We start from the raw sequence: 141979 nt of genomic DNA, 5'->3' as shown, positions 1-141979 counted from the left end.
GAGTACTTTCACTTCTATTCTGAACTGTAGCTTGCTTAATTTCTGGAATGTTTCCCAGTAGAAAATTAGGCGGGGGACCTCTGATTCCTTGCTTTCTAAGCCTTAGCTCGGGCCTCCACCAGAAAGAGTAGTAGAGATAAACGATCAAGCTCCATGTCAGAAGCAAAACAAGACAAGTGAAATTGTAGGAGATGGGGAACCCTTCCATTGCTAGCTTTTACAGATCGTATAAACAAAAGGAGCTTGGATGCAAGTTTAACGAAGAGCAAGGCTAATATATATACTTGGCAGCAAGTTTATAAACACACGGAATGCTATTTTAAACACGAGATAAAGAATGCAAGAGTATATAAAAGCATCAAACCAATCAGAAAAAAGAAAGAAAAAGAAATAAATTGAAGGGAGATAAAAGAAAAAATAAAGGAATTTAGGGTTTTATTCTTCCCAGAGTAACAGCTCAATCCCCGATCTTCTTGATTTTGATAATAAACCCCTTTCCTCTTTCTTACTTCACAATTTTTGCTTGAATGAATTAGTTGATCATGAAGGTAATTATTTTCTTATTATTATATAATACGTATATATTATTATGCTTGTCTGGTATTTTCGGGTTGATTGGTTGACACGTGTATATCATGAAATAACTAAATTGATACATTTGATTTTGTAATGATTGAATTGTTATTGGGTTATTGAAGTGTTTTTATTTAGATTGTCATTTTGTTTTCTAGTATTATTATATATAGAAAGAATTATTTTACATACTTGCTCTAGTGTGCAAATAAAAATATCAACAAAAAATATCAAATAATTATCATTATATTAATTTCATTTAATAACTAAAGAATTTTTATATTAAATATTACAATTTTACCATAAAAAAAAAGCCACCTCGATCCCTCGCCCCTGTCCTTTTATTCTAGCAGGTTGCAATTAATCAATGAAACCAAGTTTTTATGCAGAAAAGACCAATAAAGCAACTCTGTTTACACTATGCGTATAATGATCGCTAGTCCTGCGGTAGATATTGCATATTCCATCATACGACTTCTCCTCTCACTATCGACGTACGTGCTTGCTACGACTCGATCCATATACAAATGCGAAGCCAGAATTTTTCCTGCCTGAACTATTATATAAAAATATAAATATTTTTTAAGATCAATTATTAATTTATATATATGAATTTTTAAAGTTAACAGTAAAGTTTTAATTCAAATATACTACCTAAAATATTAAAAAAAAATTAAAAATACATAAAATTGAAGTGAAAGTAAAAATAAACTCACTATTAAAGTTACATCTTTCGATGTTTTGTGAAATATAATTCATCTGTAATCGAATATGAATCGATATTGTAACAACCTTTTAATCGGATAAAATAACAATCTCATGTCAATTGAAAAACAAAATAATTATTTTTTTTTCCCTCTCTCAATTCCTCCTTCCTTCACTTGATTCTTTCTTAGATTAATGTTTTATAAGTTGGACTTTGTAAGTTTACAAAGTTATTCTTTCACTTTTCTTATTTTTTTTCTTAGATTTTTTTTATGTTTTTCCCATACTTTTTTCTATTTCTCTCTAATCTTTTCTTTTCTTTTCTTTTCTTTTCTATTCTGCTTCTGCCTAGTCGGCAACATATAAAAGAAAGGAAGAGCTGATTTATTTTATTTTTTAAAAGCAAATAACCATTTTACTCTTAATGAGTCATTTTGCTTTTATTTGATGATTTTTTTTTGTTAGCACTACCAAACTCCGTTCATCCTAAAATTTTAACAAGATTTTATTCAATATATTTTAAGATCCCTCATAAAATTTCAGCTCAATCTGATGGTCGGATTGAAAATTACGCCAAATAACGTACGTAAAACTGGTTAAATTGTGATTTTTCATCAAATTTATGAATTTCTTAAAAAATTCTGAAATTTTAAATCAAGCTAAAATATCATATTTGAAGGCTTCACGTAAATTTTCAGAATTTTTTGATAAGTCAATCGAGAATTACGAATTATTTTTTACATAAAACTAATAAAAAAATATTGATAAAATCTTGACTTGGGCTACAGCCCACCCCAGCCCTTAACATACCTCCGCCCTTGCCCATATACACACACACACACACACACACTGATCAATTCTTAATCTAAAAATTTAAGTTTTTAGGTGAAGTTATAGAATATAATTTATATTATTTTTTAATAAGTGAAAGTTCTTTAAACATGAAACTTGCATAGACCTACATTACCTTGTGCTTAATTTTTATCAAATAAATGGAGATGGTGAGATTCGAACTCGAGACCACTCGATCATCAAGGTTCTAATACCATATCAAAGAACCAATTCAATCAAAAAACTTAAACCTTTAAATAAAATTCCAAAATATAATTTATATTATTCTCTAATATAAATAACTCAGCCACCCAAAACTCTTACTTTTCCGGCCATCAGCACCGAAAAAACAATACCCAAAACACTGACTGAAACTAAGGAAAAAAAAACTTGATTACCTGTTAGACAAAAATCTATTACAAAGAGATAATTCCAACCACTCTAATCCTCTCTCCATCAAAACCTGCCTTAACATGCAGTAACCCTCTTTCCCTCTCTACCACTTAGGTTTTTACTTTGATTTGGTTAGGTTTCAAAAAAATCTTTAAAGAGAGAGAAAATGATGTCCGAAGAGAGAGGAATTATGCCTTAAAAAGAGAGAATTTTCAATACATTATTTGTTTGTGTTTCTGATGTATTATATATAAAAGTAATTTATTTTTTCAATTCAATTTAAAAATTTGTGCTATCTCAATATCTAAAGTACTGTAATTTTCAAAAGAATAGAGAGAAAAAAAAAAGAAATGATATAATTACAGGGTGGTTATGGTAATTTTCCTTAAACATATTTCAATAAAAGATTTTTTCTTCTCGATCTATTGTCAATTTTTAATTTCCTATTTTAGAATAAAATTCAGTTTGTTTAGAATTAATTGTCAAATCTGATGATTTTAGTCCGTTATCTACCAATATAAGGACATGGCATTGATAGATGATAGAAAATATTATGTTGAATACTTAAAAAATCTACTACAAAGAATAATTGAAGTTAATTTGATAAGATTTGGAGAGTAGATTATAGATTTCACATGCATGCATCTGTTTATAATTATTCACACACACACGTAATTAAATTTGTTTTCTGATTGCAAAGAAAAAAAATGCATATTAAGTTTATTAATTTTGTAATTGGTTTCAAAATTACAACACACTGCACATATCAAATCTATATTCTGATATATAATATATTACGTACATTTATTTTATTGTTGATTTCAAAATTAAAATACTAATCCATACCCTGAAACAGATGATGTATTCGTGAATGTCTATATATATTCTGACGTTAATAAAAAAAAAAACAGTATTAATTCCTCTGGAAATCGCCCTAGAATTTACAAAACTGCACATTATTTTCACAAGTCAGAACTGCACTTGTTATTCTCTTCTGGGTAGCTGATTGGTTCACACTGTATGTGGAACCCTAAACAAATTTAGACTTTGCCCAGCACAATTTATACGAGTCAATCGTACAAAAACTATGCTATATATAAGAGATAACGTAGCTCCCTGCAGATTTATTAAGCTGACCCACAATGTCATCCAGCCAACCGACCATGTCAACTTAGCTGCCCCGTTATTTTTCGTCGCTTTTCAGATATATCCTAGGGTTTCTTGGGCATCAATATTGTGCCTGTTGTTATTTATGCAAATAGTTGCATTCATGCGCGCACTTGATATGATGGAAGATCAATCATTTGAATAATATTAGGGACATTTGCATCTAAAATCATTCATTGCTTGTCATCTTTTTTTATTTTTCTTGTGTTGAAAACCTTGGTCATGATCTCCTTTTCATTTTACTCTTATCGGATAGGATCGGCACTTCCAATTTTAGCTAGGCCAATAATGTCTTTGGATGCTAATGAAGATGCTATATAGGAGGGGCCTTGAAGCAGAACTTGGTTTGTATCTTCTTTCTAAACTCTAATTTTCGACGGTATATATTGTTGGGCGGTGGTTGTGTTACCTTTCCTTAATTTTCCCTTATGAAATCAACCTTGTTTTCTTTAACAGTGAAAAGAAAAGGGAAAAATGAACTGAATGTTTTTAACTAAATTTCTTTTATAAATGTTGCATATTGATAAATCCAAATAAAATGGACTAAAAAATTCCTTTAATAAAGATCCAAAAAACCCTCTAAAAAAGAAATTTTTTTTGAAAAAACACTCAAGAAACATGAGCTCGGGTGAGGATCTCGAGCCCACGTACCAGGAACATGGGCTCAAGCAAGTATCAATATTGTGCCTGTTGTTATTTATGCAAATAGTTGCATTCATGCGCGCACTTGATGTGATGGAAGATCAATCATTTGAATAATATTAGGGCCATTTGCATCTAAAATCATTCATTGCTTGTCATCTTTCTTGATTTTTCTTGTGTTGAAAACCTTTTTCATGATCTCATTTTCATTTTACTCTTATCAGATAGGATCTGCACTTCCAATTTTAGCTAGCCCAATAATATTGTCTTTGGACTCTAATGAAGATGCTATATAGGAGGGGCCTTGAAGCAGAGCTTGGTTTGTATCTTCTTTCTAAACTCTAATTTTCGACGGTATATATTATTGGGCGGTGGTTGTGTTACCTTTCCTTGATTTTCCCTTATGAAAGCAACCTTGTTTCCTTTAACAGTGAAAAGAAAAAGGAAAAATGAAGTGAATGTGTTTCTGTAGAATTTATATTTTTATGTTTTTAACTAAATTTCTTTTATAAATGTTGTCTATTGATAAATCCAAATAAAATGGACCCAAAAATTCCTTTAATATAGATCCAAAAAACCCTCTAAAAAAAAATCGAAAAAACACCCAAGAAACATGAGCTCGGGTGAGGATCTCGAGCCCACGTACCAGGAACATGGGCTCAAGCAAGTATCCCGAGCCCATGCTCCCATGGGCACTGTGCAGTGCACTAGGCGTCCACCCAATGCATATACGCCAAACTAGTGATGTGCATGCACATCGAAACGCTCGTGAGCTCAAATTGTCACACCTAAGCCTAGCATGTTTGGTTCTATACAGCACGCATGAACCCACTTTTCATCTCTAATGGGCTCAGGCACCTTGTCCGAACCCAACACTCGCTGTAAAAGTTTTTTAGACCCCATGCGAGTCCCTTGGTATATATTTTGCACTGGTACAATATGTATTATTTTGAGTAGAATACAATTTAAAATATCATAAAAATAAAATTACATTTCAGCCTCTCCTCTCTATAAAAGAACAAGATTCATGGGATAAATATATCATGAATCCTTTAAGTCAAAGGTTCTTAATTTCTTCTTTCTCAATATTTTTAGCATACATATTTTCAGAGTTAATCTCTCTAAAATATCATTGCATCTTCTCTCTCTATAAAATTATTGACTTTACTATCGGAGAGTTATCATGTCTCCATCTTTTACAAGTATCAGCTACCAGTCACCTGACTTACCCACTTGTTATTACTACAGTTACTAATTATCTGTTTTACTAGATATCACCTACTTCCACTTACTAACTCTCTGGACTTTTCATATCAAGTCACTAAATACTTTAACTATGGATAATGGATCAAATTGCTTGAACTAAAAAATCAGTTAATTATCCAACACATCAGTTTTATTCCTAGATATCTTGGATTTAAGGACTCATCACACATGCTAAATTATATTCATTATTACAAAAGACATGTTGCATAAATATGAAATTAACATAGATATTAAAACCATTTTTTTCATGAAAATATCAATATTTTGCATAATAGTAATAGTAATAGTAATAGTGAGAAGAAAAAGAAGAAGAAATTACACAATCATATTTATTTTATTGAAAATATATACATGACATCAAAATATTAATAAAAAAAATTAAAGGTTGTCGCACCCGACATCGCTGCGGCCCTAAAAATAATCTTGATTATGGAAAAAGAACAGATTTCTGGCATCTTGTTCTTTTAAGAAAAAGATCTTGTTTAAGAAGTCGCCACCTAGTATTATGGTCACTAGGAACCCTAACTGGTCAACAGAGATTCTATGGTTCGGGACTGGTTATGTAAAAGGGAAGATATTATCACCCCTTAAACATCCTGCCTGAAGCAGGCTGCATTGCTGTTTTTGTCTTAAATTGCTAAATGTTTATTAGTTTATTCTATGATAGTTTGCTTATAATATTCCTGACTCTGGCACCAGTGAATATTCAACTACGGATAATTCCAACTCTGGCATTGGTAAATATTACGTAGCTATAAAATAAATTTAGATCAATTTTTTTATTCCCGACTCTAACGCTAGTGAATAAACAAATAAAATAAATTTATTTTATTTCGCATTCACATATTTTTTTTATTTTTTATGTAGCTAAATAAAAACAAAAAAAACCAATTAAATCAGTATTTTTATTCCTGGCATCAATGAATAAACCAACAAAATAAATTTTATTTTTCATGCATGCACATATTTTTTATTTTTTTTATTTTTTTCTACTTTTCTATTTTTTTTTAGGCCGGGCCCAGCTCAGCTCATGTGGGTTGGGCCGGACCCAACCAGCCCGGCCCGGCCCAAGCCAATGACCGGTAGGTAATTATTTTACCTTTGCACAACAAATGAAGCTTAATTTACAAAGCGGGGAGAAGGAAGAACTTACCCGGTTTTGCAGAGACTTTGCTAGAATGGATGGGCGAAACTCCTCTCTTCAAGCTTCCTTCTTGCTCGTTGCTCTTTCTTTTTCTGTTGTTTTGTTCTCTCTGCTCTCTTGACTCTCTCACTGTCTCTCTTCGTCCATTCTTTTCTCTCTCTACTGGTCCTCTATTTTTTTCTTCGTCTGTGTTTGTTCACCTTTCGTTTTCTTCGTGTTCGTCTGTTCGGAGGGAGAAGGGGGTGGCGCACCCGGGGACGAGGTTGGCGCTCATGCGTTAGCTGGCCAATGCCTCTCACTGTTTTCGTGTCTCCCTTGCTCGTCCCCTCTGTTTTCTTCTTTTTTACCCGCCAGTTCCTCTGTGTTTTCGTTCTTCTCTCTGTCTTCCCTCCCCTCGGTTCTGCTCCTCCTTTTCCTTCTCCTAGTTCTGTGATTCCTCTGTCTCTCCCCGGCATTTTTTTCTTCTATGGTTTTTTTCGTCCCTCTCTCTCTGTTTTCCCAGTTTTTTTTTAGTTTTTTCTCCTTGGTTCTGTGATTCCTTTTCACCTTTCAGTCCCCTCGGTGCTGCCCTTTTTTCCTTTTTTCACGAGGTCACCTTTGCCTAGCTTTTATAAAGCCAGCGGCAGCCTTGGTGGTGGTAACGGCCGGCCTCCTAAATGCTTTGTAACCGACGCCTTCAATGAGGAAACGTACGCGTTGGCTGCCAAGGGACGAAATGTCTCTGCCTTTAATGGCAGAGCCATTGCAGAGGAAGAAGACGGTGAACAGTCGCTGCAAAACGACTCCGTTTTCTAGTTCTAAAGGCTGCTTTCAATTTGGTCCTTATAATTCTTATAATTTTTCAATCAAGCCCCTGGTTAAAATGTAATTGGATCCTTGCATTTCCGCGTCATTTTCAAGCTGGTCCTTGGATTTTAATTTTTGCAATTTTGATCCCAATTAAACCCCAAACTTTGATATTTCTTCAATTAAGTCCCTGATTTCATTAATTAAATTAATTCCAAGTTTAATTAAGTCTCAAAACTTATCAATTCTCCAATTAAACCCTTGATTGGATTAATTAAATTAATTCTAAGCTTAATTAAGTCTCAAAACTTATCAATTCTCTAATTAAACCCTTGATTTGATTAATTAAACTAGTCAAAAGTTTAATGAAATCTTTAAACTTCTAATCATGTCGCCCTTAACCCAAATTTTAATTCATTCTTCATTTTATTTTTCACTTGTTTTTCATCATCATTTTTTCAGTAAATAAAATAATTAAAATAAAAGGGTCAAAAATTGGGTTATGACAAAGGGTTAATGACATTTTGCTCCTAAACTAGGGTTGTGGCACAACAAGGAATATACTATCAATTTAAGCAATTTTATCATTAAACTATTATATTTTAAGCAAATATTGTCCCTATGCTTGATTTAATAATTTGTAGAAATAAAACAAAAAACCCTATTAATTTATGTAAATTCATTTTAACTCAAAAACTCATTATATTGATCCCAAAAAAAAAGACTGAATAAGAAAAATTAAGCTTCAATCTATTTTTTCTACTAAGATGAAAACTCCAAATTAACTACTTCCATGAAGCTTCACTCTCGAAAGACGAACCCAATTGATCTTTTTTTACCAAATTAATATTGCCGACCAACCCCTTTCTCTCTTTTTTTATTCTTTCAATGACTTTCTCTCCTCTTAAACAACATTGTGGGGGCTAAAACATGATAAAAATGAAATGTAGGATCAAAATATAAAATTAAGAAACAATATGGATAAAAAAATGCTTAAACTAAAACTTTATGAATCAAACTAAATTTTTCCACATAATTTAACAGTGGGCTATGTGTTTTTTTTAGGTTTATTTTTTGGTCCTTGTTTTTTTTAACAATCATTTTAAATTTTGTCTTGCAAAATTATTCTTTAATTTGAATTCATAATTTTTAAATATACCATGTGTGTACATCAAAGTATATAAAAGAAAGTATCATTTTAAATTATTTATCATAAAATTATTATTTAATTTGATTTCATAATTTTTAAAGACATTGTGTGTACGTCAAAGTGTGTAAAAAGAAGTATTTAAATTCTTTCTTATAAAATTATTTTTTAATATGAGTTCATAATTTTTTAAGACATTGAGTGTACATCAAAGTATATAAAAAGAAGTAGATGTCAACACATAAAATGGTCATGTAAGATGATGAAATTGGAAAAAAAATAATGGTAAAAAAACTTTGTTTCTTGAACAGTACTTCTGTTTATATATAATAAACCATGATTATTATTGCTACAGTAGGCTACATGGAAAAAAAAGAGAGAGTAAAAAGACATTGTGTTTTAGGTTTTAATTTACTTGTAATATGAGCTACTCAATGACCTGAAACAACAGGAGGTTTAATAACTAGTTATAGTATAAGATTGCATGCAGTGTGTCCATAATATGTAGTTTTATACATTGATTGTAATGAAGTTAGTTTTGCTTTCCTCTATGTTTTTTCCGAGTGTACAAAGTGTTAAATATTAAAAAAGCATAAAGAACACACGTTTGGAAGCCATGTGTTTAATCACAATTTAAGATTACTACTTTAATAGATGTTGAAACACGAAAACGTTTGTTTTTTTAATAAATAAAACACATGCAATAGCTAGATTAATTGATTAAACACATGGCTTCTATCTAGCTATTATTTATTAAAAAAACAAACGTTTTCGTGTTTCAACATCTATAAAAGTAATATTAAATTGTTAGTCGATAACAAAGATTGACATGCATACGTGTGAGTATATTAATTAGTTTTGGAGTCCGTGCTTCACAACCAATATTAAATATTATTGTATATTAATTAATACAAATATGGTGTTTTATTAGTGTATTATATATGTTCTTTAAGTGTATTATATATGAAAGTATGTTTGATGTTATTTGCAAGTGTAGATTGTAAATAATATTTATAATTAAGCTGATGCAAAAGAAAATGAATTGAAAGAAAAAAATATATACAAAAATATTTATAAACTTATACAAAAATATTAGATGTTAGCATATGAACGTGATAGGATCTGCCAAGCAAAAAGAGATGTTGCAGCTAAAAAAACAAAAGTTATGATCAAGGTTATTAAAAATATATTTTTAATATGGCATGAAAAATACAAAATAAATTCGGATCGTGAAATCGTAAAAAGTTATTTTTGTATTTTAAAAATGTTTTTAAAAAAACTATAGATTGTTTTATTTTTTTTTAAATTATTTTTTTATGATTTTAGATCATTTTAATATGTTTATATCAAAACTAATTTTTTAAAAAAAATTTATTATTTATATGTACAATTGAGTCCGTAAACATCATTTAAATTGATTAATGAAAGAACTTGATTAATTAATTGTTATAGTATAAGAATAATATGAATCATTCTGTGTAAAATAATAATGAATGATACTTTTTAAAATATTTTTTTATATTAATATATTAAAATTATATAAAAATATTTTTTGATGTTAAAAATATTTTTTAAAAAATCTAGAAACACAAACAAAAACTATGTCAATTACCAAATACCCATTAATATGAGTGACGTCATGCTATTATGCTATAAGTATAGTTTTTAGACTCTTTACAACTTTAAGTATAGTCTTTACAACTTTTCTTGGTCAAGCCATGCTATAAGTATAGTCTTTAAGGTACAACCAAGGTCATGCTGATGTGAGCTGTAAGGCTGTAGCCTGAAGTATATAATTCTTGATGAAATTGTAAAAGCAGTTCTAAAATTGTGATTTTAGGTGATTTTAACCTGATTTTATCGATTTCACCTAATTTTAACCTGATTTCAATCATTTTTAAGTTTTTAAAATGATTTCACACGTTAAGCATATATTAACTCGTAAAATTGTACGATTTTACGAGTTAACTCGCGATTTTAACAGCCTTGTTTCTCACTATGAAAATGTTGAACCACAACACGTAAATCCTAAGCTTCTCTGTGGTAGTTACCATGCTGAAATAAGCCTTCACTTTTCCTGGGATGTAGAGAACATAAACATCCATAGCAATATTTGATTAACAGTAACCTGACTTGTATTGTTTAAAAATTGAAGTTCATAATGAGCTTGTCCAATTATATACAGACAAAAGATGGAATGTTTTCTCATTCTCTTCAGTCGCAAAGAAAGTTTACCCATTTCCATCAGCGAGGTTCAGCATGGGTATATATCTGTTCCCGGACACGCACAAAGAGAGTGCAAAAAGATTAACAGTTGGCCTATTTATGCAAAATGGACCCAGGACACTCCAAAAGAGTAAAATGTCCAGAAAATCAAAGAAATCACTTACCAGTTGTTGTGAAGGAATATCAAAAGTTCTTTAACATCTGCACACATTGTGTTCCTTAAACAACAATAAAATGAATTCAATCTCATTCTCCTGTATTGTAAGAAAAGAAAAATTGAATGCAACATATGGAAAAAACAAAATTCAAAGGAAGGTAACTTCGTAGATTAATCATGCAGGGAAAAGAAACACCTTCGAGACAACAGCTAACAACACCCAACACTGCAACCCCACCTAACCTATGCATTCAACTAAAATCAGCCGAATCAGGTGATTAAATATTATAATTTTACCATAAAAAAAAAAAAGCCACCTCGATCCCTCGCCCCTTTCCTTTTATTCTAGCAGGTTGCAATTAATCAATGAAACCAAGTTTTTATGCAGAAAAGACCAATAAAGTAACTCTGTTTACACTATGCGTATAATGATCGCTAGTCCTGCGGTAGATATTGCATATTCCATCAGACGACTTCTCTTCTCACTATCGACGTGCTTGCTACAACCCCATATATATACACTGAACAATAAGAGAAATTAAGGTCCTACCAAATATTGCACGAATCCTATTTATTTCAAGCCTTCTAGTTTCTTTTGTTCCCCTGGCCTCGGATCAACTTGTATAATTAGTAACAAATCAATCACTGCTCTAACGCCTAAGCACCATTGTGCTAAGAACTCAGCCACCCGAAACTCCTACTTTTCCAGCCATCAACACCGAAAAAACAATACCGAAAACACTGGACTGAAACTAAGAAAAAAAAAACTTGATTACCTGTTAGAAAAAAATCTATCACGAAGAGATAATTCCAACCACTCTAATCCTCTCTCCATCTACCAATATAAGGACATGACAATGATAGATGATAGAAAATATTATGATGAATACTTAAAAAATCTACTGCAAAGAATAATTGAAGTTTGATAAGATTTGGAGAGTGGATTATAGATTTCACATGCATGCATCTGTTTATAATTATTCACACACACGTAATTAAATTTGTTTTCTGATTGCAAAGAAAAAAAATGCATATTAAGTTTATTAATTTTGTAATTGGTTTCAAAATTACAACACACACATATCGAATCTATATTCTGATATATAATATATTACGTACATTTATTTTATTGTTGATTTCAAAATTAAAATACTAATCCATACCCTGAAATAGATGATGTATTCGTGAATGTCTATATATATTCTGACGTTAATAAAAAAAACAGTATTAATTCCTCTGGAAATCGCCCTAGAATTTACAAAACTGCACATTATTTTCACAAGTCAGAACTGCACTTGTTATTCTCTTCTGGGTAGCTGATTGGTTCACACTGCATGTGGAACCCTAAACAAATTTATACTTTGCCCAGCACAATGTATACGAGTCAATCGTACAAAAACTATGCTATATATAAGAGATAACGTAGCTCCCTGCAGATTTATTAAGCTGACCCATAATGTCATCCAGCCAACCGACCATGTCAACTTAGCTGCCCCGTTATTTTTCGTCGCTTTTCAGATATATCCTAGGGTTTCTTGGGCATCAATATTGTGCATGTTGTTATTTATGCAAATAGTTGCATTCATGCGCGCACTTGATGTGATGGAAAATCAATCATTTAAATAATATTAGGGCATTTACATTTAAAATCATTCATTGCTTGTCATCTTTCTTGATTTTTCTTATGTTAAAAACCTTTTTCATGATCTCATTTTCATTTTACTCTTATCAAATAGTATCTGCACTTCTAATTTTAGCTAGCCCAATAATATTGTCTTTGGACTCTAATGAAGATGCTATATAAGAGGGGCCTTGAAACAGAGCTTGGTTTGTATTTTCTTTCTAAACTCTAATTTTTTACGGTATATATTATTGGACGGTGGTTGTGTTATCTTTCCTTGATTTTCTCTTATGAAAGCAACCTTGTTTCCTTTAACAGTGAAAAGAAAAAGGAAAAATGAAGTGAATGTGTTTCTGTAGAATTTATATTTTTATGTTTTTAACTAAATTTCTTTTATAAATGTTACTTTCACAAATAATCTTCAAATATTTTGAAGTTGGAAAATAATTTTTATTTTCTAGAAAATACAGATTTAAATCGAAATTATCTCAAAACAAAATTCTGAAATCCCTAAGAAGGTCAGTATAGTTATCAAAATCTTTGTATTATTTAATTAACATTAATTTTTTAAGCTTGGTTAGGTGTTATGCATTTCAACCATGTAAATATTTTAAGAATCATATATACTAAGGTCAGGTAGATAAATTATTTAATTTTTAGGGCCCCAAAAAAGCTTGGGACAGTTCCAAGTTAATTATTTTTTATTTTTGTTAATATTCAATGTTTAAGAAAAATTTAAAAAAACCTTCTTGACCTCCAAAATTTTGATTTTAAATTAGATTTATTTTTTATCAGCACATATAAAAACTCTCATCTCAAAATACCAAAATTAAATATTTTTAAAGGGATTTTAGTCAATGATCGAGTTATGAATTTTTCTTCTTCTTTTTTTCTTATTGAACTTGCTTTTTAAATCATGATAAGTTTCTTTTTAAAGAGCAATAATTATCATAAAAAACATAGTTTTTTCAAAACAAAATAATAATAAATGAACAAGGAAATGAAGTTGTTATTGAAGATATGCGTTTTTCTCTCCTTAATTCAAATGATTGAAATTTTTATTAATTTTTATAATAGCCTTTATTATTTTTATTCAAAACAAAATGTTACAAATAAAAAAGATATGTTTTTATAAAAATGAGTAAAAATTAAATTAATAAAAAAGATTAATTCTCCAAATAAAATATATTTATTTTTAAGAATTTTAATTGTTTGTTTTTTTTACAAATATATATTTTAACTGCAATATATAGCACTAAATAAAAACTGATTTTGAAATTATCATGCGACATCGCATGAGAGAAAATTAATAAAATATAAAACCTCATATTCATGAGATATTGAGTTTAATATTTCTAATGTCCCTTTGTAGTCAAAATTTAGATTGTGGAGGGTAGTGCCACTAAAAATAGAGTTTAAGGTACGAGTTAATTTCATAGTTAACAAAATAAAATCAAAATGGTTTTGCGTTGCATTTTATTATACACAATACATATGGTTGACTTTTATATATATATATATATATATATATATATATATATATATATATATATATATAAGTTGCATATAGATAAATCCAAATAAGACGGTTCTAAAAATTCCTTTAATATAGATTCAAAAAACCCTCTAAAAAAATTAAAAAAAAATCTAAAAAATATAAGTTCGGATAAGGATCTCGAGCCCGCGCACTAGAAACATGGGCTGAAGCAAGTATCCCAAGCTCATGCTTCCATGGGCACTGTGCAGTGTACTGGCGTCCATCCAGTGCATATACGCTCAATTAGTGATGGGCATGTACACCGACATGCTCGTGAGCTCAAATTATCGCACCCGAGCCCAGCATGTTATCATATTTATAAACCTGTAAAAAAATAGATGTTAGCATATGAACGTGATAGGATCTGCCAAGCAAAAAGAGATGTTGCAGCTAAAAAAACAAAAGTTGTGACAAAAGCTTTAATAGTGTCCTCGAGTTGAATTTTGTCGGTGAAGCAGAGATTCAAAGCAATATTAATTGTTAATGTAGTTGTACGTCTAAATCAAAGGTTGAATTTTGTCAGTGAAGCAGAGAGATTCAAAGCAATATTTTTAATGTAGTTGTATGTCTAAACCAAAGGTCACGTGGAGTAAAAAAGAGTGAGTCATCTAGTTAAGAGTGAATAATAACGAAAAAACGATGTGAAGTTATTAGTAATGCCTCTGAATAATAGAGGGGCAACTAAACATATGCATATGATTAATTATTTGATTAGTGAAGGAATTAAACATATGCATATGATTATTTGATTAATGACAGTGGTTAGAACATTTATGATCATCATTGTATATATTTAATCTCCTTTTCATCAATTTAGTGTCATGTGGGCACTGTAATGGTGTTAATTATAACACTACAAGATTTCATAGTTTTACCGACGTACATATTCCGTCAGTGTGTGATTAGAAGTTCGTCGGTAAATAAATCACCGACGTCTTCACCGACGGATTACGTCCTTCGGCTTTTTTTTTGTCGGTGATTTCCCATTCCGTCGCTATATCGGTCGGAAAAACAAAAAAAATCATTTGCCGATGGTTTTACAGACGGAATTTGCGCGCCAAAAAAAAGATTCTCACTTGAAATCTACCGACGGATTTTTATTCCGTTGGTGATATCGTGATTTACCGACGGCTACAAACCGTCGTTAAATCTGTCGGTGAGTGTATAAAATACCGATCGAATATATCTGTCTGTAAATTCGTCGGTAAGTGTGGCAGCTACTGTCAAATGCCGACGGATTAAGTCCGTCGGTAAAGTTGTCTATGAGTGGTTGAAATACCGACCGAATATATCTGTTTGTAAAGGCGTCGGTGAATGCTACTGTCAAATACCGACGGATTCATTCCGTCGGTAAAACCCTTTGTAATAGTTTTTTCTAAATTTGTTTTTAAAAAATTATTTAGAATATATAATATAAAATTATTTAAATTAATGGTAATAAAAACCAATTATGCAAATAAAATTTATATTAAACATCAAAAACAAAAAATCAAAGTTAAATAATATTCATTACAAATTGAATGTGTTTCAAAAAAAATATTAAATGAAATTTTAAAGGTAAATAATGTTTATTACAAATTAATATAAAGGTGGAGTTGGAGGAGGAGGAGGAGGCTGGTGGTTATACGGCCAAAAAGGATTAGGCGCACATGTTCCACTATGTGTTGCCATGTTCATGACCATTTCGCGAAGCTGTTCATAAGCCGCTTTTTGTTGTGCAGACTTCGCTCTTTGTTCTGCATGAGACGCTTTGAGTTGCGCGTACTCCACTGATTGGTGGTCGTATTTTTCGGTGAGTTAAGTTGTGTGTTGCTGCAAGGCCACGAACTCCTTAAATTGGGAGCTCGATATTGATTGGGAGCTCCCAACAGTTGAAACACTACAGGCCGACCGCAAGTTGTCGATCGTAGTGTTAGAGAGCCCGTAAACCTGATTTTTATCGGGTCCATCTGACGATCCAACCTCCATCCACAAATCCGGATCGAATTCCGGATGGGTCAAAATATCGTCCCCGTATCTCTCCCTCAACCAATTATTATAGGTCTCCTGAAAAAAAAAAAAAGTAATCATCATATTCAATTCAATAAACATAATAACTTACAAAATAAAATGGTTGAACAAACATACTACGAAATGTTGAGCACGGTTATCAACGAACTGTTGCGCCCCCTTTTGACGGTCTTGACTCCGCACGTGCGTCTCCACAAACAGCTCCATCGGGCTCGGCTCACGTCCAAAAGACGCAGCCTATAATGAAAAAAGATATATTAACAACTTAATTTAACGATATATTTCATTTAAATTAATCTTACCATCCATTTCGCATGTGCAGCAAACAGAACGGAGCTGCCAATGTGCGTTGTCACCGAGCCATGAATTGGCCGATTCCGGTTGCCAGCACCAGACTGTGAGAGTTGTGTGAACCGCTCAGACGTCACGTGCTCAAGATAGTGCGGGCATATATCTTCCGGGATGTATATCGGTTTGAAATCCCTCCAAACCACAACATCGTTCCAGCCTTGGAAACCCCTATCCCTCGCGGTTTTTTTTGCTCTTTTTTGTGCTTCATACCAAAAATCACGCAACCTACTTCACGCAACCAAAAATTACATTTCGAAACATAAATTTTTGTCTAAAAAAAATCTTGTATTGTTTTTTATCTTAACTAGTTGCCGCGTGATTTTCCCACACCCTCCTCACAACAGTGTTGTGCTCACTGTCCCAGCAGAATTTGTGTTGTGTATAAATAAACAAGTTTAAATAAAAATAATAATTTATTTACAATTATATTAATAATTTATTAGAAATAAGCTGAAAATTATAAATTAACACCAACCTGAAATCTGTCAAACCATGCATTGATTTGAGGCATCCATTCAGGATGCTTGGATATCTGACTCCATTGAAACAATGAAATCTCCATCGACGATTTAAACGCCGATGATATTACTCGGGCGGCCTCAATGTTTGTGAACCTGAAAAGAAATGAAATAAATTAAATAGTGATTACTTCATAAATTATGTTGTAATTTTTTTAAAAAAAATTAAAACCTTAACAAACTTACATTGAAAGGTCGTCCTTCCACTGTGCCTCGTACTTGCGGGAAAATTGATTCCGCTGCGAAGGCACCCCGCCTCTGCGCTGTGAAGTAGCGCTGGAAGAGGCAGCATCGGTTGACGGCGCAGGTGGTGTAGGTGCCTCTTCTTGAGAGGCACCTAAGGAAATATCATCATCGCTGTTAGATGAACTATATAATTATATAATTTTATACAAATAATTATATAATTAAATTCAAATGTTAAAAAAAATTCGACAGCACCTCCTCTATACTGGATACTACCCAAATCCACAAACCTGCACATATTAACAAAAGCCACAACCAATTGACCCAATCTATACTAATTATTCCAACATATTCAATTACTAATCCTAAGGTAAATTCAACATTAAGAATTACAATTCAACAAATTATTCAATAATTATGCCAATACAACAAAACAATAAATTAAAAAAAAAAACTCTAGAATAACAATTAAAATAAATGGAAAAAATTAAACACAAATCATGCAATAATAGAGTAAAATTAATAATTATTCCAACATATTCAATTACTAATTCTATGGTAAATTGAACATTAACAATAAATATTCAAAAAATTAACTAATAATAATTATGCCAATACAACAATAAAATATATTCAATAAATAAATAAAAGTTTTAGACTAACAATTAAAATTAATGGAAAAAATTAAACATAAATCATGCAATAATAGAGTAAAATTAACAATTATTCCAAAATATTCAATTACTAATACTAAGGTAAATTCAACATTAACAATTACAATTCAAAAAATTATTCAATAATTATGCCAATACAACAAAACAATAAATTAAAAAATAACTCTAGAATAACAATCAAAATAAATGAAAAAAGTTAAACACAAATCATGCAATAATAAAGTAAAATTAATAATTATTCCAACATATTCAATTACTAATTCTATGGTAAATTCAACATTAACAATAAATATTCAACAAATTAACTAATAATAATTATGCCAATACAACAATAAAAAATATTCAATAAATTCAAAAAAAAACTATAGACTTTAGCAATGAATTATGCAAAAAAAAAAAACTATAGACTTTATCTACATTACAAAAAATACACCAAAACAAAAAACATAGCAAAAAAAAACCCTTAAAGTAAAATGAAATAGAAGAAATACATAACTTTTAAACTGATGGAGATTCACGAGAAAAGTTGCTAGAGATTACTGGTGAAACCTTTGAAGAACGGAGAGGAAAAGAATCGGTGAAAAACTAAAGAGAAGAAAAAATGAACTGAAGCGGCGGTCGGGGAAGTTATATGGCAGTTTTACCGACGAATTCACCGACGGATATAAAATTAATTATTATTTTAATTTATTCCGTCGGTGAAGTATCAAAAATCCATCGGTAAATTTTGAATTTCGCACCAAAATTTTTAATGACCCTCCATATTTTTAGTGGTCCGTCGGTAATTCCGTCGGCAAGATGATGCAGTCAGAGATGCATTTAATGCACAGCCCTTTGGAATTCGCGCGGTCCGTCGGTAATTTTGTCGGTAAACTTGACCCGCCGACAACTTACCGACGGATATAAATCCGTCGGTATTAGGGTCGGTGATTATGGCATTTCAAGTAATTATTTTCGAACTCTCTGTGAAATGCCGACGGACTTATATTCGTCGGTATGGACGTCGGTGATTATGGCATTTCAAGTAATTATTTTCGAACTCTCTGTGAAATGCCGACAGACTTAGTCCGTCGGTATGGACGTCGGTGAATGTGGCATTTCAAGTAATTATTTCGTGTTACAAAATATATCATCCATGATCTATAATTATTTCAAGTAATGATTTCGTAATTGTGGCATTTCAAGTAATTATTTCAAGTAATAAATATTTGGTGTTTCAAAATATATCATCCATAATCTAAATTACATGAAAAAAAGAGTTTTACACGGGCTTCATTTTGGTAGTTAGTTAGAATTTTCTTCTTCTTCGTCATCAATTGAATTGTCATCACCTTCATCCCAATCTTCAATATGGATATCATCTTCTTCATCGACATTTGCTTGTCCGCTAGAGCTCAAAATAAAATTCAACTCCTCTGCATCAACATCAACAAGACTATCATCGAAAACACGAAAATTTGAATTTTCTTCCAATTCAATCGAAGGAGCAACTCGATATGGTTCAACCAACTCACTAACTTGAAAGACTTCATCTCGCACACTTGTGTCTTCGTTCTCATCCTGAACAACCTCGACACGACCCCGGGGTTTCGTTTTTAAAACGGACAACCAATCCACTCTTGATCGATCCTTTCTAAATGAAGGGGTGTATGTGTAATAAACTTGTTGACATTGCTGATATGAGGGAGATTTTTTTTTGGGGGGAAGGGGGGCTAGTTGTTTGTAGATGGGGAGAGTTGGGATTAGGAAGAAAAAGGAGAAATAGGGGAGGAGAGGGTCGGCAGAGCTGTCATATATTAACTTTTTCGGATAGAAACTCCGTCGGTGATTACGTCGGTGATTCTGACGGAAACATCAACACGTCACCGTATGAATCTGCCATTTCAAATCCCTCGGTGAGTCTGTCGGTAATTTAAACGGTGAACCGGTCACGTCACTGTACGGGCTGTCGTTTTGAATCCGTCGGTGATTCTGTCGGAAAAAATAACCCGCCAAAACCTCCACGTAAGTGACCCGTCTTTTTTTTAATTTGGAAACTTTTCCGTCCGTAATTCAGTCGGTAACTACCGACGGAAAATTTCCGTTGGTAGTTACCGACTGAATTACTAATGGAAATGTATCCGTCGGTAATTTCGACTTCAAATTACCGACAGATATATTCCATCGGTAAATCCATTGCTATTTAGTGAATTTCTGGTAGTAAATTTGTCGGGGGTACAGAGAACACAGTGGGCAATGACAGTTTGTAGGACAGTACTATCGAAATCAACAGTGTAGATAGAATCGACAGTAGAGGTTGATGATGAGTCTAGACAATGGATAGTCAAGGCTTGGCGAAAACACTACTAGCACGCATGACAAGTACATGCATAGGCAATGACATCGTGTATCGAGAATGACAAATTCAGCAATAATGCATGTCTAACAATTTAGCAGGATATAAGTTGAAGTTAAACATAAATAAATTTTGATTTAAACGACAAACAGTCCAAGGCATGCAAGCACGCCTATTCTGGCAGCAAGTAAGTTGGCAGAATAGTTGGTTTGTTGAGTGATAGACCATGAAAGATGCGACAGTTGGGGCAGTTATTGGTAGTTTACTGTTTTGGACAAAACTAACCATATATGTTCCTAGTCTTTAGGGATAGTTTTTGTTGTAATCTTTCATGTATGTAGTTTTTACATAGGTTGTATACAAGTGTGTAGTATGCAAATTATATGAGTAGGCAGAATCATTGTGTCATAACACACACAAACGAATTTATGTATTTTTTTTGTTGAGATTAATAAAAGATTAGGATTTCTTCATGTAATTCAATCAGTGTGTTAAACTGTGCATATCTTTTCTACTTGTCTTGCAGCATGGGATAGTGTAAGGGAAATCTCTTAAGGGTAAACATTTAGTTGTTAGACAAGTACAAGTGAGTTAACAGAGAGAAGGTTGAGTTTGGCAGGGCTGGACGACCGCATAAAGGCTGAAATTTTGACAAGAAAATCGACCTTGTTTTCAATCTTGAATAGTGCATGTAAGCCAACAATAAAGGTACGAAGAAATTTCTTTATAACCATGAAGCTATTTTTGCATAAAAATACCTCATAGCGTAGGTCTGTTCAAAGAACAATACCAAACAAATGATAGGCTTGGAAGACAACCTGTGTGCTTACACACTTTTGTTTTAGGTTGATTATAATAGGTAATTAGAACTACTAGGGAATCACCTGGGAAAACCACTCCTTGATCCTCCACCAAGCAAGGAAGTGTCAACTAATTAACATTGCTTGTCTTTAGAATTTGGATTTTATTAAAGTAAACTACAAAGAGAAGGAAGAACCCAAAACCCACTTGTCAACGCCTATATATAGTGCCATCAAAAAGGAAAAAAAAGTTCCATCACTATTGATTTGTCCTTCGGTGTGCCCAGATATGAAATTAAGGTATGTAACTAGTAGTGGATAGTCTTTGTAAATCTTGAATTAACCAACAAGCCTCAAAAGTATTTATTCTTCCTTAATTTTCTAGAATCAAAAGGCAGAATTAAAGCATATAAGAAAATCCAGCTTGGCCTCTAAGTTGTTATAAAATATGTTCGTTCATAGAAAAAAATGCATAAGATCCAAGAAGAGAATAAGATGTTTTAAATTTTTTATCTTAGAAAAAAAATGTCAAATAACATAACACATCATATATGGTTTGATCCCATGTCTCCCTTTTAATTGATGTTATGATGCAATTTGCGTACATATATTAATTTAGAGAATTCTCATAATAAAAAAAGGTAAACATTGATGCTATTTGTATATATGCCAACAAGAGACTATATAAGAGAAAATAAAAATTCTAATATACAGAAACTTACATGTAAAATAACATCTATAGCTCGCTACAAATTAAGTGCTCTACTCAAAATTCACACATATTTCCAAAATGCTATCTAATTTCATTTATTTATTTTTTGTTCTTTCATTTTGTAGACACGGAGCAAGGAAGAAAAATGGACCTTTACTATGTCCAATAGCTGTATTTATCTCACGTTTCTCCCCATGAAAATGTTGAACCACAACACGTAAATCCTAAGCTTCTCTGTGGTAGTTACCATACTGAAATAAGCCTTCACTTTCCCTGGGATGTAGAGAACATAAACATCCTTTGATTAACAATAACCTGAATTTTATTGTTTAAAAATTGAAGTTCATAATGAGCTTGTCCAGTTATATACAGACAAAAGATGGAATGTTTTCTCATTCTCTTCAGTCGCAAAGAAATTTTACCCCATTTCCATCAGTGAGGTTCAGCATGGGTATCTGTTCCCGGACACGCACAAAGAGAGTGCAAAAAGATTAACAGTTGGCCTATTTATGCAAAATGGACCCAGGACACTCCAAAAGAGTAAAATGTCCAGAAAATCAAAGAAATCACTTACCAGTTGTTGTGAAGGAATATCAGAAGTTCTTTAACATCTGCACACATTGTGTTCCTTAAACAACAATAAAATGAATTCAATCTCATTCTCCTGTATTGTAAGAAAAGAAAAATTGAATGCAACACATGGAAAAAACAAAATTCAAAGGAAGGTAACTTCGTAGATTAATCATGCAGGGAAAAGAAACACCTTCGAGAAAACAGCTAACAGCACCCAACAGTACTGCAACCCCACCAAACCCATGCGTCCAACTAATATCAGCAACAACGACACTTCTCCCATCGACACATCACAGTCATGGCAGAGCTTTAAGATCAATGGTGAAACGAAAACCACCCATCAACCAGTGTTTTATTTGCCAACGTCGCATCACAATTTATACGTAATCGCTTGTCCCTTCCACACCCGAACAGAGCTGGCTTAGAAACCTTCATGGCCGCCATAAAAATTGAAAGAACATCTGCAAACAAACTTCCCATTAATATCCAATTACAACTCTATCTTCATAAGCAGGCATCCTGAAATGTGAGGGCTTCAGGCCATCCCTCAAATCCTAGCCCAACCCACCCTATACCATTGGAAGAGGCAGTTATTAGGCCACGTAAACAACAACAATACAGAGGGCCTCAGAAATTAACCTGAAAACCCCGTTCGCAACCCCACACCTAATCACCAACAAACTTCTGGTTGTTTGTTTGTACGATAGGTTATTATTTTTTAAAATAATTTTGATTTAAAAATATGGTAAAATAATATTTTTTATTTCTTAAAATTTATTTTTAATATCATCATATTAAAACGATTTTAAAATACTAAATAAAAATTAATTTAAAACAAAAAATTAAAAAAAATATTTTTTTAAATACTTTTTAAACATAAAAACAAATACTCATAGTCAAGCACGCTGCCAACCGGGAAAGAAGATTCATTGTTCGTATGAATTGCGTTACCCACCCAATTGGTTAGATTGAGAATTTTTTGTAAAATTAGCCCAATAAATATAAAATTTTAATAAAGTAACATCGATCAAAAAAGATTTAATAAAATAGTAATTATGTTACTATTTTTAAACACAATAAAATAATTATAATACTTTAAAATAAAAATATTTAATAAACACGTCACTTCTTGAACACAAAATAATCAAACTATGCGCTTTTTTTTCCCCCCCTCAATCAATCCACCGTTTGGATACATGCATGAGTTGAAATGAACCATTGCAGGTCACAGTAAACGGTTGCGTCACCTGATTGGGCCGGTTTTTTTTCCTGAGCGAGACATTAATTATTATAAATATTGACCTCGTATCCTAAACGGAATGTTATCAGGATTTTCACATATATTAAATATGATGTCAACTCATTTATTTTGACTATGTTAGCTATACAGTCTTTTTATTTTAAAAAATGTAAAAACAATTTAAAAAGGATAAAGTAGTAAATTTTGATTCTAAATTATTTGACCTCTTAATAAAAAAATAACAACTTTCTTTGAGAGACTGAGGGGGTAATAAATAAAAGTAAAACCTAAGGGCACATCCTGGTTGTCTATTTCACAGCTTTTTTTTTTCTTTTTTGCATGTGTTATACTTAAATTCCAAAACCCTCAAAAGGTAAGGAAAACCCACGTCACCAGCAACTTCTAACTCCCTCAGACACCTCATCTTCTTGATCTCTTCGCACCCTTAAATCTTTCCCCTTGTTGCTTACCAGTTACCAGCACCTGCTGCACATAGAACCAAACGACACAGTTTCAAAACCCACTCCTAAAAGCCTCTTTTTCACTCAGACATGTATAATAACAGTACTCTGATAAGGTTTTTCACTTTTGGGATTGAAAAGCTAACACCAAGAAACCAGAAACTCAGTAGTCAGAATCAGCAAGCATGCCAATTGGGTCACATAGCAACAAGAATCCATAACCACCGCGCGTTGAATTATTAGCCTTGCAAGTTCCAACTCTACATCCACTTCATAAAAAGAAGAAAAGAAAACGACCCGACAAGATTCGAAACGATCCGTGGTGGCCCGGTATTACTGAATATTGATGGTGGGGCAGAGCTCCTTTTTTTTCATCAGATTTCTTTTCGAACCGAGCTTTCAATCAGATGACTTTGATGTTTACTTGATGGTCACAAGTTGGGGGGAGGGGGGGGGGGGGGGGGCGGCCTCCTCTTTTCCATTAAAAAAATTAGGAGAGTTATAATCTATTATTTTTGGATTATGAGTGTATTTAAAAACGCGATAAAAATTATATTTTAAGAAATTTTAAAATAAAATTTGAATGTCAAAAATAATTTTAAAAAAATAAAAAGAAAACTTTATTTTAATGAATTTCTAAATGAAAAATACTTTGAACCGCCACTGTTACCACAATCTCAAATATGTCATTAGCCAATCACTAACTTAATTATAAAGAGCTTTTTTTATTATTTTTTTTCATTCTTTAATATATATTTATTGAGAGTCCTTTAAAATATAATTGTTTTTTCTTTTAAAAATATTTATTTAATCATTGGAGAATTCTCAAATTCATCAAATGAAACCTTTTTGTTGATATTAAGCATCAATTATGAGTTATCTTGACTAAGAAAAATTAATCAGATTAGTAGAATCAATAAATTAATCGATGAGATTACTAAAATCAAGAAATTAACCGATTATTCAAGAAATAGATCTTTTAAGACCTCATCATTTTTGTTCGCCTGTAATTTGCTTTCTTGCCTTCAACAGAAATGGGTAGTTTTGATCTTTCATATACAGGTAAAGAAAACGAAGGAGGCAAAAAAAAAAAAGGGGGAGAAAGCTGTGTCAATATCCCATGATATTATATGTTAGAGCCTTGATGATAGAGGAAGAAAAAGAAAAAAGAAAAGGGCACTATGAATCAAGGACACACCAATCATTTCGAAAATAGAAGAGGTTGATGGAATCTCTCAGTTATCAATACATTAAAATATTTAATTTTACTATACCTGGAATATCAAGGAACAACTTAGCACTTTGGAAGAAAAAAACAACTGGAAAATCAAACAGACAACACGCTGCATTCGTACTTAACCTACAAATAAGACTTAGTACTACTGCAAACGAAACCCTCGAAAGAAGCATGAAGGCTCGCAACCATACAAAATGCAAGTTCCTAAACAAAGTGATGATATCTCGATTTATCATGATAAATGAGAGAGGTCGCAGAGGAGATTTCTTTACCGACGTAGACATTAAACCATTAGAGATTCATCTCCTCAATGGAATAATAATTTGTACGAATATCGATTGATTAAAAAAAGAAACCTGTGTTTGTGTTGCATGGAAGGCCAAAAGTGGAAACCCACCTGATCATAGCTGTTGCGAGAAGTTTTTTTTTTTGTGTTTTAAAAATAATTTTAAAAATATATAAAAAAAAATTATATTTTTCTTTACTTCAAATTAATATTGTTTTATATTTTCAGATCATTTTAATATATTAATTTTTAAAATAATTTTAAAAAAATAAAAAAAAATATATTATTTTGATGATATTCCATGATTGAAGACTTATGTAACGCTACATTTATCAATAACTCAGTTAATGGCCTGCACTATGCTTTACAGGAAAGAGGAAACACAAGGTTTCAGAGTTCCATTCATATCCCTTCCAACTGATCATCATAAGCTAAAATGGAGGTCAAGAGCCTTGACAATGAAGCTGTCACGCATGAGGTTAAAGGCGAAGATGATGATTGTGGAAGTCCTTCGTAGTCATGAGGACTATTTCACGTAAGATTTAAGAGCCATATACAAAAGTACAATCACAAATATGACTCTTTTATGCATCGAATATTTGACAGTGAACAGATTGACTATGCCTGCCAAGAGCAAGAAGATTAGAATGCTTGTTCCAAATAATAATCCAAACCCAGTTGAGAAAATTCATAGCTATGCAGCACTCCCAAACATCAAATATATCAACGATGGCCTCAGGCTTTGGCAATTTTACCCGTGTTTCAATTAAGCAAAGAATATCAACTTTAAGCTTAAAACACAATCTACTTGCCACAGCATCCTTTTATACGGTGGGAGTTCTTTTTAAAAATATTTTTTATTTGAAAAATTATTAAAATATTTTTTTTTAGATTTTTATTATCTTTTTATATATAAAAAAAATTAATTTGATATTTTTCAAAAAAATATACTTTTAAAAAATACTTAAAAACAAAAATTACCTAAACGATACTCCCCTAATGTTCCAGGTGAGGAGAATGTTGAGGAGAAGAAACCTTACTCTCATCTGTCTTTGAGAGACTTACAGCCTGGCCTGATCATTCCTGCTATTCTTCTTACCCTTCCTTCCCTGCTTCCTTTATCGATTGTTGCAAGATGGCATTCACTCCACTAGGAGAGGCTTTTAACAATATTAATCATAACAGGAGGAATGTTGAACTTCAATCACAGCACAAGAGGCATCTTCAGTCTCAACTACTGTAGTTTTTTCCGGTTTTAACAGCATAGAAGATGATGTTCGTTCTACTTATCATGAGAGAAATCAGCTGCAACAGTTCTGCCATCGATCCCATTCTTGTTACTAACTTCAGCATTCCCACTATTTTCCAATTGATCAGGCAGTGAAAGAACCTCAAATTAATTAACCAGTTGAATTTCCCTACACTTAAATTTGGCTTCTCAAGAATCACTTTCGAATTTTTCCCAGGAACCCACTCCTGCTTATGCTCCTTATGAGGGCCTACTCTAATACAGTGTTGATCATTATTACCAGGGACCGAGATTAGAAATGTTTATAGAATCCCAAAAATAAAATAAAAAAAGGTGTGGGTTTCTGCCTTCCAAACAGACCAATCAAGAAGTGAAAATATAAGCTTCCAAAGTGACTTGTTGGAGGTTTTGGATTCATGCAGACCAGGGTTTGACTTGTTCTTCTTTTATAATTTGATGCACACAACAAGTAGCTAATTTGAACAACCTAGCACTTTTTAAAATTTCTATAATGTTCGCCCTTGCAACCTGATTGAGCAAGAAACAATCACACACAACCTCAATACAAAAGGGCAAGCAGAAAGTTCCATCAATTATATCAAACACATGAAGATCCAATACAATGTAAATTGTACATTTTCTGTTTTAATTGGCCGACATGGCTTTGACTTTTGACTTGACCAAGAATCCATGCTCATGTAATTCTCTTTCTTTCTCTAACACCTAATCTATTTACAGCCACACAGGAAACAAATCGATGAGAAAACAGCAAAACCTCATTAAGTACACAACTCACAAAATCTACTACTTGAAACAACAGTTCATGGTTTATGTTGAGCATAAATTGATGAACGAACAGCATGATGAGAAGAGAGAACTTTTCCATTCACAAGAACTTGCTCTGTGAAATCCACACGAACTGATTTGAAATTGTAATGCTGTTTAAATAGACACAGAAGCAAAAATCAGGAATCAGATCATCATTCATCATCATCAGTATTGTCATTAGAAGGAAAGAGCAAAATATTCCATGGGATGGAAACGTGTCTTGTCATAGTAGAGCAACGTGGTTTCAAAATGATGTTTTACTACCAAAGGGCGATGTATGGTGTTGCACCCACCCAACGTGTTCATGGTTTCAGTATTCCAACCTAATGCCTATTTTTGTTCTACTTGATCCTTCCTCTCTTCCCTGACAAACTTCCCTTGCCTTGTTGTCAAACACCCATCTAAATGCTAACACCGCTACCATGGTGTACCACATATTGGTCAAAGCATGAATATCATCTAAATTCTTTAGGCTCGCATCAATTTTTTTAGCGAACTCAAAAGACTAGCTAATGTAAGCCACAACCTGTTACTTGTAAAAGATATTGTGAGATGCCTTTTTACCTAGAGCACAGTTAGATTTTGAGTAAGAGAAATAAATCTAATTTGATGGAAACTACATCAGAGCTAATAACTAGAGACGCTGGGTCAAATATATAACAGGTTGGCAGTAATGACAGGGCTTGCCTAGTGGAAGTGGGATTTTGAGCAGCCAAAACAAGACTGAATCAGAACATCAGAGCAGCAAACAGAGAGGCTGAGTCTGATATCTAATAGGTCAGCAGACATGAATCAAGAGTAGCTATCAAACCTCAACCTCAAAGCTTGTGGTGACAGGGTTGATCCTGCGTCCTTGTTATTTCCACGTGGATCATCTCAACTCTCCACAGGACTAAAGACCCAAAATATACCCATTTTCGAGTCTAAATCAGAGTGTCAAAGCAGTAAACAGTGAGGCTGGGTCTAGATCAGCAGAAATCAATCAAGAGTAGCTATCAAACCTCAATTTCAAAGCTTGTGGCGACAGGGTTCATCCTGTGTCCTCGTTAATTCCACTTGGATCATCTCAACTCTCCTCAGAACTAAAGCCCCCAAATATACCCATTTTCAAGTCTTTCACCATTACCACCACCTCGAGCAAAAACCTTAACCTTAAACCTTTGAAAGAACATAACAATCATATACTTAACCATTTACACCTAGATTTGGTAAATTGTATTGCTGCAGTGTTTGTCTATTGGAGAACGAGACTGGGAGAGATTCATGCAATTGGTCATTGATGCCTGCATCATTTATATGCTAAACCTGGTAATTAACATGCAAATACACCATGGAGTTTAAAAATGGGTTGAGAGAAATTTTAAGAAACTGGGTTCAAGACAGAATACTAGAAAGAGGAGAGAGATTTGTGCCTGGGCCCTGATAATGATGGGATGACCAGCTAGGGGACTAAGGGAAAATCAACATAAGAAGGAAAGAAATTATGCACGTGACTCTAAATTGTAAAATTATGATCATGAAAGTCATGGGTGCCACATCTGCATCAAGTTAATAAAGTAAGGAAGATACAGAAGTGTTATTTTTTATGCTATAGCCATCTAACTTTTCTCTTTCCATATTCAGATGGTTATTAAAAAACAGGCAGTGGAACAATATGCTTTCAAGGCATGTGAGATTCTGGATTGATGTCTGTACCAAAATTAAGAAAAATGCTCTAAATATTTGAGAGAATATACCTTTCCCTTCCAAGAAAAATCAACATAATGGTAATAAGGCTCTAAAAGTGTTAGCTGATCTCCTTCTTTTATCTGTGAGCAGAAAGAATTATCATCAGCAGTAATATATTTTTGAACAGGTTATAAAGACAACAGCAAGAGTTTTTGTTTGCTGAATTTAGTGCAAGATTGAGCTCAATCGGCTTATTAAGTCTCATGATTTTGAGATTTACAGGAGTATGAATTGTTACTGATGTAATGGGGACCTCTAGAATACATTGGAGAATGCTTGCCAGCCCAAACACCCCTTCCTTTTCTTTACTCATTCAACACAAACATAGATGATCTGATGACAATAGCTACCTACTTTTCAGTTATGGCTTCCCTCAAAACTGAATACAACTTGCTAGAGCAAGTTGTCACAAAGAAATGACATTCTTCCAAGAAGAAGACGAGGAGATGAATTTGATCAAATTTTTGAAGTTTTTCCAGAACAAGCAACAGCTTGAAAGTATTGATTAAGTGGGGGAAAGCAGGTCAGAGGATACTCTCAACTGTTAGAAATGGGGGGAAATTATCATCTAGAGAAGGGTATCATAATGGAATCATCCCTTAAAAAACATGTTACCCCAGAAAAAAAAAATCAGCTGCATTTCTTCTATAATTGGCATTTTCCCATGTAATAAAGAACAGATGATTTAAAGAGTGTTGCTATCTGTCTCATCCTTCATGCTTTGCCCGAAGTTTTGAAGGCAAGTTTGGTAGTTCCTGTTTTTCCGTGACTGTCCAACCAAAGAATATTTCCTCATACTATACTGTATTCCACTATTCATATGAAACCTAAACTCTCTGAGGATTATAAAAACAGTAGAGAAGAAGACTAGAAAGAGAAGAAGGAAACACATCGAATGAAGCAGGTAACTCTTACTGCATCATTGCGCATCCCATACACTGATAGAACAAAGCATATTTGATTAGAATCACACACCAAATAGTATCTGCAGAGAGAAAGAGAGAGCAATATGAAACACTGAAAAGCAAAACTAATGATGTTTCACTGATAAAATAACACAAGTTGAATCCAAGAGTAGCATGGATTTACATAGGTGGTTTTGGAAGAGGCTTACAGGGGAGTGGCATTCTCTTGCTTGACAAAGAAAAGCACTTTTCCCACTATTGCTACTGCTCTGTTCAGGCCCTCTGACAACTGATCTACAGAGGCTCTTTTATACGAAGAATTCACTTACAGGTGAAAAGGCATGCAACAATGATTAGTACATTCCATTTGAGAAAGGAAAAAATGCATGATCACTCAGAACTGAAGTGTACCATCAAGAAAAAACACAAAAGAGTCAGGTAACTTACATTTAACAGCAGCTAGAGATGATGCCAAAGAAGCAAGTCGTTTAGTTCTAGCCTGGCCCTATAAATTCAAACCTCAAAAGAATCAGCTGAATCTCAGAAGAAAGGGAGCATTCACACACACACACACACTTTATGTGAGATCTGACATAAAGGAAAGGTTAACACAACTTGTAAAGTTAAACTATGCTTTTTGAGATTAAAGATTGTTACATAAAATCTTCTTAGCTTCTTAGTTTACGCAAAGCACTCGCAAATGTAACTAACATTCATGGATTCCCGAATCCTCTTTCTGTTTCTTTTCCCTTATCATTATTTTTACTAACACAAATACTTTAAAATGACAGGTGAAATCATGCTATTAAGAAAGAGCGTATTAAAATTGCAATGAAGCGGCAACTAAGAGTGCCATGTTTCCATAACAACTAACATAAAAAAAATGCAGTACCCTCAACAGATTCTCCAAATTATCAAGAAGATTAACCATCTTTTGAACCTCCTCGGTAGCATTGAGACTAGGATCCTTTAAGGCAGCAGCTTCAAACCCACTAAGGGCCCTTTCATAATTCTCTAGATAGCGGTTTACCTGCAAAGAGGAATTCCTTAGATGGTATTATGGTATAAGAAGCTGGGCAGCACTTGTCACCTGAATAAAAATTTGGAAGCTCTACCTAAGCAATGGAATTGTTAAGTCAAATTCACCATTAAGCAAGTGAATTTAATGCTCTCGTTAGGTCTTCATCAAGTGAATTTATTGTTCCCTTGAATTTTCAAGCAGAGCCTACAATACTTGTACATTACCAAATATTCTAGGAGCATCCTCTTCAATCTCTCAGTTTCTTGCAAACCAAATCAAGATGACCAGAGCAAAAGGAAAATGCTCATGGAGAGTTTTTGGTCACCAATGCAAAATAAGTTTCATTCCTACTCCTAAATTTATTGATTCATCTTTCTTATCCTTTTCACCTAACCATTAGAAGCCTAAAATTAAAAGAGCTTCCATTGCAGTTTATCACCAATGTTGATCAGCGATGCAGATGGAGATTGGTATATGCATTTCAAAGAAAGATTACACATTCATCCCATGAATTTCTAGAAACTTCAAGACAATTTCATCATTTGAGAAAGTTGTTTCTGATCAATCGATTAAATGAGGAATTTTTAACTTACAGTGGCACAGTTGAAATATAGGTCTGGATTGGACTTCATCCTCTCATCTTTCTCCTGAGATATATTATTAACTGACTTAGTAGAGGACAAAATTCACAGTAGCTGATCTGAAACAAATTAAGAATCTACTCAACAGAGACTTGTAGAAAATACAAAATGCTTGTAAGCAATGCAGAATGAATCATGATTCACAAGTAATCACTTTGTATAATCAACTCCTATTTAAAAAGGGGTTAATTGGTCCAAACATCACTTCAACAGGAACTTAGTCATTAACTTCTAAATTTGATTTTGGTCACAATAGTATTTATTTTTTTGGAATTAACAAACTAAAATCAACATGTGATAGACACGTGATTTGTCCTTTTAAAGGACAAGGTACAAGATCTTATGGAACCATGAGGAAGATTCTGTTTGTTAATGAATGGAAGCCTCATAGAGCATTCCAGAAAAAATAGTGCAAGGATCAAAATCAAGAATTTAAAGAGTTAGGGAACAAGTTCCTTCTGAAAAAAAGTTCAACGGAGGTTTGGATCAATCAACCTTCAATTAATCTTTAAGAGATCCATCACTGATCATCAAATGGTTTAAAAAAGGAGACTTCACAGTCTCCACACTTACGGCATTTTGGTATGCTTTTAAAGACTGTAGGAGCTTGCTGTGATCCCATGCCCCAGTCACAAAAAAACTTGTCAAGCATGCATTTCCAAGGTTGTCTGTAAAAAGATGAAACGATGTCAAAGGAAAATGGTACGGAGGCTAACATAATCACTAAAAAAACAAAATCACAAGCGTGTGTGGCCAGGGGGGCAGGAACAAGCAGCATAGTCATCATACAAATATATATATATATATATATATATATATATATATATATATGCATATGGAGCTCAATGTTTCTTAGAAGGCAACAAGATGAAATGCTCGAAATCAGCAACTACCCTTCAAGATTCAGCTAGTGATACAGATGGCAAGCAAACACCAGACATTTACCTTTGATTTTCATGCCATTACAAAATGTTGAATATGTTGTAAGAACTGGTAGATTATAAACAAATATAAAAAATATTGGAAAAAAAGCAAATGATATGAGTTGATTTGATTTGACGTAAGATCTTACACCAAGAGTTTCCATCCTTGACATCCAAAGTGATCGCATCCTTGGCATGTTGAATGCTTTCCTCAACAATTTGTGCCTGATTTTCAGAACCTACATCAGGGGAAGAAAACTATGGTAAATGTCTGTATTCAAGCACGCTAAAGTCAGATTACAAACATTTTCCTTGCAAGTTTTCGGGCTCTGAATTTAATTCATTAATTTAGGGCTGTTGCTCAAGTCCTGAAGGCTGGCAATTAACAGAATTTCACGGCGGTCTTTGACAAGAAATACATGTTACACAGTGTTTTTAACTCAAAATTGTCTCAAAATACATCCACTGCAGGGACATTAATTTGTGAACGGATTAATTTTTCAGCCACATTAGCACTTCCAACCTATAACCAGCTGACAGTATGATGATAGAAAATGAAACTTCAAAATCATAGAAGAAGTTTTGATTGCCAAGCAATTTTGTCCACTGCTAAGGCTTAGATAAAGTGTTATAACTATTAGGCAGTTACATGTGTCATATACACTTCATGATGTGTGGGTCAGAACTACCAGCTTAATGAATTAGGTTTTTTGGGTTGGTTAATACAGTTAGAAGACACGAGGAAAAAAGTGAAATGAGGAATTAAACTAATTGCACTAGAATTTACCATTCAACTCATCTATTTGGGCCCAAAACTAAATATGCACGTATTATAAGTGGTTATAATGATGTACTATAATAATAATAATAATAGTGCAACTAAATCTTAACATATTTATACAATAAACATTTATATCTTTTACAGTTTACTTGTACCTACAGATGAAGATGCATTCTATCTTTCAAAATAGTTAAACAAAGTACCTTAAAGAGGTACAAAATCATTATTCTAGCTTTGGACTACAAGAATAACTATGAAACATATCAATAAGACCCTTCAATTACTTTTGATCATGCTGTGATGATATTTTTTATGCAATTTTCTTTGTAACATAATCTTCAATAAGATCATTTAACTATGCAATCGCCATTAAAATAGCTAGGAAAACAGGTATCACTTTAGCAGCCAACCCATTTCATTCTATCAAAAGTAAGGTAATTAGAATCATGATGTTATCATGCGTGCATTATAATTTTTATCAAAGGATACCAAAGATGCAGGGTTTGTCTTGATAAATTATGAGGATTGAAAAATTGTGCCATCAAAGCGCTGGAACATATAAATGAGCAAACCAATAACAAATCCTATGTATGCTTTTACGCCAGAGAGGCTAAAGGTTTGAGGAGGGTAAAAAGAAGGAAATAAAAAAACTTGAAATCCTTGCCTTGGGCCATTCTTCTTTCAAGCATTGATAACAGACAAAGTATCTTCTTGTTTGCCCCCTGCACAGCAACCAGAAAGAATATATATCAGTATCTAAACATCAAGCATGATAAAAGGATTAAATGTTAGTTAAAACTTATAAAACCTAGCAATTGAAATCACAACTAACCTTACTTAGTGCAAGATTGAAGCAATTTTTTGCTGAAGGTAAATCTCCCTTCTTCCAGATGCAGTTTCCCAAACACAGCCAAGCATCTGCAAGTGATGGATTCAACTTAACCTGGGGAAATGAATTAAGTCAGTTCCCAACAATGGACCTCAAACTAAGCATTATTACACCCAAAACTAAATGGAACTCACAGCTTTAGAGAGGTGGTCCTCAGCTTCTTTGTTGTATTCAGGTACTACATCTAACAACTTGCCTCTCAGATATTCATATGTCGCTCGTTGCACAGGTGATTTCCTATATTCTATGAAAAAAACAGTTTTTTCACCAAACATATCAGTAAAAAAATTAAGATACACTTTGCAGAATGAAGGCCAACAACAACTAATTAAACATGCATCAACTCCACAGGAACTGAAAAATTTAAGAGTCAGAAGGTCTTAAAAGAAGTGGAAACTGCAGGCACATTCATCAAACTAGGAGACATTATTTAAGCAAGCAAAAGAACAGTCTTTATCATCACTAACCAGTACTTGTTTCCTATTTGTTAGTTCATTAAATTGAGAAAGAAAAGGAACATTTTCCAACAAGCACTGTTCCATGAGAGGGGGGGAAAGCCACCTCAGTACCCATATCAAAAGATACGAAGAGATTTAATGCTCAAGAACAAAAGGGTCATTGAAATTATCACAACCCTTTTCAAATTTCCGATCAACAAGCACAAAATCCCAAGTTCCCAACATTCGATTGAACAGGTATATTTTTTTTATTATCAAGATTGACGCGAGAGAGAAAGAGAACCCACCAAGAGGAATGGAATCGAGGAGGTTGAGAGAGAGATCGGATTGGGATTGTAATTTGGAGATTTTGTCAAGTGGGTTTGGTGGGAAATATGTGTCCCTCAGAATGTAGAGATCATCTGCTGCTTTTGTGGCTTTTGCCCATATATCTTCTCCTTCTTCTCCTTCTCCTTCTCCTTCTCTCACTAGCCTGCTGCCGCTGCTCATCTTTCTCTCCCCCATGTCTACTACTCCAACAGATCAGTGTAAGAAGGAAGAAACAGTGGGACACCAAACCAAAGTGTCCTTGAATAATACTCTTGTATATCCACGACGTCGTATCCCTAAGCTCAAGAACTATTTTTCCTGTCACATCACAGCAAACCTATATCAAGGATCGAACATGAGACTCATTGATAGTATTAAAAATCCTAATCCAAACACTATAAATTGTTTTAGTTGGGCTCCGTACTATTTATTTAGATTGGATTCATAAATTGAACATGTTATTACTTATTTTCAATCTCTTAAAGTCCCGGTGTTATCAATGAAACGTCATTTGTAAAATAAAGAAGATTTTTTAAATTCAGACGCGTGGATGGTTTGATTAAAATCCAATTGATGAAGAAAAGATTTATAATTTTGATTGATAAAGATTAAAAGCTAATTTAAAAGTATTTTTATTTAAAATTACACACACGCGCGTATATGTGTGTGTGTATAATAGTTGTTTTTTGATCTGTTTATTTTTATATTATAAAAAAATTTTGAAAAAAATTTATTTTAAATTAATATTTTTAAATGTTTTTAAATTATTTTTATTTGTTAATATCAAAAATTATTTTTAAAAAATAAAAAAATATTATTTTAATATATTTTCAAGAAAAAAACATTTAAAAAAATAACCCTAAATTCATATGTGAATTATAAAGAATGACTCGTCTTCTTTGTTCTTTCTTGCGTTATAATTGGCAGTTTTATGTGGAAAAAAGTTTATATAGTCTGATTTTTTCCTGCCCTCTGCGTGATTTTAAATAACAAAACCTCCTAGCACAAAAATAAAAAATGATGTCGAAGATCTCCGAGAGAAAGGCTTTTTATACTGTAATGGAAAAACTATATAATGTTAGGTAAAGGTTCTTTCATACATTAGTGGAATCTTAGGATTCAAACTAGCCCAACAACATGCAGAGCCCATGTATACATTTATTTTACTGATCATCTGCAGGGATAATTTCTATCGATTTATTTCTTTTTCTTTAAATATATTTTTCATTACATGTTTATTTTCTCATGTTTGTCGAAATTGAAGCACAATCTCTGGGGATTGATTTCCAAAGGCCCTTCCTTGAGGCCCAGCTTGCAGTTACGAGTGCAAGCAGGAAGGATTATCCATCTAATGGCATCAACTTTGCAAGTGCTGGCAGCGGTGCTTAGCAGGAAACAAGCCCAGACTGGGTAAGAAATTCTATTTTAAATAAAACAGACTCGATGAGACTGTGGGAAAAAAATAAAAAACGAGTCAATTAAGTTATCTGTTAAATTTGTGATCTATATCACAAGAATAAAATAATCTAATAAAAATAAATTTAATATTAAAAAATAAAGTATTGGTCGAAAAACATAAAAATAAAAAACAGAAAAAAACTACTCTAATGAATAGTATTAATGAATAATGTTTTACAAGAGAGTTAAAATTCCCTCTTTTTAGTTTTTTTTTCTCCCTTATCAATGAACTGTAATGGTGACGCGACATGGAGCATGGAAATTTTTTTTAGGAGGGTAGAAATTCTTTTCTTCCGAATTCGGAAGATTGAAGGAAGTCAATTATTCGGATATTTGGCTGACTCGTAGAGGTGTTTGGAAGTGTGGTTATGGTGGCTTTTTAAAGTGCTTTTCACTCAGAAAAGTGTGTCAATAATATTTTTTTATTTTTTAAAAATTATTTTTAAGATCAGTACATCAAAATGATTTGAAAACATGAAAAACATATTACTTAAAAACAAAAAAAAAATCAAATTTTTTCAGAAGCGCTTTTAAAAAGCACTCTCAAATAGACACTGTCTCTTTACCTTGGCCCACGGAAAAAAAAAAAAAAAAGGAATAAAACAATTAAATGACATGAGAAAATTGCATATAACCCCACGTTTCATGACTTGGAATCGACACGCGTATGTAGTCACGTGATTAGACCAAGTTCTTGTCATTTCACTTTTAGGTCTAAACACAAATTTTCGAAAGCAATCTCTGTAACAAATATCAAACACCAAGTAAAGCAGAATCTCATCGACAAAAACCTGGTCCAAAAATCTTGGTTCTTTGCGGAATCAGGATGCAGTGACATTTTCAACTGCTTCCTACATTATGGCACCCCAACACTTGATCCTGATGCCTACGTGCAAGCCATGTTAGCACAAGCTGGGAATTTGATCGATCAAATTTACAGGCTTGGTGCTCGCCGGATCGCTCTATTTTCACGAGGCCGGCCTGTTGGGTGTAATCCAGCAAGGGCCCTCTTGCCAGGTGCACCGGTTGACAAATGTTCCGGAAAGATGAATTTGATGGTCATAATATAGCAAGGGATTGGAAAGCTTGGTCAGTGATATGCCCATTAAATTGCCTGGTGCGGTTGGTGTCTTTGGTTGGTGCTGTTTATGACACTGTACAGAGATCTCGAGCTATTCCAGCACGCTATCGTAATTCACAGCTGTCTCTCAGAACCATAAACAAAAGATCAAAAATATAATTAACACGTTTTTGTTAATGGATTGCTTCCCTGTACTATTAAAAAATAATATAAATTATATTTTAAAATTTTAATTAATAATTAAAATTATTAGATTAAATTAAGTTTTTATATGATATCAGAATCTTGATGACCAAGCGGTCACAAGTTTGAATTTTACTATTTTTTTTATTTGATAAAAATTAAATATAAGATAATATGAATTTATACAAATTTTAAATTTAAAAAACTCTAACTTTAAAAAATATATTAAAAAATAATATAAATTATATTTTAAAACTTCATTTAACCACTCAAGTTAAAGTATTATGAGATTGAATTTGTTGTTTTTAACTTAAGCAAGGAAGGCTACAAGATTTGTCCAAATCCTAACACGTTTTTGTTCCGGGATTATTTCCACCCGAGCGAACATACTTGCAGGCGTTCCGGGTGGAAAGAAGTCAGTAATGAGGCCAGTCAATCTGAAGACTCTAGCCAGCACGGCTTGGTATCCATGTTCGGTAATTTTTGAGAAAAAGCAGTGTAGAGAGATTCTGCGCGTGGCTTGTGTGATCTCTGAACACTTCTGCTTGTATCTCACTTGAACTAGTAGTTTGCTTGGACTTGTCTGTATATTATATCTGATTCCATGTACTATAATGGGTTTTACAGAGGATTGAGAAATATTCATTTCTATCCTCGAATGCCACGAGGTTATCTTCCAGGGTGTCGTTGGATTTTTTAAAATCAAAAAATCAAAGAAATCGTTGTAGTTTGAATACATCGAATGTACGCATGTGTGCGTGGCCTGGAATCAGTTATATAATTCAACAGCCGACCTGTGAAATTAAAAAATAACAGATATGTTTTCCCCGAAAAGTACTTAAAAACTGTTTTGATAAGAAAGTGACAGTTTCCAAAGGCATGTTGAAAACTGACATCCCACAATGATGACACCTGTTTCTGCTACAGTTACTCTTATCCCAAGCGATAATATCGCAAAATATCAAAGCAGCTTCGAAGGAAGGCTTGGATATTAATAATCTGTTAATTTTTTAATTCTAGTAATTTATCTATTATCTTTGGCTAATATAGGTGATAGCTTGAGCCTGGTGTTTAATAAATTAAAATAACAAGAAATTGATACAGCTAAAATATTTTTTTGTTTCCGAGAACTCTACCATGTTTAAGTATTTTTTTTTAAATATATATTTTTTTTAAAAAAAAAAAACCTCTAAAAATATATATTAAGAGTAAACAAACGAAGTTACGTGGTCCAATGAGAGATCTAAAAAGATTATTAGCTATGTATTCGTTTGAAGTCGGCACATAACTGAGCCAAGACATGTTGGGTTACCAGCTGTTTTTGCCCTTTCGGTCATGGGTTTTTTGAGCAAATGGATATTTTAAAATACAACGATACATCATTAAGTGACAACAAATCATATCTTTTGAAAAAAGTTTTCTAATATTATTATTAACAAAGAAACTAAAAGATTTAGGATGTGCACTTATTTGCGATTCATTATTCAAACATGGAGCTACAAATTACAACATGGTCCCTTGATTTGATAGTTTTATATTCATTCGATCCCTGTAATTTTAGATATTTATATTTTAATCCTACATTTTATTTTTATTACATTTGAGTTCTTATATGTTGAAGAATAAGAGAAAAACTTGTCAAGAAAGAGAGAGGAAAGAGAAAGGTTACATTCGATTAAAAAAAACAATATTAATGTTAATGAGCTTGTTTTGAATAAAAAGGTTAAATGGATATGATTTTGTTACTTAACCATGATGGAAAAAGTTTATTAGGGCTTCGAAAAAAATTTAATTGTTTTTATATTAAGTTTTTAGGCTGATTAAATAGTGTTTTGAGGTTTAATTTTTTTTTTAAGTTCTTACAATTTTTTTAGGTGAAAATGATTGATTTTTCGATCATAAAAAATGGTTGGAATTTTTCACAATGAATGACATGTTGGCTACTCACGTGGATGACTTGTCATCTTATCTGTTTTTTTCTATATAATAATAGCTCAAGTAGACGGCATATCATTTGCGCGAGTTTAAAAACTTTGTTTTAAGACCTTTCACCTTTTTTTATTTAATTGTTTGATTCTTTTTTTTATTTAATGGTTATTTTATGAATGATTATATATGAATTAATGTGCAGATTTTTTTAAAAAATTACTCATGAATATTAAATGAGAATAAAATATCTGTTTTATTTTTTATTGTAGATACTTGATATATTTTTTTAATAAATTATTCTTTTGCTTTTCATACAATCACATAAGAATAGCCGAAATATCATGCATTTAATAAAAAAAATACATATTCCTACAAAAAATTAAATGTATAACGAGAGGGATTTTTTACTAAAAGAACATTGTTTCCATTGAATTTAAACTATTTAAATTTTTATAATTATTTATTTTAACTGCATTAAATATTTACTCAAATAACCGTGGTGATAATTAAAAAAACTATTTTTTCATTAAGATAAAATAAATTCCATGAATAAAAAATTTAAATCTTGGCTAAATAAATATATATTCTTACTCTATAATTTTGATTTTAAAATTTCTAAAAGTATTTACTTTAATAATTATAAAAATAAAATCTTAAGATGGAATGGCCCGAGAAAAAACTAGTCGAAGACATTGTTATCAGGGATTCGGGCCACCACCTTCCTTGCGTGGCCTTCTAAGGAGGCCACAGTCATGCCACGTGTTTTGTTATTTCTGAGGGCAAACAATAAATTGTGGGGTTCGAAAAACTGGTTAGGTGGTGACGAATTTTCAGTAATAAGCCATAAAGAATGAAACATTAATTTGGTGGGTCTAATTTTGCTTTCCTTTTAATTAATTATTGATGATAGGTTACTTTCGAGTTTCGTGTGTATAAAATGTATATTGTCCCTTGTCATTGGGTGTGCCCTGTGTTCTTGTGTCCGTATATTCCTGTACCATTTCTGGCATGTACGCCTTGCATTCCTTTCGTGCCCGTGTCAGCATGTTTACTGCACCGACGAGTTTCAAAACCTGATGCTGTCAAAATTAAATTAAATCCACTTTATTCAAAAAAAAATATTTATTATTTATTTTATATTATTTTGATGTGTAAAAAAAATATATAAATATATTTATAAATAAAAAATACTTTAAAAATTAAACTTATTAAAATAACTAAATTGAGCACGTACAATAGTTAAATAGCGCAGGCTTCGGAGATTTGAATCGTAACATCCACACGTCACGGGCAGTTTATGTGTCAATTATTTTCGCACAAAATCATGGAAGTGGAAAATCAACTAAACTTATTCAAAAGTCAGGGATCGGAATCAATATAGTAACAGAAATTCAATCCATAAAAGAAGAAAGTTACTCTACAGAAAGGAAAAAAAAATATATTTCTTATAATGTGAACACAAAGCTATAAAAGAGAAAGGAAAGGCTCAGGACAGGGACAACCCGGTTCCCATAATAGACCGGCTTCACCATTGTTGACAAGGAAGGCAGCAAGCCACCAATGGAAAAGATTTTTTGCTGTCTTGGATGCAAGATTCTGACCTTCTAGGACGGAGCAACAACATCCTTAACAGCTGGCATTTTTCATTGTATCTGGGACCCACGCGCAATTAACAGCCAAGCAGATAAAGCATGAGCATCTTCTATCCTTTTTCCTCACATTTTCTCCCATCAGAACCTAACGCGTCTTTCTCATACAAAACAATCACCCTTTCACACTTTATTTTTTTCCATACAGTGATTAGCCTGCCTTTGACTCTCTCATTCCCTGAATAAAAAACCCAGAATTTCACCCAACATCTTTTCTCATCAGACCCACAACCAGTTTCTTTCTTCTCCTCTCTAAAACCAGAGGATAAGTCTGTTCTGTTCTCTATCTCGTATAACCTCGACCACCTCTTTCCCAATATGGGCAACTACATTTCTTGTACTTTAGCCACGCCTTTGATGAAGCACTCCAAGGTTGCGAGGGTTGTCTTCCCAACAGGGGAGGTTAGGCAATTCAGGGAGCCCGTGAAAGCAGCAGAGCTCATGTTGGAGTGTCCAAACTTCTTCTTAGCAAACTCGCAATCTCTACACATTGGCAGGAGGTTTTCTGCCCTTAGTGCTGATGAGGAGCTGGAATCTGGCAACGTTTACCTCATGTTCCCAATGAAAAGAGTTAGTTCTATTGTTACTGCCGCTGATATGGCTGTCTTCTTCATCGCTGCTAACTCAGCGGCCAAGAGAATTTCTGGAGGAAATAGCAATAGGGTCTTGCCGGAATCCGGTGGAGATCAGAATGTTCAAGAAAGTCTAGAGGGAAGGGACAATGGAGCAGCAAGATTGAGTCTGGAAGGAGTTGAGGACTTTCCAGCGCCAGAATACAAGTACAGGCTATCTTGTTGTAGATCAAGGAAGCCTATGTTGGAAACTATAAAAGAAGAACCTGTTCGCTTAAGATGAGTTATAGGCGGGTAAATAAATTAATTGTTTCAGTTTGCTTGGAGAGATTACTCTAATTCCTGTCTCTTTGTGTTTGCTCTCTGAGTTTTTAGCCAACTCAGAGGATGATAATTAGCTTAATTTGATGATTATAAAAGAATATAATCTCTTGTGAGGAGGAGTGGTGTAAAATCACTATTCCAATTCAAAAACTTAAGCGTTGTTTAGATGATACTTCAAAAAATATTTATATAATTGTTCTTGTTTATATTATTTTATATTTAATTTTTATTAAATAAAATAATGTGATTTAAATTATAATCGCTTGATTAATAAAATTTTAAGTTAATTTTAATCTAAAAAATTGAGTTTTTGAATGGAATTTTAAAATATAATTTATATAATTCTAATGATAAAAAAGGAGAGTTTAGTTTTTCTATTTTGGTGAGTAATATATATTATGTGAATAAAATTAATGTAGATAAAAAAAATACATAGAATAGGTTATATTTTGATCTGATTAATGCAAAATCAGGTTGAGAAATTTGTTGCATACTTCTGTTTAATGAACATAATTATATATTTGGTTTATACTGCTGTTTATTTCGCTGTCCTCAATGTATCAAATATATAATATATATTACTCATTAGGTAAAAGGCCAGGCTAATTATAATAAATTTATGTGCTAGTAAAAATTCTAATTGCAAGGAATTGGAATTCTTCTAGCTTGGATGGCAAGGAGTGTGGGGGCACGCAAGTTCAGTTTTTGATGTTATAAGCCATGGGTGTTTTTTTTATTATTATTAATTAATATGAATATTTGGGATAACTTGCGTGAATCTCAACTAATCTTACTTTGAAATTTGTTAGGCTCGAACCAGTGATTTTTAGGGAATAAACCTAAGACCTGACCAGTTAAGTTATACCACTCAGAGTTCATGAATGTTTTTTTTTTAATTTTATAGCTGTGTAAATAAAAAATATTTATTTTTAAATAATATTTTTAATAAATATAATCTTAAAGGTTGTTGTTTTTTTATTTTATTTTATTAATTTTATATTTATATTTATCTTTAATATTATACTCGCGGCAAAGCGCGTATAAAATAGCTATTTCATATCAAAGAGTGTGAGATAGTCCACCTATCATTTTAGAAATGTCTCTGGTACTTCAGGAGTATCCCCAACCGTTACTTTATTCATTAATTGAGTATCCCATTAAATTTATATGTTTTATATGTAATTTAAAGAAATGGAAATAAAAAATAAAAATAAAATAAAATTACATCAATTTTAATTGTCAAAGGGTGTGAGAGAGTCTACCTGTCTTTTTAGAAATGTCTCTGGTACTTCAGGAGTACCCACCAACCGCTACTTCATTTATTAATTAAGTATCCCATTAAATTTATATGTTTTATGTAATTTAAAGAAATGGAAATAAAAAATAAAAATAAAAATTACATCAATTTTAATACGTGGTTGTTGATATCAATATTATGAGTGACTGGATATAAATAATGTAGATCAAAGTAGTCTGTTACATTCTCATCATAATCTTTCATCGCTCCGCCAATAGGAGCGAGCAAATATTGATATCAAACCTATCCCTGAATTTATTGGAGCTGCAGATAGGCCACAACATGGCGCATCCTCTCGACTCGAATAGCAACTGGCCTTATCTAATCAGTAACTTTGCCGGAACACCCAGGTGACCACCAGCCCTTTGATTTGAACCCAGAACTCAAAACGAAGATAAAAAGAACCTGTCAATCCTCAGGATCACCCAAGACCCTTCATCATATCCAGCAAGACTTTGATCTTAAGCTCGTCCAGTAAACGGGTGATTAATAATTGGCTAAAAGAGTCGGTAACTTGATGCCTCGAGGGAAGGGATTTAGGGAATTGAGGGAGAGATAGAGGGGAGAGAAGTGAAATTGGAGGATAAAAGGAGAGCTTGGCCTAATTCATTAAGTGAAGCCAGCATTAATGTACACTATATTTTATATCCCTGGATTCTCAATGGCAAAGAAAACAGGAACTTTGAAGAGTAGAAATTGCATGAGAGGACATCTCAAAATGCTCCAAATGACTTCATAAATCAGTACCATGTTACATTTACACGTGCAATAATCTGGTTTAGGTCCTCTAGATTATCGGTAAGATCGACTTTGGAGTGATTTGATATAGAATTTGGACTTGAAGATAAAGAAGCGGTCTTCCATAGGCTTGATGCTTGACTTGACTTGATCTGATTTGTAAATCGTCTGAAGAGAAAGAAGCGGTCTTCCATAGGAGGAGACATGGCTTGATTTATGGAGATTTAAAGATTTACTTTGCATGGATATGAAGTTAACTGGTTTGATTTGACTTTATCTATAAAGATTTGGATATTTGAAGATTTTATTGCAGAATCGATTTGAAGTTACTTACTTTTAGAAATTTGGAGTGCTTAGAAGATTAGTGAGCTTTTTTCTCTCTTTGCAAAATAAATGACTTAATGCCTATTTATAATGATTTGAAGAGCAATTCACATCAAATACCCCTTATATCTCCTCCTTTCAACTTTATGTCTCGAGTAGAATCAGATTCTGGCTTTGTAAGAGCTAAATATACTCTCTGTCGAAAATCTCTGGATAAAGACAACATCTTTCTCATTTCCCGCGCTGGATGAACACTCTTAGTGGCTTGATGTCATTGATTGAGTATTTTGACTGCCTCCTAACGTGAGATGTGTCAGTTGATAGTTACGGCCAGTTACATTTCTACACTTCCAACCAGATAACTGTTCTTTTTCCCTTGTTATGAATAGAAAAGGTGCCTCCAAGTGTTCGTCTGCTGCACTTCTGTGTGTAAAATTAAGCCCTAATTTTAGAAAAGGAGAACATTGTTATACATTCAAGGATGGGGCATCTCTTGCGTCACATATTATATTCTTTTTATGAACTTGCGTCGAATATCACTAATAATAAATATCTGGTGCTAGCTTTTTCTTTAATTTGTTTCTTTTTTTTCCCCTTTCTTGTCCTCCTAAGGATAGAAAAAAAGATACATTCGGTGGAGCAAAGTCTTGCCTTATGGAGCTGAACAGATCTAAACAAAAGCTGAATCCACAATATATATGTCGATAAAAATATACTTACAAGATTTTTTTACTCCCTTTCATCGAGTCAAATGAACTAGAAGAGAAACAAGCCAGATGCAAAGAGAGCCGGAAAGAAAGACGAACCCAAGTGCACCGCTCGCAAACCCCATAATTTCTAAAGACTCGGATAACATAGCATCTCTCTTGTATTTGTGATCATAACCAGACTGATAATTCCAGTCATTTTTTAGTCTGCACCATGCGTCCAACTTCTCCTTCATCTTTACTTCTGCTATTCTGCCTCTTAGAATGCCCAGATTTGCATCAACGATATTTGCAGATGTTCCTGCCAACCACGGTTTCAAAACTGCATGAGGATTTCATACAAAAGCTAAAGTATTTAGCATCACTGATAAGAAAGGAGACAATAGTCATTCTTGTGTGTATATATAACACACAGATAGGGGAGAGGTCTCTTAATTAGGAGGATAGGTATTCATTTTGTCTAAACTATCCCAATTTAGAAGGACAAAAGGAGGTAAATATATACCATCTTCTCGAAAGCTCTGGCATCTAATTACTCGGGGATGCTTGGAAGTGATCAGTTCCTTGTGCCTGCGAAAGGGAGGACTCGAGCAACTGGTAGGTGGGTGAGAGGAAGCCATGTCAAGGTGAAGTACTTCCTCCTCGAAACTATTGGTATATGAAGATGTGGAGCTCTGATGAATTTACGGCTGGTAAGGGAATCATGTAGCTTCGTCAACTTGCAGAGATGTGAACACCTGTGCTCTTTTACCCAATTAATTTATCGGTGGTGTTTCTCGTATATAGATTTTCAATTATAATAGAGCTATCACTTTTATTTCGGGAAAATGATTTGCAATTAAATAAGTAATGTTAGGGCTTATCTTATCGTTTTGCTCCTTTTTTTTCTCAATTATAAAAACAATTGTTCAAATGGAATATTTTGTGCTATTATTTCGTTAGATAAAACCCTATATTTGTAAAATTGAATAAAAAAATTAATAGTTAATTGTTATCCAATTACTATATCATTTAAACAAACAATCTTCGCGACATAAGATGCAAATTGTATGCAGATACATGTTATTACTTGATTAGCACATGATCAACAAAGAAAATCATCACCTGGGCCTTAATTAGTTTATGTGTTAATCACATGATCAGTCTTCTTTATTGAAGTGTAAGACACGATCATCTTAATTTATCCTAAAATCCAAACCTTTATTTCTCTCTTAAACCAATTAGAAATCCTTCTAAACTTTGATCAAACTAGATACTGTTCGTATTCATCTACATTTTGTGTTTATTTATTATATGGATCAAACTTGAAGAAAATGAACTTAATAATTAACGAATATTTATGAAATTTTTATATAATTTGTTAATATACCTTCCTACCTTTTTTTTTTTTTTTCACGAGAAGAAAGATGGTGTTAAATTACTTATCAAGGACCATGCATTAACTATATTTCTTACCCCGCATATATATCCTTTGAATAATTCAGTTGGAAACACACTTCGTCTCCGTCTTGTTTATGACTTGGCACGCCTCCATCAATTTGGCCTTTAAATTAATAGCTAGTTCCACAGGTTTAGGTCTCCCGTCACTAAAGAAGCCACTACTCAACTTTTCTAGTTTCATTTTATTTTTTTAATTGCTAGCTAGTTTCAAATTTGAAGGCAAGCTAGCAGGCTTGTGAAGTGGAAATATTCTCTCTAAATAATCCATGATAAATAAAGGGATGACTGCCAAATTATGCTTAGCATGAACCAAGAAAATAGAGGGCACGTACGCAACTCTAGCAATAATAGAGAAGCCCTTTGGTAAATTATACCTTCTGTCTTAATTTATCATTTTTTTTCTTAGGTTATAATTCTTCAGGGATCAGGATCATGGTATCTCTCTCTCTCTTTTTTTCTTGGGTTTGTTAAAACATAATATCTCATCTTTTCAACTAATTTCGATGCCAATGAATTAACCACTGATCAAGATTACGAATAAAATGATATAGAAAATACATGCTATGCCACCTGTATATCATATTGCTTTCATTAATTTTAAACTCCTTCAGTAATTACGTATGTCAACTGGGGAGTGGGATGCACCATTTCTTTTTAAGGGAGAGCTTTTGCTTTTATTTTTAGGTTTTTTTAAAAAATATTTTTGATTTAAAAAAACATCGAATTAATTTTTTTAAATATTTTTTTGATGATTTTAATATATTAATGTCAGAAATAAAAAAAAACCTAAAAAAAAACTATTTTAAAAATACATTACAACACAATCTCAAATACACAATTATATTGTTCATTCTATAGCTATCCAGAAGAAAATAAGATTATCTGCATTTTTTCTGCGAGTATATTCATAAAAAGAACAGATAAATTTCTGCGAGTATATTCAGTACTTTGAAGTAAAATATATTTTGAAACCCACAAGTTTAACCATTACGTGCTTAGCCATAACTCAGCAATTTTCAAGAAGTTGTTGCATGTATCGAAAGCAATTTATGAAATCCCTGCTTGTGTGTGTGTGTGTGTGCGTGTGTGTATATAAAAACTACGAAAAAGATTGTAAAAGAGAAAGACACGGTATAAATACACTTGAAAAGAGCAGCATTAAAGAAGGAGCACAGTGAATAAGGTTTGGTTATATATAATTACTACAAATCATGATCATAAACAAAGTGGTTAGGTGCGATGATTTGAAGATCCGATCATGGTGCTCAAAATTAAACAGCTAGAAAAGAGGCCAGTGCAAGAAGACCCGGCGGGGGCCTGCTTTGAACAAGTGTCACGTTTATGAATCCTGCCTTAATATTTTTATGTTCGAATTCTAGTTTTCCACCACGTAGCACTTTGACAAGAATCCCTGCCTCGTCTGCCTGTCACGTATTACGATAAACATTGAAGTTCTTATATTAATTATTTCTAAGATTCTATTCAATCATGCAATTCAAGGAATTAAGACAGATTTTGTCTACTCATGGTTGTATGGATTCTCTGCACATTTGAGCTAAGCTGCTAACAGCTATCCTTCGATTACCTGTTAAAATTATTCAATATTGCCGATCAATCTGTACTTTGATTTTTTGTGATACAATTATTCTAAACACTTAATAAAATTAAAATATGTAGCACTTATTTAATTCATTAATATTTATTAAAATATTGGATTTATTATTTGCTCAACTGGGTTTAAAAAATAAAGTGGCATTTAGATACTGTTTAAGAGATGTTGTGAGACATTCATTAGCTTTTACTGTATTAAGCAGATCCAACTATAGTGGCAGGCATGGATACAAAAATGAAAATAAAATAAAATAAAAATAAATACAGGGAAAATCTAATTCGCAATAGAAAATGTATTTACAATCTGATGGATTTATTTACATAAACTCAGAGTGATTTAGAAGCACGTATATGTAGTGCAAACTCAGATCAAAATATAATTGCTAATGATTTATAAAAATAGTTCACACACGTGAAAGCTTTGTATTTCAAGGCATATTAGCTGTAGGGGAGATTGCCACTACTTTTTTTATTTTTTTAAAGTGTTTTTTATTTAAAAAAATATTAAATTAATTTTTTAATATAAAAACTATTTAAAAAAATACTATATCCCAATCTCAAACACACCGTAATTTTTCTTTATTCAGGTGCCTGGAAACATATATCATTCGCTTGGTTTTAAATACTAGATATGATCTCACCATCCCAACATCAAAAATATTGAAAATTAAGGTTCGCAGACCTTATACACCTTGCCCCCTTTTCTTTTCATTTGGCTGTGATGCCAGGCTTAACGCTCCTCTCGTCTTATTCATATGATTTAATCTCGAGAAAGACAAAACCCTAACAATAAGTAAACTCAGTTGTGTTTCCTATTAGTACTGAAAATACAATCAATTGCAAAACCTAATTTCTTGGTAAAAGTGGTTACGTATAACCAAACATGGTATTCTTACCGGAGGATAGAGTTGCCATAAAAATACCATGAGATGATGTATAATCATATATTTATGTTTGGTTGGAATGCAAGGGGACGAAAGCAATGGAGGTTTTTGTCAAAAGAAAGAAAAGAAAAGCGATGGCAGTACACTTGTTAATTTGATGGTGGAAAAGGTTGAAGGTAAATAATATATATATTATTCATATGCTGTTCCTTCTCATAAGCACTGCCAGATGAACAAGTGTACATCCCAATGCAATTTTAGTTGGGCCGAAAAAGAGTAAAGTGCATTGCGAAGACAAGATCGATCGATCGATCGATCAGAGCAAGATACCTGTAAGCACTGATGCTCCACTTAGTAGCCAAGACAGAAGAAGGAACGACGTTAGCTTTGTAAGAAGTGATACTCCACTTCATAGGGAGGCCAATAGTTTTGTAAAAAGTGAAATCAAAAGATGACAATATCTCCACCTTCCCGGGATGAATGGACAAAATAAATTGTGTGACTCTTATTTACGCTCAAAGCTAGTCTACTTTCATAGAACGCACATCCCTGGAAAGTGGAAGCTCAGGTTGCAAACAATGCCACGGCATATTTGACGGAGGCTTCAAAATTCCCATTGCAAACAGCTATGAGGTTGTAGATGGCTGTCACATTTTTTTTCCCTGTTTCTCACTCTTGGTGTCTGAAATGTTCATTTCTCCACGCATAATTTCCTTTTCTAAAGAAAAAATACACATCCAGGACACCCATCCAATACTCGGTAGAGGATATTTACCAAAGTCCTTGGAATATGACAAGGAATTGAATATACTCCAGCAAGGTTTTACTCACATGCCTAGCATTAGATTTCAGTTACATTTATTTTACAGGTAGCATTTTATCAAGTACAGAGAGCAGCAACTATATGCATACACAAGTTGGAAGACAAATCCTACCACTTAAGTGCCATGAGTCTATGGCACTGTTTTTTACACAACTACAGACGGATGTCAAGGATCTTCACATATAAACATCAAACAGACAGTCCATCCCTATCTGCGCTTACATGTCCATGTCATCAAATATTTCTCCATCCTCCTCATAACTTGAGTCATCCATGAGAAATCCTTCAGCAACCAAGTTACTGCCACAAACAGAAATAGCAAAAAAAAAAAAGCCATTAGCTTTGATGTCCAAAAGCTTAAAAAGACAACATAAAATAAAGCAAAACGTATCGACCCACCTAAAACAGCAGAAACGGAAGCTCACAACCCTCTTTAGTTTTCTGTTGTAGAAAAAGAAATTGAAAGACCAACTGTTGAAAAAAAAAATCCATGTCAAAACTCTTCCTTTAAGGGAATCCATAGCAGAACTAATTTTTATTTGAAGGCTAGAAGGTGACAGAAACTTACATGGCTCCTTTCTCTAATGATGGGTCTGCGTCAGAATCAGGATCATAACTGTAGATTTCACACTCTGATAGTTTTACAACCTGCACCACAATATTATCACAACACTGCCTCTTGGTACAACATGCCTTTGGTTTTTTGAGTAAGCTCACCTCATCCAGAGCCTTGTATAATGTTTCCAGCAAGGAGCTGCCCTCATTTTCCTCAATCCATGCCTGCACAGATCATTGAATCAAGGAAATAAGGCTCAGAGTATTTAGCACGATAAAGCTACTCATAATATCACAATAGCCATCCAAGAATCTGAAGCAGTTAGCTAGTACCCTTGATGCTTCAAACATGTAGCTATCAAAAATCTGCTTAAAAGAATCCCAGCTTTCCTCTGTGAAGAACTGGTGAGCATTCACAGCACTGAAAACCGCAATGGAGGGGAATATCGTAAATTAAGGAAACCAGAAGGAATAATACTAATGCGTCCAAGTAGAATCTGGCTATGAAACAAAACTGATATTAAACAGAAACCGGGGCAACCATACAAATGATCAGCATCAGATTTGGGAAATGGAGAGACTTGAACTCTCAGCTCCTACTAGAGCAACAGTATGTGAACTGTCTGTCAAACCTTTTGACAACACTCCCAATGTAGTTGAGAAAGGATTATATAGCGGGTTGCCATGTCGCCCGAAAAGCTGACAGTAGCATTACCCATAATCCTCCTTTGAGAAATAAATACATTATATAAACAAACCTTTTGACAACACTCCCAGTGTAGTTAAAGAAGGATTGTATGGTGGGTTGCCACGTCACAGGAAAAGCTGACAGTAGCATCACCCATAATCCCCCTTTGACCATCTGTGAAAAATACAAACACATAAAACAATGAGATACAATGAAAGGTACAGTGTTACCTGAAATCATAATCCGGATACATGCGATATAGCGTAAGAACCAGGTAAATCAACGTCTTTCGGCTGGAATGAGCATAAAGAAAAACCAGTCAAACAAACATAAGGGACTAACCAGTATTTCCAAAGCTACCTCGATAAGATATAAGATTCACCACCTGGATCTGCTCAATAAAAATTCAGCTGGTGACGATGAGTCTGTATCTGAAGACTTCCCAAGATAATCAAGCATCTAAAGTGGAAGCAGTTATGGAAACCACCACCACCCAAAAAGAAGGAACTAAAATTTAGATCTAAGGTACCAAAACTCCACCATCACAAATAATATTTTGCAATTTTGCACCTTCTACGGGACTGCATAACAATCTTAGGGGAAATATAATTAAAGCATCTAAAGTGGAAGCGGTTATGGAAACCACCACCACCCAAAAAGAAAGAACTAAAATCTAGATCTAAGGTACCAAAACTCCACCATCGCAAATAATATTTTGCAATTTTTCACCTTCTACGGGACTGCATAACAATCTTAGGGGAAATATAATTAGACCACTCGACCAAGAAATAAGAAAAAAAAATACAAAGGAAGCATGCAATGCTTTATTAAATTAAATATTCCAGAATCACCTCATTCTCCAAACTGAGGGAGAGCTTTTTGTCCGTTCCAGTGTGTTTACCTTGAGAAAACACAACACGCATATATATATTAAAAAAAAAACAGATTTCAAAATCAAATTCCAGTTAGTCACAGATTTCAATTTCGGACTTACAAGAGTAAGGTTCGAGATATCCCTTAATTGTTCGTTCTCCGAGATTTAAATGACTTAAGAATTCATTCATTCTGGACCCAAAAAAAAAGCACAAAATCAAATTCAAAATGACAGATTATGAAAAGGAAACTAAGGGGAAAAAACAAACAAAACTAGCAAAGATTTTTACCGTTCCAGTGGTGTATATTCTAAGAACTTCATGCTGACTGTTTCTGGAAAAAGAATAAACAAAAACAACAAGGACAGCATGGAGACAGATCAGTTAGGTTAAAGGAGATAGAAATTGGTCACAAACAACTCAATTCGGTGCTAATTGAGAAATAAACAAAGGGAGATGATTGATTAGTTTACCTGAATTGAAGTCGAGATCTGAAACAATTTACCGTGATATTTTGCTAGAATTTAAGCGGTTTGTTGTCGGAGAATCGATGAGGTCCGAACCCTGAATTCTATCGAATATTCGATTGTAATTGGTTGTTGGTATGGTCTTTATTTTTAGATAAGTTTCGTGCGTTGACTCGACATTGTTGGGCTGGATTAGACTCTGACCCAATAGCCCTCCAAGAACGACCTGTGAAAGTCCAGTTGGTTTGCTATGGCCTTGGGTTTCTTCGACGAAAACGTTTTGATCATATGAGATAATTTTTCGATTTTTTAAGTGGGAGTAATTTTCAAGACAAGGAAAAAAATATATATATATAAAAGGTGTAATCATTATTGTTTTTTTTTTATGATTATTCTTTTCTGGGTTAATTAAATAGTTTTTTTTATATAATGTTGTGTGCTCTTTTGTCAAACACGTGACCCATTTTTCATAAAAGCTTTCACAAGGTCAGAAGAATTTCAATTGTTGAACTCAAATTTGCATCAAACTCTTTGACTTTAAATTTATCAAATATTACAATAAATAATTTAGTATTATTAAAATATTAATTTATTGACTCGCATCCATGTGCTTTCAACCGATGAGTTCTGTATGTGCACACTGCGATCTACGTAGCTTAAATCAAGTTCAGTATATTTTATTTTTTAAAACATAAAAAAATAGATTTAAAAAAAAATCACACGTGTTCTAAATCATTTAAGATTTTTCAAACTCTCGGTGCGTACACAAATTGCCAAGAATTATTAGCTGTTAGGTTAACTGACTTTGCATGTTGAGTGAAGAACCGTTTTATGTCATGTCCGGTCAAGATGAATGCATTTGTATTTTTAGTTTAAAGCTCTAAGTTTATTGCCTGCGTTTTCATTGCAATTTAGATATAAGTTTTTTGGAACCTGAGAAAATAATATCTAGACTATCATAAATATTTTGTTATTATCATCAAACCCAATACAACATTATAACTTCAAAAATCTCGATCTAATTCTTTAATTAACCGGTATTTTAAATCAATTCTTCTGAGAATTGTTTCAATGCGTCATTGTCATTGGATAAATGTAATAAAACATTAAAAAAAAGCAAAAAGATATATTCATCTGGTTAACGTTAAATCTATAATTCGAATTATAAATTTTATTATTTTTTATTTTATTATATGATAAAAAAACACATATTTAGAATTAATTCAATACTAAATAATAAAATTCAATAAAAACTAACAGGTAAATAAGAGAGCTGAAAAAAAAAACAAATGGCGCTAGAAAAAAGGATCACATACTTAGGCTTTTATTTATTTTTTATTTTATAAAAGGATGGACAACTTATTGTCAATTATTTAAAAAATAAATCTAATAATTTAGAGTCTAATCTTAGCGGGGTCAATGAAAAACTCGAGTATTTTAAAAATAATATTGATAGATTAATTAGAGACAACTCGTATGACCCATAACTTAAATCCTGAACCATATCAATCAAGGTAGCCAGATCAATGCCTTGATCGAGTCTTATAACCACGAAACCAGCAATTATTTGAAAATCTAAAAAAATGCATTAAATGCAAAATGGCCATCACCAATGACAAGATAGCTGGTAATTCAACCCTGTGAGATTTGCAAAATTGGAGCTGCGGGCATGACTTGTCCGTTACAATAACTCTCGAAGAGAATAATAGTCGTATCCTGTGACGATGCCACTGAGATAACGAACAATTAACTACCAAGTATCTTCTTTCTCGGTTTTTTTAATGTGATAATAATTATGATTTAAAATATTTTTTTTATAAATATATCAAAATTAAAAAATTAAATTTTTACAAAACACGGTTTCAGAACATTACCTGTTAAGAATCATTTTCGACAGACTCCCTTAATTATCACTGGTTTATTTTTCGTGTGCTTAGCTGTGGATTGAATCCAAATTACCTGGAATATATAAAAAAAAAATTGTATCATCAAAAACTTTGTATATCATTATTAAACTAGGTATAGTGACTTATTTTACCATGATCTTATTAACTGAGTAAATTTTAAAAAAAAATCAAAAAAAAAGTTTGTTTTAATCAACATGCTAAACACAGCAACGATTTAATTATGAATCTTATTATATTGAATTTATTTTTTATATAATAAAAAATATAAAAATTAATTTATAATCAATCAAATATTAAATATTAAATAATAAAAACTTCATAAAATTAAAAAAAAAACCGTAGAAAAACCAAAAACTAAAACAAATAGCCACCACACAAAGCCATGTGCCTGTATAGAAAAGTCCAGGGCTAGAGGCGGCCGACGAGTTTGAGCCTCTCTTCTTCTTTTTTTCATTTCATAAAGGGGCTGTCCTCTCTCTTATTTTATTTTTTTAAAAAAAATAAGTTATTCATATAAATAGTTAAACGGATCCCAGTTTACGTTATAGTTGTATTGATAATTACCTTCTTGATCCATATAAAAGACTAACTTTTGTCTAGTTACCTGTGGCAAATATTCATCTTATCCCTTGTTTTCCAAATTTAATTGATTGGCGGGGAAAAAAAACATAAAATTCTGGTCATTGACAACTGGACTCGGATAAATCATTCAAAATTGATGAACTTGCAACTTTTTAAATACAAGAACTTAAAATCAGACCCTTTGGAGACCCCCCCCCTCTCCCCTCCATGCATCAGTATTGTTTACTATTAATCCAATTATTACTACTTACTATGGCTATTGAATCCATTATTTTTCACTGTGAGATCTCCCGACGTTAATGCTTTTATGAATTTCTAGAAAAATAATATTCCATTCGTTATATTTAAAAAATGCAATTCGGAACCTTTTTAATTTAATTCTGATAGTATAAACTATGGCAATCATTGATAAAGGCAAACTAGCCAGGTATTTTATCACTTTTGAAGTCAACTCACCAAATATAAAACAAGGGTCAGCAAGAACTAGTTTAAAGGATCCGCTATGTTGTTGGAGGGATTATATATATTTTTTTACAATAATAAAAAAAATTCAGAATATCAAACTTGTCACGATAGGAAAATTCTGAAATCTCTTTATTTAACTTTTTATTTAGTTTAAATTTAAAATTAAACTATATAATAGTTAATTTAATTGACAAAGTTGTTCTGGCTGATTTAAAGACAATCCAATCAGTCATTAAAAAAGCCTTGAGAATAAAACTGATAGAAAAAAAACCTTTCAACCTGACTTCTTGTTTGGTTTAAGTTTAAAATTAAATCGCATGATAGTTTTATTGACGTGACTCAATTGATTTGGTTAGTCCATAAACAACCTTGCTAACCAGTAAAAATAGTACGAAAACAAAGTAAAAAAAACCTATCAGCCTAGATGGTTTAAATTAAATTGTGCGGGGTTTACTTCAACATAATCTAGTTGATTTCACGTGTCTAGAGGTAACCTTGATGGTCATTGAAAAAAGTATGGGGAAGAAATTGAGGGGAAAAAAAATGAAATGACACTGTTTTTTTAGTGTAAAGTAGTTTTTTTTATTTAAGTGGTTTCCGTGAAAAGTTGATTGTTTTTCAATATTTGACAATGTCATGAAAAATGAGTTGAAAAATATTTTCTAGTGTTAAGTCATGCCATGAAAAAAAAAGTTGGAAAATAACTTATTAATGTTTTAATTAAAGCAGTATGAAATTGAAGAAAATAATAATTCAAATTTTATATTTCAAATAAACAAATAAAAACCGAAAGAACGAGAATCAAATTTGACAAGTAAAAAAGTTAAAAGATGATAAAAAAAGAGTTTTCAATCTCGTAAATTATTTTAAATAAAACAAATAATAATCAAAATAATAAGGATCAAATCTGATAAATAAATAAAATTAATTAAGAAAAGGACAATAGAAAAACAAATAATAATAAAAAGAATGAGAATAAAAAATGATATAAAAGTCAAATTAAATTAAATTATAATGGATGAAATAAAAAAATCACAAAATAAAACAAAATAAAATATATATCAATAAAAAAAGTAATGATCAAATTTGATATAATCAACAAATAATATGATATTTTTTTTATGATAAGAGAATAATAATCTTGGAAAATATTTTTCTTTCATAATATTAGTAAACATATATTTGAAGGTTTATATGAAATAAACGTGGAAGTGTAATGAAAAAAAAACTGAATTGAAAATAAAAAAACTCCCGTTGTTCATCAATTTCCGACTTTTGTAGTGGTGTTTGGAAGTATAGCGGTAGTTATTTTTTAAATTGTTTTTTGCTTGAAAATATATTATAATAATTTTTTTTATTTTTAAAAAATTAATTTTGATATCAATATGTTAAAATGATTTGAAAATACTAAAAAAAATTAATTTTTTTAAAAAATTTTAAATATAAAAATAAACAGCATGTTAGCATAGTAGGGTAATGTAATTTTACACATGTAATTTACATATCCAGCAAGCTGTTTGGCTTTTGGGTTTTGGCCGGAAATTGACCCGCGTTTCTCGAAATACGCTCACCACCCTGTTGCTGCCCACTTCCTAAATTCTTACATACATCACGCATACACAATAAAAACGAAAAACAGATCTCCAACTCCCTCTTCCTTCTCTAAACCCCAGGGGGGGAAATCACTGAAAGGGTTTCCATATATATCGAAACAACCAGAGCTTCTTCTTCCTGTTTTACAATAATAATTTTATCATGTCCATGTCAGAAGCATGCGTGATTCTTTTTGCGATCATGCTTTTGCTAATCAGCTCTAAAGAAGCGGCGTCGTTTCAGTCGGGATCCCGTTCGATCCTCCGAGCTGTAGGCGGCGAAAACAAAGCGGTGGTTGATTACGCTGTCGATTTGAATAGCACGAATTTCGATTCTGTTCTTCGTGACACCCCGGCCACTCACGCCATCGTTGAGTTCTTCGCCAACTGGTCAGTTACTCTCCATCCCAAACCACCTAACTGTTACATTTATTTATTTATTAAATGAAGTGGTTTAATTTTCAAAATTTTTAGTTTTGAAATAGGAAATTATTTTATGTATTAATCAATAAAGCAGTGATTTTCAGCACAGAACTATAGATGAATTTCCTAGAGGGATAATCAAGAACTGAATTGTGATAAGCTTCTAGAGAGTAGTGCAAGGATTAAAATTTCTTTTAATACAAGCTGTACCTTTTCTGCTCAACAATTTTTTAGGAGCAATGTGTTCGTTAGTTTGATCATACCACAAGATTCCATCATTTACTGAGTTATATCCCATCGAGGAAATAGAAAGACAGTTATAGCAGAAAAGGCTGTTACTTTGAGGTGTTGGTTATGTCTTCTTCTTTTTTTATACTGGCTTCTACAATTCAGTTTGCAGAATTCAATGTACTGAATTCAGTGAAGATTTTGCAAAAAAAAAAAAAAAGACGCTGAATACTGCTAAAATAAAAATTTGTAATGCCTTCCCTTTTATGGAAGCACTGTAGAATTTCCCCTATCTGACCAATATAGTATTTAGTTTGGAATCCAGCTGTTTGAGAAAACATGAAATGTGAGATTTTTCAATTGGATCTGTTTTAATCACATAGTAATCAGTTTCTTGTGCCAATTCGTATTGTGTCTGTTAGACTTTCCATAAAACATCTTGGTTATATTTGATGGATTAACTGTTGAATATCATATATAGAGTAGCTTAAAGAAAGGTATCGAAACTGAGAAAATGATAGAAAGAATACAGCAGTGGTGCAATGAATATAATTAACGTTTTATGTCTGTTACAATTATTAATTTTGATACTTGCTGCTGCATTGGGGTCAACTTACTATTCATCACTTTGTGTATTTAGCAACTGTTCCAAGAGAATCGAGTTCTCATAACCTCATATAAAATTTGATATCTTCTCTTCCGTCACTGTTTCAAAGCTCCCCCCTAAATATTTTCTCCGCATGATCCACAGTCTATCGTAAGGTATAATAGTGTAATGTTGCTTATGCTGGTTGCTAATGTAGCCTGTACTATGTCATCAATTCGTGTTGATTTTCCAGAACTGAAAAAAACATTTGCAGTCTGAAATGATAGAAGAACTTTACAATAATAAAGCTTTATTTGTTTTGGCTATCATTCCTAAGACTAGAACCACTTCTAGATGGTTTTTTTGAGCAAGTCAGCTCTCACAGGCCACCTTGGGCCCCTCTATTATAAGCTTAAAGGGGATATAAAATTCCTTCTTCAGTTCATGGTTTAAAGTGGAGACAACCATTTTGTGCACTGATGTTTTAAGCTGAGAGGGACAAAAGTATCTTCCTTTGAGTTTACTGTTACTTCCCTGATGATCACTACCCAGTGGTCCATGTGAGTCAATTTGGCTTTGTGTTGGTTTTTCCATGATTTCTCCTTCATGTCAATTTGGCTTTGTTGAAATTTTGATATTTCATGGGACGATTAAACAATTAAAGATTCTAATCGCTTAAACTATACTAATAACAAATTGTTAAGCTGATTAAGTAATCTTTGGCATAGATATGAGATTTTCTGCATTTATCCAATTCATTTTACACACACACACATATAGAATCATGTATCTGCTGGCCAAATTTTCGTTTGTTCTCTTCTTTGTTGTCTACTACTGGATGTGTTGGATTCTCAAAACCAGGTTAATCTGTTTGTATGCGTAACAATAAATTGAATATCTATTTTACTCAACCAACAAAAAATTATTAAACTGTCAATCATCAAATAATACAGCACCATATTCTCGTGCAGAGATTATTTGTTGAATCATATCTTGTTAATTGCAAAACCCCTACATGAAAAGAACATCTCTGCATGCGTGGTGAAATGCCAGTTATTACATTTTCTATATGATTGATGTATTGCTCATGTCTTCATTTATACTATATCATTAAGTTATATGACTCTGTTTCCTCTATGTGCAATCACTGTCTTTTTCAGGTGCCCTGCTTGCAGAAATTATAAGGTATTGTATCTTACTTTTTTGAATTAGCAGTTTTTTTCTTCTTTCTTATTCTGTGAGCTTCAAATGTGCAGCCCCATTACGAGAAGGTTGCAAGGCTTTTTAATGGGCCTGATGCAGTGCATCCTGGCATTGTATTGATGACAAGGGTGGATTGTGCTTTGAAGGTATATATATACTGTCTTCTTGATTTTTTTTTTATACATGCTGTGGTCTTATTCTACTCCTTTCAAATTATTTTGCAGTGCACAGAAAATTACTTGTTTCCATAAATACTTAAATTGGGCTTTCTTTGGAAAACTTTACATCTGCACAAATTTAAAAGAGAAAAAGGACGAAGGCTATATGTGTATTTTATTGTACGGAATAATTATAAGAGTGTCATTTGTTACAGCACGTCTGGATAATGTATTTGAAGGCAATACTTTAATTGGTTTTCCAATTCTTGTTTTCATGTCCTTGGGATGTCGTATATCCCTTCTCACAGTGTCCTTTACCATAACCCTAGTTACATGTCGAAAGTTGGAATGCTGTGTACTAAGCTTTTTTTTTTACTTTTCTAAAGAATTTTTTTTTTCTAATCTTGAATGGACTATCGCTTTGGTCTGGGAAGACCATTTCATCAAGTGTCTCTTGAAACTCTATGTTTTTCTAATTGACAAATATATGTTCATTTGTCTTTGAAAACTTTTATTGTTAGTCATTTGCAGTTTTATGGAATTTCTAAAGGTGGCGAAAGGATGAAATTTATAAGAACCTAGGCTTGATAAAATAGTGTTCCAACTATATCAAATGATTGGTGATTTGCGCAAAAGATTGTAGTTGATCATATTGGCACAAATGTCTTCTGACCCCATCACACTATTGGTTTAGCTTTCTCCTATCAGTGATTCTGTTTGTAAAGTTTCTGCTCTCTTAGCTCGATTGCAGTCTCAATTGATATACATGGGATACTTGGTGATTAGTCCTTCTTTAACTTGTTTGGCAGCACAGATAAACAATAAACTCTGTGATAAATTTTCTGTGAGTCATTATCCTATGTTATTTTGGGGTCCACCTTCTAAATTTGCATCTCACGGCGTGGAACCTAAAGAAGAGAAGAGTGAAATACGCATGATTGATGATGGACGGACAGCTGAACGTTTGGTTAGTTGGATCAATAAGCATTTGGGCAGGTATGGGATACTCCTAACTATCACTTGTTTAAGTGAAATCTTCATATTGTAATTTACATACCTGTACTTCAAATGTGTGTGATGTTAAAACATATCAATATCATGCCTATTAAACACAGTCATGTATCAAATTTCTCTGTAAGTAGAAAAAAAATTGGATAAAAATTGTATTTTCCATGTATTCCCTTTAGTCAGTTGATTTTTTTTTCTGTGGTATTGCTAGTAGGAAAATGTTTCTATGTCATATTTTTATTGCATTATGTTTGCTACATATGCACGTGATAAATTCTTTTGTTAATTTTGTGATATAAGTGCTTAACTACAGTTTAGGTGTATCTTGAATATGTAAAATCAGAAGATGCTGTATGTGCTAGAGTCACCCACAGCTTGTGCCTTGTGCTTGTTATTTTTTATTTAGAGAAATAGGCTGTTATAGTGCATTGACATATGTTTTCTTATTAACTTTTTTTTTTAATTGAAATCTGTTGTTAAAAGTTTCTGATTTTGGCAATGTATGCTTTATTGTTTCTGTAATACTGGATGTTGGCTTCACCCCTTTGCCCTGTTACAACCTTCATGATTGTTTGCAGCTCATATGGCTTGGACGATGAGAAATTTGAAAATGAGCATCTTCATTCAAACACATCAGACCCTGGACAGGTTTCTGTTTGCATAGTTCAGATTTGCTTTGTTATTTTTAATAACAATAATTTCATTAATGTAATAAATTAACTTCTATGCTGCACAACTTGTGAAAGATTGCACGTGCTGTGTATGATGTTGAGGAGGCTACAGCCTTTGCCATTGAAATCATACTCGAACACAAGGTAGACATTTCCCCTCTGGTTATGTTTCATGGGGGCGCATACTCATTTGCACTGTCTCCTTTCTCCACTCATGGTTTAAATGCTTGTTCTGCAGATGATCAAACAACACACTCGGGTTTCACTCATTAAATTTCTTCAACTTTTAGCGGTTCATCATCCTTCAAAGAGGTAAAGACCATCTTCTTTGAATGAAACTTTCCATACTCAATCCAGTAATTACTTCGTTCATCTACTCTAGATTATTTGTATTAGGTGCCGGAAGGGAAGTGCAGAAGTGCTTGTGAACTTTGATGATTTGTGCCCACCAGATATGTGGTCACCTGACAAACAAGAAGTAGTCAGTAATGGCAAGGGCATGCTAGGGAATTTCCAGATTTGTGGGAAAGAAGTTCCTCGAGGATATTGGGTAGGTGCTTTTCTCTTTTGATAATATTAAGCATTAGCCTACCATAGCCAATTTAGGACTGAAGTGTAGTGTAATCGAATTGAACTATTTAGGCATGTTTTGACATGAACTGACAGTGGTAGCATGTATATAGTTTTGGCTGATGTATTTTGATATTTTGGATAGTGTTTAAGAGCGTGTTTGGCAGTGTGGTTGCGGGTGCTTTTCAAATAACTTTTCGTGCCAAAATGCATGCCAATGATATTTTTTCATTTTTTAAAAATCATTTTTGACATCAGCACATCAAAACAATCTAAAACGTACAAACCATATTAAATTTTAGCAAAAAAAAAAAAAAAATTCAAATTTTTTGGGAACGCAGGTTGAACCGCGTTCCCAAACACTGCTTAAATGTATGTGGTTTTTGCTGATGGATTATGATGTCAAATCTACAATTATGTTTCATGGGGGTGCATACTCATCTGCATAAATGAGTTTGGAAATGGTATCATGTCAGTTAATTTCAGTGAGATAGCTGACAATTTTTGAACTAGGACTTGCTCTGTTAAATCACCATATTTTTAAAAATTATTGTCTATGTTTGTGCTTTGTTTGGGCTGTTTTTTTTTTCTCCCTCTAGCCATCGCTTCAAATAAGTGAAACTTGGTGGAACATAGTATCATTTTATTCATTGCTTTCAATATTGAGGACAGCATCATAACATTTCTGTAGCTTTTCAGTAATTTTAGTGTTTGCAAGGCACTCATTCATCTATACGATAAGAGCTAACCAAGTTCGTGAATTTTCGAAAAATCCATTCTAATGCAGCTTCCATCATTTAGTTTTTGTGTAGTCCTTGTAGTTTTAGAATTTTTTTTTGCTGAGAAACTGAAGATTTGTTTGTGAGATCAAACAATGATGTATGTCTAAATTTTGTTGAAGATATTTGTTACTGCCTTTTCTTCCTATGGTTAGCTTATACCGGTTTGTGCCATATGTTTAACCATGTCTTGTTTCTTGTTACTTCGCAAATTACTAGATTGATTTTAAAATGGCCTTGTGTGTTCTTTCTCAGATGTTTTGCCGTGGCAGCAAGAATGATACCAGGGGCTTCAGGTAACAACCTATTCTCCTTCATTCAATTATTTACAGGACCAATACTTTGTTTAGTATGTTTTAAGTTTTGATATAGCAATTTAACCGGTTATCCATACACTTGAGACAGCGAGTTCATGTGTAATAGTGCTACATTACTTGATATGGCAAGGCGCATCCAACCTAAGCCTAACCTATTCTTTTGTTAGTCTTGTATCTGTTCCTGTTGGATTATTCCTCATAGTGAGTTCTTCAGCTTGCTTGGAAAGGCTATGTATAGTTCATAAATGTGAATCATATATTGTCATGTTCTGAGGCCAATCATCTCCATTGTACTATCACTTGTTAGTTGTTATGGCTGAAATGGAGGACCGATCCGCTGCTTCAATTTTCTGAACATTTTCCAAGATCATAGGCAAAAAAATGCAGATTTGCCATCAGATGCAAGAATCATTCCCTTCTACTGATAAGCATTAGCTCGCTCTCACCTCTGAAATTAGCAAATTTAAAGTGCATGGCAGTTTAATTTTTTGGATCGGAAAAGAGCATAAATTGCCTTTACTTTTTGTGTGCGCCATTAAACATGCGTATGAGTGTGGATTCTTATGATGGCTTCTATCAACATGTTTATGAGATGGTATTTAGTATTTGTTGCTGCTTGAGGCATATCTTCTCTTACAAAAGAAGGCATATCTGTTGTCAGTAATATAAAACTTGGCATCTTAAGTAGTGTTTTCTCATACCATGGAAACCAAACCCCTGTTCTTTTGGAACAACTATAACCGTTATAAAATTCCTCTACAGTTGAATTGTTTAACGAATTATCTTCCTTGATTCATTATTTTGTTTCTTCATTTGCAGCTGTGGTTTCTGGGTTCTACTGCATTCACTCTCTGTGAGGATTGAGGATGGAGAGAGCCAGTTTGCATTCAGAGCTGTATGTGATTTTATCCACAACTTCTTTATTTGCGAGGATTGTCGTCAACATTTTTATCAAATGTGTTCAAGGTAAAAACAACTCAGAATAAGTTAGCTTTAGGCTCTCAAGCTCCTTCCAACTTATATAGGCTGTTTCAATTTGCAGTGTCACCGTCCCTTTCAACACATCCCGTGACTTTGCCCTTTGGTTGTGGAGTACCCATAATAAAGTCAACAAGAGATTAATGAAAAAAGAAGCTTCTCTAGGAACCGGTGACCCCAAGTTCCCAAAGGTTATTTGGCCTCCAAAACAGCTCTGCTCTTTATGTTACCTCTCTCATAACCGGAGAGAAAATGGAACCAGCCAAATAGATTGGGACATGAATGAAGTATACAAGTTCTTGACTGGTTATTATGGCAAAACACTTACATCTTTGTACAAGGAGAAGGGTCATCTTGGGGATGAAGTGACTGATGGGGCTATTGTAGATCTGGTGGCCTCAACAAATGCAGTTGTGGTTCCTGTGGGGGCTGCGTTGGCAATCGCACTTGCTAGCTGTGCATTTGGAGCACTTGCTTGCTGCTGGCGTTCACAGCAAAAAACCCGGAAGTATTACCACCAACTACACTCTTTAAAGAACATTTGATATTAATGGGGACGATAAGTTTTTTCAAATTTGATAAAAAGTATTAACCGGAAGTTTAAAATGTTCAGGTGAATTTTCTTATTTGTTTTCCTTCCCCAATATTTCAGGCCAAGGAGAAGCTGGAACTAAGATAGTTAAAGGGACAAAACTATACACGGTCATTAAGGTGCCCAGTCGGGTTCAATCAGGCTCTGAATAGGAATCCAGATTACAATCTCACTGACCTGCTTTGAGGTCCTACTCTGTACCATATTTTGAAAATTTCCCTCTGAGCACGCTTTTGGATTGTACAGATTAATATTATAATTTCAGTCTTACAAGCGATCATTATCTCTCTCTGTTTTTTTTTTAGTTCCTTTTATCTTACTTTAAAAAACTGCAATGATCCACGGTTTAGGATGGATTTTTTTTTTCTCCTGAGGAAAAGGATGGATCTTATTAAGAGATTGAATCTGCTGTTTTAAAAGGGTATGACCGTTCCCTATCATCCGCTGGATTTTACATTTGGCATGAGAGATTAGTTCAGTGTCAAGTTTTTGAACACAAGTACGATGTGTTAGCTCAGAGTCTGCGTTAGCTGGTGTGAAAATCTTTTCTATCAAACTTATTTTTTCCCTGTGAATTATGTGGTTGAATTGTATTTCTTTACAGTGGATTAGGCCTCTTCTATCCTTGGGACTTGGGACTTGGACTGTTACTAGTTTAGCTGATGGACAACTTTGTCTCAAGTCATGCGGTATTATTGCAAGGAGATTGGATATCAAATTCTAGTCGCTACGTATAGAAAGAGAGGCTTGCCCTCGTTAGGTAAGCAAAAAATAATGGAAAAGAAAAAACTGATTTTGGAGTTTAAGAGGAAGAGGAAAGCAAAAATAACAGATTAACAGAACAAACTAGTTTTTATTTCTAGCGGCAATTTAAGACGTGTAAGAATCTTTCCCATTCAATTTAAATCCTTGCATTATGCTTCGCGTGCCTGAAATAATCATATATTATCGGCATATTTATAGACATTCTTCACTGAAACTTGGGCTCCATCATCACAACTAAGGTCCCTTGTTATTATGATTATTTCAGGCACGCGAAGCATAATGCAAGGATTTAAGTTCTTTGCTTGCTCCTTTAATAAAAGCTTGGAAGAAACTACCCAAGATTGGTGATATGGGGGGTTTTTGTCCGGTTATGTGGGCTTCTCAATCCTCATCTTATAAAATCATCATGATTTTTAGTGAAGAGCATAACCAACTGCAGAAGTTCTTTCCTAAAAGACAGAATTGCAGGAAAAAATGGGTGTCCATAATTCGGACTGCTCCCATTTGGGAAGCTTTCAAGTCCCCCAAGAACAACTAATTTGGTATTCCCTGTTACAGATATGAATCCAGAGATTCCGCAATCAAACTGAACGAAAATAACAGAACCAATTTATATTTTAAGTAGAAGTGCTATGCCAGCTTCTTCTTCTTTCTCTCGTTGATATGTATATGCTAGACTACTAGAAAACCAAACGGCAAGCCTTCAAACAAGAGCAAGTATATTTTAGTTGTTGATAATTTGACTTCCAATTTCTTCATATATATGTTTGTATACACAGTGGAACTTATTTGGCTGTACAGAGTATTTAAATGATGGAGCAGCAAAGAAAATGCATATCTAAGAATCTAAATCACAGTTGTTTTCCGGGGAACCATTGTTTGTTTATCTCCCTGACAACAACAAGACGTTCTTTCAGAATCCAGAACCCATTGAACTTTTCCCAGTGAGAAAGCACCTTGGAAATTTGATCTTTCTTTCTTTTTTTTACAGTTGACAATGAAACTATCTCCATCTATCTTGAAACAAAATAGTAATTTGACGATTGGCGGAGTCTAATGAACATTTATTATATGTGGCCGAGGCTGCAGGGTTGAATGCTCAGCATCTTCATCATATGAATGAATTGATGAATTTGGAGGCGCCTAATGATCAACAACATAACCAAAAAATAGGAGAACCAAACTTGATGAGCATTGAGTCTATAGTCAGCTCAATATCTTATCTTAAATGTAGAAAAGAAGCAAGGGTTTGTATACTGTGGCCAGAACTCACCTGATGGAGGCGGCGACGCTGGAGAGCAGTTAGTGCTTTTAACATGACATAGATTGGAAGAATAATCCCAGCAATTCGTAGAAATAACAACTGTCAAACAGAGCAAGAAAGTGTAAGCCTATGCTTTGCACACATGATTTTCATCAACGTTTTTTCCAAATAAAATAGTAATCCAACTTGTTTTACCATAAACACTGGGAATGAGAAATTGTTGGTTCCATTAAGAATGAGAGGAAGAGTGTGCCTTAGAATTAAAAGAACCATGAACTGCAAAAGAACAAGACGAGTAATCAGATTGTAGAACAACACCATGACGCAACAAGATTTCTCTTAAAAAAAAATTTAAGAACATTGTCTGATAAAATAGAAACATTAACTTCTGAGAAATGAATGTCCATAACATGTTGTTGTGTCTCTTTCATATGTCAAAGTTCGCCAGGAAAATATCCTCTATAATTTGATCAAAGAAAGTAGAGAGACTTACAATCACAGCAATCAAGCGACAGTAGATTGTGTTTCTTGTAGTTGAAGCTGAATACTCATAATAGTCAGTATTCAGGAAGTTATGTTCAGATGAGACCACTGCTATGAAGCGAGGACCATTTAACTCCCTTCTAGACGTCTCCCAATTTCCCCTGATAAAAATGTTGGAACACATTGTTGAGGTTCTAGTGAAATGGAAAAACAATTAGACAAATGTCATGCGAAAACCAAGAAGCACTCCAGATTACCTAAAGTTCATTGGAAACCCAATTTGGAACAGGGGTGGTGGTGCTGTATAACCAGGCTTGAACTCCTGAAACCAATCCAATTTATTATCATTAAAATTATGGTTCAATTTGTTGATGGCAAAGACTAGAGCCTCTTGTAAACTATGAAGATTCCCTACGACCAAAGAATAGTAACTAGATTGAAGCTATATGAAAGAACGGAACACACCTGGAGGCATATCTCACATATAGTGTTCCCCTTCTCATTACACCACCTCTGTATACACCTGCGATGAGCATACTGCGATATGAAGAACCAGTCAGACATGGCAAGCTACAAGTGATCACTACTGAAGGCCAAGTCAAATGACTTTAAAAGAGAGATGTTAAACTGGAACAGTTGGCAAAAATCATATATAGACTGATGCATACTCTACCTATATGACATTCTGATATTGCAAGCTGGTTTAATGACAAGACAAACATCAACTCAACTTTTTATATTTAGTATACTGATCTTTGTTTACTGGAAACAGGAAAATACCTTCAAGTTTTCTTGACTGCTAAACAGTAAAGGGGGAAAAAAAGCAATGTGACAACATAAGGGAGGAATACGATCAAATTACTAAATCAACACCTTCTAGAATACGCCAACAAACAAATCCCTGGGGGTAGATTATTTAGGTATACTTTTCAACTATAAACAAGAAAACTCAGGTCACCTGGCCCAAGTTAGGCACGTCTCAGTATGTTTTTCAACACCAAACATGCAAATTCAGATCAACCAACCCAACTTAAGAATTTTCATCAACATTGATGCTTGACTGCCTCAGCTATAAGCTATCTACCAAACTTTCCATTTTCCTCCAGGAAAATAAGGAGGGTGTCAATGTTGATGGGATGGCATGTCTATAATGATCATGATATTGACTGTTTTTGTGGCTTAATGTTGCATCAAATAAGATGTGACCTGCTGTAAATGCCAGTTAAGCACGAGCAATGATAAGGGCTTTTCAGACACATCTCACCATTACCAGAAGCCTATATGAATCAAGTTACCAGTAAACCAAATAACCAAACAGTCCACTTACACGAGGAAAGAAAATATTTGGTTTGGTCTTTTGGGATGAAAGAAGGTAAACCTTCTGGCGGATAATTATCTCCCCAAAAGGCGAAACAATTATCCAGAAAGGCCTAAGCATCAAGTTTCAAACTTAATGACTTCCACTCCGAACTAGTTGGAAACTTACCTTCAATTCCAAAGTTGATAAAAAAAAAAGTAACAAAAATATATTTAGCAGTTAACTAACACTCGTTCTCATGTACATCAAAAGAACATATAATTCTCCAAAATCACTAATATGAATGATTTTTTTTGAATTGATAAAAAAATAAAAGCTTAACCAACCTTCAAACTACCACAACAAGAACATGGTGTCTCCATATTAGAATCTTCATCCTCATCCTGGCATATCCTGCACTCCACCAATTTCCTCGGAGTTGATATATCCCCAAAATCCAGTTTCTGGAAAGATTTATCAATTTTTGTGTCAGACGCTGTGGCTTGCATCGACAGGTTTCTGCTCTCAATTGCAGCTTCTAAGGTGGATTCAGTTATCAAACGATTCACCAGCAATACAAAGTGATCCCCCATCCTCCAATTCTCAAAGACAGCCAACAATTGATGAAATCTCAATCAATGTTCAGGAACTCCAAGCCCAAAACCAAGCTGTTGTTCTCCACTATAGTCCCCTTGAAATAAAAAATCACTGTAGTTGGAATAAAACAAGGAAAATTTGAAGGTAAGTACTATAACAAAACAACCAACAAAACGTTACAGAAAAAGAGGATGCAAACATAAAGAAGGAGGGAAAGGGGGCCGAGAGCGAGAGGCGAGAGACAACTTCGTGGAGTAAGGCTTTAACAAAACTGGCAAACAAATAGGATCACGCAAAGAGACCAATAATCACAAGAAATGGCAAAGACCCAGTTGAGGAAAACACAACTATAAGCATTAAAAACGCACAAAAAAAAAGAGAGAGAACCCAGAAAGGAAAAGCGCAAAGACAAAAGAGCAAAAGAAAGAACCCTCTCAGATGCAACAAAAAGGACAGGACTTTACCAATTCAAGGACTAAAAGGAATAAGCATCAGCAGAAGAAAAGGTGATGGAACGAAAAAGATGACAGAAAAAGTAAGTGTTTAAGAAAGGAGAAACTTGCGTACAAGAAGGGGATCGTGATTTCTTGAAGCTAAGAATAGGTCTTACAATGAAGCAAGAGATTGAGTGAAGGGAGTAGAAAATTTAAAGAGAGAATCCATTCAATCTTACTGTACATTAAAAAAGCTCCTTCCTTTCAGCAGACAAGGAAGACCACCTCCCTCTTTTCTCGCAGTCCCAGGCGGGTGAGTTTGTTTGTTTATAGTTTAACATGTTCATGACTCTGGTATTTATATACTACACCATCAAAGGTCCATTAAGTTCAGTGAATTACAATATATGCAGATGTAACTAGTTAAGTACTTTCTGATTAGTTAAAAGAGATTCCTCTTTTTTTCTTTTTCTTTTTTTCCTTCAGTAATCGATAAAGCTATCCAGACTTCGATTATTTTTAATGAGTATGCCTACATTTTAGATTTTGAAATGTACAGAACTATTTTGTGGATGTTTTCGTAAGTAATATCACATTAAAATATGAGTATTTGGGATTTAATTTTTCAATATTCATTTTCTGAAATTGTCATGAACTTTCCTGTTTTATTTCTAGCTATCTTTATTTATAATATCTTAATGATCTAAAATTAACTTAATTTGATGGAAAGAGTCCCTGTTTTATGTTGGGAAGTGAAGGGTTTGAGTCAAAAAGGACAAGATAAAATCCCATTCCATCTCTAGATTTTATCTTTTATATATAACGTAAGTGTAAAATAGGTAATATTATTATCTGATAAATGATTAGCCTTTACATTTACTAATTTTTTTACTAATAAAAATATCCTGATATTTCTCAAAATTATAAAATTTAGCTTCAATCTAGAGCATAGATCATGATTGGATAGATTGATCGAGTTAATTCAAAATAATGTTATTTTGAATTTTTTTAAAAGTAAAACAACATTGCTTTAAATAAAATTTTAAAAATCAAATTAGATCATTGACTAAGTTAAACATATTATATTAATCAACTTCAATTTAATTTAATTTAAAATCTAACCTAAATCTAAAGTTTAATAGACAGATCACAAATTTAAATTGTAACGTCCGTTAAATTACACTAATATTTTTTGAAGGCCTTTGTTTTTATATTTTAATAAACGCAAGGAAATTAAAAAGTTGTTTTAAAACATGTTTGGAATGATGTTTTTTAAACATTTAAAAATATTTTTATTTAATTTTTAAATTATTTTAATATATTAATATCAAAAAATAATTTTTAAAAAATAAAAAAATAATTTTAATATATTTTAATAAAAATATTTTAAAAAATAATCACTATAATATTCTAGAACATTTTTATTCTTAGTCATGGTCGAATAAGAAGAAAAAGAAAAGTATTATAGCGTTAAGACCACGTTGATGATTCTCTATTATATCTAGCTTTGACTTTTTAAACCGTTTTTGCCGCTAACATAACAGCACGGCCCCACGAGATATTCAAATTCTCCTCCTCTTACCTCTTCCTCTCTTATGGGGTTATTTTGCTTTGCTTATTTATTTATTTATTTATTTTCTCGAGCCCGGTTTTTTATTTTTTTTTCATTTGTAGGTTTTTAACTTTAGATGGTATTTAATTATAAAAAATAGAATGCCATGCAATCTTCCTGTGTTATTTTTGGCAGTGCCATTGAAAGGCATATTCATAAATTCAAGGTATGTATGCTGCCCCATGTCCAAAACGATGAAATTAATGCCGTATGAAACGAAACAAGACATATAATACCTAATTCTTTGAATTTCTTTCAACCCAATATTCATTAATTACAAGCTATTCAATTTGGGTTTCTTAGGCCTAGTTATCCATATTAGACCATTGACTTGCTGCTGCCTTTTGACCCTCTAGCAGCTTCCCCTGCTGCGCGTTTGGATTGTATTCGATAATTTCTCGCTATATGTCGTGGATGTATCAGATTAATTTTTTTTTATTGAAGGTAAAAAAAATTATTCAAGGATTATTAAAATGTTTTTTTAGTAAAAAAAAATATATAAAAATTAATTTGATATAATATGATTAACTTTTCAAGTTTAAAAATAATTTGAATGACTAGTAAAAATATAATTTGATTAAAAAAATTAAAACGACATCTTTTTTAAATATTGAGATGACAAAAAAACCCGAGCTAAGCTAGTTCATTAGCCAAACTCGTAACCCGAATTATAAGACTATGATAAATCCATGAAAATCATATAAAAAAATGTAAAATTAAATTCTCAATCAATCAAATATTGAAAGATAAATTAAAAAAAAAATCTATTAAAAAAATAAAAAATTAATTCGAGTCAATTCTGGTTAATTTGTCAAAATCATATATTAAAATTGAGATAAATTTATAAAAAATAAATTCAATAATTCAATAATTATAAATTCTAAAAAATGGAATTAAAAAAAAAAAAAAAAGGAAAGTTGATGACCAAATTCTAAAAGGACAAATAAAATACCAAGATATGTTAACATGAGACACGGAGCTTGGGAGCCCGCAATTCATGACCAAATGTATCTCTATTGGTTGGGTTGACAAATGACATTACAACTTAGTTGGCAACCGTTCCATTGAAAAACAAAAAAAAAAGAAAAAAAGAGAGAGCAAAGAATCATCCAATACTCAAGCATGAGGTCAAGTCATGACCCCCCCCCCCCCATTTTTCTTTATTCTGATTCTTAATTCACTGCCCCTATCTTACAAGACTCTGTGACTGGTCTATTATCTTTCGTCCTTTAATTTCCAGGCTTGATTAGCATCCAAGTTCAACGGTATTGGTGCTCGTGTGCATAGTTTCTTCACGATACCTCTTTTTTTATAGCCTGGAGCAATAAACAATAGGAAATTAATGCACGCATCGGTTGACAGTATAATCACTCATTTTTCGTCGGAAAACTTAAAATCAGTTATACCCAAAGTAGATAAGACTTGGTTGAACAACCCTGTTAAACCTCTACTGGGTATGACGAGAGCTTCAAGTATTTCTATCGTGATTATGGACTTCAGTTGACTTGTCCTGTTATGATTTTATTAGTTTCGTTAAGGATCGACACCAGCAAGTTTTTAGATTAATGGGATATGATTCACATACTTGACTGATGATACGGCAAGCTGACTCCATAAAGGCAGAGTGGGTGAGCTGATCATCCACCGTTTGCCTAAACTGGAGAAGTAGTTTGGCGTCAATAATATATAAGTATATTTAGTCGTTTGATGTCTTAATTACTGCAGATAGTGGGGCTCCAAAATCCATTTCAATCGTCATCTGTTTTTTCTCTTAAGCTAACGGTGCCAACATTCATAAGCTCAAACCCAGAAATCCACAGCCCGTTTTGCAGGAGATAGAATTGCTGAGATAAACTCCCAGAGGTCACTCCAAGCTGGATGATAATTACTGAAGAAATTAGTATAGAAGAAAAGAAAAAAGAGTACATTAACAACTGGGAAATCCAAGTGGAGAGACTAGCTAGTGTTTTAATTGACTCGTGAAATGATCAATTTCAAGCCCATTGTTCTTAAATCACTACTTGAAGTTTGGATTTATATTTTCCACGGCCCTTCTGCCACTATCAAGCATGATTTTGCAAAATTGTGATGTAAAGGATGATATAATTGTAAGTGTAAACCCAGTTCACATGATATCACCGATTCATAAATCACGCTGATCATCATGGGCAATTCGTCGACAATATGATGATTTAAAGTTTAATAATTATTGCTCATTATATTGCTCCTGCTCCTCGTAAAATATTACTGTGCACACATTGAGGTTTAATATAAGCAATTCAGAATAAATAATTAGTATCAATTAAAAAACAAAATTTGGTTATTATTACGATAGCGTGAGGAATTCCCTTCAAAACAAGCGCCTAACCATAAAAGCCATTAGGGGCATCCCGCCACTCTTCCTAACTTGTCATCCCGTGTTCTTATTATAACTAACTTCAACACCTCAGCAAATCCCATTTCTCCACGTGTCAACTATTTCCCGCCAACTCCTTCCTTCCCAATCCATACGCGCTTCTCTCCCCCTCTCCCAGAACCATAACAAATTAAGACCGTGAAAACACAAATCTCCAAAACCAGCTCTATCAATGGCAGTGACCAAATTCTCCTCCTCCTCTCTCCCCACCGACACTCTCCGTGAAGCCGCTGTAATCCTCTCAACTCCGGCAACCTATCAATGTCACTAATCCTCCCATTAGTCTCCGATTCTTTAATTCTACACTCCTCTCTCCCTATGATACTGCGTTCGCTCTATCAGGCCGCCAAACCCTCTCCAACTACATCTATATTTCTTAAACACGTTGTTCCTTGCAAGATTAAGTGAGGTAAGTTTCCCAGACATGTATCACAATGACTAGCTTGTCATTCATTGCCTCCATGGGATTCTATTGGAACCAGAGAATGTATAGTTTCTTGGACGATGATGTTGAATTTTAAATGAGAACCATCCTTGGGGATTATGCTTCCACGATTGCCTATATGGTAGTTATAATAGAGTTAATTTGTATAAAAAAAAAATAGAAGGTAGCATACTATAAGCTATCACCTCGCAGAAACTACCTTGCACATGAGAGACCAAAGCATGTTGGGACTCTGATAGCCAAAGAAATCTAAGCAGTGCCCAAAGGATGGGAAGTGTCATACGGATCATGAGGAATGGCCATCATGGAGGTTGATTTGGACTGTAACTTGCAGAAGAAACCACCAATTACAGAGATTAAACAAAAATATGTTTTTGCACTATACAAGAGTAACAAATACATTTCAATGGCTATGATCTCCAACTCAAAATGGAACTTCGCCCCATCTTGGTTTCTTCCCCTAACAGGGGATACAACAAACTGGAAAAAAGAACCTAATCTTACACTGATTTCTACTACACTACACTTGTAATCGACAACGATGCATCATTCTTGCCACTACTTGTAGAACCTATCTTAACACCTGTACAGCCACTGCTGCATTTTATTGGCGAGGATATCTTCGCAAACACTTCCTCACTTAGGGGGCAGCTTGCATATAGTATCCAGAGAACGAGACACAGCAAAACTCCTACTGAGATCAAGCCCAGCCCCGCATTTACAATCTTGAGATAATGCTCCAATTGAGGGCAATGACTCGAGGTGATTTCTAGGAATGTGTCCCTGACAAACTTGCAATCCTGGAGGCTGAGCAAAACCGGGGTGTAGTACTCAAGAGCATAGCTTTCGTTAACTGCTGCCACCAATTGTCTATAGATGTCAGGGATCACCCTACCAACAGTTGTGCACAGCCCAGATGATGAAACCATGCAGGTGTAGTTCTGCCAAACCTGAAAATTTAAACAAATAAATGGATTTCAAATTTGTTCCCCATGAATACACAATAGGTGATCGAGTAGTTAGCCATGAACTTAGTGTCTAGACTTGTCCTTAAAATAATCAAGGCCAGAAAAGCATAAAAAACTCTACATGGCAGAGGCATCAAAAGGCAACAATCATTGTCCCACTTCTTTTCTCTCACAAAATCCCAGAGAGTCCAGTCTCTGACAATTATGTAAAGTTCATAATTTTCTAACTCTGAGTGAAGTAAAGGACTGTGACCATGCATCAAATCAGTTAGAAGCTCATACTTCAGATAAACCAAGCAAAAGTCTTGAAGATATTGATGCAATATTTTGTCAATTCATATGAGATTTCACCTGTTCATGTGATATTATAACAAAGAGGCTTGAAAAGTGATCCAAAACTCTAGGACATGCAAAAAAACATAAGTTTAATCAAAATGTAAGCTCTGAGACACCCCACCCCACGCCCTCTTCCACTTTTGTTCTCTCCTGATTTAATGGTTAGACTCACGTGTCCAGTTATACATTGAAAATAGCAAATTCTAACGAGGTACTGTACAAAGTTAAAACTAAATATCAGCTACTTCATTTTTTATGTGAAAACCCCTTACCCGATACTGATTAATTTTACTTATCAACCACGACCACATCTGGTACAAAAACTATGAAGTGAGAATCTCATGAGCTATGATGACAAAATTCCAAGTCATCTCATTCTGTATGTTGAACTTATCCTCCAAGCAGAACTTATTGGTTAATAAGGATCAAGAAGCCACTACTTCAATTTTAGGCAAGTCCAAATTAAGATGTAGACAGAGATGATAGACATACCACAGATGCATTTGCCATAGACACCTCTCGGGGCTCGCATTGACGATCTTGATAAAGCGAGTCAAATGGGTAGCACAAAGGAGGCATGGAAGGTCCAGATTGGTTATAATAATTAAACTCGGTCTGGGATGGATTTGCATTTGCAAATGTGTATATATAGGTATTGACAACATTTACAATATCAGTGATGACTTCTTTACTCTGGACGAGTGTGTTGTTTGTTGTTCTTTGGTCAACACAAGGAAGAATGCTGCTAAGAGCAGATGCTGCATGGGGATTTTCCACCCATTCTTCCATGGCCAAACAGGTGTCAGAAATCGCACTGTTGCAAAAGCACAAAATACTATATTTTAGTAATTGAAATAAGATTTGATTGTTCCATACACAATTCCTTTTTAACTGAATAAAAATTCCATATGCAAGTATTCAAAAGCAGCAACAACAAAGCCTCAAGTAATAAAAGATTTCACAAAAATCAACATCATATTAATCGTGGCACAATATTGAAGTGTGCCTCAGGCATCATTCAACTAAAATAACTTCAGAAAACAAGCAGAAAGGAAAAGCAATCATAAAATCATACTGCACAAGAAAGCACTCGATCATCATTGTAAATATAGCAGACTACACAAGTAACAAATAATTTCATAAACTATACAGCAGGTATTTGTTTATGATTACATGTGAAAGGGGTTTATGATAAACATGATGCACACCATAGTAAATTTCAAATTATGCACACAAGCAAACACAGCATAACGTTATTGATGGACATCTCTCCATGTAAGATCCAGAATATCAGTATCTTACTTGTTGAGAAGAATAAAAACTCCACAAAGAATGAAGGTAACCGCCACTAACAACCACCCACTCACTACAAATCTGCAACAATATGCTTGTGATCAGATACAAAAATGAAAAGCATCCGGTAAGTAGATGTTAATATTATTGCTAGAATACATTATGCATCCAACAAAGACAAAGGTAACTTACATATGAATTGCATGTTGATGTCCAAGGATAGACAGCACTGAAATAAAAACATGTCCATCAGTTACAAGCAGGAAAGAACTGAACAGGTGAGAAGTAAAATGAGTTGTCAGTCAATAAGGCTCCGTTGGAAATACTTACAAAAACCAAGCAGAGCCAGGATAAGCATCACTGCAGCCACAGTAATCAATGCTGACCGCCTGCAACAATAAATTCAGAACCAGCCCATTAACATCATGAATATTAATAAAATACCTGGTTCGTAATTTACCAGGGATTCAGATACATACACAGCATTGAATACTTTCACTATTTTTCCAGCATTTTCACTAGTCTTCTCTGTCAGTGTATCAGCGGCAGCATTGAGATCCACATTCAACTTGTCAATATCATCCATGACGTTAGAAGGAAGGACAAGCTGGGCTATATTGATGGTCTTCGCAAGGGATAGATACTCCGTAACATTTTTCAGGGTTTGCACAGTGTAGTCTGACTGGTTTACAACATATTTCAGAGTATTCATAGCTTCACCGTGAAAGTCATCCTGCCCAACACAGAGAAGGATACATCCAATCCTGGAAAACATCAAAATAAGGCATCAGGAAGAGACACAAAGAAAAGGTCAATGCATTGGTTCAGAAATAGGAGAGACCTGATTTACTTTAAGACAGAAAATCAGTCATGAATGACATGGAAGATATTTTAGAAATAGAGTATTACAGACACACACACACATATCTGATTGAAATATGGTTCAACTCTAATCATTTATGCAATTGCCAAAAAAAATTACGAACTCTAGAAACTACAGTTTAGAACAGACAATTAACCACCCAAGTTTCAGAAACACTTAAGTCTGCACATTAAACTTCACAAATAAAATGGATTCATTTGAATGATGGATTAGAAACTTCAAATAATGATGGTAAAGCGTCCGATAGTGGAAATTTGACATTTCTCTCTCCCATAACAAGCCAATTAATTCACATCAAATGTGATTCTAAATCAACATAGTATCATAATTTTTCAAATATAATATTGACAAATGATGACAAAAATAAGCATACAGTATACTTCTCCATACTTTTATATATGCAATAAAGCAAACATAAAAACCATCAAGTGGTAATATAACAAACAAAAGGCCTGAAAAAATTGAAGAAAGGCTATAACGGTAGAGGTAAGTTGGCAGTTAAGATTATTACGCTGCAGCACAAGTGAACAGTATAAGCATTATAAGAGAAATCCTTTGAGATCGGCTTGATCCTTTGTCTTTAATGTTAATTCTCCATTTGAAGCAATGATGTGCTACAAGGGCAAAGCCAAACAAAAAAAACCACAGGAAAGCCAGAATAAAACCAGCAGCACCTGTGAAGCCAACAGACTGCAGAAAGTAGGGTCAGAACCGAGAACACTGAAGAATAAAGATAAACTTTTCCAAATATAAGTACAGCACATAAATATGGACATTAAGAGATGAAAATAGTCAAGAAAAGGTGCGATTCTAGCACTAGTAACCAAAGACATTAGGACTAAAGTGAAAGCACACAAGCACGCTGATAATTTTCATTCAACAATTCTAATTGTCACAGTTACTTATATCTGATCTTTAATATATGAGCAAATAACACAGCTTGCCTCCCACAAGAGCTGTACTGAAAACAAAGACAAGTACTAACAGGCTAATAGCCTTGTTCCACGGCTAAATTTTAACCATTCACTCTTAGAAAGTTGTAGAACCGACATTGCCAAGTTGATTCGACACTGTTGATAAACAATAGGTGAAGAAAAGTTGGAAGATTTTCTTCCCATGGATCTAAATAATATACTGATGCTTTCCGATTCAGCACACAACGGCAATTCTAACATGCCAATTAACAGATCAAGGTAACACCTTTTCGTTAATTCTCATAACTCATTTTCTTTTAACCACGATCTCAAAGGGTGACGTGATCGATCTTATCGTAGTTGTATATAAACTGCAACATTGATATAACGTAAAATAGAACAGAAACAAGACTTACAGCCCAGTAATGGGGATCGGTGATGTTCCAACCTCCTCGATAATGCTTAAATCCGTGAAGAATGTCCGGTCGATCCGTCCTCTTCGCCGCCAACACAAGTGTGTTATTAGACCCGTAATCAGAAGGCCCAGGTGCTCGTGCAGCAGTCTCCGAGATTCCATTTCTAAATGGCCCTAAATTATCCTGCCCTGCAAGCACGACAGCATAGCCGGGGAAAAAAAAACCATTACATGATAATTCATGCCAAAATGCTTAATCTAGTCTATTGCACATGCTCACGGTCATTTGCACAAGAAGTAAAATCTCGTCCCTTTCCTTATAAGTAAATAGCAAAGAGGGCTATTAAATTAGTAAAACAAAATCATTAATACCCCATTTGGCTGGCAAGAAAATTCGGCATCATTAGAAAAGAGTGCACGCCTTGCACAGAAAGCTCAGTACTTACTGGCAAGCTCAAATTTCAGCCGAAAATGTGCATATCTGGTATGCAAATAACAACTTTGTTTTAGAGTAACAGGATCGTACACATTATTGAAAATCAACAAAACCCAGATAACAAATGTGGAGAAGGACAGCAATATCGTTAATTTCCCAAATGAACCAAGACACCAGATTGCACATTACTGAAAACATACCTAAGATATACTTGAGAGGATCTTTAGCAGGCCCATTTCCAGGCAGAGCTAAAACAGAGCAGCTCAAAGAAACAACAAGAAACAAGAAACCAAATCTTGGAACCAGGAACATCTTCATGCTTTGCAGCGAAACCAAAATCTCTCTAACACCAAAAGAAATCAAGAAAACCCATTCCCAAATATCTTGGCCTCTCTCTCACTCTCCAAGTCTAGAGAACTCAAGAAAAGAATCCAAGAAAATAGAGACAACAAAAAAAAGAGTGGCGTGTTTATTCTAGTATGTGACTTATCATTCATAAGAGGAAAACAAAATAGTGGGAGGGGGCGAGAGAGTAAAAAAGATGTTCCTGGTTTGCAGCTAAAAAAAGCTGATCCTCACATGGGTAGAGGGAACTGAAAAGGCGGGTGTGATTGATAACTTAACAGAGTCGTCCTTCTCAACCCCTCCATTATAAAGCTTACCTAAGCTTGCTTAGTGCATTAACTAAAAGCACAGTGCTGCTTCTTTTTTTATTTTGCACATTAAGTTATTTATTAAACTACTTTCCATGATTTAGTATCAGTTGCTTATTTATAATATCTGCTTTTTGGAGTTTTTGCATCCTTGACTCGCCTCCTCAGATAATTCTTAATGACGGATACATCCTTGCTACAGCATCCAAAAAATTTCCTTAAAAAAAAAACAGCGTTTACCAAACCACTTATAAGGGCTGCCGTGTCTTAACAAGATTATTATTATTTATTAAAGGATATATATATATATATATATATATATATATATGCATTTTAATTAGTTTTGCATACAAATACATGAAGAGTGCATGTAGAGAGAGCCGGTTTTAGGCAAGTAAAATCCAGTGTGTATTTGTTTAAGAAGGTCCTTTTCTTTCGGTAGTTAATAATTAATGACAACGTTTAGTTGTCATGGAGATTTTATTGAGTGGGTTAGGTGTAGCGTAGCATCATGTTGCTCTCCATTTTGTTAAGACTAAAGACCAACTACTTCGTTGAGAGATGGGGCCCATACAGAACCTTTGTTTTGATGGGATCTAATTGCAGATCAGATCACATGGCCTCTGTTTTGTCACGTGTAATTATATGTGATGTATGTATCTGGAAAAGCATTTTATTATATCTTTGCCCTCTCTCTCTCTCTCTGTTTTTCCATTTTTTCTGCTTGTCTGAGAAGTGAAATCTTAGTTTTGGGACTTGAAGCGACGCGTGGCAAGAGACACGCTGGGCCCGTCTAAACCCCAGAGTCTAATATCTACGCGCGGATTTGTGGGGCCAGCAATTCCTCTGCAATCAATCACATTGCATGAAAAGGAGCGCCCCTTTTGCGCATCACCGCCACCTGATTACGCGGTTCCTCCGCGCTTATTCAATCTGTCTTTTATAAGGTGCAGATTGCGCCACGTTTTTCTGCTTTTTTCTCATCCCGTGGAAGAGATATTCTTTGAAATTATGGGGCAAGGAGAACATTGTCACGTACAAGACTCGAGGACTAATTTATAATTGCATTTAAAACTCAGGGACTAGATTTACCCTATTAAAGAATGCCTTTCCAAGTTATTCCTATCTTCAGATGAAAATACTACGTGGTCCAAATATCCTGTTCCGTGACCATGTTGATTTTCATAGCTTATAATCAAGAACATTACTGGTTAGTATATTATTAAAGGGCAAATCCAGATCCCGACGTACGTAGTCATCGGTGTCGGGTCTGGCTTTCGCTTTGCTTGGCCGTTTTAAATGGAGCGGTTCAAGGTCCCCATCGGAAGGGATGGCTGGCAATTGCTAGTCCTGGTCTTGAATGGCGGTAAGAAATAAACCAAAATAACGCTAGAGAGATGTATCATGTATGACTTCTGGCGTGGCACGGCGACAATATTGCATTATCAGATGAGGTAAAGAAAGCAAAACTAGCACGGAACGTCATTTTGATGTGATCCTACCTTTCGGCTGAGTGATTTTTAAAATTAATTGTTTTTTTTTAAATACAAATTTTAAAATATTTTTAAATAATTACTCTTAATATCAACATATCAAAATAATAAAAAATATTAAAAAATATTATTTTAAATAAAAAAATCAGTTTGTTTTAAAAACATGAAGCCACAATAAAAAAAATTAAAAAATATAATTTGAACAGCATTGTGAATTTACTATTCAATTTTTTTTATTTTGTTTTGGCTATTACATTTTTTGGGGTTTAATTAAAGGGTAAATGATTTAAATTTATTGACAAAAAAACAAGATCGAAAGAAGGTGAATCAACATGAAAAAGATGCTTGAAATGGATGGCGGGTTCAAATTTCTTGTGAAATGTTCAATTTGTTGACAAAGACGCTTTTATTTATTGTTCTATTTGCGAGTTTAAATTACTAGTATTTTCATACTTGGCCTCCTATTCTTAAAATCCTAACTACGCCCAGAGTGAATTAAACAGATAATAAGAGAAAAGGCTTCTAAAAATATTTTCCCCTATGTACTGAAAATAATTATTTTTTGTTTTCATTATCGTTCTTCAGATTATTCTAAAAACCACCCAAATATCCATGATATAGTACGGAAATAAAGTAATTTGCGTATTTTTGTTTGATCCTATATATAGATATAGTGAAGAAAATTGGTTTGATTTTTATTAGAGAATATAATGTAAAAAAAATGAAATAATTAGAACTAATCAATAATATTCAAATAAGATCATTAAAAGATATACGAACTAACCAGAAGAGATTAAAAGATCAATTTAGTTTAATTTGTTACCATAAAATCTTATTATATTTACCATATAAACTGTAGTAATTCCATACCAATCAATCATTACGTTCTCCCATTTTAATTTTCTGCATTTCTGGTTGGGAGGTGAGATCATTTCGGGGGCACTTCGTAGCAGCGTGAATAATAGCCAAGATACATGTTGGTCTAGAGGGAGACCATCCAATTTATACGTCCACATCCCCAGCCTGAGAGGCTGAGCTGTGCGCATCTTTTGTCATCATTTCTGCCTCGTCTGAATCTGGGTCTCTTCTGGAGCCATGGACATGTGACTTGGTGCTGAGTGTGTTCATGACAAGTTAGCAGGTCACACATGTAGCAAAACTGCAAAACAATTAACCACCGGTTCGTGTGTACAAATCTTCATCATCAAAATAAATTAAGGAAATTAACTAGCTAGTATATAGGATTATGTCTGTTCAGTCACTGTTCTTAATTTGGAGCCTCTTGTTGCTGTCAAAGGAAATTAACGTTTACCGACATGTAAGAACATGACCTAGTAGTCTAGTAGAAGCTAAAGTACAGGGAGAATACTTTGAATATTATAAATATATATGTTATGCTGTCTAAACCAAACTACGCAACGTATAAAGGTGCATGTCTACGGGGCATTGCAATTTGCAAACCTAACAAAGGGCCTTTCGGTGCTCCCTGAAGGAGCAAGAGAGGCAAGTTGTGTGTGAGAATGTACGTCGTCTTGCAGAGCTTGCATGACCTAAATATTACTTTCCGCCGAATATTGGTGTTTATTTTCCATTTTAACTTTTGGTCCACTAAGGATTGCATGGTGGAGGAAACCCCTCTTCCTCCTTTTTTTCTTACCATTTGCAACGCCCTTTTCTTACTTCTCTTGTTTTACGAAAGTACTGAGTTACGAACCCATCAACACAGCACCGAGTGATCATAAGATTTGAGGGTCTGGATGGATTTTGACTGCAACTTATAAATCATGCATGGAGGTTCAAGTTCCAACCTCAACTCCAAATTAAATCCATGTTGTATTATTACCAAGAGATGAGCCTGTCCTAAAGTCAATGCAAGGATAGAACGATCGATGATAAATAATGAAGGATGAAATCATATCTCCTTTTGCCTGTGCAGCAAGTGGGATGAATTCCTGAATTCCAATTTAAGGTGTTAATTATTAACAGTTCAAGGGTCCTTAATGCATTTTTTTTCCCTCCCTTCTTGTCCTTGCTTTTCTTTACCTTCACTGATCCCAATAATTAACATGCATATATACAAAGGACACATTTTGCATCCTTAAGCACACATTTTTGCTCTTTCTTCTGCCCAAAATACTGTCTTCAATGCTGCTTCCTTCATTTCTTTCGTGCCACAAAGGACCAATAAGAGGCTTACTATCTGCGAAGTTCCTTTATTATCTTTTCTGCAAAAATTGAGAGAAGTTAAAAAGAAAAAGGAAAGTTGAAAAGCATTTCCCTACCTTTATCAAACTCTACACTAAACTTTATCATTCCATCAATGTCATTATCAAGATTTGCTTTTGGCTCCATCTGTGTCTTTTTCAACAGATGAACAGTAAAATTATAAGCATCTGATAATTGGAAGGTTGTCCTTTCTCTTTTCTTACGCACAAAGGAAGCGAGTTCAGTGATTGTTAGTAGAAATTTGCTTCAAGGACTTTAGGCTCATAAACGCATCAGATCCTAATAATCAGTAAATCCCTTTCCCCCCCACCTACCTACCCACTAGAATTGGTACGTAGACATGGTCATGAAACCACTATGTCTGGACCCTCAAACAGGCCTGTATATGACTTGGAAACAGAATGGCCATTAACTTTATGAACCCAAGCCCAGTTACTCCATAAGGTCATATCCACTCTCTTGTGGATGTTTTTGTGCGCACTGCTCTCTTCCATTAGTGGGCCCTTGAAAGTAACTACAGTACAATGACTAAGCTCGAGGACCTTTCAAAGTGATATAATCCCATGTATATACTCTCAGTAATCTTTCAGAGTGGCATAAATTGTAGTGCAACTGCAAGAGCATCCACATCCATACTATCAGGAACGCAGGTATGTTAATACGAGCTCCATCACCAACCAGAGAATCACCGTTGATCATCCAATATGAAAAAAAACACAATATAGGCAAAATGTATCTCCAGTTTTGTATTAGTAAGCAGGGACGATGAACTGAAGCACTATCCTCACTTTTCATGTCTAATACACAATTTGAGGTCCATCCATACCTGGGTAGTTCTGGAATAAATCAGAAAAAATCGATAAGGCCCGGGCTCTTTTCTCCACCAAAATAGCCTGTTTAGTCTAATGCCTGGTCTGCAGGAAGTTTTAGTCCCTTGAGCTATAAAGTAGGGAAGGAAAGCAATTCAAATTGCACCTGTTAGCCAATTAGTCTCCAAAATAGCCCCCTCTGAGAGCCAACTAGTCTCAACAAACCAACCCGACATGTGTTTCCATTCAGAAATCTTTTACTTTTGGATTTCAAGTCTAGAACTCAATATACTGATGTTATGTTTAATTAATCCACCCTCGCCATTATTTTGTAAGCCTGTGGGACAAACTGCTCTTTAATTATAAGCATCGGCCTTGCGGCTCCTTTTTATAACTGACATTAACAAACACTAGCGGAACATGAGATATAGTTCAACTAGCAGAGTTCATAATGTTTCTCTATGAACACCACCAATCCAAGAAGCATCCCAAGTAGGATGCATATCTTGTTAGAAATTATTGACACACCGATGATCCTCAACGGCATAGTGTAACTCCATCAAGTAGCACGTGTGAATGAAATGTATCAGAGCGATTGCATAAAGTAACGTCCATGATCATAACTCCATAACCAAAATCATTTTTCCGAGAGAACCAGACCAAAATCCAATCCAGAATACCAAATTCCTTCAAGTCCACAACTTACAAAGTGATATCCAGCACTTCTAAAGAAATATAACAAGAAGTTGGTTAACTACTTATAGACAGGATTTATGAGACCAGGAACAGGGTCAGCGAACCTTACCTGAATTCACCATGTTTACTAAAACAGCCGTTTATATTCATAACAGAAACAAAAAGAAAACGGCCAACAGATTCAACTATGGAGGAACAAAGATGTGAGCTTATATCGGTTCGAGTAACCTCGCAACGTGCATGAAATCCATGTAACAAACTAGCTAACGAGAGTGAACGGCTTGCAACCTTAAAAAATGGGGCTTCTGCCTCTCAAGACATGCACTAAAATAGCTCTTTCAAACAGCTCAGCGCAACCATTAACTAGAAAAAGAAAAACACACAAAAAGCACTGCACTCCAACAGCAGAAGTATATACTCCTCATCCTTCAACCTATGCGGGGCTTGACAAGAATTAGCCAAACAAATGCTTGCTGAATGAAAAAACAAGTATGTTTTGCCCCTTCAATCACTACAGTAACGGCACAGACTAGACACCCTGTATTACATATTGTTGCCAAGTTGCAATCACAGAGCAACAGTTATGCATATTCAACAGCACAGAGCAGAAACCCTTTGTTTTAACAACAAGCCTAATGACTCTAATCCAGTCAATTAAAACATATCAAAATACATAGAATATGAAAAACTAAAACAATCAACAGGAAAGGAGGGCCAATTTTATATTGAAAAGAACATGAGATGACAGCTGACGTTCAATAAGCTTAGATTATTCAACTGCTAAAGTAATCCTAAAACCCTAAAGCCTAAACCATCTCTCCTAATAAAATTCTGACAAAAAATTACGGAGGGATCCCTCAACCTCCCCCCAAAGCACAATTTCTATCAATACTGTTACAATAACAAAGCAGTCAAATTTTCCAACTTGATTAGTACCCCATCAAAAATTTCAAATTTGTGAAACACCCATCTTCTAAATCTCAATCTACTTATTCTTGATAGTGATTCCAAGCTCGCCTGCAACTATAACAGTAGTTGCCATATCAAGAAACATTCCATGCTCCACAGCCCCAGCTAGCCTCAGAATAGCATCACTAGCAATCTTTAAATCCCCGACATCCTTCTTGAAAAACAAATCCACGATATAGTTCCCATTATCAGTAACAAAAATCTCGCCATCTTCACCCCCATTATTAGACCTCAATTTCGCAACACACCCCGCGTAATCAAACAAACTTTGTAGCTTATCTTGAGTAAATTTCCAACAAAATGGCACAACTTCAACAGGCATGGCACCACAAGCACCAACATGAGGCACCAATTTAGACTCGTCAACAATAACAATAAACTTCTTGCAAGCACTCTCGATCATTTTCTCTCTAAGCAAAGACCCACCACGCCCCTTAACCAAATTGAGATTCGAGTCCACCTCATCAGCACCGTCTATTGCAAGATCAACGATGGGATGCGAATCGAGATCGGATAAAGGGATGCCAAGGGACACGGCTTGCTGGTGGGTTTTTTTAGAGGTGGGTATGCCTATAATGTTCTTCAATTTGCCTTGGTGTAAGAGATCGGCGATACGGTCGACGGCGTGTTTGGCAGTGGAGCCGGTGCCTAGGCCGAGGACCATACCGGATTGGACAAACTCGACGGCTTTGTAGGCGGCGATTTTTTTGAGCTCGTCTTGGGTTAGAATTAATGGGGAAGGAGGAGGAGACATGGCTCCTGACTCAATGGGTACCATTTCTGATCCAAAAATAGATGGACAGGGGATAGCCATTTGGAAAGAAAAAAAATAAAAATTGTTTATGCCAGAAGGAAAACAGAGATGATAAGGAGAGGGGATTATAAGATCATTGTTGAAGGAGTTATATGTGGATGAGGGAGAGATAGGATGGGCTTGGAGATTATTGGGGTGTGTGTGTTTGTGGAAAAGAAGGGTTGGCTTGTGGTGATTTTTATAGAGGGAGGAAAGAAGGGTGGTGGTGGTGGTGGTGGTCCTATCCCTATCCTTTTCCTGGATGGAGGAGGAAAAGGAAGGGTTTGTTTAGAATTAGAATTAGAATTAGGGTTTTTTAGTGGAATGGGAATTGTTTTAATTGCGCAGAGAAGGAAAAGAGCAGATTCTTCTTTATTTTACTTCCTTCCTCCAAGACTTGCCATATTTGCAGTCCAACCCCACCCCTACTTATTGCGTGTCGTGCCCTACCCCTGCCACCTATGATGTAATGCGTGTTTGAAGGTTTTTTCTTTAAAAAAAAACCTGTGTCTGTCAAATTTCAATGAAATAAGAAAACATTCTTCAAATGAGGATACTTAGCGCTCCTCAAGAGATTATGTATTTAATTATTTTTCATTGTGCAATAATTAATTAGTTAAATATCTAAGTTATGATCAAATATATATATATATATATATATATATATAAGTTATAATTGATTATCGATTAAAAAAAATTAACATGCCTCAATTATTTACTATGCACTAGTACCCAGTTATAGTAAAAATCTTTCTTTAAAAACTTAAATAACATGGTATTAGGGTGTGAATGTATTCTCAATGAGATTTATTTGTCATTATTATTTTAGTTGGGGTTAAATAAGTCCATTTACATTTTAAATGAACAGTATAATGATTTATATACCCTTAAAAGTTAAAAAAAATTAAAACTAAAGCTGGGTATAAGAGATTTTTAGTATTTTTAAGCTTCAAATACAAAACAAAATAACCATAATACCCTTACATTTCTAAAAAATAAAATTGATGTTTAGGGTCAGTTGGGTCTTTTCCATATATTTTTTTCGGTATGGTCTATTCAAATGAGGGACAATTATATTAGTGGCGAGCGCGTAGCACGGGCCAACTATTTGGACGGCATGTGCAGTATTTTTCAGTGTTCAAATCTCATAATCCACGACAACATTGGAAATGGCACGTTGTCCTCTACCTGGTGGTATGGCATGCATCAACAACGAAGGTGTGATTGATCTCCCGTGAATGTTTTTTATTTTCCTTCCTCTTTTCTCTTTTCACACCTTAATTTTCTCTTTGGCCATTTCAAAAATTAAATATATACTTCAGTTGTTGTTTATTTTAATTTTAGTCTTCGTTCTTTTGATTGTTATTTGTTTTGTTTAAAATGTTATTTGAAGTTTTTTTTTTTGTTCATGAACATCTTGTTTCATTTATTTATTTTATCCAATTTGGTTATTGTTTTTTTAATTGGTTTTTTTTAATTCTTTTCATGATTTTTTTTATTCAATTTTACCCTTGAATATTTTATTTTATTTTGATCTCCATTTTTTTATTCCTATTTTTATCCATTTCATAATTTATTCTATCTTCTAATTTAGTCTCTAGTTATTTTCTTTCATCTAGCTTTTATACCAAAATTGGTCTCGTGACTCAAGTTACCGATTTCAAAAATTATCCTAATTTAACATTAAGTTTTTTTTTTAAGTTGTTATTTTTTTTCTAATTTCATTAATGGATATTGGATTTTGAGCTTTATTATTTGTTTCACTTTTTTTTTCCCATGGAGTTATCACAATTTCATATCTCTAGTTGTGAGACAGTCGAGTTAACCAAGTTCATTTATTTAGTATTTTTTTAAAATTTTATCGTTTGATATTAGGTTATAGGTTTTTTTAAAAAAAACTTATTTTACTGATTTAACTTTGATTTTTTTTCTAGATATTTTTTTTCATTATTATTTTTATCCACATCCCATGTCGCAGGTCATGAGTTAGTCAAGTTAACCCGGGCAACCTGAGTTTTTTTTTTCAATGTTTTTTTTTTAATTTCATCATATGAGATTAGATTATTGTGCCTTAAGCTTTGTGATTTTTTGTTGTTTTCTTCAAAGTGGAGCTATCACAAGTCGTGATTTTATCAAGCTATCTTGAGTTTTTTTTTTGCAACTTTTTTTTATTGATACAAGTTCAATTCTTTTTCTAGTTTATTTTTAAACAGTTTAATTTTATATCGATCTCATAACGCGGATTGCAAGTTAGCCGAGTGAACCTGAGTTTTTTCCTTTGATGTTTTTTTTTTATTTTTTTTTATTTTATCACTTGGTATTAAATTATTGAATCTTGAATTTTATGATTTTTTAAGTTTTTTTTATGTGGGGTTATTTTAATCTCATATACCAGATTATATATTAGTTAAATTAACCTGAATTAAATGAGTTATTATTATTTAATTATTTTTCTACATTAAAAAAAAATAATCGTCTCGCGCCACCGGGGTCATGAGAAATCACTCTTCGCGAGAATACATATGGTTCTCAGCATGCCGTAATCGATGGCATAAATAGCCAATGTACAGAATAAGTTTAGTATAAGAATTCAATGAATGGATGGTTGGTTCATTTTGTTCACTCTTCTCGGGAATACATACATGGTTTTCATACGGCGGCCAAAACCGACAAGATTTGCCTGTACTGAATGTGTTTTCGTGGTTACATGTTTCCTCACAAACCGACAAGATTTGTGAGGAATCACTCTCCTCGATAATGCATGTTTTTTCGTTACCGTCTTCAGTTTTTTTTCAAGTGTTTTTTTATTTAAAGATATATTATTATATTTTTAATATTAATACATTAAAATTATTAAAAAATATTAAACATGAAATTTAATATTTTTTAATACTAATTTTAATATTTTTTAAACATTATATTTAATTTTTTTTCATAGTACCATTGAAATAGAGGTTACACCGCAGGATTTCTTTATCTTCTAGGATAAGGGCCTTCGGAAAAGAATCAATAAAACTCTACTTATTTGAAGACAAAAGTGGCAAACAAGGCATGGGCCTTGTTCTTATTACGATTCTCCGCATATTCGCAACCACTGGATACAATTTGTATGCCAGCCACGATTTCCTTCCTTTTAGAGCATAGAATATTACCTCTTCTTACTCTGTAATAATCTCATGGGTTATGTCAAAACCACCATCGTTTTCATTATCACAAAGCTGCTGCTTTTGTCATTCTCTTTTGGCTCAAAGGAGAAAAAGAAAGGCGGAGCTAGTCTATTTTTGACAATGACGTGTCATTGCTTGAGAATATTAAAAAGAAAAAGACGTTTTTGTTTCTGTTATTGATCTCATTGGGAAAGGATATTGCCTGGGTCCACAAATCTGGTCATATTCGAAGGTCAATCTTGCCTGAGATTTGGTCCGATTAGCTGAACCGTTTGGTTGGACTGAAAATATGGATGGACTTTTTTTTCCCTCTGTCTTCGTTCAGAAGACGATCTCGATTAATTTGTGACGTCTTTTTTGGAACATGATTCTTTCAATGGAAAAAACGAAAAGAACAGTGATAAGAACAACAAATTAAACAACTCAATATGTTCTTATACCTCATAAATACATGTTTAATTGTGATTATAATGTTCTTAGTTTCAAAGTCAATCTCCAACAAGTCCCTTTTCCTATAGGATTGCATCGAAAATCAACTGCATTTGTCCAGACGAATCCAACGTGACTCATAAGTTTATGTCTTTGGACTAGACTAGTCTATCTTCCAACCTACCTGGTAAAACAAGTTTTGTTAGGACAAAGGGTAGCTTAGATTATTCAATCAAGCTCGTGGTTTTATTTTGGAGCTGCTAGTTAGATATCGAAGAGGTACAGGAGAATTCCGTGTCTGCCGACAGTTTCTCTTTCTATCTGGGATTCAGGTCCATCATATACGTATCAAAAGAAAACACAGGAAAAATTGAATAAATCACATGTTCATGCATTGTTCAATTGTACAGTTTATGCTAGTTGGAGTGGAATACTATGATAGAAGGATTTCTCAGGAAAATTATAAAGTAATAACACGATATGTATAATTGCAATAAAGTAATAACACGATATGTATAATTGCAATAAATGCACAAATATTTAGAGACAACCTTTAAGCTGTAACGATGAAACTTTAGACTCAAATTCACTTGTATTAAGTTACGTATATGTGCTTTATTTATATTAGTTTTAAGCATGGGAAACATATATCAATGGCTTTGTATTCATAAATTGTATTCAAGATATTAAAAAAGATAACAATCATAATTTAAAAATAAAACAAGCTTTAAAAAATATTAAATAAAACAAATAAATCCTAAGTAAAACTCTTAAAGTTGGGTTAATTTTTAAAACTTGCAACTCATGAAATCCTAGATAAATAAAAAAAAACAATGAAAGAAAACATTAATCTGAAAATTTAAAGGGCACGTGCAAAGATAGAGAAAGAGAGAGGAAATAGAAGAGAAGAAAAAAAGAAATGGTCATCCGTGACAAACCGGCAAATGTATCCATGCATGCGCCGCTTTTTCATTGAGAGCACGCCGAGATGAATATAAAGCAACCCTGAAATGATAATTTTGACCTCCTGAATCAGCCATATACGCCATCCTAAGAGGGTAGAGGGGCTGACAGCACGCGTTGGCGTATTTTTTTTAAAAAAATATATTTTATTTATTAAAATACTTTAATGACCTCACCCCCAACTCTTTAATTACAAAAACAAAAACAACAAAATAACACGAATACCCTTTAACCCAAGGGTTAGATTATTTGACATCAAGGGTGTCAAGGTCTTTTCACCGTGTAACAAAAATTAAAATTACAAAAAGGCCCCGTCATTAGTTTATTTTTTAATTTCAAGAGTAGATATATTATTTTATGGTGTATTTTTCCTATGAAAATACAAAAGTAACCCTCAGTAGAAACTAAAAAAATTATTAATTTTAAGGGTAATAATATAAATTTACTATACAACTAAAACATAAAATACCCATCTTGTCCCTGATCAATTTTAGAATACTAAAATTGTCCTGATGCAAAAACTATTTTACCTTTATATATTTGGCTAAGAGTTTTTTTTAAAAAGGTCAGGAATGAGAAAACACTATTCTCGTTCATAGTGAATCATGTTCAAGTGAACAATGTTTTCTCCTTTTCTTTTAGATTTTTTTCTTAATTTTTTTCTTTCTTTAAAGATGTCCACAACTCATAAAGGATGGATGTCTAATTTTATTATTTTAACCTTCTTTTTTACGAGATGTGAACAAGTTTAACACTTACAGTTTTGTTAGGAATTGGATCCTTAAAATGAAACAAGAGACCACCGACACTTGAACTAAAAAGCCATCAAGATAAACAAGTGAGAAACAAATATTACAGAATAAAAAATGTGTTCAGTAAATAACTTCAGCCATATTTATCTATGCAGGACCTTCCTAATCTTGGATCGAGGAATCATCATGCTTCATGGATCTCAAATCAACCTGACCAGATGTATAGCGAGGCAGGCACGGTTTCAATGCGAACCATGCTAAAGGCAGACAAGAGAAGAGACAGACCATCTCGGATTTGGATTGCATGGGATGGAAAGAAGCTTTTACATTATCTGCAAGACAGTAATTGCAAGTTCTAACAAAGCCATTTATATTCTTTTTAACAAGTATGAATTGTCCAATTTTGAAAGGTTCTTCACACCAGATTCAAGTACTTAGTTTGACCTGACATGCTGCGCAGAAGAGGGTGAGTTGATTTTTGAAATCATTTGGGCTATGGGGCAATACTTCAATCCTATCTACAGATAACAGCCCACTTTCTAGAAAAGGTCTAGACCCATATTTGCATGTCATCATGGGTCTTTAGGCCCTTGTTTTCCCATATATCTTTGATATCTACAAAACGCCACACTACATGAAGAGAAGAAAAAATCGATAGCGGTGAAGTAATGCATCATATTTTCAGTTCAAGAAAGTCACAACTCATAACAGATGTAGAATACTGCCCGATAAGGAATTCATTGAAAATCCGGCGCAGTTGTTCTTACATGTGTGGAGGAACTCCCACTCCAAAGCTTAAGGAACGTACACATACCACCTTTTTAAAAACTAATGATGGAAGTTGAACCTGGGATCTCAAGTTGATTGAGTCACCACCTAAACCCACCACGGGGGCAATCCTCTATCACTGTACAGTGGCATCCCATTCCCATTGGGACTTTTAGAATAGCAAGACAGATGTATGATGCAAACGGTAATGTCAATATAACCTGAAAACTATCCAGTGCAAATGGAGAAATGGAACAGTTAGCCCTTCTCTTTTCTCAAAACATCATCACAGAAGTGAAAAGCTCATCATGTATGGGATAAAAAATTATATAGGAATCACCAGCCATGTATCCTATGAAAAAGCGTAGCATTTGTCCAGTGCTCCAATTCAATTTCAGTATCCATTCCCGTGCCAACTTGAAGCGGAATGCTGGCCGTCTAGGTGAAACCGCTAGTTCTGACTTGTATTAGTTGGAAATTGGGACAGAAATTTTCTAATATCTAATGGAAAAAAAAAAAACTTCTGAATACAATCCATCATTTTGTCATTACACATGGCTGTCTGTATCTGTCTACACCATACCTGACTGCTAAATATGCTCTCAGAAATATTTTACAGAATAAGAACCTTATTTAATCTTTCAACAAAACCAAATTTGAGGAAGCACGCACCTTTCATTACCACCACCAGTAACCAGCAAAGTAAAAAAAGCAAATGAACAGAATTCCATCTTATTAAAAGCAAAGCACTCCAATGAAATGGACAGCAGCAATCTGACAGAACTTGGATGAAAACAATACAATACTCCGAGCTGTAAGATACCACAAACTCATATGTAAGTGAGTAATTTGAAGTAGATAATGATGTACAATGAAAGGGAGAACAGGGCGAAGACATGCTGCCAGAAGAGAAGAGCAGAGGCCTCCTTAACTGCATAACCCCTCAGGCTGGCAATTGCTCCCAATAGAATGGCACTTGGTGTTGTGTACTGTAATAAGAGCACAAATCTGTACATTGCATCACCCTGGACAAGAAGATGCAGTTTATCAGCCAATGCTACCACACCAATTCCCAACAGAGGAAGCACCAAAAGCCTTGCAACTGTTATGCCAATTGTAGTTCGAAGCCCAAGGGTAGAGTCTTTTGGCCCCTCCGCAAGCATACCCCCAAGAATTAGCATCACAGAAGGCACCATAGCTCCAGCTAAAATTTCTAAACTGTCTGTAACAAAAGATAGAGGAGCATCATATCCAAAGAAAAAAGCTTTTAGTTGAGGCACCATTCCAATGATGATAGCAAATAGAGAAGCAATTGTTGGAGGTTGAAGTATGTGCTGCACGGGAGTTTGTTCAACTACAATTCTGATCCTTCTCACAACTCTCGGCTCAGCCAAACACTGAATGGACCTGGGACTGCTCAAACTGCGTTCACCCAGGTCAATGTCCGGAAAAGTAGTTTGTGAAAGACTTGAGATGCTATGAAAGATCCTAGCAATAAAAGGCGTCTTTGAATGTTCAGTTTCTTTTTCCTCAATGCCTGGCCATTCAGCTTCTACCAGGAGAGGTCTACTGACATTACTAACTGGTTGTTCCTCAATCTCGGCTCCTTCCTCGACAATCTCATAGTACTGCATTGGAGGCTCCATCATGTGATAAACTAGGGTGTAAACAAGAATCACTGCAACCCATTGGGCAAAAGAGACATATGCCACTCCCTTCGAGTGGCAATGGGGTCCAAACGGGCTATCTTTAGTGTGACAGACAGATCCAACAATAGCGAGAGGGAGATTTCCAGTATTGCCAAAGGCAGTCATGATAATGGTGAATCTGTTAAACTGTGGAGGCGGACGACATATAAGCACCACTGCCACCCCGAGAAAGCAACCAATGACTGTGCTAACCAACACATTGACAGGGATAAACCACCAAAGGGCAATGTTCTGAAGCGTGATGCTTTCACCAAGCTCGGTGAAAATCAGGCAGGGCAAGAACAGAGCAAAAACTAGTTTGCTTAGGAGCCTAAATGTTTCTCTTGGGATCATTTGGGCTTTTGGGTGTGCAAGAACCAATCCTATAACAATAAGGGAGAGAAGTTTCATCAAAGGCACTATGGCAGTCAGCAGATTTTCGCCGCTTGACATCATCTTGTTTTCATATAACGCAGCCATATAACCAGACATCTTTCCTCAAAACACTTCCTTCCTGCAATAAGTAGCGAAACAATAGTTACAAAACATTCATTCCAAACGAAACACAATTAAACTTAAGAACATATTTGAGAAATTTGAAATTCTACAACATGGGTTAAATCAATCACCAGGAAATATAACAGAATCGCTGAGATTACAACATGGATTTCATACAATAATTACAATCTAATTAACAACAAAAACAATTCGCTCAGCAGATTTCAAGGAAATGCAGCGCATTTGTCTAACAGATTACGAGCGATAATTGATAGCAGAAATCATGAAAAACATAATCCAGATGCAAAACCAATGAAGTGCCAACATGGGCTTTTGATAATTGACGAAATAAAGCAATCCATGAACCACAGTTACAGATCAGCTAATTAAGGGAAATCTAGAAAATTAAGGGAAAAGGAGCACTTACAGATTAGGCAATTGAGGGAAGTCTAACATGTAAGATTAGGAGACTATAAAGAATTGCAGAGAAGAAGAAGTAGAAGATTGACTATATTCTTGACACTCTGCATCAGGGATAAGCACGGAAGCACCTCTATGTCTATGATTAGACCTCGATGATAAAAATCTGTATAAGAAACGGTGGGTGGGGGCAATGGCTATCAGTCGCCTTGCCTTGTAAAAAAAGGTTTTTAAAATATTTCAGAGCTAGATTTATCCTCATTTGTTATTTTGTTTTTTACTTTAATTGGTCAGGTATAATTGTATATTATGGAATATGGTCATGAATTTCTTGCTATTTTATTTATCACTAATCAACGATACGCGGGATATCTTGGGATCCGGGGTTATTCAAGCGGGATTTAAAAAAAAAATTAAATTTGTATTTTTTTTAGAAAAAAATATTCGAATATAATTTAAAGAAGTAAAAGTTAAACAAAAATAAATATTTAACTATGCATAACCTTACTTCGATTTTTTAATTATTATCTTTTAATTTATAAATTTTTAAAACAGTAGAAACTAATATAGTATTATGATTGATGATGTGATCATGTTTTTATGTGAGAGTTGATTGAAGGAAAAATATAAACACTGCAAATTATTTTATGTAAATATTATATACAAGAGATGACAGCGTTATTTTTAGATTAAAAAAAATTGGTTTTTCTCTTAAATTACTAGATAGAGAAAGGCGAGGAGAACTGATTAAATTTGAAAATAATAAATAAAATATGATTGATCCTTTTATAATTATTATAGTATTTGTTTTTCAAGATATATAGCTGGTTCTTGTTCTTCTCGGCATTCTACCGTTCTAAATTCCAAATACATGCATGGTTTATTCTTGGATTTTGGCCCAATAGACTTGTTTCTCTTGGGCTTTTAATTAGCTGATGATCGAGCTATTAAGTCTCTTTACGAGCGGGTTTTGCCTGCCTTCTAAATCCAAAATTTACTTTAACAAGAAAATTGAATTCTTGCCATATGATTTGAGATTTTCACTGATAAATCTTAAATTCAAATCCTGCGAGGGATGTGCATCGCCCCTGTTGTGTTAGCCAAAACCCGTAGACTATGCATATATCCTAGAGTCTGACAAAACTAAGCAGTCCGTATGGTTTAATATATTATTATTATAAAATTAAAATTAAAAGATTTGAGGTAGAATCACTATTTATATAAACAGTGAACCACCTTCACAGGACAAAGCTGGGATAACTTTTGAAGGGTGCCACTAAATGTGGTGTGCATGGAATTGTTGTAAATTTTGTGGTTATAATTTGAAAAAAATTATTTTATGAAAAGTATTTTTAGGTAAGGTCGGTTTGCTAAAATATATATTTGATTAAAATTAAGGTTGAACAACAAGTAGTTTAATGTGTTTAGTTAATAATACTTTTTAAATTGAGAAAATAACTAAAAAAAACATATATTAATATTGATTATTTTTAATTCAAATATTGTAGCTATTTCATTATGAAATAAACAATATTTTATATAAATTATTTTTTATTATTCCATTAAACTATCTGCAATTTCATCACGTGTGAAATCCATGTGACAATGATTACAGTTTTTATGGCTTCCTGAGCGTGCAACAATATCAGATAAAATATCATCAAGAATAAAATTAGGATTGCGATCAAGTTCTGCAAATGTTACGTCATCATGCGATCTTCTTCTAATGTAATTATGTAGTGTCATCGAATAATATTAAACACTAGTTTTTCGAATAAAACACAATATTTGAGAAATTTTGTTGGATTTTTTTATTTTATTGGGTTGAACCCGGTTCATTGCATTTAGGTTTAGGCCGAACCCGGTCTAGCCCATGAACAATGGAGACGCTCTCCATTGTTCATGTGAATAGTGGAGAGTGAATTAATTCACTTTCCACCTCTCCACTATGCGAGATGAATAGTGGAGAGTCTCCACTGTTCACATTGCATGCGACTGTGCGAGATGAACCACTGTGTGAGATGAATAGTGGAGAGTCTCCACTGTTCATCTCACACAATCACATGCAACGTGAACAGTGGAAAGTGAATTAATTCACTCTCCACTGTTCACTTTGCAAAACAATGGAAACGAGAAAATGCAGCTAAAGAAGAAGAAGAAGAAGGGGAAGAGCAAGTTACCTTGCGTGATTTTCTCCCCTTTGATGGTGCTGCTGCTGTTGTCGACAGTGACTCAAGGCAGTTCTTGTGGCGGTGACGAAGAAGGTAAGCGGTGATGCCCTTTTTTCTTCCTACGTTGACCTCTGTTAAACCTTTCTTTTTTGTTTTTGTTTCATCTCCCCACATTACTCTCTATTATGAAAAAACTGGGGTAAGCTGCTGTTTGCAAAGCTTAATTTTTTTGCTTTTGTTAAACCTCAAGTGCAGCCTCAATTTATGGCAGGTCCCATCAAAACAAAATTATATTTTATCTTAATCAAATATATATTTTTGTGACTAAATCTTAACCTCACACGCAACAATATTACCAAATAGCCACTTAAATATCTTATTGGAGCCCGAGCCCTCACTTGAACTTTTTTTTTTTTTTGTAAGGTATAAAATACATATACAACCCTAGGAAAATTGAACTTTTTGGTTGGAGCCCGAGCCCTCACTTGGGTCTCCGCCCTGCACCTCAAACATTTTTCTTTTTACACTGAGGTTTGTTTTTTTCATCATTTGCATCTTTTTTTAACTAGCTTTTTTTGCATCCCATTTAATCGATGCTCTATAAATTATAAAATAATATTTGGATTATGACAACTAAACCATCTTGATTTTTTTTTTTCATTCACATACTTTTTTTTTATCAAGTCATTTTAATTTTCATTTAATAATTGTAATTTGATGTCTCAAAATTGATGCTCGGTGAATAATGAAAAATTATATTTGAAAAAAACTTATAAAAAAATATTATTTTATATAAAATAATCGATTAATTTGGGATATTAATAAGAGAATATTGACGATGATAGATAATCCAGTGATATGTTTAAAAGAACGAGAATGGGGTTTATTAAGAAGGGAAAATATAGTAATTTACTTGTCACTTCAATTGTTTAGGATTTTTTTGTTGCTGTAAATATTCTTCTTGATAGAATTTTTGGGTTTAAAAGGAAATTCAATTATCCAGATGGATTTTAAAACAAATCATCTATATTGAAATTAATATATTTATAAAAAAATGTTTTTCTTGTCTAGAATCCACACTCTTGATGATGAACATGGAAAATATATTCAGTTACTAACCTGTAACAATGATTGATTTTTTAAATATTTTTTACTTATAAATATATTAAAATAATAATTTTTATTTTTTAAAATTTATTTTTGGTAACAAATATCAAGATGATTTAAAAACAATAAAACTTAAAATATTTTTTTTTCCTTCAAAGAAGCCTTCCAACCATGAAAACAAACAAGATACAAGCCTCGAAGGTGGCTCCTCCTGTAATTGATCGTGGTAGAATTTGTTCCAGCGTTGATTAATCTCCCAGAGGAAGCTAATCTCTTATTAGAAATTCGAAATCAAGTGGGAAGCAGACGGAACTTCATGGGAGCCGTGCGTTCTTAATTATTGAATGATAGATTAAGATACCATATAACAAAGGTTTGAACGACAATGAAGGTTCTCTCGAGAAGCGGCATCAAGGAGTCCTTTGACTTTGGTCGGAGGGCGGCGTCTTATTTATTATTTGCTCTCTGTATCTTAACACCAATATAGTTTTTGTTTTACAGATAGTTAAATACTACAAATATAATCTAACTTTTTAAATTTTTTTAATATTAACATGTTAAAAGATTAAAAAAAAACCAAATTCAAAAACTAAAAAAATTTCAGTTTTCTTAAAAAATACAATTATACCACAATGTAAAACACCTCCTTGAATTGTGCCCACCGGCATCGATACCATTTTTGAGTTTGGAGTTGGACGAGGAGGAAGAAGAGAGTGCACGCACTGATTACGAGTTTGATACGGGCGGCTGAATTCAGGGCTTCCTTAATTATTAGAGCTGGTTTGTTTTTGATGTGGAAAAGCGATTTTAATTTTTTTTTAAATTAATTTTTTTAATGTTTTTCCATCATTTTAATGAGTTGTTTTCAAAAATAAATTTTAAAAAAATAAAAAAAATATTATTTTGATGAATTTCAAATGAAAAATACTTTGAAAAACAACCACCACCACAATACCAAACGGGCTTTAAGAGAGCGTTTGGGAACGCGGTGCAAACAGCGTTCCCCCAAAATTTATTTATTTTTTTGTTAAAAATTAATTTTTTTAGTATGTTTTGGATTGTTTTGATGCGCTGATCTCAAAAATAATTTTTAAAAAATAAAAAAAATATCATTTTGATGCATTTCGGTACGAAAAATATTTTAAAAAACAACCGCAACTACACTTCCAAACATGTTTAAAAAAAAAGAGAGCGAGAGTCAAATATCTGAACATAACCTCGTTATTATTTATTATTATTGAGATCTATAATCTCATCTCTGCTTCTGCAATTTCCTGCGATAAATTTATGTGCAATCTCTCATAGGAGAAAGAGTCGGATTCTAGTTTCAATGAAATGATGTTAAAGTTGTCGATGATCCCTGGCAGAACGACTTTCTAAGGCTCCAAAGTGGCAAAGAAAGAAGATGATTGTCTCATTTGGTAGAAGAAGAGATATAAGGAATTGACTGACTCAAGTGGCTAGCCATAGAAGGACAAAGATTGGCCTTGGGGAGCTCCCAAGAGAGAGGTAGTCTCCTAAGGTTTGTGCTCCACCTTCCTTGTGCTGCTATTCCGACATCAGGTTAGAGCACCAACTCTTCGTCTCGTCTAATTATGAATCGAAGATCTCTCTCGTCTCTTTTGTGGTATTTGACACCGTTGTTGATTCATTTCCTGAAAACCTTCTTGCTAGCAAGCTATTGTCTATTGGCTAGCTCCATCACACTTTTTCTCTGAATCTTCCTTGGAGTTTTGTTGAGCCAACTAAGATCGGACTCATCCGTCTGAATCTAGACTAGCCTAAAAGAGCTGATGCAATATGTTCTCGTAGAAAAACTGTCAAAAAAAAAAAACAATGTAATACCTCCGAAACTGAGGCACCGTTTGGGATTCCATAAAAATTCAATTTTTTTAATTAAAAATTAATTTTTTTTTATATTTTGAATTGTTTTAATGCGTTAATCTCAAAAATAATTTTTTATTTTAAAAAATTATTTTAATATATTACCGCATGAAAAATATTTTAAAAAATAATTATAATTATACTTTCCGGATACTAAATTTGCTTGGGCTGCAAACTCTACTGGGCTCGTAACTAGACTGGTCTTGATGTTATTAAAAAACCGGTAGAACGTCTTAAATTATATAAGGTGGTCTGCTAATTAATTAGATTTTTATTTTTAAATTCCAAATTTAAATTTTGAGATTAGCATCTAAGGAAATTATTACTTTATATACACCAGTGCGATACGAGGAATGCACCCAAGCCCACTCAATGATCTTTTACTATCGAAAAAATAACTAATTATGATGCTTTAAGGAGTCGTAAATATTCCATATTATATATATATATATATATATATATATATATATATATATATATATTAAAACTCTTCAAAAAACAATGCTTCAGCTACTGGCGAGAATGACCTGTCAGAATCATACAGGATACAGGCTACAGGTACAGTAATCAAATATGCAGCTGATATTGCAGTCGAGCATTTGAGAGGCACACGGGTCATGAAAAGCATGGAGTTGAGGCGTCACGTTTGACTAAAAAACCAATGGGATGGCCCAGATAATCAATGCTAAACAGTATTTAAAAATATAATATCTACTGTTTAAAATATTTTTTTATCTTAAAGTATATTAAAATAATATATATTTTTTAAAAAATTATTTTCAAAATCAATACATTAAAACAATTTAAAAATATATAAAAAATAATTTTAAATATATTTTTTTTAGAAATCACGGTTTCAACTATACTCCTAATATTATCTAATTAATAAGAACAAATTCGCTAATTATTGTTGAGAACCGAAATTTGAATACTGCAATGCTACTGAATTAATCAACGGAACCCCTTTTCTGTATGATTTATTAGCAGCATAATAGTATTATTCTCATAATGATAAAGAAAAAATCATAATCTTGCAGATGATGAAGGTACAGTTTTCTCAGAGTTGTTTCACTCGTACGTCCAAGTTAAAATTGAATGGCTAAGATCTTAATTAGTAACCAATGTTTATTATCTAAACACTCAAAATTAGCTATTTGGAATTAACACTTACATTTCTTACAAGATATTGACTTTACGGTGAAAGCTTTATTAAAGGAAGGAGAAATTTAAAGAGATCTTATCAGGCAATAGGCTTAAAATTCTCCAAAATAAAAATAAAAATCCCACTAATTCATGGCAATTTGGAACGTTTACTAAAACTTTCACCGACTAGGAGAAAGAATTTCCGACTCTTTTGTTTCGTTTTTCCTTTTATAAGACGAGAAATATATTAGCATTGCGTTATGTCAGCACATGAATATATATATATATATATATATATATATATATATATATATATGCATGCATGAAATGTGTGCGTACGTCTCCTCACATTCGTTGAACGCGGCAGTTTGCTGCTTAATATTTATTATAGAGTTTGGTGTTGCTATTGTTTTGTAAATTATTTTTTATTTAAAATTAAATTAGAATAATATTTTTATTTATTTTTAAAATTTATTTTTATATCGGTGCATATCCAAAACATTAAAAAAATAAGAAATAAAAATAAATTCTTACAAAAACACGAGAAAAACACTCGACGTCATACAGTGATTTAGCTGGGTGTATTAAAACGTAATATCCAAGTTTGGATGCCATCTACTATTAGCTTGCTTGTTTTTATCCGGAGAAGAGAAGACATGGAAGAAAGTCAATAAACAGAAAAGTAGCATATACTTAGAAGCTACGAAATTCTTAAAATAATAAAACGATAAATCTACAGCAAGGCTTTCCATGTCCTTGTCCATTCTCTGCCTTAATTCTCTGCCTTTCCTGTTTTTTACCTTTTAACAATATTTTTTTAAAAAAAATTATTTTTTTATTTTAAATTAATATATTTTTTTTGCCAATATCAAAAATAATTTTTTTAAAAATAAATTTTTAATAAATTTTTAAATAAAAAATACTTTAAAAAATATTCACCAAACAAAAAAAAAAATATCCCGTAATCAGTGACATGATCAGGCTGAATTTCGTTTAGAAATTTGGCTTCTAACTTCTTGTTAAAGGCGTCATGATAGCAGGCTCCAGCCAGAAGTGGAAAAGATTGAACTCAGAAGATGCCAGCCATTTGAATAGGAATAGCAAGCAAAGCCACTTGAACTGATCAATAATGCCATTTGAATTTAGCATTAAATGCTTCCGTTGAGCGCTCAAGAAGCAGCTTTGGTCAAACTATCCTGTCATCGTCATCGTCATCGGCATCACCCTCCTTCAACATCTTCCGAGACATTAAAACAATTTATTTTGGAGGGAGCGTAGAAAAAATTATTTACATATCAAATTCCGCCCGTGTATCATTTTTATTCTATATCTACATGAATAAAATAAAAAAATAAATTGATTTTTATATATTTCTTGATTAATTAAATATTTACGGATGAGATATTTAAAATATCTTATTATAAATATAAAATTATATTAATAAAAATTAACTAATAAAATAATACCGTGTGACATCGGAAAAAAACTTGAAAATCCTTACAAACCTTTATAAACTGAGGGTTTCGTGTAGAAAAAAAATTTATTGGAGATACAAAATCTTCTTCATGATAAGCATCACAAACAAGAAATATACATTAAAAGTTTTTAAGCATCTTCCATTTATTTTTAAAATCTAAAAAGAACAAAACTCTATTAAATTAAACTTAAACACTTCACAAGAATTCTTCAACAACACTTCAAAAATAAATTAAATATACTTTTTAAAGCATCAAATGATCATTAAATTTTACTTTGCAATACACATTTAAATTTATACTATTGTAAAACATAAATTTTAACTTGAGTTCATAGATAAATTAAATCACTAGATATTAATTTTTTTTTTAAAAATCATATGATTAATTATTATTCACACAGATAATTTAAATAAAAATTACATACAATCATGATTTTAATAAAAACAAATATTTCGAGGGAGTCAGAGTTTTTTCCCCTTGAATTTGACACGTTGTTGGTTGCAATAAGAGACCTGGCTTTTAATTATTATTATTTTTTCAAAGATATGTAGTCCTGTACGTACTTTACACTCTTTGATTTTTTTTTGAATCTCTTCTCCTTTGAATCATGGATCCTTCTCTGGATTATACTATTATTGTTATGATCATCTCTAGACGTAGTTCTCACAGCTTAATTTATAAAATGTTATTTAATCTTTATTGCTCGGAATGATACCTGACAACCTAGTACAGTGCATCATCGCCGACAACGAGAGCGCTGCGTTTGTTGGAAATCACCACCATATTCTTACGAGGTTCCACCCTGTTGAATCTAATCACAGAGGCACATCAAGTGAAAAAAACCATATGCACGTATAAAACAAGAGAATAACCATCTCAAGATTTATTATAAAGAGGGGAAAAAACCCATATACTTCTAAATCGAGCTAGCTAGACATTAATTTTACTATAGGAATCTAGCTAATTAATCAGAGATGAATAATATTCCCAGCAACGAGCCATTCTACCAAATGGAACGTAGCCAACCCCATTGACGTTGGTATACTCAGAGCAACAAGACCAGCCATGCCCAACGCCAAGCTTGGCCTGGTTCTAATCAACACTGATTGCAAGTACCCAACTGCCTCGCAAATGTCTGAATTGTAACTGCCACGGTAATATCTCTTCTCCCATTCCATCCAGTCAGATGAGACCTCGTAAATCCTCTCGGCTATCTTCATCTCATGAACGCGCATCCTAAGAACAATCATGTCTTCGTCGATCAATTTATCACTATAATCATCCCTTCTCAGTGCTGAGATCTTGGCAGAACGTCTCTTATTTGTGCCAAGACATGTTTTTGAAGGTGCTGCTTGGTGCAAGGATCTGTCACAAAATGGTTGTGAAGCTAGGAGAGGTGATGAAGGAGATTTTAGCATGGCTGTTATCATTGTTTTGGAAGTGAATACTTGATTTTCTAAGTTTTCTGAAAATGGGTTATATCAAAAAGGACAATTTTTTGAAAAGAATGAATCTTGATGTGTGATGCCCTGCTTCGGCAGGGCACGTATATATAGAAGTGTGCACGAAACGTGAAATTAATGAAACGTGATTTTAGTCAAATGGCAATTGGCCACTTGGACGGCCGATGTATGTGCACCTCCATATTCCAGGAAAGAAGCATGCTTTGAAGTGATTTTCAAAAATGTTTTTGAAAAAATTTAAATTTAAATTTTTATTTTGAAGTAATATGTTTTTGATATTTTTAAATTATTTTGATGTGCTGATCTCAAAAATAATTTTTAAAAAATAAAAAAATATTATTAACACACTTTTCTTCATGAGTAATCACAACCACATTCTAAGTCTCTCTCAAGATTTTGCAATGTCTGTACGCTACGTGGCGGCGGCCTATTACACTAGTTAATTTTTCCTTCTTTCCAGAGAATAAAGCAAAGTGTGTGTGTGTGTATATATATATATATAATCCTCTAATAATAATAATAAAAATAATAATAGAAGGCTGCGACGATGACATCATCAAGTGGAATTTGCTTGCATGTTTCTAGAAATTTAACTTCATTTTTCTTTGAATTCATGTAAGCACGTGCAAAAAGCGAAAAAGATCGGATTAAATCAGTTGACTGAGCTATGAATATTTATCAAGGGGAGAGATTTTTTTCATAGGTGCAATTAATGTATTTGTTCTGGATTATAATGATAAATTGAAAAGGTATAAGGACTAAAGTAGAAAGGATGACAAATCAACGAGGGAAATTATCTTCATAGTTAAGAAAGAGTCTTCTAACCCGCGTTGTGCCTACATCATGTCTCCGACTTATTTTTTAAAGTGAAAAAAAGGTGTTGGTTAGTGTTATGCATGTATTCTGGGACATCAGATTTTTTTTAAGTGAGAAATAAATTGCTTTGTTAGATAAAATAATTTTTAATAAAATATATAAGCAGGTAAATAAAAAAAAAAAGTTTATAACGCTAATTAAATATTAAAGTGTAAAGCCAATCTTTCTGGCATATGCAAATATTTAACCCTCATTGTCCTTTTTATTTTATATATTTTTATTCGTTTTTTCTTAGAATAAAATATTTTTATAAATTAATTAATATGTCACATGATTATAATTTATTTATATAATCTATTTGAAGCGCTACAAACTAAAAAAATATAAAAAATATCAATTACTACTTCTAAAAAGGTGAACCAAATAATTTTAAAAAATAAATATAAAAGAGGGTTTTGATTACAATTCAAATAAAAAATGAATATAATGTAAAAAACAATAAAAAAGGAGAGACGAATCTAATTATAAAAAACAATTATAATGGGAATTGTAAAATATAAAGACTAAAATGGAAATAATGACGAATGCCTCCTTCCCTAACATGTAGCCTCGCCCCTGGCAGTTGAATCGGTCTAGTAACAAGCTACCGTCCACATGCATGAATGGTTCAGTCGAAATCACGAACCTAATTCTAACCTCCCTCCTACGTAGTTCGGCGTCTGATTAGACTTGCTTTCTTCTAAACTTCATGCTTCTAGGTGCTTAATTACTTAATTAAATTTTCTGACTCCCAAAATGCTCTAATCAGTATCTAGGCAGCAAAGTCAAATTCCAGTACTGGAAACATCATCATTTCTTTTTTTCGAAGGGGAAGACTGCCGCAATTATTTAATTGAAAAATAGCCACCTCTACCTGTTATGATACTCCCATTCACAGAACATGACGTCGCATTGGAACGGCCACAAGGGCAGAGACAAGAGGGAGGGGGTGCAATAACTTGCATCTGTCAAAAGACTCACACGAGTAAACACCGCATCATTTTGCACGATCTACTACTAGGTTTTTCCAATTAATTACCACAGCAACATTCAAATTTACAAGACAGTCTTGATCTCCTAAGGTTTTAGTCATCAGCATATGCACCGATCAAAGCAAATGCCGGACGCTCATTTTCCACCACCGGTCATTGAAAGGGAGGAGGAGGAGGAAGAAGAAGGCCTCTTTGGATGCCATTGAAATAAAACCATTACATTTACTAGTGACATTGCACGTGAGATTTTAGCTGTTTCAGTTTCAGACATGGACTTAATTGTTGTCAGGTTCTACGGAAGCAGCTTGTTAGCTCAGTGAAGGCATGGGACCCTCCTTATTGCACTGGCATCTTCTTTACTTGATACCTGTATCAGATAGATCAATAAATCGTGTTTTATAACATGCTATTATTATTAACCCCAAACAATTACAAATCCTTTTCTTTTACCATCCAAACAATTACAAACCTTCTAAGATAAATGGTCGGATTTCAACAGGTGGTGATTCAAGCTGCTGGTTTGATTCATCTTTTTTGGGTGGAGGAGGATCCAGTTGCTGGAGTTGTTTTACCTCGTCAGGGTCCAAAGGCTCAAGTTGTACCTGTGACTGGATTTGTTCACGACACGGTGGCTCAAGCCTTTGGTAACTGGGCTTGTTTTTCTCAAGGAGAAGGTACGTGGTGCAATACAAAAACAACAAAATTCTACTTTGAGCTACCACAGTATCCTTAATATGTCTTCCACCGAACGAGAGCCGCTCAAGTGCCTGAGAAACAAGAAGAGGAAGAAAGGGTAAATGCTGGATGCACAAGACGGAGAAAAAAGTCAGGCACAGGCACATCCAAATTAGCCATTTTGTCAATTTCATCACTATATTTCAAGTCATTGGCACAGAAAAATACAATTCATAGCAATCCTGAAAATTTGATTTTAAAACAGCTAAAACGCTCGAGAAAAGCACAACTTTGGTGGCTTAGTGGATCATTTAAGGTAACAAGTTATAGCTCTAATAAGGGCTATAGGCACATTTGCTCCAATGCATATCAATGTAGACCTTTCATCAAATTGTGAGCTGAAAGCATAAATGAAGAAAATATTATAAAATAACTACCAAATTCAAGAGAAGAGATAGAACATGGATAAGAAGCTGATGCCAATTCAACTGGGTCCAACCTGTTTTCCTCGGGAGAACTTGTCGATATACACGACTTCTCATAGAACAAAATAAAGTTGTGATGAAGTTTAAGAGCTTAGATAATGTGCATTACATTAAAGAAGAAATGTATTATAGTGCAAAATATTATATCATTGCTGTATTACCTTCCACCATGACCTGAGCAGCTTAGCTTTTGTTGAAAATCCAGTTCATCTTAATATGTTTTAAGGTTCTAGATTAAACAGGTCATCCTTTTTCAAGATTTTTCTATTTTCTCAACTACAATAGAGAACTCTCCTATGTTACAAGCAGGAAGACAGATTCAGGGCATCACATTACCTGTTCACCAGTTTCTACATCAATTGAACTTTGATGATCAAACTGAAGACCTCTAAATTCATTGATGCAAAGTCCTTGAAAGGCCCTGAAACCATGTGCAGAAATAGTCATACAACAAGGCCAAAATCAACTCGTCCAGTATAAAGGGAAGTAATATAAGAGGACGACTTTCTGTATAAGCAAGACATGATTGATTTACCATCTTATCAGGGAAACATTAGGAATCCATCGAAAGATGATTGGTGTATTATCTGCATTGACATAATAACCTCCGAATACTATAAAAACAGTCATAAGAGAGGGTCCGACAGCCATTGCTGCTTCAGTGGTTGGAACCATAGCTCCCACAGTTAGACCCATTGCAGATGCAGCAAATGACTCTGCTGTCACAATTCCACAGAATTTTCCAAACCTGGAAAGCACCAGTCCAAATTCAGTAACTTCAAGCATTGTGACTGCAATAAATATAGCATTTCCAAACCTAAAAGAGGTTTTCTCCGTGTTTTATTTCCACTGACTAGGGATTGTTCTTCTCTGAAGAACAGCTCATCTGGGTTCTTTTCTTTTCAGTTTTATATGCGTGCATGTCAGCCAGTTACTTCAATACTCCAAAAACTTTTACAAATTTCAGTTACTGATCCATGTACTTTCTGAATCTGTATAAATTTAATTGCATTCATTCAATATACAAATTGCAGAAACCCATGTGGTGTCAGAAATCAAAATGGTAAAATATGGAAGCACACCTTGAAAAGGTAGGGTGAAGACGAGACATGGGATACAGTACAGCACCAAACACTAATGGAAATGCTGCTCCAACAGGAATCTCAGCTATCAATTTGGAAAGTAGATAGGGTCCTAATGCATAAGAGCCCTTAGCACGCTCTCTATCTACAATTGCACGTTCTTTTGGAAACACACCCACTGTTTTTGTGAGAGCAGCCATTGCCGTGTTTATTGCTGCAACCTGAGAAAGACCAATTGTCATGCACAGAATTTTTTAAAAAAATATCTTAAAACAGTTGGGATTTTCATTGAATTTCAAAATTGCCACCACGCTGATCAGCTAATCTGGGAGCTTATTATTAATGATCATGTTGCGTCCGTGCATCAAAGGGCATCCAAGCTAAAACATCTGTTCTAAAATTTTGACCTATCTGAATTAACTAGTTGGGTGCCAGCGGTATCTTTTACTGGTTGTACCCGCCTAATACATGTTAAATGTAAGGTAGCTTCAGCTCCCTGCACTCCACGTGAACCATGTCTATCTCTTTTCTGTTTTATTTATTTATTATTATGTTTATGAATGGCAGTAATTTGGGACATAAGTGATCAGGAAATTCATATCTGAACTCATAACGAACATTAAAAGGTCTTCCATTACCTTAACTGGTCAAAGTTAAGATGCAGTCTAGGATAGTGCATGACAGGCTACAGCTATCACACAAGCTTACAAGAAAAGGAAAAAAAAGAACTCAGGTCACAGATTCATAGCTGGTGGATTAGAGGGTTGCTAGCCAGGCCTTGAGTGTGTGTCATTAATCAAGCTGGCAGTTTTTTAGTGATGTAGGTTTGTATTCTTAGCAAGGAAACTGAACGTGAATGTGGCAGAAATCGTAAAAGTGGGAAACAATGCAGAAGATGCAGAATATAGGTCAGTAGCAGAAAGCATATATATTGGCACCAACAAATTAGGTTGGAGTCAAGATCATGACCCAGGTCCTTTGGTCAATCACTGGTGAACATAATCAGCGCAGTTAATGAATAGCTGATACTTTCAAACTAGAATCTCGTGTCACATATTCAAGCAAATATAAAAAACACGTAGACATTAAAACCACTATTTGACATCACGAAAGAACCAAAATCTGCACATTTTCAGTTATTTTATGATGTTTGAGATCTTCTCATTCTATTGTGTATTGATCCTTAAAAAGAGCAGGGATTTGAAGGAGGAAAAAATAAGGTAACATACCTGAAGCAATCCCATCCTATCTTGTATTGATGTTTGAGATTTTCCCATTCTCCAAAAAACTGATCCAAATATTATAGCTGATGCAATTGACATTGTTGCCCGAACTTTGTTTGTTGGCCCATCACGAGAAGCCTAGTCATAAAAGGTGCAATAAGGGAAAAGCAGGAGCTAGAATTACAATTATCTGAAATTTATTTTTCCGTGAATTTGTCAATTAATACAATGCATATCTCTATGCCAGTCATCCCCTTCCCAGGGGTTTATTTTGTCATCTAGAATTGAGTAGAGATGATTTGCTATGTTCCACTTCTTAGTTTAGTTAATTAAAATGAAGAATCTAGGATTGAAGACATAAAAAGTAAAATAAAGCAAAGTCATAATTTCAGTCCAAGTCAATGCGATCCAGCCCTTCCCTTTGAGAGGAACTTGTTTCAGGGGTTGGGGAATTGTCTGCACTAAACCAGGTCGTGGTGAGAGACTAATGAAATGACTGTTTATTAATGGAGTGACAGTTGAAAAACCAACCTGCATCCATGCACGTCTAAGGAGCAACCAGAATTCCCTCCACCAAGACCCTTTGCCTTTCCCCTTTACACCAGTTTTCCTGCTCAATTTCTTGGAGTCCTCCTTTCTGGTAAGTGGAGTTGCATAAAGAATTGTTGATGATTGTTGTGAAAAAGATTCAACTAGACCATCTATCCTTTTCCGTGAAGAGTAGACACTTTCTGCAGAACTGTAGTCAATGGATATGAGATCAGCCAAAAATTCAGCAGGATTGACATGGTCTGGGCAACGATACCTGTTGAAGGAATCAACAGACAATTCAGTAATTTTGGAAAACTGAGACAACAGCTCTACTTTTTTAATGATTAATCAAATGCACCGCCAACAACATATTTTCCTCAGAGAGAGAGAGAGAGAGATAGTCAAGACAGTAAACCAGAGCACAGATTAATATTTGTATAGGAGAAAGGAAAATACAGACCCAAAAAAAAAGGAAACACAAAAACCTAAAGAAAAAGGAATTGCTCTAAATGAGAAAGCAAGAACTTAAAATCAAATGGACATTCTATCAAAAATCCAACTAACAGATTAGTAGTTCCAGATATTCAAAGTTGAAGCATATACATGACAAACATAAGCTCTTAATTATGAAATCACTAGTATTGCATTGAAAGAATAGTAAATGGTCATACACCATAGAAATGAGAGGCACAATGTTCAACGTAAACAGTTATATATTTCTAAACCACAGTAAAATAATAGCTTGCAACACTTGTAAGTCCCTGCCATCTCATAAACTCCTATCCACAATCCCAGGAATTAAGGCTGACATCTCAAGATTCCCAAGTTTAACCACTACCTTACCCAGTAAGTTGTCTTGTCATGCACAAATGTATTTAATTGAGTATGAAGTGCCATTACAATTCCGAAAGCATATTAGTTAACATAATATACATAGTCCCAGGTCAAAATGTAATTCAAGCCATTGAAAATATTATAAAAAAAGTCATTAAAAATCAAATCTGTCTATAGTCTAAAAATGTAAAACAGCATTGCCAGAGGGAAAAAATTAGTTCCACTGGCAACACAAAAACATCACCTACTCCCCCTTTTTCCCTTCCATCCAGCTATTATTCTACATGTACTTTGGACCTCTATATCCATCCCAAGATAATAGTTTAAAGAGAATATAAATTGTTGAAGTTGAGAATAATGAGCAAAATCAACAGTAAGCAGCAGATATAGAAATGAGAAAAAAGATAGGCAAGCTTAGGCTAATAACCCGAATTTTGAGAAATATGTCAGTGGCACATCATGTGCTGAGCCAGCATAGACAAGTGCACCCTCTGCTAGTAACACAATGTCATCAAATTTACCATACACTGAGCCTCTAGGCTGGTGTATGGAACAAATTACAGTATGTCCATCCTGCGCCAGTTGTCGGAGAGTTTCCATTACTTTCTCTGCCTGAAAAGCATCAAGCCCTGGAAACACCATGCATGACCTTGTTAAAATTGGAAAGAAGATTTACTTCAGCTGTGAACCATATGGGTTACATGATCAATAGTTTATAGATTTTTATTTTCACTTCAAATTGATAGTCTTGCTAATACCTATCCAAGATTAAGGAGTCAAATAAAATCTCTTCATTGATGTTAGCACGACACAGCCCAAAAGTTGAGAAACCTTAGTTTCAAATACTATTGAGTTCACTCTGCATTACAAAATGCTGGGAATCAATGCAAAGCCAAATTCAGCACATTCAGATTCAGTAGAGCAGGTATTTATCCATATCTACCGGGTCAACCCTCACATTTGAAGAAGAATTTACTCCATCATCATCATAGCATTGTTAAACACTGGTCTTAACTCTTAAACATGCCTTGTGCACAATGAATTTTAGTAAAACACAAGGTCATTTTGCCTCCCTAAAATACAGTAATAGCAAATTCAATGCACATGTATCCTGTGCATGCTGCATTATGATCGTATACATTAATCATATCAAAGCTTAATGCCTCCACAATTCAGATCAAATCCAGACTAGCAACAGTTCAGGATGCAAGCAAGCACGCATACCTGTTGTAGGTTCATCAGAAAATATTACAGATGGGCTAGCAATGAGTTCGCATGCTAGTGACAAACGTTTCTTTTCACCGCCACTTATCCCACGAACTTTTGCATCACCAACATTGGTATCAGCACAGCTGGCCTTTGGAGAAAGAGAATAAAAGCAAATCCCCCGAAAAGAAATCAAATCAGAGAAAAAAATGCATAATATAAATGATAAGTAAAGAATTGAAAGACAGATGATAGTTACATGACTTCATTATATAAACCATTAATTGTTTGCGAAGTAGAAGGGACATTAGCTTGAAGTGTAAAAGTAAAAGTGAGGGCTTGGTATCTAATTTTAGAAGTGAATAATATTATGTCTGCAAAGGGGATCAATCAATTTAATTTATGCATTTAAATTAAACTTCAGAAGAAGTTTGCCTTACCAAACCGAGCTTGAACAACAAATTATTCACGTATTCATCTCTCTCTTCTACCGAAGCTATCTCTGGAAGTTGAAGTTCAGCAGCAAGAGACAGTGTTTCCCGCACCGTAAGCTGCGAGAAAAAAAGATCTTCCTGTCTCACATAAGCAAGCCTGTAACAACAATTGACCTCATAAACACAATCGAAAGCCTATACATTAAGCTCAGCATCACAGGTCTACAACAAAACACCATACTTGTAAGCTCTATTTGAACTAGGCCTCCCATTGACTTCCAAAAGACCTGACAAATGCAGTCGCGGTGATGCCATTAGCTGTCCTGCCAAAACATTGAGCAATGTTGTCTTTCCTGAACCTGATGGTCCCATTATTGCAAGCAATCTTCCAGGCTTTGCTTCTCCACTCACATTATTAAGCAGAAATCTCACCTATAAGTTAAATTTCAGTCAAGCATACAAGTGACCCAAAATTCCAAGCTATATTTGATAAAGCAGGGAAATTAAATTAAGCAAGGATGAACATCATGTAGTTACAAAAATAATAATAATAATCAGCACACGAGAGTGAATCATCTAGATTCGATCAATTTTCTTTTTCTTCATTTTCTCAACAACCAAACAGAACTTGAAAGAAACGTGAAACTCCCAGAGAGGGGAAATAAAATTCCCACTCACTGATTTGGAGGATTTATCAGAGAGCGAGCATGTGATGTTGCTCCACCGGATAGTAACCGGGAAAACTTTCCCGACATCTGGACTATCGTCGTCGGCTGCGTCGTTTTTTTCGTCGTCAGGAGACTCGTCGTCCGGCATCAGAGCGGGGCCGGGACCGGAAAACAGTCGGAGGAGGAGAGCGACTGCGGCAGCAGCCAGAAACTGGCCGGCACCGTTCCCACCCAAACTCACTAGCTGACCCGCCATTTTCCCGCCAAAACGCACCATCTCGCTCTCTTTGTGCTTCTCCTTGGAGCAGACTCCGTTGGGGGAGGGGACTAAAGATCAAGCTAAGCTACTGCTCTATTCTGTGACTATGATAGTGATCAAGGTCCGTAGATAGGATAAACGGCGACGTCTGGGGCCAAAAACTGCTGCTGCTGCTTTTGTAAGACTTGTCGTGGTCTCATAAAAAGGAAAACGGTGGTTCAGATTTGGCTGGGGTTCTGAGAACACGTGTCCAGTCTAAGGATAAGGTAGATTGCTTCCTTCGGTGTAGACACAGAGTTCACAGCAATGGGTAGGATTATCAGTTTATCATACTAGAAAAAAAAAAAAAGCGGGATTAGCTTAGGGGCATGGTTGGTTTTACATTAAAAAAATTATATGTCGATCATTAATTTTTCTATTTAATAGGGGTGATGGAGTGTTTTGTTATTATTAGTTGTTTATATAAGTGTTTATTTAATGTGTTTTTTATTTTAAAGTGTGTTAAAATAATTTTTTTATTTTTTAAAAATTATTTTTGATATTAGCATATTAAAATGATTTACAAATATAAAAAAAATATAAAAAATTATTTTTTAAAAAAATATTACTTAAAATACAGTTACAGACAAGACTTATAATTAATTGTTATCAAAATATAATTGACTTTTTAGTTGAATAAGGTTATATTTACTTCATCATTTTAACTTAATCACTGAATCTATGATTTTAATTATAAGTAAGCATGATATGATGAGCATATATATTAGACTAGATTTAGTTTTATTTAAGAGGGTGAAATATATTATTTTTAAAAATATTTTTATTTAAAAATATATTTTTTACGTTAGTATATTAAAACTATTAAAAAACACATAATTAAAAAAAATTAAATTAAAAAATTAAACGTAATGCCAAAAACCTTAATCGCTTGTTAGCAATGATAGTTCTATCATTACCGATTTGTCCTGGAATCTAAAAGTCAAGTGTCCATTTATTCACCATTTACATGATTCAAATATTTTCAATCGATAATGCTTGATGTAAGAAGCTTTTTTCAAGTGTGTTGATTAAATTGATGTTAATGTTCAATACAATATTAAAAATAAAATAAAATGAAGAAGGATGTTCGACCGATGTTCGCGATCACACTGGACTCGGATAAATATTACTGGTGTAAACTTTTTCAGAAAGTCTTTTATGTAAATATTAATAATAACTCTGTAGGTTTTTTTACTGTAGCAGCAGTTTTTTTTTTATATATTTTTTTTTTCGGTTTTGTTTTTTGCTTTTGTTTTTTTTTAACATGTATTTTTATGGTTTTTTTTTACCCAAAATTGATTTCTTCTTTTTTTTTTGTTTCGTTTTTTTTCTTAATTTTTTTGTTTCAAAATTATCTTTGCTAAATTTTTTTAAATACTGAGCTGGTTGAAAATTTAACTATGTAGTTTTCTTCTTTAAAACATTATGGATTGCTATAATATTCTCATACATTGTTTTCTTTTTTTTAATGATTTTTTTATTCTTTTTTCTTTCAAAATGGTCTTTGTAGATTTTATTTTTTTTTATATTAAGTTGGTTGAGAATTTAGCTTTGTAGTTTTTTTTAAAAAAAAAAAATTCCCCAATATATTTTTTTAAAAAATTATCTTTATCAAATTTATTTATTCAATATTGAGCTGGCTGATAATCTAACTTTGTAGTTTTTTTTTTTTTTTTAAATTGTCATTTTTTACATATTTTTATTATTATTATTATTATTATTATTATTATTATTTGTCTTTTTCTTTAAAACACTGTAGCTTTCCCCACGTGTTTTTTTTTCGCTTTTGTTTTCTTTTTTGTACATTTGTTTTTCATTTCTTTTACCCAAAATTGACTTCTTTGTTTTTTTTAAGATAGCCTTTATCGGTTTTTTTATATATTAAGCTGGTTGAGAGATTAGCTTTGTAGCTTTTTTTTTAAAAAAAAAAAACACTATGGATTACTACAGTGTTTCCCTTACATGATTTTTGTTTGGCTACAGTGTTTTCCCCACATGTTTTTTTCAAAAAATTATTTTTGTTAAATTTATTTTTTTCAATATTGAGTTGGTTGAGAATTTAGCTTTAGCTTTAGCTTTCCCCACTTTTTTTTTCATTTTTTGAAATTTTCCCCACGTTTTTTCATTATAATTATTATTATATTGTATTATATTATATAATTGTTTTTTCCTTTTGTTTTTTCTTTTTAATTTTTTAATGAATTTTTTTTTTATTTAGTTTGTTAATGTTAATTTTTTTTTTATTTAGTTATCAGATTTTCATGATACGAATCTCGGGTTTGATGGGTTAACTTGATCTGACGAGTTATTTTTTTCATTTAGTTTAGTTTGTTAAAGTTAATTTTCTTTCTATTTAATTATCAGACTTTCATACTTTCATGACACGTATCCTGGGCTTGACGGGTTAACTTGGTTTGATGGGTTAACCCGGTTAATTCTAGGTAAACCCATCATTTTTTTTTTCTATTTAGTTATCAAACTTTCATAACGCAAATCCCAGGTTTTACGGGATAACCTGGTTTAAAAGGTTGACCCAATTAATTCAATTTTTTTTCCTTTTCTTCATTAGTTTTTTCCTTCCTGTTAATTTTTGTTCTTTGTTTTTTTTAATTAATCTATTTAATTATCATACTTTTATGACACGACCTTATAGTCAGACCCACATTTAGTATTCTTGGGTCTGGTGTTACAGCCAGACTCACTTAAACTTGGGTCATACAAGTTTAATTTTATTATTAATATTATAAATATTACTCTTAGGTCAGACGTTGTAGCCAAACTCAAGATTATTAGGTATAACTTTGCAGAAAAACCCAATATTTTTAAATTTTTATTTTTTTAAATATTTTTTATGCAAAAAAAATGACCCGCGGCATCACGCGGGTATCAAAGCTAGTATAACTATAACACATGAAATAATTTTTTAATACACTTTTCAAAGTCCATGGAAGTGAAAATTATAAAAATGAGATTTTATCTGGAGAATTGGAAGGTAAACGTGTTTTTTCCCTCTCACTAGTGTGAAGAAAATCTTGCAAGAAGCATTTGGGTCTCTAATTTATTATAAATATATTAAAATAATATTTTTTATTTATTAAAAATTATTTTTAATATTTACATATCAAATGATTATAAAATATACAAAGATTAATTATAGACAAAAATTTTAATTTTTTTAAAACACTGTTTGTAATACAATTTCAATCTGCACTTGCAAGTTGCAACCCATGACCACCACCTCCATTCAATCCACGTCATTTTTAGTCCACGTGTAACAAAACCACTGCCCGCACTGCTCCGACCCCACAAACTCACAACCCAACCGAATATCTCTCTCGCAAATATCCGTCTCTCTCCGTCTTCTTCCCAGAAAAGAAAAAGAAAACCCTACAGCTCACAACACAATAACACTCTCTCTTCCTCCATCCCTATGAGGTAGCGTAGGCAGAGCGGTACTGTACTTTCAGTACCCATTACTCAAAGACAGATCTTGCCATGTGAGCAAAACATGGCCAACAATTCCAAAGAAGAGCCAAAAAGTGCTCCGCAACCAGATCGGTGGTACAATCTAGCCCTAGGTCCTTCATTTAAAGAGCAATCCTCCAATAAGTTCTGCACTCTGCGATACGAATTTAAGCCAGCTTCGATTGACAAAACCAAGCCTGGATTATTCCACAAGAACAAAGACAATCGAGTTTCGGTTGAGTTTCAGAACAATCAATTAGGCAAATCGAAAGTCACTTTTGAAGGTAGCAGCGAGGATTATAAAGAAAACGATGCCGTTCTGTTTTTCGATGGCCAGACTTTTCGATTGGAGCGCCTTCATCGGTCTGTTAAGCAGCTTAGGCACCTAAGATTGCCTGGTGAATCCGCTGCAGCGGCTTCTGCTCAATCTATGCTGGCTGTGGAGGCTCCCGGCTTGTCTCCTCCTGTTGGGAAGGGTGCGAAGCCTGTTCAGATTGGGCGAAGTGCATTTCCTACTGTGCCTGTAAGTTTCGATTGAATTTTATTTGATGATAACCGTGATCGCCTGGAATGGCGCAAAAGGATCCATATAATCAGCCTAAACTAGATTGGGATTGAAGATTGGTTGTTGTTAAGTCTTTGTTTGTTAGTTTGCTGTCTCTGCGTCCGCTGTTTTTAAAGTGATCATCCAAATCTCTTTGTTACTCCGCTTCCCTGCTGATGCTTTATATTTCTTCCTATGCTTTGTGTTTGAACAGGTTGAGGTGGAACGGATTGATGTCGGCGAGCCACATGTTTTAGGTATTTTGAATACACACACATGTTTGGATTCAAGTGCATGTTTATCCCTGATTTCACCATGGATTTGGCCACAAACCAAAAATTTATTCGCACAATCCAGTTATGGATAAAATAAAAGTGATCAGAAAAACAAACCAAACTTTAATTCGAGAATGTAACAAATAAATCCCGTCACAAATAGTTAAGTAATTTCTGAATCTTGTTCAGAACCTTTGTTAATTAGTTGTATTTGTTAGTCATTTAACAGGATATTTTCTTTTCGTCTATTAGGATGGATAAACTGTGCATTTATTCTAATTATGGTGACCTTAGTTGGATTATCTGCCCAATTAAGATTTTTTTGGTTCAGATTCTAGTTATCATATCACAATGGCCATGCGGTGCTGTTTGCTTGTGAATTCGCACATAATTTCCTTGCATCTCTTTTGTATAAGCCAACTAGATGTTTCGATGTAACGGTATTAGGGGAAAAATCATTTTAAATCATGCTCTTACATTGGTAGATAGGATTTCTAAATGAAGATATCGCAGGGCTGGATATGTTTTTTTTTTAAGAAAAAAAAAAAAAACTCTTAATGAACCCTCTGATTTTTTAGTATTTGAGTTGGGTTTTACCTTCTTTTTTTTCTGCATGAGATTTTTTTTAGAATTTCTAGTGGAAACAATTATGCATTCCTTGTTATTGTGAAGAACTATATTATCCTCAAGGACTCTTGATCATGGATCAAATCTGTCACTTAGATTCAGACCCTCTTATATTTCCATTTTCAATATCCACAACTTATCCAGTTAGACAACTCTGCTTAAGTTAAAAGGTTTTGTGGTCATGACACTATATCTTTATGGCAACTTCAACAGTTCCTAACTGGTACTCCTTGACCTGCCTTTTCTGGTCTCAGTTTCTATTATTATTATTTTTTGCTTTGGACCTATTTTAGCCATTTTTGTTTGGTTGTTTTTCTTTCCTCCTGATATCCAAGAATATTTAAAATTGTTTGATTCTTGGTTATATGAAAAACACATTCTTTTTCATTCTTACTGTTTGTCAACATCATTCAGCCATTTGAAAAGGTCACTTGCAAACGAATTCCAAGCAAAGAACAGGGATATTTCCTGAGTTCCAATGATTATTCCTATGTTATCTTCAACCATTGCTCGTCATCATGATTGATATTTAGTGTTTCAGCTTACTGTTATCTGCCACTTATTGCGTGTTATCATGAATAGTAATGCTCTCATCATATGATAGGTACAAAAGCAGCCAATGAGGGGATTACTGAGCATCCAACCCATGTACCAAATGTATCAACTTCCTCACCAAGCCCTAAGAATGATGAAGCTGAAGAACATCAAGACATAGACATCGAGGACATTTTTGGTGCTGGCTCACCTGATGATGGGAATGCAACTGAAGAAAAAGTTGATGTTGACTTTGATATGCATGCACCACAGCAAAACAACACTGATGATGAGATTGCTGATGTGGATGATAATGGTGATGAAGCAGACAAGGGTCTCAATGCTGCAGAAGCCCTTAGAGCCCAGGAGAATGCAGATGAGAGAGATGAGCAGACTTCCAGTTCTAGTAGTAGCAGTGGAAGCGGGAGCAGTGGTAGCGGGAGCAGCAGCAGCAGCAGTGACAGTGAAGGCAGTGATGAAGATTCTGTCAACTCTATTTGAAAGTTAAAGCAACTCTCAAGAAACATCTAAAAACTATCAAGCGGGTACCTGCAAGATTATAACAAAAGCTAAAAGAGTTCACATTTTACTGTCGAAATCCACAGTAAAATTTATTATTTTACCCTTGATTGATAAAATCATCCAGGGAGATCTTTTCAATGGAGCCATTAGTGTTTTTGTATTTGTATTGCAAAGTGTAATTATTTCATTGCCCTTAAAAGTAAGAAATATTAAACTTGGGTAAACGGGCTTTGACTTACTTTAAAACAATTAAGTTATTTCATTATTTTAGAATTAAAAAAGGTTGTGCCCTTGGTATAGGGTTCTTTTGTCTTTTACATTTGCTTGTTTAGTGGGTCTTGGGTGTTGTTAGGGGTAATAAGATAATTTAGTAAATAAATAATTTTTTTTTAAAAAAACTAAAAACATATGAATAATATCCATCGGATCTGAATGGTGAGGGCGATGCTGGGAAGTGTAATTTGTTAAAATAATATATTTTTTTAAAAAAATTATTTTTAAAATTACCATATCAAAACAATTTAAAATATTAAAAAAATGATAAAACAAAAAAATTTAATTTTTTTAAAAACAAGTGTTAGCTTTACTTCCAGTTAGCAGTTGAATTGTCTTCGTATGCTCCCTCTTCATGTACACGTGTGTGATATAATTGTTACTAGTTTAACATGTGTGGCTTTTTGTTTTTTTTTTTTTTCTTTCTCCTACTTGATTTGTATTTTAGCTTAAAAAAAAATTAAATAAACTCTCGGGGTTTATTATTCTTAAGATCTCATCCCTTTATCTTTATTATAATTTTTTTATTTAGAATAATTTATGAAATTAAATAATTTTTTTTATTATTCTTTTGTATTTATTTTCTATGAGATTTTTTTGTGGGTTTGAAAGTAATAAGAATTAACTTGTTTTTTTTTTATCCTTTTTAATCTAGGTTTTACTTTTTAATTAAATTGAATTAATTGTGTAAGAGTAAGTATTCGCTTTATTGTATTTTGTTTGTTTTTCAAGTCATTACTCACATGCAATCTTTTTCAGTTATTAAATTTTAGATTTTTTTTACTTCTCTTAAAATATTAATGTCGCATGAATATTCTTCTTTACATTGACAAAACATTATTATGGCCCGCATCTATCTAGACATACATTAAAAGCATTCCTGTTTGAGTGGGAGGGCATTTTGCTTACCTTCTTTCTTTGATGAGATACATTGTATTATGCAATAATACCATCGTGTTCTTTCATGTCAAATATCAAGCAAACAGCTCGTATGTTTTTAGAACAAGGCAGGAACAAACACGATAAGATTTGTATTTGAATTATAAAAGAAATTTTGGAAGGTTGGTTTTGGATTTCGTTGTCTTGGTTGGTTGTGATCCTAGTACAGTGTGGTTAAGTTTGACAAGGAATTGCAAAAGTCGAGACTCCCTAAAATCAAAGTGACTGGACGGATGATCTTATCTTACGATGCAGAAGATCATGTCTCCGAGGGGACTGGTCAGCTTCGACGCTGTTGCTGAAGCAATCAGTAACATGGCAGAAACTGCTGCCAATTACCATACGGTAAGGCCAGTGCATCGATCTGTAAAAAAGAGGTAATGAGTCGTTAACTTCAGGCCTGGTCAGGCCCTCTAGAAAGTATAATTCAATTAGTTATGCTCTGGTTTCTTTATAGAAATCATCAGTTAGATCGCTATAAATTTTAAAATAACTGAAGTGTATATGGTTACTTTAGAGTTTTAGAAAGTTAATTATAATATTTGTAAATTAGCCCGGATACAGACAATTTTTTTTTTAAAAAAAGAGTAATGAGCTGATTGCCACTTGTCAATTCATGCATTAAAAACGTTTGGCCTTTAATTATGATCGAGTGGAAAACATCCCTTGCTCAAAGGCCGGCGCTTGACTTTGATTTTTCTTTCGGTCACAAAGGAGAGGAGGAGAGCTCAAACCCTGGAGTTTTACGTTTTTCTTTTTTTCATTTTGAGAATAAACGAAAAGGATGGATGTGGAACAGTGGGAGCGAAGAAATAAAACATTTGACAGAAGATCACTGCCGTGTGTGTGTGTGCATATATTATTATTTTCTTCATGGGATGGTAGGGTTCATGAATCTGAATCTTTTTGAGGGATGCCAGAGAAATTGCAGATTCATTCCAAACATCATGGATCGTTCATCCGAGATGGATGGCAAAGAAATCGACGAATGAAGTGTAAAAATAGGTTGTTTATCACATTACTTAATTTTCTACCTAACATTGTCCACTGCAAGGTATTTGTTTGTTTCTTCTCACTATTAGCTCACCAAACTTCTACATGTAGCTAGGTAGTCGGCCATCAATTCAGCACGACCTTTACTCCATTTTTTTAAAAAAAAAAAGAGAGGAAGGAAGGTCGCAGCTTAAACCCTCGTTTTCTTTTAATCAGCAATAAATATAATGCTCCCATGGCAAATGATAACAACAGTGATGCTATAAGAAGTAGAAGTGGCTGAGAAAATTGTTTTGAGCGAGAGTAGAGAACAGAGGTGCTTCTAGTTAAGATTGGGGATGCAGTGCCGTGAAGAGTTTTTATTCAGCAAGTTCATTGAAGCTTCTAACAGAACTCGTAATTATTCTTCTATTAAAAAGGAATTATTCCTTGTTTTCCTAACACAGCGGAGAATGAAAAACATCCCACTAATCAGCAAGAGTTTATCATCTACTTGGACTGACTGGAATGGTGTCCACTAGTACACCAGATTAATACCCTACACCTGCCCTCTATAGAACAGGACAATCAATTAAAAAAATTAAAAATATATCCGTATATAATCAGCAAAACTCGTAATTTAAACTGTGAAACCAAGATAATATAATAGAATATAGATTGAAATAAATTATAAAATTAAATTTTTAATTAATTTAATGTTAAATAATAAAATAAAATAAAATAATTAAAAAAAGATACAAAAAACAATTCGGCTCAACTCGGGTTAACCCATCAAATTCGTGACCCAAGTTATGAGATGTAGATAACCTTGTAGAAAATATACCAAAATAAATTTTTTTAATTTTCAACTATCCTTCAATTATAATTTTTTTTTAAAAATCAGTTAGAAAAATAAAAAAACTTGAGTTAATCTATTAAATTCGCGATTTGAAACATAAAACTATGATAACATTATAAAAAATAAATTGAAAAAAATTATAAAGATTAATGTTAAATAAACCTGATATAAAATAATAAAATTTAAAAAAATATAAATCAGAAAAAAATTATTCAAATGTACATGAGAGGTACAATAATATTTTTTCTTCTTAATAAATCCCTATCAATGTGAAACCAACCATTTACCAATCGAAGACTTGTGAAATGGAAACGCAGCGTAGCACCATGACGCCTTACATTTGAATTTTAAAATTGTCTGTCCTTATTCAACTTTTGTTTTTCTCATTTGGACTTATTAACAATAATACCACCCTGTCCTCCTGTTTCCACTCCTCCATCAAATCAGTCGGTCAATAAAAATTAATTAATTGAGATTTTAAATTTATTTCTGCCCCTGTAAATTCAGCAACATTACGCTTCTTCCAGGTTTAAAGTCTTCTAACATTATCCTTCTACTCTTCAAAATGATGCTCTTGACCGCTAAATGTTCTACCTTTCCAATTTAGATCTGTATTTATTTTAGATATTATAACCTGAATAAACCAAGAATATGAAAAGGATTATCTTTGGTTCCACAATGATTACATTGTGCGTGTTATATGTTGTTGTGTATGCTGTTCAAATAATATTTAATAAAAAAATATTTTTTTATATATTTTTTATCGTTTTAATATGTATATAATTTTATTTTGTCGAGATATTTTTATGGTGTTAAAAGCATCGTCATTAATGTTTATGTGCGTGTTTTTACATTCTATTATTATTTTTTTTCTTTTTTATTGTGGTTATTGTGCCCCCCTCATTTTTTGTACCTATTTCATTTGGTCCCTTAATTTCATTTTTTATTTTTAGCTGATTTTAATTATAATATTATGGAATTAAACGAATCTGGTTAGAAAATAATTGAATAATCTTCTTGTTCTTTTACTAGTTTAAATAAAAACAAGTTTAATTTTTTTATAAGAAAATAATGGATGAAGTGATAATAATGATGGAATTAAAAAGGGATAAATTATAACAATTTTTTTATGCGAGATGCGGATATGATATTGTAGACTAGTCAAACAATCCTCGTTTAAAAACTCTTTTCTGGGAATTTTTTTTTCCACTGTGTTGCTGGAAAAAACTTTGAATTAAAAACACAGCTTACCATACAAGAACATATACCACATCAATCATCAATGCCAAAATTTCTTGGAGCGCGTGGTTCATCTTTATAATAGAAGAAGGGTTCATCCCCCAAAAGAGACAAATGTTCTCCATTTGTGGTGCGTCATAGTCACGCTCCAAGTGTAAAAAAAAAATAAAACTGCTGTGCTCACACATGAAAAGATGTAAATTGTAACTTTTTCTTTATTTTAGATTAAAAAATCAAATAATTTCGGAGAAGAAAATCAATCCATTACCGTAAAACTCCATTTTTCTTTTTCCATTCATCACAAATCCAACCTCAAAACCCTAACACTATTAAAAGGTTGTTTGATAACGAAGTATAAATTGTTTTTAAAAAATAATTTTTATTTGAAAATATAATAAAATAATATATATTTTTTTATTTTTTAAATTTATTTTTAATATTGATATATTAAAAAATAAAAAATAATAATTTAAAATTAAAAAAATACAATTGAATAGAAGAACAAATAAAATCTAAAAACTTATTTGAGAGAACAATAGAAATTGTTTTTTAAAATATTTTTTATTTAAACATATATATATATATAATTAATATTTTTTTTATATTAACACATAAAAATTATAAAAAAAAATTAAAAAAAATTAATTAAAATTATTATTTTAAAAATTAAAAAAGATAATTGAACCGTAATTCTAAACTGTGCCTAATAGTAACTCCTGCGAAAAGAGGGGGCAGAGTAGAGTTGAGAGAAAAAGAATAACATATTTATTTATGTTATTAGTCCATAGAGTTGTCTCTAATCTCTATTAAAATAGGGCGAGGAATAACTTTTTTTTGCAGGTTGTTTATAATCTAGTACTGGTCCTCTCTTTTTTTCCCCCAATATTTTTCACCATCAGCAGTTTAGCACCATCGTTCACTCATAGCTCAGAGCTCGCCATCAAGATCGCAACAAATCCATCTCTCTCAATCACTAAAGTCAATCCAATACGATTCATTTGACCAATACCCATCTCTTCATCTTGCTTCAAAACCCAAAATCTAGCTATAAAGTTCCAGTCTTTATTGATCCATACCCATCGATATATCTTTGTTTCCCATCTAATCTCAAGAAGTACAGTGCAAAAAGACTTGATTTTGATGCACATCCATCTTTCTATTTCCTACCTATACCTCAAATTTATCTGAAAGGTTTGAACTTGAGATTTGATTTGCACCACCATATGCCCCATCATAAAAAACAAGGAGCAGCTTCAACATTGGTAGTGTTGTTGGGATTATTATCATGGGAGCAGAGAAAAGATGGCTTTTCACTCTCTTCTCCTCAGCACTTCTTTCACTACTCTTTCTCTTAGTCTATTCAATCTCTGCTTTCAGTTCCTCTAAACAGTTCCCTTCTATAATTCACCATGGAATCCACTACCCTCCTGCTTTTGCCTATTATATCTCAGGTGGAAGGGGTGATAAGGATCGGATCCTTAGGTTATTGCTGGCAGTTTATCACCCAAGAAACCGTTATTTATTGCATTTGGGTGCCGAGGCATCTGACGAGGAGAGAATGAAGCTTGTTGGGGCTGTAAATGCGGTGCCTGCGATTAGGAGTTTTGGGAACGTGGACGTTGTTGGGAAACCTGGAAGGCTTACCTACATGGGTTCTTCTAACCTGGCCGCGATTTTGCGTGCTGCTGCCATTTTGTTGAGGATGGATGCTGGGTGGACGTGGTTTGTGTCTTTGAGTGCAATGGATTATCCGTTGGTAACTCAGGATGGTATGCTTTTTTTTTTTTTGTTAATTTTGATTGTTGGTTTTGTTCCTTTCTGGATTTTTTGGTTGAGTATGGAACTGTGACCAGATGCTGGAAAAATAACTATTATTTTTTTGTTCATTTAGAGTTTATCCATGCATCTATTTAAGTTTTGCTTTCTTCGTTTTGACTCTTGAATGAGGAATCTCTTGCATTTACATCTTAAAGCTCAATGGAAAGGACGCATCATGGCCTGTTGCTATTTTAAGCATAGTTGACCTTTGCATTTCATATTTTGCCTAGCGTCTTGGATATATTTGACATATTTATGTTATTCTCTGAAATATGATGTTTGCTGTCGTTGTTCGGTAATTATTGGATATGACTTAAAGAAATGGTGCTTTCTGTTTCTTCTTAGTTGTCATAGTTGTTTTCACAACAGAAATAATTTAGGAAGCCTATGAAAATTTTGAGTAGGCTAGATGACTTTATCGAACCATAACACTTAAAATGTGGCTGCTTGTTCTTCCTTTGACTACCTCAGACAAGGGTGCCTGCTGTCCAGAATGTATTAGAAGCCAGCATGAATGATACCATATAGGTCACAATGTTGTTAGGATCTGGTACGGGGAGAAAATATCGTTAACACATGCACACTTCTGTGCAAAGATCCTGGATTCATATTCCTGGTGCAATAAAATTTGTAATCCTGTGACAGTATGCTGTTTACCAGAACAACTTAAGTTACCATTATAAAAATGATGCAGCTAGCCATAACCCTGAGGGGCAATTTCTGTGAGAAGGCCCTCACAAAAAGAAGCTTCTATTGAACCTGCTAGAAGGTGGTTCAGAATACAGTGAAGTAGGCTTCCATGCAGGTGTAATGAAGGTTGATTTTGCAAGAACAGAATTTTTCATCAAAGCTTGACTTAAACCAGTATGCTGTTTACAAGAACAGATTAAATTATCAATATACAAACGATGCAGCTAACTGTAATGCTGTAGTTAGACCTAGGATTGGACAACTTCTGTGAGAAAACCCTCACAAAAGAAGCTTCTATTGAACCTGCTAGATGGTGGTTGAGAATATAGTGAAGTATCTTCCATGCAGGTGTAATGAAGGATGATTTTGCAAGAACGGAAGTTTTTATTAAAGCTTGACTTAATAATTATTGCATGCTATCCAGGACGAGGACCACCACATTATAACTTGTAACCATGGATGCACACTTATTTGTGACCTGAGCTAGAGTAGGTTGATAGAGGACCAAGTTCCAACCCCATTCTGCTTATGTGCTTTGGCCTCTGAAAGGCTGTTTGAATTCTCAGTTTAGATGGAAGCTAAATACGATTTCTTCATTTGTCATTCTTTGTAGTTTAAAGCAGTTTTTTTTTTTGGTGTCAGGATGAGGTTTACTTAAGTAAGGATATTTGCTTATTAGCTAAACCAGTGGCCTTTTGGATATTCCAACTCACTCACAGCACATGTTGATGGATACCGTTGTAAAAAGTTGTTCCAAGATCACAAGAATTGCAGGTTTACATTTACACTGTCGTATTTACCGTGAATGGGCTTTAGTGTATTCCTGATGTAGGTCTTTTGATCTTGTGTTACAAAATGCGTGCTTGCAAGGGATTTTTTTTGTTTTTGGAGGGGAAGGGGTGGGGTTGACTGGTTTTTGGGAATCTAAAGTACCGAGTTGACTAACAAAAGTTAAATGAGAGAAATCATGATTTGATATTTAGGCTTACACAATTGTTTTAGTCTCACCTCCTGGCCCTCAGTGCATCAATTACGCTCTTTTCCTGATTCAGACCAAGATATCATTATAGGACATGCCTTAACTGGTACTCTTTTTTCATTTTCACTACCGAGGATGAGGGTGTTCAAATGACTTGTGCAAGCTTAAAGTTGCGTATCTTTTTTCAAAGAGGACTTGTGCATTTTTTTTATCTAGGATGTTATTTGAAAAGGGATTGAATAAAGGCGGTTTTGAAAATGCATAAATGATGTTTTCATCAATTTTTAGATTCATAGCTATGTCTAGACCGGCTAGTGTGTTGAATATTGTGAGTTAAGCTAGGTGACAAGAAGTGAAGGGGCCTTAGTGTAGGCTTCTTAAAAATCAAGTAGCTTTTTTCCTTTTTTTTTTACTAAAGAGCTTTTATTTTGAAGAGGCACGATAGAGCAAAGACTGATTAGAGTTCTCGTAGTGGTTTTTTGAATTTTTCAGGTTAGAGTGTTGACAGGGCATCAGAGCTATTTGGCTATGACAGAGGAAATATGTACCAGAAGCAGGTTTCAAAACAATTATGTGATTGGATAAAAGACTAAAAATACTGTTTAGATTATATCCATAAAAGGTTTTGCATACTAATTCATACTTCTGGAATGGTTGGTGACTTCATGTCCCATGAAATCTAATGTTTAAAAGAGTTTATTGGAATCTGATCTGCGTAATGCACATGCCTGAGGCACTTTCACAGCTGTATAAAAGCATAATACAGTCCCATCCTTTATCATTGCAGAAATAAGGGTGTCCTTAGCAGTTTTTATTGGTATGAAGAGTTGCTGATGAGCTGTCTATACCTTTGATAACCCCTTGTTGATTTGGAGTCTGGTTTTTTTCTGGTGATACAAATATGTGGGTCAGAGAGGTTCTGAATGCATCAATGTGATGCACATGCCCTTTCATAGCTGTACAAAAGAACAATATGTTCGGTATGTGTTAGAGATTTTGTAGCGTCAGCTTTATGTTCATGTGTGTGGCCTTGCCTGCTCTGTAAATCATAATGCAATGTTGTCCTTGGCCATATTGCACAATTGAATGGTTAGGAAGGCTTAAGAATGCAGATGATTGCTGTGTAAAAATTGAAGCTGATTTAACTTGTCCAATGCTTACTTAGAAACTCATCCAAGTTATATGGGAATCTCAGCTCATAATTAATAACTGTCTCTATTTACTAGCAGAATGGTTTTGAATCTGTTTTCTCCTATGTGCTTTGTATTTCACCAACATGCCTCTAGTATCAGATACACTGAAGTGTTGGAAATCTTTTAGGCTCTTGGAAAATAATTCCACTCATTTCCACTTATGACCTCACCGTGTGGTGTCATGCTGCCTCATATGATAGAATTCCGAGCTTCCAATATTTTCTTCTGTTATCTTGCAGACTTGTCCCATGTTTTCTCCTCTGTTAGCAGAGACCTCAATTTCATAGATCACACCAGTGACCTTGGGTGGAAAGAGTAGGCAACCTCTTCTTACTAAATTTTATTGTAATTCTGCAGCACAAAGATTAGTTATCTGAGTTCTATTGGTTTGACCTTGTTGTAGAGATCAAAGAATTCAGCCTATTGTAGTTGACCCTGGGATTTACCTAGCCAGGAGGAGCCAGATATTTCATGCTACAGAGAAGCGGCCAACTCCTGATGGTTTCAAAGTATTCACAGGCAAAGTCTATTGTCCACAGCGTGCTGTTTATGCAACTAAAATTAAAGTTGTGCATGTGTATGCTTTACTTTCATGAAAATGTTACGTGTGGTAACAGATATCTCCTACTGCAGGTTCCCCGTGGGTGATCTTGAGCAGGTCATTTCTTGAATTTTGCATTCTTGGTTGGGATAATCTTCCTCGAACCCTTCTTATGTACTTCAACAATGTGGTCTTATCTGAAGAAAGCTATTTCCACTCTGTCATTTGCAATGCACCAGAGTTTAAGAACACAACTTTAAACAGTGATCTAAGGTATATGGTCTGGGACAATCCTCCAAAGATGGAACCACATTTTCTTAATACATCTGATTATGATCTCATGGTTCAAAGTGGAGTGGCTTTTGCAAGGCAGTTTCAGAAGGATGACCCTGTGCTAGACAAGGTGGACGAGAAGATCCTTAAGCGTGGGCATGATCGAGCTGCCCCAGGTGCATGGTGCACTGGCCGGAGGACCTGGTGGATTGATCCTTGCTCTCAATGGGGTGATGTCAATGTTGTGAAGCCAGGTCCTCAGGCTAAGAAGTTCAAGGAGACCATTAAAAACCTTCTTGATGAATGGAACTCACAGATGAATCAGTGCAAATGAAAAATGCATACATTAAAGGTTTATTGTCTGAGACTCGGTGCAGTTTTTTTCGCATCTGAATTTTGTCAACCACTTCGGAGAATTAACATCAATAGACGTTGATTCTTTGGTGTTTAGGTCCATTTATTGGGCTACTCCGCTCGCGGGCTATGATAGTGTTTATGGGAGTGGCAGAGTCGAAGGGAAACAAGTGAATTCACTTGGAGGTTTTTCTGAATGGTGTCCTGTCATGGGGGCTGGTAAACAGTGCGAATCAATAAGAGGACCTCCCTCTTTACGCTGCCCACAGCACGCCCTTGTATGTTCATTCTGTTCTCAGTACTCTTCAAAAGTTGTAACAGAAGCTCATTCATTAAATTCTTATTTGCATCCTCTCTCTTTATATGCGCGTGCGCGTGTTTGTGTTGGCAATAAAGGTTTAAATCTGGAAAATTACAACTCATTTAACCAGTTGATTTTCGTTGAATAGGCGTAGTGGAAGCAACAATCCAAACCTGATGTTTGTGCTCAGAAAATTGAGTGCATGTGAAGGAGAAACGGTGGCATTAGATGTATTTGGAAATTATCTAATTAGACGCGGGGCTAGGATGTATATATATAATAGATTTATGAGTAAATTATAAATAAGTTTGCAAAACGAATTGAATTAAATAGTCATTCTAGGTTTAAAATTAGTCTCTCTATTTCCAAATCTATTTTGTATCCTTTTCTTGTCAATTTCATATCTTTTTTAAATTTACTTTATTTGTTTTTTTGTTTTGAGAAGAATAGATAGAAACAAAAAAAAAGATAATATGGAAAGATTATGGGAAAAAAAGATATTTTTCTGAAGCAAAGAAGTATTAAATTAAGCATGGTCATCAACATTGACTTAGTGATTAATTAATTATTTTTTAAAAATTATGTAATTTATTTTTAAAAAATTAGAGGAAATAATTTACAATACACTCATGTATTTAAATATGCCGTTTATCTGAGAAGTTGAATAAATAAGTTATTTTATGTTTTCGTCAATCGAACCGACCAGCCAACGTAATGCGGCCCAAGGAAGGACAGTTGTCTTAAAGAGTCCGTTAAATTCCAGTCCGCTAACATAAACCCTAAAAATCTTAAGTCTCTGTCTCCCAGATTCTCAAAGTTCACTCCTTTCCTTTTGTTGTTTCACTAAACTTGATTCTCTCACGATGGCTCTCTCTCGATTCTCCAGTTTTCTATCAAGAACACCAAATAACCCCTCTCTTCTCTACTCTTCCTCTCCTTTTGTCCTAAGATCACTTGTAAACATCAAAAACCAAACTCTATCTCTCAATTCTACACCCAATTTTGAGAATCCATTTGGGTCTATGTTAAACCCTCATTTTATCGTCCACAAGTCAACCCATACTGATTTACAACAAACCGTTGTCCTTACTGATGCCAGCAACCAAACCCCACAAGTTTTGGCTGATAAAATCGTTGAAGACGCTGAAAATATCTGCAAATTATTATCAAAAAATCCTAATTCTAGCGTTGAGGCTTTGCTCAATAAGGCTTCTATGGAAGTGTCACCAAGTTTGGTTTTTGAGGCATTGAAGAAGCTAAGCAATGCAGGTGCTCTTGCGTTATCGTTCTTTAGATGGGCAGAGAAGCAAAAAGGGTTTCAATATAGCACAGAGAGCTACCATGCCTTGATTGAATCACTAGGAAAGATCAAGCAGTTTAACGTTATATGGAACTTAGTTACTGACATGAAGCAAAAAGGGTTACTGAATAAAGAAACTTTTGCACTGATTTCAAGGAGATATGCAAGAGCAAGGAAAGTTAAAGAGGCAGTAGATGCATTTATGAAAATGGAGAAGTTTGGATTGAAGATTGAATCTTCCGATGTTAATAGATTGCTTGATACTTTATGCAAGTCGAGGCAGGTAGAGAGAGCACAATTGGTGTTTGATAAAATGAATAAGAGAGGATTTGTGGCTGATATTAAGTCATATACGATATTGCTAGAAGGGTGGGGTCAAGAGAAAAACTTGTCGCGGTTGATGGAAGTCTACAACGAAATGAAAGATGAGGGCTTTGAACCGGATGTTGTCACTTACGGTATTCTTATCAATGCCCACTGTAAATCTAGGAGGTATGATGATGCAATCGAGTTGTTTCATGAGATGGAAGCGAAGAACTGCAAGCCTAGTCCACACATATATTGTACTTTGATTAATGGATTGGGAGCTGAAAAAAGGTTGAGTGAAGCACTTGAGTTTTTTGAGCTATCAAAGGCTAGCGGGTTTGTTCCAGAGGCACCTACTTACAATGCTGTTGTGGGGGCATATTGCTGGTCAGAGAGAATGGATGATGTGCAGAGGACGATTGATGAGATGAGAAAAGGTGGGGTTGGTCCAAGTGCGAGAACTTATGATATTATACTTCACCATCTGATAAGAGCTGGAAAAACTAAAATTGCTTATTCAGTTTTCCAGAAAATGAGTTGTGAGGGATGTCAGCCATCTGTGAGTACCTATGAGATTATAGTGAGGATGTTTTGCAATGAGGATAGAGTGGATATGGCAATAAAGGTTTGGGATCAGATGAAGGCCAAGGGAATCCTTCCTGTTATGCATATGTTCTCGACATTAATCAATAGTTTGTGCCATGAGAGTAAGCTAGACGAGGCTTGCATGTACTTTCAGGAGATGTTGGATGTGGGCATTCGGCCTCCAGCACAGTTGTTTAGTAATCTGAAACAAAATCTTCTTGACGAGGGCAAGAAGGACACTGTTGTGGTTTTTGAACGGAAGCTTGATAAGCTAAGGAAAGCTCCATTAGTTAGTTGAGGCCAGGGAGAGATGCTATGGGGTGTTGGAAATTGATCTGTGTCAAGGTTTTAACACTCTTATGGACATGTCTTATCTAGTGCTGATTAAGAAGATTTGGGTTGTGTATGTGGTATTAGACTGGTACTGGTATGAAATGCACTCAATCTTGGCTGAATTTTATGAAATATTCTCAACACGTTTTTCCTGATATTGAATCTGTTTAGTGTTTTATCTGTTCAAGTTTTTCTGTTTCTTATCAAATCTGTTCATGATTCACTGCCACTGATTGTTTTATCATGCAGATGACTCTGAATTCACTATTTGATCGGGAGGAACAGTGTCCAACGCTGCTATAAATGCATCCATTTCTATGAATACGTGCACACTTAGTCTTAATGGTTTCCAAACTGGTCCCATCACTCTTCATCTTGCTCTCTTTAGTGGTTTATGCACTCGTGCTTCCTGCTCTGCTCTTCCTATATGATATCATGGTTGGGGGAAATTTCAGTGGCTCGAGTGGAAGTGTAGGCTCTTTTTTCTAATCATTCTCTCTCTAGTTTGCGACTTTTGCAAGCTATTCTGCCTGTGTCGATGAAAACATATGGGAACCTTTTGTACATTGCAAAATGTACAACTTTCTGTGCTGAGAGATTTGCAGAGTTTCGATACTATTGATTTTCTGGGTTGACTTGGATTGTGTACAATATTTTAGAGTAGCCTCAGAAGAATCAGTGAGAAATTCAGGGGGCTCAATTATTATACCAGTTGGACCATATTTCTGTCTCGTCTTAACTTTCTGAAGCTGCCATATTTGCTCTATTTTGAGGATGACAAAATTCGAACCATTCCGTTTTTCATATTTACTGAAAGCGGGTGCTATATCCAGAATCTTGCAAATTTTCATCTTGATAGCTAGGCTTGGGCGAGGCTTTGACTGCATCATATTGTTTCATTCATATACACAATCGTTTTGGTATACTTGTCATGTACCAGCATCTAAGAAACAAAATAACAGGAGGAGAACTATGTAGCTGTCATGTTTCTTGAATATAAGACTCATCTGAGCTCCTACTCTTTAAGAATTTGCAGCACTTGATTTACCTATCTGTCCAGAAACTCCAGCTGGCCTTTTGTAGGGCTCGCTCATTTTTCACAATGGAGGTTGGATCAATGCTGGTTAATAAGATTTTCCCGTGGCCGTGGTTTACTTGTCAAGTTCCAGCTGCTCACTGCTTTTGCAGTTCTGCTTCGAAATGCAATAGTTTATGGCATAAAATTACATTCCAGTAACCTTCCCTAGCTACCCTCAGTGATGAATATCTAAATTTTTATCTTATAAATAATATGTAGATAAGTAGAAATTCGATATGTGAATATCTATCCATCTATGTCAAAGAGTGGGATTTTGAATCAAAAGTCTTCAATTATAAATACACTTCACGGATTAAAGCTGACAATTTTGGCAGAAAATCGATGACGGATTATGACCCTTCTGCTTTTCTTTTGTTTCAATGATAAGCTCTCTCTTTTTTATCGTTAGAGAATTACCAGACAACAATCAAGTTATATTCTCAACCAAGAAGAAGAAGAAGAAGAATCATGTTATGGAGCTTTACTTTGTCATACAATATCAGAATTTACAATAAAGCATGTTCATGCTTTTTTATAGATGTATCATTTTCCAAATTACGGTTTGAATCCTAAGATAGAAATTATTTTTTTTTTAATTTGTTAATTTGAATATGAATAGCCTACTTGATATTTGAGAAGATTTACCGATCAAAAAGCTTGCTAAAAATCTCTTTGGACAAGTTTAAAGACGTGCTGGCCAGGAACGAACAAGCAACACACGAGTACAAATAAAAAAAACAATAATAAAAGAAAACAAATGTGTGTTACATTGCTACATAACTGGTTTTATTTTTCTTCTATGATTTTTTGGTCAGACAATATTGCGTTGAAGTAGCTTTTTGTCCATAAAACTCCCAGGAAAATCTCTAGCCAGCCTTCCAAACTCTTGCAGACAAGACGACATATTGTTTAATTAACTACCAGTTCATATAAATTTCCAGCAAGCTATTATTAAAGTGTGGGGCAGGAAAATGATTGTATAGTCTTGACTCTTGACAATTGCTATCAGCAGTGGTACGAAGAAGAGGTACAAAAATCAAAAACTTTTTTTCAATTTATTTTTTTATTAAAATTTAAAAATTATTTTTTTATATTTTTTTGGGTAGTTTTAATGTGTTGATGTAAAAAATATTTTTAAAAAAATAAAAATATATTATTTTAATATATATTTTTTAAAAAATATTTTAAAAATCAACCATTATCATTATTTCAATATCTCTTAAAAAAATATATATCCAAAGTTACTAATGAAATGGTTGAACTAGTCAATTTATCCAATATAGAATTTTAATATTAATATTACGAGCCAGAAAACACTTGAGATTGTTTTTTGGATGATCATGAGATTGGCTAATGACTTTCCATCCCTTATGAAGCCCAAGATTAGCGGGCTTTTTTATGACCAAAAAGCGATTTGCCATAATGTTAAATATCTCGTGTGTGCAAGTCCACTTTTTTAAGCCACTTTACAATCTTTTATATATATATATATATATATATATATATATATATATATATATATATATATATATATATTCTGCAGGAAGGCTATTTTTATTATTATTAATATGGTTATTCAAGTCAGTTTACACATACCTCGATTAATCTCATGGACCCTGAAGTTAATGACAATGTAAGCCTCTAGTGGCCCTGAAATTTAAGGGACTTAAACTGGTAACCTATAGAAAATAAATTTAGAACCTGACCAATTAAGCACTTAATCTACACTCCTCAAAATTATTATTTTTAAATCTGCTAATGTATATTAAATTTTAAAGTGCATTCTCATATTATCAAGATTTACTAAATTCTACTTACCTCAAGATTTGAATTAAAAAAATAAAATAAAAGAGCAAACCTTCATAATTACCAAGTCTATAAAATTTTATTTAATAGATGATTAATGATATAAATAAATTTTGAACTCTAAATCTCGAATTATGACCAACGTATTCAACAATCTTAATTGACATATTGATTCGCACAATTAAAAAATAATTATTAAACCAAGGAAATAATTTCCCGTAATTTAATTTCAAGAAACTGGTAACAGCACAACTTGTGCTTCTCGCTTGATCACTGTTCCAATTAACTTGTTTTTTCACTCGGCTCTACACAAAAAATTAATTTAGAATTAAATTGATTTGATCTTGTAGACCCAACATATCAATATGCAATCTAATCAATTCAGTTAAAAAATTAATAAAACATCATATTAATATCTTAAAAAATATAAAAACTATTATTTTAACATTTTAAAAAAATATTTAATTAACTCGATTCAATCCCTTCAATTCTAGAAGACACCAAAATCTAGTTTAATAACTATGTGCTAAACACACATGAGATAAAATATGCTAGACTTATTTACTACTGGTTACTAGTTAGAGTATAGAGTAAACCATCTAGTTCCTGGATAAATTTTAAACAAAATTGAGGGTTTAAAAATGTTTTTTTTATCAACTAAATTTAGGTCATCATCTGTGTCAATTCAAGAATGTGACTTTCGAGCCCTGTAATTGCTTATATGATAGTTACTGGAGGTTTATATGGTCATTAACTTCAGATCCCGTAGGATTAGTCGAGGTGCGCACAAGCTGGCCCGAACAGCCAAGTTAAACTAGAAAAAGAAAAAGAACGTGACTTTCGTTTATGATGTTACTTAAATGCCTTTAATAACTTGAACACGTATATATATATTAAATCATAGAACTGACACGACCTCCCCTTTTCTTTGCTTTCCCTTCTCTTCTTTACTTTCTGTATCAAAGCGGAGATCCTACCATCATCATCTCTCTAATCCGCCAAATTTGCAACAGAAACCAAAAACTCGTCTATTAATAATAAGAAAGGTTTGCGGGATGATAATACACAAATGTTTTTAAAGTTGTTCCTAATTAAATGAAAACTTAAATTTAGTTAATAAGAAATTAAGATGTGATTAAACCCTCAATTTTGTTTAGTAGCTGTTATCGTTGAATGGTTTTCCTTCTCTTCCGTCTCTCTCTTTGATAACTCAAAACACACTCCAGCCAGCCAAGATTTCTGAGATTTCTGATCTGTAGAAATGGAGGGCATCTGGGGGTTAATCGGTTACCATTTACAAATGTAATGATGCATGGAGTGGATCCCATGGTTGACTGGTGCGTCTTGTCTTGTGGCTTCTCTCACCCTGCCATCCAAATTCATGGCTAATTATACAATTTCTTCCACGGCTAGACTAATTAATAATATAATACATATTTTTTAGGAAGATGTGGCATTTATGATAATAACCCGATAATTTTATTGTGGTTTGCAGCCCTGCCCTTGATACTGGGCAAGCTTAATGAAATCTCTTATGAATCTCATTTATTATAAAATAAATTACAGTTGCAAGTCATCTTGATGGGGATGTCTATTATATGCTCTAAAATATCCCATCTTATTTTAAACATAATTAGAGTTTGATTTATTTTTTAAATTTAATCTTTAAAATCGCCTTTAAAAAAGTCACATATATTTACCATATATTTTCAATCCATACCACAAAGCCCTCTACCAAATCCCCGACCAGCTCTCCCTACAACAGCTGCCCCTGGCTTCAATCACGCACCCCCTCCACTTCCAACTTCCAAGGCCCGAGGTTTTCCAATGAGATAGATTTCTGGATCTAGCTAGCGAGAGCTGTGATCAACTTTGTCTGACAAGCCATGTCCACTGGTCGTGGTTTTCCTTTCGTGGTTTTAAGTTACCGTAACTTCGAACAAATTCAGTTTATTTCCTGGATTACATAATAATTTAAGCATTTTACTTACTTTTCTGTAATAAAGAAAACGACGTCGAAAATGACTTGGAAGTCATCGTAACAATCACCGAAGGGGTCATATATGCTTGGTGTCAATACATTAACCCGGTACTATACAAGATTTAGAATTCAAATTTGTATCAAGCTTTGTGTATATGTATATGTATATATGCTCGAATTTTTGTGTCACAAAAATTATTCATGCATATTTATAGAATTCTAAACTTATAAAATCACTTAATTTCATGCATACATGTAAGAGATTTGAAATTTTTTACGGAGCTTCGACAGCTTCTTATTATATTTTTCTCTTCAAACTCTTTTTTAATTGAATTTTTTTATGCTTTAATTAGATGAAATTAGCTTGAAATTATGGTGAAAATATTAAATTAAAAAATAAAGGATCAAAATATAAAATACATAAAGATATTTTTATTTTGGATTAAAAATTTATTTTGTTTATTTTTCCATTTCTAACTTCGAGAAAAAAGGAAGAAAGTCACATGGAAATAGTGAAAAAAGAAAAAATAATTGATCGGTCATTTTAGCAATTAAATTTGTTGTTTTTGGTATTAACAGATTGTATTTGATGAGAAAAAAATTTGATAGTGATATATTGTTTTCTCTAAATATCATTGAAAAAAAAATAATATTTTATTAAGATTTGTTTATTCGGTTGAATTTTTTTTTTTAGATATTTTTTAGAGGTTTTAGGGTTATTAGGTGATTTAGAAAAGATTTTAAGATATTTATTGTTTTTTTTTTATTATGCAGGTAAAAGATCAGGAATCAGGTAAGGAGTTTTCAAGTTTGATTCAGTACTCCAAAGTTTAAGGAGAATAAAAAAAAACTTTGTACAACTTAAATATTATCTTTTTATATTAAAAATTCTTCAGTCAAATACGGGAAATAACCTAGTAAAGTCTAGAGAAGTTAAATCTCCAATAAAAAACAAAAAAGACCCCAACTAATCCATCATTAACTGAGCAGGTAATACCCAAAGCTTATGTAACTCATGACATCCGATTTAAAACAAAACACCCCTTCTTCTTTTTTCCTGCCATAAAATTGTATCTGGTGTTTTGGGTTGTCATTTTCGCGAGGCTAGCTGGAAGCCTAGAAGCAAGTCCGACCCTTTTCGCAAGAAATTTCGTGATATGTGCTACTGTCAAGTGTGGGTGGGTGTCCATAGTTTATGTGAATTCTGAAATTAATTAATTGCATAAATTGAAAATCAAAATCAATCTCCGCCCATAATTGGTGGAAGAAATAATTCAATACTAGTAGAGCAAAAGGTTATCCCTGGAAAGGTCAACCATACATACAAAATTTGACTAAATGAAGTATAAAAAAACGTTTCACGATCGAGGGTGGTAGTGACATATTTACCATCACCTGCATGCATTGTTTCGTGCATATTTAATCTGCAGTCATGGTCTGTGAGAGCACTAACGAAACCTTTCTTATTGAAAGATATCTAATAACATTGCATATATTAATTTATTCACTCATGAAACCACCGAGATGCATAACTAGAAAACGACACAACACTAGCACTGCATGCGACCATGACTGAAGGTAGAGCCCGTTTGGTTTGCAGACCATAGAAATTTTCTAGAGTGGACGCCTTATTAATTAATACTGTATGACTTGCCAAGAGATTGATAGGAAGAGCTGCCATCTCGGAGAGGAGTTTCACCTACAATTCTTGAATATCAGACCCCATCTCATTAAATACCTTCTCCATTCATTTTAGAGAAATCTTAGATTTATTTCGCACGCCATTGTATATATCTCTAAATTAAAGCCGTGCTTGAATTTGTTAAATATCTGGGATGATCGCGTGGGGGGTCAAAACATGAGAAATATTAACGTAGCCGGCTGTTTTTATCTTATTTTATGGCACAGATCGATGGAATCATGCATGTCCTGCAGAATACCATGTTTTACACTTTGGATACAACCAATCAAAACCGTGTATGAGGGCTGTGATCGATGTAGGGTGGAAGAACCTGGCTGGATCAACTTTTTTCCATCGAGATTGCAATGGTGGAAGACAGAAGGGCTCAGATAATTAAATGTTCTTTGATCCTTTTGGAGCCCTTGCACTTGAAAACCGACTATCTCTATCAGTACAGCAAGTGTTCATTATCTCTCGAAGAAACTTAACCACGAGAATAATACTAATAAAAAATTACAAAGAGCATTGATAATTTATTTTATGACAGCTTATTTGTAAGATTGACCAACGTCTACTGATAGCAGCAATAATTGTAGGTTTTTAAAAAATGCAAAGGACATATGTTGTGGTCTGGCTTTGCGGCAAGGAGGACATCAGAGCAGGACCGAGTATTGATCGGTGCTGCTCCATAAATCTCTGCCACGTGCTCAATACCTGGGGACCCTTTTGATATATTAATGATCATGATTCGTTGATCATCTCCGTGATATAGAGCAATGATTAAATTTTTTGAAGCCTGCTTTGAATTTGTCCTTTTTTTTATTTTAATCTAATACTTCTTAAAATTTATTTTGTTTTTTATTTCATTTTTTATTATTTTATTTTGTTATATTTTTATATCTAATTTTTTTTTCATTCTTTTAATTGTTGTTTTTTATATCCTTTTCATTAATTTATTTTTTGATTTTATTCTTTGAAATTTAATATAAATTTATTTGGTTTTCAATTTTTTTCCTCATTTTTTATTGCTTTTTTTTTTTATCCTTTCTTCATTTTTTTTTTCAATTTAATCACTTATTAGTTTCTTTTAATTTGTTTTTGCATGGTTTAGTTCTCATTGTTTTAATTTTAAATTTTAAAATTTTTATGATTTAAAATTTTTCTTTGTATTTTTTTTCATGTTTGTCTTTTACAGGATAATCACAGTCTCATAACTCGGTCCACCAATTTTGATAATAAACTTAGTTTAAGTTCGTTTTTTTTTTAAATCCTTTTAAAAAAAATTTGTTTTTATTTTTATTTTCATCGTTTAACATTAACTTATTGAACCTTGAATTTTTAATTTGTTTTGCTTTTTTTTGTTGGGTTGTTATTTCTATCTCATATCTCGAGTTGCAAGTTAGTTGAGTTAACTTAGGTAGACTCGGTTTTTAAATTTTTAATTTTATTTTATCATTTGCCATTAAATTATTGATCCTTGAGCATGTTTAATTAAATATTATTTGAAAAAAAGATGCACGCACCAACGCGTGATGGTTTATCTCGAGTGCGAGTTGATCAAGTTAACCTAGGTTAGCTTACATTTTTTTACTAAGTTTTTTTTTAGCTTTGGTCTTTTTTACTAGGTGCTTCTTTTGAAAGTCTTTTTTTTTTCTTATTTTTTTTTAGTTTTTCTTTTCAATTTCATCATTTTGCATAAAATAATTTGCCCTTGAGCTCTGTCATTTTTCACTTTTCTTTCAATTTGGTTATTCTGATAGCGGGTTAAGAAAGTTAACCTATGTTAACTCAAGTTTTTGTTTTTATGATTTTTTGTTAACTAATTAATTTTGTTTTTTCTAGGTTCTTTTTTTAAAATTTTTTTTATCTTGATCTCATATCGCAGGTTATAAACTTGTCAAGTTAACTCGAGTTGACTCAAGCTTTTTTTTCGATATTATATTTTTTAATTTTTTTTTTCAATTTTAACATTTGGTTATTAGGTCTTGAATTTTATGATCTCTTTTTACTTTTCTTTATGCGAGTTGTTTTGATCTTATATCACGAGTTATATTTTAGTAAATTTAATCTGATTTATCTTTAGATTATCATCATCTAAATATTATTTTTTACATTGAAAAAAATTAGTC

At 33.5% G+C, this 141979-nt stretch overlaps 15 protein-coding genes and 1 long non-coding RNA gene across 26 annotated transcripts in view; 5 read left to right on the top strand and 11 right to left on the bottom strand.

The window, feature by feature from the left end:
- The window catches only part of LOC7475547 (cytochrome P450 714C2), a 2230-nt gene extending 1915 nt beyond the window's left edge, over positions 1 to 315 (bottom strand). The window contains exon 1 of the mRNA XM_024611234.2: positions 1 to 315. This exon is cut by the window's left edge and continues 63 nt beyond it. Within this exon, the coding sequence (XP_024467002.1) occupies positions 1 to 208 (208 nt within the window). The 5' untranslated portion in view covers positions 209 to 315.
- Positions 316 to 21760: 21445 nt separating this feature from the next.
- Positions 21761 to 23034, bottom strand: LOC127905891 (uncharacterized). Its single transcript, XR_008060394.1, has 3 exons — positions 22545 to 23034; positions 22356 to 22409; positions 21761 to 22236 (listed from the first exon to the last, which is right to left on the bottom strand). It is a non-coding gene; the product is annotated as an uncharacterized LOC127905891 (long non-coding RNA).
- A 4367-nt stretch (positions 23035 to 27401) lies between these two features.
- LOC7459799 (uncharacterized) lies at positions 27402 to 35712 on the bottom strand. 2 transcript variants are annotated; one of them, XM_002314787.4, is made up of 13 exons: positions 35289 to 35706; positions 34678 to 34787; positions 34487 to 34597; positions 34319 to 34376; positions 33023 to 33112; positions 32524 to 32618; positions 31903 to 31956; positions 31181 to 31318; positions 30736 to 30793; positions 30498 to 30612; positions 30299 to 30368; positions 29392 to 29463; positions 27402 to 27765 (listed from the first exon to the last, which is right to left on the bottom strand). In XM_002314787.4, exons 1-13 carry the CDS (start codon positions 35503 to 35505, stop codon positions 27649 to 27651), a joined length of 1305 nt encoding a protein of 434 aa, XP_002314823.4. In that variant the 5' UTR covers positions 35506 to 35706; the 3' UTR covers positions 27402 to 27648. The 2 variants fall into 2 exon arrangements, 1 of the variants encoding a protein (XP_002314823.4); XR_008060387.1 differs by lacking the exon at positions 27402 to 27765 and having other exon boundaries at positions 29416 to 29463; positions 30473 to 30612; positions 35289 to 35712.
- Positions 35713 to 41678: 5966 nt separating this feature from the next.
- On the top strand, positions 41679 to 42712 carry LOC7475546 (uncharacterized). Its single transcript, XM_002315863.4, has one exon. It carries the CDS (start codon positions 41929 to 41931, stop codon positions 42463 to 42465), a length of 537 nt encoding a protein of 178 aa, XP_002315899.1. The 5' UTR covers positions 41679 to 41928; the 3' UTR covers positions 42466 to 42712.
- Positions 42713 to 45401: 2689 nt separating this feature from the next.
- On the bottom strand, positions 45402 to 46376 carry LOC7475545 (uncharacterized). Of its 2 annotated transcripts, none has more exons than XM_052456881.1 (2): positions 46078 to 46376; positions 45402 to 45894 (listed from the first exon to the last, which is right to left on the bottom strand). In XM_052456881.1, exons 1-2 carry the CDS (start codon positions 46190 to 46192, stop codon positions 45605 to 45607), a joined length of 405 nt encoding a protein of 134 aa, XP_052312841.1. In that variant the 5' UTR covers positions 46193 to 46376; the 3' UTR covers positions 45402 to 45604. The 2 variants fall into 2 exon arrangements, with proteins under 2 accessions (XP_052312841.1, XP_052312842.1); XM_052456882.1 differs by having other exon boundaries at positions 45402 to 45873; positions 46078 to 46373.
- A 3901-nt stretch (positions 46377 to 50277) lies between these two features.
- LOC7459798 (uncharacterized) lies at positions 50278 to 53085 on the bottom strand. 2 transcript variants are annotated; one of them, XM_002314785.4, is made up of 11 exons: positions 52919 to 53085; positions 52737 to 52779; positions 52568 to 52638; positions 52425 to 52474; positions 51959 to 52032; positions 51804 to 51866; positions 51219 to 51306; positions 51048 to 51110; positions 50899 to 50978; positions 50730 to 50801; positions 50278 to 50630 (listed from the first exon to the last, which is right to left on the bottom strand). In XM_002314785.4, the coding sequence occupies exons 2-11, from the start codon at positions 52766 to 52768 to the stop codon at positions 50549 to 50551; spliced, it is 675 nt and encodes a 224-aa protein (XP_002314821.1). In that variant the 5' UTR covers positions 52769 to 52779; positions 52919 to 53085; the 3' UTR covers positions 50278 to 50548. The 2 variants fall into 2 exon arrangements, with proteins under 2 accessions (XP_002314821.1, XP_024465336.1); XM_024609568.2 differs by having other exon boundaries at positions 52737 to 52773; positions 52919 to 53058.
- Positions 53086 to 57391: 4306 nt separating this feature from the next.
- On the top strand, positions 57392 to 65258 carry LOC7475544 (sulfhydryl oxidase 2). Of its 2 annotated transcripts, XM_002315862.4 has the most exons (12): positions 57394 to 57848; positions 59856 to 59880; positions 59952 to 60044; positions 60871 to 61052; positions 61643 to 61712; positions 61811 to 61879; positions 61974 to 62047; positions 62132 to 62285; positions 63340 to 63380; positions 64221 to 64367; positions 64444 to 64887; positions 65032 to 65258. In XM_002315862.4, exons 1-12 carry the CDS (start codon positions 57622 to 57624, stop codon positions 65051 to 65053), a joined length of 1548 nt encoding a protein of 515 aa, XP_002315898.2. In that variant the 5' UTR covers positions 57394 to 57621; the 3' UTR covers positions 65054 to 65258. The 2 variants fall into 2 exon arrangements, with proteins under 2 accessions (XP_024466155.1, XP_002315898.2); XM_024610387.2 differs by lacking the exon at positions 65032 to 65258 and having other exon boundaries at positions 57392 to 57848; positions 64444 to 64939.
- A 1200-nt stretch (positions 65259 to 66458) lies between these two features.
- Positions 66459 to 70215, bottom strand: LOC7475543 (uncharacterized). 4 transcript variants are annotated; one of them, XM_024610388.2, is made up of 8 exons: positions 70056 to 70215; positions 69128 to 69488; positions 67949 to 68020; positions 67741 to 67805; positions 67494 to 67644; positions 67196 to 67276; positions 67010 to 67099; positions 66459 to 66879 (listed from the first exon to the last, which is right to left on the bottom strand). In XM_024610388.2, the coding sequence occupies exons 2-8, from the start codon at positions 69371 to 69373 to the stop codon at positions 66790 to 66792; spliced, it is 795 nt and encodes a 264-aa protein (XP_024466156.1). In that variant the 5' UTR covers positions 69374 to 69488; positions 70056 to 70215; the 3' UTR covers positions 66459 to 66789. The 4 variants fall into 4 exon arrangements, with proteins under 4 accessions (XP_024466156.1, XP_024466157.1, XP_024466159.1 ...); XM_024610389.2 differs by having other exon boundaries at positions 70051 to 70210; XM_024610391.2 differs by having other exon boundaries at positions 69945 to 70147.
- A 4425-nt stretch (positions 70216 to 74640) lies between these two features.
- Positions 74641 to 80253, bottom strand: LOC7475542 (uncharacterized). 3 transcript variants are annotated; one of them, XM_024610981.2, is made up of 9 exons: positions 79730 to 80253; positions 79466 to 79574; positions 79095 to 79282; positions 77361 to 77645; positions 77212 to 77270; positions 77074 to 77110; positions 76891 to 76962; positions 76081 to 76402; positions 74641 to 75234 (listed from the first exon to the last, which is right to left on the bottom strand). In XM_024610981.2, the coding sequence occupies exons 3-9, from the start codon at positions 79253 to 79255 to the stop codon at positions 74800 to 74802; spliced, it is 1371 nt and encodes a 456-aa protein (XP_024466749.1). In that variant the 5' UTR covers positions 79256 to 79282; positions 79466 to 79574; positions 79730 to 80253; the 3' UTR covers positions 74641 to 74799. The 3 variants fall into 3 exon arrangements, with proteins under 3 accessions (XP_024466749.1, XP_002314819.2, XP_024466748.1); XM_002314783.4 differs by lacking the exon at positions 79466 to 79574 and adding an exon at positions 78276 to 78454 and having other exon boundaries at positions 79730 to 80251; XM_024610980.2 differs by lacking the exon at positions 79466 to 79574 and having other exon boundaries at positions 79730 to 80252.
- A 5852-nt stretch (positions 80254 to 86105) lies between these two features.
- Positions 86106 to 87530, bottom strand: LOC7475541 (probable ribose-5-phosphate isomerase 2). The gene has a single exon (XM_002314782.4). It carries the CDS (start codon positions 87187 to 87189, stop codon positions 86392 to 86394), a length of 798 nt encoding a protein of 265 aa, XP_002314818.3. The 5' UTR covers positions 87190 to 87530; the 3' UTR covers positions 86106 to 86391.
- A 6433-nt stretch (positions 87531 to 93963) lies between these two features.
- On the bottom strand, positions 93964 to 96141 carry LOC7475540 (protein PIN-LIKES 2). Its single transcript, XM_002314781.4, has 2 exons — positions 95861 to 96141; positions 93964 to 95449 (listed from the first exon to the last, which is right to left on the bottom strand). Exon 2 carries the CDS (start codon positions 95425 to 95427, stop codon positions 94078 to 94080), a length of 1350 nt encoding a protein of 449 aa, XP_002314817.1. The 5' UTR covers positions 95428 to 95449; positions 95861 to 96141; the 3' UTR covers positions 93964 to 94077.
- Positions 96142 to 104604: 8463 nt separating this feature from the next.
- LOC7475539 (uncharacterized) lies at positions 104605 to 105066 on the bottom strand. Its single transcript, XM_024610692.1, has one exon. It carries the CDS (start codon positions 105064 to 105066, stop codon positions 104605 to 104607), a length of 462 nt encoding a protein of 153 aa, XP_024466460.1.
- A 1888-nt stretch (positions 105067 to 106954) lies between these two features.
- On the bottom strand, positions 106955 to 114637 carry LOC7459797 (ABC transporter G family member 7). The gene is made up of 12 exons (XM_002314779.4): positions 114095 to 114637; positions 113658 to 113848; positions 113423 to 113573; positions 113001 to 113133; positions 112204 to 112405; positions 110943 to 111216; positions 110418 to 110549; positions 109189 to 109409; positions 108642 to 108854; positions 108443 to 108527; positions 107416 to 107713; positions 106955 to 107313 (listed from the first exon to the last, which is right to left on the bottom strand). Exons 1-12 carry the CDS (start codon positions 114359 to 114361, stop codon positions 107303 to 107305), a joined length of 2178 nt encoding a protein of 725 aa, XP_002314815.4. The 5' UTR covers positions 114362 to 114637; the 3' UTR covers positions 106955 to 107302.
- Positions 114638 to 117698: 3061 nt separating this feature from the next.
- LOC7459796 (uncharacterized) lies at positions 117699 to 120666 on the top strand. The gene is made up of 3 exons (XM_006378396.3): positions 117699 to 118370; positions 118606 to 118648; positions 119898 to 120666. The coding sequence occupies exons 1-3, from the start codon at positions 117891 to 117893 to the stop codon at positions 120326 to 120328; spliced, it is 954 nt and encodes a 317-aa protein (XP_006378458.2). The 5' UTR covers positions 117699 to 117890; the 3' UTR covers positions 120329 to 120666.
- A 4763-nt stretch (positions 120667 to 125429) lies between these two features.
- On the top strand, positions 125430 to 130841 carry LOC7459795 (beta-glucuronosyltransferase GlcAT14A). Of its 2 annotated transcripts, XM_024609878.2 has the most exons (5): positions 125430 to 126400; positions 129551 to 129626; positions 129715 to 129830; positions 129945 to 130477; positions 130577 to 130841. In XM_024609878.2, the coding sequence occupies exons 1-4, from the start codon at positions 125917 to 125919 to the stop codon at positions 130457 to 130459; spliced, it is 1191 nt and encodes a 396-aa protein (XP_024465646.2). In that variant the 5' UTR covers positions 125430 to 125916; the 3' UTR covers positions 130460 to 130477; positions 130577 to 130841. The 2 variants fall into 2 exon arrangements, with proteins under 2 accessions (XP_024465646.2, XP_006378457.3); XM_006378395.3 differs by having other exon boundaries at positions 125431 to 126400; positions 129945 to 130841.
- Positions 130842 to 131478: 637 nt separating this feature from the next.
- LOC7459794 (pentatricopeptide repeat-containing protein At1g71060, mitochondrial) lies at positions 131479 to 134444 on the top strand. Its single transcript, XM_002315859.4, has 2 exons — positions 131479 to 133398; positions 133554 to 134444. The coding sequence occupies exon 1, from the start codon at positions 131644 to 131646 to the stop codon at positions 133267 to 133269; it is 1626 nt and encodes a 541-aa protein (XP_002315895.4). The 5' UTR covers positions 131479 to 131643; the 3' UTR covers positions 133270 to 133398; positions 133554 to 134444.
- The last annotated feature ends 7535 nt before the right edge of the window (positions 134445 to 141979 follow it).

This window comes from Populus trichocarpa, chromosome 10, assembly GCF_000002775.5.
Source record: "Populus trichocarpa isolate Nisqually-1 chromosome 10, P.trichocarpa_v4.1, whole genome shotgun sequence".
NCBI classification, from domain to species: domain Eukaryota; kingdom Viridiplantae; phylum Streptophyta; class Magnoliopsida; order Malpighiales; family Salicaceae; genus Populus; species Populus trichocarpa.
Note: the sequence above shows the minus strand (reverse complement) of the source record. Positions and strands in the feature narration are given on the sequence as shown.

Bases quoted from the DNA above. Each gene is read 5' to 3' on its own strand.
- LOC7459799 (XM_002314787.4), bottom strand. From the start codon at position 35,505: ATGGGGGAGAGAAAGATGAGCAGCGGCAGCAGGCTAGTGAGAGAAGGA. The intron at 33,113-34,318 runs GCAAGGATTTCA...CCCCTGATGTAG, and splicing joins TGAAAGAAGAATGGCCCAAG to GTTCTGAAAATCAGGCACAA. The intron at 32,619-33,022 runs GTAAGATCTTAC...ATCTTTTTACAG, and splicing joins CAAGGATGGAAACTCTTGGT to ACAACCTTGGAAATGCATGC.
- LOC7475546 (XM_002315863.4), top strand. From the start codon at position 41,929: ATGGGCAACTACATTTCTTGTACTTTAGCCACGCCTTTGATGAAGCAC.
- LOC7475545 (XM_052456881.1), bottom strand. From the start codon at position 46,192: ATGGCTTCCTCTCACCCACCTACCAGTTGCTCGAGTCCTCCCTTTCGC. The intron at 45,895-46,077 runs GTATATATTTAC...ATCCTCATGCAG, and splicing joins CCAGAGCTTTCGAGAAGATG to TTTTGAAACCGTGGTTGGCA.
- LOC7459798 (XM_002314785.4), bottom strand. From the start codon at position 52,768: ATGAAGTTCTTAGAATATACACCACTGGAACG. The intron at 52,639-52,736 runs GTAAAAATCTTT...TTTTGGGTCCAG, and splicing joins GAATATACACCACTGGAACG to AATGAATGAATTCTTAAGTC. The intron at 51,111-51,218 runs GTACTAGCTAAC...TGATCTGTGCAG, and splicing joins ACATGTTTGAAGCATCAAGG to GCATGGATTGAGGAAAATGA.
- LOC7475544 (XM_024610387.2), top strand. From the start codon at position 57,622: ATGTCCATGTCAGAAGCATGCGTGATTCTTTTTGCGATCATGCTTTTG. The intron at 61,053-61,642 runs GTATGGGATACT...GATTGTTTGCAG, and splicing joins ATCAATAAGCATTTGGGCAG to CTCATATGGCTTGGACGATG. The intron at 62,286-63,339 runs GTAGGTGCTTTT...GTTCTTTCTCAG, and splicing joins AAGTTCCTCGAGGATATTGG to ATGTTTTGCCGTGGCAGCAA.
- LOC7475543 (XM_024610388.2), bottom strand. From the start codon at position 69,373: ATGGGGGATCACTTTGTATTGCTGGTGAATCGTTTGATAACTGAATCC. The intron at 68,021-69,127 runs GTTGGTTAAGCT...TTCATATCGCAG, and splicing joins CTTGTTGTGGTAGTTTGAAG to TATGCTCATCGCAGGTGTAT. The intron at 67,806-67,948 runs GTGTGTTCCGTT...GATTGGTTTCAG, and splicing joins TATGTGAGATATGCCTCCAG to GAGTTCAAGCCTGGTTATAC.
- LOC7475542 (XM_002314783.4), bottom strand. From the start codon at position 79,847: ATGAAGATGTTCCTGGTTCCAAGATTTGGTTTCTTGTTTCTTGTTGTT. The intron at 79,283-79,729 runs GTATGTTTTCAG...TCGTGCTTGCAG, and splicing joins TCCTCTCAAGTATATCTTAG to GGCAGGATAATTTAGGGCCA. The intron at 77,271-77,360 runs GTATGTATCTGA...TTATTGTTGCAG, and splicing joins GTGAAAGTATTCAATGCTGT to GCGGTCAGCATTGATTACTG.
- LOC7475541 (XM_002314782.4), bottom strand. From the start codon at position 87,189: ATGGCTATCCCCTGTCCATCTATTTTTGGATCAGAAATGGTACCCATT.
- LOC7475540 (XM_002314781.4), bottom strand. From the start codon at position 95,427: ATGTCTGGTTATATGGCTGCGTTATATGAAAACAAGATGATGTCAAGC.
- LOC7475539 (XM_024610692.1), bottom strand. From the start codon at position 105,066: ATGATAACAGCCATGCTAAAATCTCCTTCATCACCTCTCCTAGCTTCA.
- LOC7459797 (XM_002314779.4), bottom strand. From the start codon at position 114,361: ATGGTGCGTTTTGGCGGGAAAATGGCGGGTCAGCTAGTGAGTTTGGGT. The intron at 113,134-113,422 runs GTAAGGCAAACT...CTTTCTCCAAAG, and splicing joins TGTTGTTCAAGCTCGGTTTG to GCCAGCTGTGCTGATACCAA. The intron at 108,855-109,188 runs GTGTGCTTCCAT...GGTGCTTTCCAG, and splicing joins CTTCACCCTACCTTTTCAAG to GTTTGGAAAATTCTGTGGAA.
- LOC7459796 (XM_006378396.3), top strand. From the start codon at position 117,891: ATGGCCAACAATTCCAAAGAAGAGCCAAAAAGTGCTCCGCAACCAGAT. The intron at 118,371-118,605 runs GTAAGTTTCGAT...GTGTTTGAACAG, and splicing joins GTGCATTTCCTACTGTGCCT to GTTGAGGTGGAACGGATTGA. The intron at 118,649-119,897 runs GTATTTTGAATA...ATCATATGATAG, and splicing joins CGGCGAGCCACATGTTTTAG to GTACAAAAGCAGCCAATGAG.
- LOC7459795 (XM_024609878.2), top strand. From the start codon at position 125,917: ATGGGAGCAGAGAAAAGATGGCTTTTCACTCTCTTCTCCTCAGCACTT. The intron at 126,401-129,550 runs GTATGCTTTTTT...GTTATCTTGCAG, and splicing joins TCCGTTGGTAACTCAGGATG to ACTTGTCCCATGTTTTCTCC. The intron at 129,831-129,944 runs GCAAAGTCTATT...CTCCTACTGCAG, and splicing joins TGGTTTCAAAGTATTCACAG to GTTCCCCGTGGGTGATCTTG.
- LOC7459794 (XM_002315859.4), top strand. From the start codon at position 131,644: ATGGCTCTCTCTCGATTCTCCAGTTTTCTATCAAGAACACCAAATAAC.